Here is a 144,179-nt window from a genome sequence, read left to right as displayed (position 1 = left end):
GAGATTACAGGAATGCCTGACATGGGCCCTTTGTTCTTGATTATCAACATAGATCTGGCTAAAAACCCCCAACAGTAGCCATGCCACCACCTCAACATAAGACTGCTGTGACATTTCTTCCACCCGATAAATTAGTCCACTGCCCTTAATCTCAGTCTCAGGCAAAGTCTCTGGACATGAGCAAAATTCAGACAAATTTTCAGCCAAAGCATAGTACACATAGTCTAGAGTCCAACAGCCAATGAAGCTTTTCTTCACAGCAGAAACCTCCTGAGCCTGGTCTTTACTAGCAACATTTCTATCAGCATTCTGGTCTTCTGAAATCTGACCACAATCTTCCATCAAGTACAGCTTAGAGTATTCTAGGGCTGCTTTTTCAACCAGCATCTCCAAACCTTTCCAAACTCCTCCCACAAGCCAGTTCCAAAGGCCCCTGAACCACATGGTCAGGTACAATCACAGCAACAAAATCTAATCCCAAAATTGGTCTACAGTGGAAACCTGAAGAGTCTGTGATGGAAAAAAGGAGATGACATCCAAGATGAAGGTGAATATTGGAGCCCCTTCAAAGAAACAGAAGTAAGCGTTCTTCCTTCCTTTCCCTTTTATATCATCCTGGTGACACTCCTTCCTAGGGTGGGTCTTCCACACCTAGAACTATGCTGAGCCAATTTAGTTGGGCATTTCTTATTCAAGTTGAGACAATCAGTTAACTATCACAGAAGGGAAAGATGGGAAGGGTATTATAATCAGAAGCAACAGCAAGTGGAAAGCATGGAAGTATGAGAATGTGGTATGTTCAAAAGGCTCCAAATAGTTCAGTGCTACAAGGTTATAATGCTTAACACTTAAAAGCAGTAGTAGCAGCCAATGGAGTCCTGAACTTTTCACTTGCTGCTCCAGTTTTCACCTCAACAGCACCCCCCCTCCGCCCCCCCAGTCGAAATGAGAAAACACATAAATAAGTCTCAAAACCAGACTTCCAGATCACCTACAGCAACCCCAAAGGGAAATGAGATGGAACACTCTGATACTCAACCACCTGGACTCACTGAACTGGAAACAAAAGGGGATCTGGAAAAAATGAAATCAGAAATAATTTCTCAGATAACAGGAGAAATTGTGCCCCTAGTACAAGATATGATTAATAAATCTAGAGAGGAGCTGAGGAACATGATGGAATCCCAATATAGGAAACAAATGGAATCCATAAAACAGATGCAAATAGATTTCCAGGACATGAAAAACTCCATTGAAAGTCTACACAGCAGAATGAGCCAATGTGAGGACAAAATTTCAGATATAGAAGATAAGATTGCAATTAGTAACCAGGAAAAGAAAAATTGCTTCAAAATTGTAAGGGAACATGAGAAATCAATCCAGCAGCTGCTAGATGATGCAAAGAAGAATAACATAAGACTGATTGGAGTCAATGAAGAAACAGGAGAGAGTGGAGATGACATTAAAAAAAAACCTCTTCACAGAAGTAATGGCAGAAAACTTCCCAAGCAAGGGAAAAGAACTTGACATAGAGAGAAGTGAGGCCTATATGACTCCATATAGCCTTGATCAAAAACAATCTACACATAGGCATACAATTGTTAAGATTCCAGAAACTCAACAGAAGAACAAAGTTCTACAAGCAGTTAGAGAAAAGAGACAAATCACATACAAAGGAAAGTCCATCAGAATCACAGCAGACTTCTCAACACAAAACCATCAAGGCAAGAAGAGCTTGAAGTGACATATTCCAAGGCCTAAAAGAAAACAGCCTCCAACCCATATTGATGTACCCTGCAAAACTATCTTTCAAAATGGATGGAGAAATAAGATACTTTCATGACAAAGAGCACCTTGGGAGCTTCGTGAATACTGAATCAGCACTCCAAAGAATTTTACACAATATCCTAGGAACAGACATTGAGGATCACAGCCCCAGGAAGCAAAGCAGAATGAACCCATCTGGCATGAAAAGAAATTAAATGTAAAGGGGGAGAACCCAACAAAAAGAAAAATTCATAACAATGAAGTCATTATGTTTCAGTTATAACCATCAATGTTAATGGTCTCAGTTCACCAATCAAAAGAAATAGACTGGCAGAATGGGTCAAGAAGCAAAACCCAAGAATATGCTGCATACAAGAAACACACGTAATTCAAAAGGAAACTCATAGACTGAAAGTTAAAGGGTAGAAAACAAGACTCCATGTGAGGAGAACCTGAAAAACAGCAGGAGTAGCTATCCTCTTGGCAGATCAAGTAGATTTCAAACCAACACTGATTAAGAGAGATGAAGAAGGACACTACATCCTTGTAAAGGGAAGAATCCAAGAGGAAGAGATGACAATCATAAATATCTATGCACCAAACACTAGTGCACCCAACTCTATAAAACAAATACTAACGGACATGAAAAGTCATATATGCACTAATAAAATTGTAGTGGGGGACCTCAACACCCCACTGTCACAAATAGATAGATCAAATAGACAAAAAATAAGTAATGAAATACTAGAACTCAATCGAACTCTTGAACAAATGAACTCAACAGATGTTTACAGAGTGTTCCACCCCACAAAATCAGAATACACATTCTTCTCAGCTGCACATGGGTCATTCTCCAAAATAGACCACATACTCACACATAGAACATGTTTAAGTAAGTGCAAAGGAATTGAAGTTATCCCCTGTATATTAACAGACCATAGTGCAATGAAATTGGAGATCCATAGCAAAAGAAACTCAAAAAATTTCATAAACATGTGGAAATTGAACAACACACTTCTGAATAACCAATGGGTCACAGAGGAAATTAAAGAAGAAATCAGACAGTTCCTTCAATTAAATGACACTGACAATACAACATATTGGAATCTATGGGACACATAGAAAGCAGTCTTATGAGGGAAATTCATAGCAGTGAATATGCATATTAGGAAAACAGAATGAGCCCAATTAAACAACCTGATGCTGAACCTCAAGCTTCTAGAAAAAGAAGAGCAGGACCAACCCAAAGCTCATACAAGGGAGGAAATTATAAAGATCAGAGGAGAAATCAATGCAAGGGAGACTAAGAATGATACAAAAGATCAATGAAGCCAAGAGTTGTTTCTTCAAAAGAATAAACAAATTTGACAAACCCTAAGCCAACCTTATCAGAAAAAGGAAAGAAAAGGTCCAAATCCATGCAATTAGGAATGAAAAGAGTGAAATTACAACAGACTCAGCAGAAATCCAGAGGATTATCAATACCTACTTCCAGAACCTATACACCAATAAGATGGACAATGCAGAAGAAATGGACAGATTCCTAGATACATATGAATTACCAAAGTTGAATGAAGAAGACCTAAGAATTCTGAACAACCCAATAAAAAGCAATGAAATTGAAAAAGTAATTAAAAACTTAACAACTAAGAAAAGCCCGGGCCCTGATGGCTTCCCTACTGAATTCTACAAGACATTTAGAGAGGAATTATGGCCACTACTGTTTAAACTCTTCAATGAAATTGAAAGGGAAGCAATACTCCCAAATTCATTCCTGGAAGCAAGCATCACCTTGATCCCCAAAGCAGAGAAAGGCCCAACTGAAAAGGAGAACTATAGGTCAATCTCACTAATGAACATAGATGCAAAAATCCTTAATAAGATAATGGCAAACAGAATGCAGAAGATCATCAAGAACATCATACACCCTGATCAAGTGGGATTCATCCCAGGGATGCAGGGATGGTTCAACATATACAAATCAATCAATGTATCAATACAGTCAAGGACAAAATCCATATGATTATCTCCATAGATGCAGAAAAAGCATTTGACAAAATCCAACATGCATTTATAATAAAAACCCTACAAAAAATTGGAGTAGATTGTCTCTACCTCACTGATAAAAGCCATCTATGAAAATCCGACAGCCAATATCATACTAAATGGTCAAAAACTGAAATCCTTCACACTAAAATCAGGAGCAAGACAAGGATGCCCACAATCACCACTCTTGTTCAATATAGTTCTGGAAACATTAGCCATTGCAATTAGACAAGAGAAAGAAATAAAAGGAATAAAGATAGGAAATGAAGAATTCAAATTGTCATTATTTGCAGATGACATGATACTCTATATAGAAGACCCCAAGAACTCCACCAAAAGTCTTCTAGACTTAATACCAAATTCAGTCAAGTAGCTGGTTACAAGGTCAACACACAAAAATCAATAGCTTTTCTCTACACCAATGACAGACTCACTGAGAGAGAAATAGGGCAAACAATCCCTTTCACAATAGCATCCCAAATACTGAAATACCTGGGAATCAACCTAATGAAAGAAATCAAAGACCTCTTCTCTGAAAACTATGGCACTCTGAAAAGAGAGATTGAAGATGATATCAGAAAATGGACAGACATCCCCTGCTCCTGGGTAGGAAGGATTAATATAGTGAAAATGGCCATACTTCCAAAACTGCTATATAGATTTAATGCAATTCCAATTGAGATCCCAGCAGCATACTTCATGGACCTTGAGAAAACAATCCAAAAATCCATTTGGAACAAGAAGAGACTCAGAATAGCAAAAGCAATTCTAGGTAACAGAGACATGGCAGGGGGTATCACAATCCCCAACCTGCAACTAAACTACAAAGCTACTGTGATAAAAACAGCATGGTACTGGCAAAGAAACAGACCTGAGGACCGGTGGAACAGATTAGAAGATGCTGAAACAACTCCCGAAACACTCAGCCATCTTATCTTCGATAAAGGAGCCAAAAACCCTCACTGGAGGAAAGATAGCCTCTTTAATAAATGGTGCTGGAAAAATTGGGCTTCAACTTGCCAAAGATTAAAACTAGACCTGTATCTCTCACCATGCACTAAACTAAAATTGAAATGGATTAAAGATCTAAACATTAAAATAGAAATGCTGAACCAGTTGGAACAGAGGTTAGGTAGAACTCTTGAAGCCACTGGTGTAGGAAAAGATTTTATGAACAAAACCTCAGTTGCCCATGAACTAGCACAAACAATCAACAAGTGGGATCTCTTCTTATTAAAAAGCTTCTGCACAGCAAGCGAAACCACCAGCAGTGTGAAGAGACAACCCACAATGTGGGAAAAAGTCTTCACCTGCTCTTCCTCAGACAAAGGTCTACTATCTCAAATCTGTAAAGAACTTAAAAAGATCAGACCTCTCAAATTTAAAGACCCAATCCGAAAATGGGCATCTGAAATGAACAGACATTTCTCAGAAAAGGAAGTAGAAATAGCAAATAAATACATGAAAAAATGTTCAACATCACTAGTCATTCAAGAGTTGCAAATGAAAACAATCCTGAGATTCCACTTCACACCAGAAAGAATGGCTGCTATCATGAAATCAGCCAATAACAAATGCTGATGGGGCTGTAGGGAAAGAGGAACCCTGCTCCACTGCTGGTGGGAGTGTAGACTGGTGCAACCACTGTGGAAATCAGTATGGAGATGCCTCAAAGAACTAGGACTAGAAGTCCCATTTGACCCCACTGTTCCCCTGCTGGGGATCTTCCCCAAAGAATTAAAAGAATCATACCACAGTGATATATGTGCACCCATGTTCATAGCAGCACAGGTTTGTGATAGCTAAAACTTGAAAACAACCCAAATGCCCATCAACTGGAGACTGGATAAAGAAAATGTGGGGTTTTTTTTATAGAATGGATTACTACTCCTCCATAAAAAATGAGAAATTAGCGGCATTTATTGCTAAATGGATGCACATTGAGGTGATACTCTTAAGTGAAATAAATAGGACACACATGTATAAATACCAAATAATTTCTCTGGTGTGAGAAACTGAAAGTGTAAATAAGGACTGAAATGTATAATAGGTAATGTGAAATAGAAGGAAAAGGGGCAAAGAGGAAGGAAATGGGAGGGGTAGGGGAAAGGTAAGAAGGGTATGGAATTAATATGAGAAAATGGAAAAATAGGAACAAAATCTTTGTAAATAGGGAAAAATGGAGGGGTTGAAGGGAGGACTGGGCAAGGGTGAAAAATAAGAACTAAGAGAGATGATGTAAAGGTGCAAATTTCCAATGATGCATGTCATTACATTGTATACCTAAAATGTACCGATGATTAGAATGAATAATCGATAATGTAAAATAGGAAGAAAAGGTCCAAAGGGGTAGGGGTAGTGGGAGGGGCAGGGGAAAGGAAAGAAGGGAAAGGAAAAATGATGAGAAATGGAAAAAATGGAAACAAAGTCTTTGTAAATAGGGAAGGGTGGAGGGCGTGAAGGGAGGGCTAGGAATGGGGAAAAAATAAGAACCAAGATGCATCATGTAAAGGTACAAGTTCCCAATGAGAAATGTACTTGTGTTGTATACCTAAAATGTAGCAATTATAGAATTAAAAAAAAAACTACCCATAACCTTTGCACTAAGTTACATTCCCAAATTCCCAACTCTTTTGTTTTTTTACTAAATCACTAAATTGCATAGGCTGAGTTTCAACTTGTAATCCTCCTGCCTCAGCCTCCCAAGGATGCTGGGTTATAGGCATGAGCCATCGCACTCAGCTCTCAGGCTGGATTGAACTCATGTTCTCAAGCAATCCTTGCATCTCATCTTCTGGAGCAGCTAGGCCTACATGTGTATGCACCATGCACCATGTAGCTTCCTCTACACATATTTAAATATCCCTTTCACCATGACCTCAGTACAAGTCCTACTTCCCCACTCTCACTTCTCATTCCCAATAGGATTCAAGTCATGCTTTCTTCCTTCTCCAAACTTTACAGCCCTTATTTTTCCACCTATTTGGGTTTTTAGGGGTTATATTGACAATGGTAGCTTTTATTTCTGTAATCCTTAAAAGATTTTAAAGCACTTTCATCTTCTGTTTAAGCAATAGACCAATGGGAATATTCCTGTTTCAGAGAAACTGAGGCTCTGCAGTGTACAGCAATTTACCCAAGCTCACCCAGCAAAGTAGTAATTTTCAATACATTTTCAGATTGAAAGCATGAAGTCAGAGCATGGAAATTGACTTATCAATCAAGAGGAAGAAGGAAGACTATTTCAATGGAAAAGAAAATATTTAAAGTCAGAATTTGACTATCAATTACCTTCTATATGGACTACATTGTTTACTTAGCTTTTATGAGACTAGTAGAACACATTAAGGGCAGAATTTAAACAGTTCAACAGATAAATTTTTTTAAAGCTTAAAACTGGAAAACTTTATGTACTCTCAGCTAGCACTTATTTCTCTTTTTGCAATTCTTGGAGCTGTGTGGGAGAGTTAACTGCTATGTAAAATGTGGTATTAAAATTAAAAAGCTCTTATATATATTTTTAGAGAACAGAAACAATTAAAATTAAATGTAAATCAAAATCCAGTTAGTAGAGTTGGCATTTAAATTGGCTGTTTAATTAGCAAAATTCTATATGATTAAAGTAGTCATTTGAAAATGTCTTTCAAAAGTAAAGCATTTTAATATGCTCCAGTTCTTAGACGATCTACATGACTAGATCTTTGTGTTCCTCTCTGGAATTGACTTGTTCTGCAGTTTCAGTTAATGAGCTCCTGGACTAATGCTAGAAGGCAGCTTAACAGAAAGAAAGCAGTGTTAATCTTATTTGACAATAAAATACTCTAGGCATCAAAAAAAATGGTTGGCTTCCTTAGGGTATAAAGAATTATAAGTGAGACATTTTTGTCTTCATGTTGAAATCTTTCACACTCTATCTGAATCATTGGGTGGGTAACTATCTTAGAGGATATTAATAAGTCAGAGAATTCTGTGTATGTGAGGTACTAGGGATTGGATTCAGAGTCTTCACACTGAGCTAGATATCCAGTCCCTTTTTTATTTTTTAATTTGAGTCAGGGTCTTGCTAAGGCACTAAGTTTCCCTGATCCAAAATATTTTTTAACAAAAGACATTTAAAAAGAGAAAAGATCCCTTAGACACCCATAAGAAATTTATTGAGAAAGGATATCTAATTCAATCCCTCCTTTTTATTTACAACTAGACCAAAACAGGAAGAATTCAACCAGTTTTTAAATCCTCATGACAGACTAGCCAGATACTCACTGAACACTTTCCTCTTCTTGTATATCTAAATAACTACATTTCCTAACTTCCTTGCACCTAAAAGTGGGACTATATTACTAGCACTTGGGAGTGAAATCTGAGAAGGGATGTGCCACTGCCCTTTTAAGATTTGTAAGAGGGATGTGCCTTCCCACATGCTTTCTTTTCCCCTGTGCATTATCTGGGGGATGTCAGTGGGGGATGCCATTTGAGGTGACAAGTTGAAGATGGCAGAGCCACAGCATGGAAGAAGTCTGATCCTTAAAGGACTGCACATAACAGACCGTCCTTTACACTGTGATACACAATCTCATACCTCCCCAACCCCACCATTGACTGCCTTTTTCTTCACAGTAAGAAAGAAATCACTATTATCATGAGTTACTGGGAGTTGGAGAATTGTTTCTAGACTGTCTATTAAGTCTGCTAATTCTACTTTTCCTCAAAGATAAAATCCCACTATGACTGTAATCCACAGTGCTATGTCTAAACAGTGCTGCCTCTTTGTCCTTTTGTTCTAGTGCCTCTGACAGAGGCCTGCAGATAGTAACCTTCTACGGACCAATGACTGTTCAAACCTAAGAAAAATTCAAAATCCTTCTCCCTAGGTGGAAATTAAGCAAACACACATGTAATCAAAATTTTCCCTAAAACTTTAAAATGTTTTCGGAACCTCAAAAAGCTCAATAGACCCCAGATAAAGAACCTTGCTATTAGAAATTAACGTACTAGGAATATAGAGGAGACCTGAGAAAGTACATATTATGTCCCAGCTTTCCAATTTCACTCATATTCCATTTCATACACAACTGCCCAGTCCTACTCATATCTTTGATCTTTGAACTTAAAAACATAGAAATTTTAGGCCAAGAAACCATTGATTTTTCTCTCTTAAAATAGAGATGTCAGTGTAACAGCCCCAGTGGCAAACATCAATTCTGTGGCAAGGCCTTTTGATCTCTCCATTGACTATGAACAGTCTCTACCTACAAATTATCAGTAATGTGAGGGTCAACATTCTATGCTAGATGGGGCAATTGCAAAGTCTTAGCTCTTCTAGCATGAGCCTTTCTACCTTTCCAATTTTCCCATTGTTGGTATCTCTAACCTCAACTATCTGCTACCTAATGTTTTTGTTCCAATAATTTATTCTGCTCTTCATGTTTCTGTGTCTTGTCTGGAATATCCTTTCCCTTCACTGTCCAAAAATTCCTCTTACCTTCTAAGATGCAATACAACCATCACCTTTTTGGAAATCATCCCTTACCTGTCTACATCTGATTCATGTCCTCATAAGTTTTCTTGAGGTATTGTCCATATCTTGCCATAGCACACATCACACATGGCTGGGATCTGTTACTCTACCTCCCAATATTGTTAGCTCCTTTGAAGGGAAGACTGTCTTTTCTTACATATTCTTTATGTAGCATAGTACTTGACACAGATTGAAGCATGCCACATTCTCAAAGGACCTCAATGTCAAGGAAGGTAGTTAGAAATACATGAAGGAAAACAACAGAATGTAATCTTTCATGTGTTAAAGACACCAAAAGAAGAATGCTTGAAGCAATATAGGAACACACAAGATAAGACAATTAGTTCTAGAAGAGAGGAAGGTGATAGAGAAGGAAGAGGATGAAAAAGACACCCAGGGTAGGCTGTAGGGGGTGGAGTGAAGGGGATATGGAGCTGAACTTTGAAGATTGAGTTAGAGTTTTCCAGGGACAAGAAAAGGAGGATTTGTACAAGCTCTCCCACTGGAATCTGCAGGAAGAGGGAAAGCTTCACCTCAGGATTGTAGAACCTGACTTTCAGAAGTCCCAGATCTTTTCTAGGACAAGATAGTGAGCTCTCAGTCATCTCATTCCTTAGTTAACTTCAGTCCCTCCAAAGCTTGGTCCTGAGAATCTTTCTGGTTTGTCTGAAGCATTGGGCATCCTAACACAGAACATGGCTCAGAAAGTCCATTTTATCTATAAATGTGTCAGACATGCAAATTTGATTTACATGAGGTTAGTTTGAAAAAACTAGTTGAGTTGTCCCACCTATAGCAAGAGCTTAACTGAATGTTAAGGGTATTTTATTAGTTAGGTCTTCTTCTGTTGTCAGTGTTAGAAACCCATCTCAAATTAGTTTAGGCAAAAGGGGAAAAGTTTTGGAAAGATTGTGGTATATTATATAACAAAACCATAAGATGTAAAACTACACCTGGATCTCAATCTCAACTTTTTCATTTTAGTCTTTCCCAAGGGATTTCATTATTTTTCCTTCATAACAGCCTTCTCAAGAAATATGACTGTTGATGGATTCTAAAGTTGATATGGTAGAGCTACCTCACTATGGGAGATTTTTCCCATGTACCAGGACAAAAAATAATCTAGTAGAAATATCACTGTCTTTATTTACATCAGATTCTTACCCCTGTACATGGGGGACATTTAATAAAAGTGATTGAACAGAGTCATAATTTGGGGGATAAAAATTCAATTTTTTTCTCTAGCCCCTCTCCTGCTTCCTGGGTGCCAAGACTTGAGCAACTTTTCTCCATCAGGCCTTTCTACCATGTTGTTCCTGTGTTGGAGCCAGCAGACTATGGACTATAACCTTTGAAACTGTGAACCAAAATAAACCTTTCCTGCTTTAAGTTGTGAACATCAAATATTTTGTCCCCATAAAAGAACTAATTGTGTAAAGTGAATAACACCTCCTCCCAAGAATATCCACTTCCTACTCATCAGAACCTATGACTGTTATATAACATAGTAATGTGGGTATAATTAAATTAAGAATCTCGAGATGAAGAGATTATTCAGGATTATATGGCTGGGCCCAATATAATCATAAGGATCCTTATTATAGAGAAGCAGAAAGATGAGAAAGAAAGAGAGTTAAGGATGGAAGCAGCAAAGAGAGGAAATTATGCTATACTACTAGCTTCAAAGATGGAAGAAGAAGCCATGAACCAAAAAATTGGGGCAGTTACTAGAAGTTAGAAAAGGTAAAGAAATAAATGCATCTTCCTCAGAGAATCCAGAAAGATAAGCTTGCTGATAACAATATTAACCCAGTAAAACTAAGTTCAGATATCTAACCCCCAAAACTATAAGATATTAAATTTTTATTGTTTTAAGTCAGTAAGTTTGTGACAATATTTTGACAGCAGCAATAGAAAATTAACATACCAATCAAATGAGACCAGGGCACATTTGTCCAGTTTGAGTTGGATTCGGCCCTAGATTGAGTTTCTGTTGCCAGTACCACCAATAAATAGTGTCTATACCCCAAGCTACTTTAGAATGTTGAGAGTTGTTGAGTCTTTATTTTTATTTAAGCTATTAAACTCCCTTAAATATAATGCTCCATATCTAAGATTGTAATATGATGAGTTGACAAATTAAAGGAAAGATTCTACTATGTGAATTTCCAAGTGGTTGTAATATATATACACTCATGTGCAGCATGATTTGGTCAACCACAGACTGCATATGCAATGATGGTGCCATAGAATTGTAACAGAACCAAAAATTTCTATTCCTTAATGACATCATAGCCATAGTAATGTTGTACCACATTATTCACATTTATGGTGATGTTAGTATAAGCAAACTTACTGTTATGTCAGCCATATAAAAGTATAATTCATACAATTATGTAGAGTACAAAAACTTGATAACGATAATTAATAACTACTTTACTGGTTTATATGTTTTCTGTACTTTTTATCATTATATATTTTTTTTATTTTTGTCACCACCAGGGAATAAACCCAGGCCTCAAGCATGCCAGAAAAGCACTGTTTCATTAAGCTACACCCCCCCCCGCACCCTATCATTATTTTAGTGTACTGTTTATCAAAAAAAAGTTTATTGTACCTCCTATTACACAGGCAGCAGCCTTGTGTATCTCATGTTTACTGAGTTTCTTAATTGCAAAATTTTCTCTTCTTTCTGTTTTGTTTTGTTTTTTGGTACCGGAGATCGAACTCAGGTCCTTGTGCTTTCAAGGCAAGCAGCAGAACCACTGAGCTAAATCCCCAGCCCAAAATTTTCTCTTCTACTTGACTTAATCCCATGTTGTTCTGTTTATCATGAACCCTATGTGTATGAAATCTATTGCTAATGTTGAGAATAAGAGGCCACACTAAGTGATTGACCTGGAAATGATGGTTAAAGTGATTAAGAACTATGAAGGTGGAAAATCAGTGTTGGTTATTGCTAACCAGTCAGGGATTATGTCCATTCCACCTTAGCTACCACCTTTAAGAACAAGAACAAAATGTTGGGAGTTGTTAAAGCATCTGCTTATTGAAGGCAATCAGACTAACGGAAACTCAAAAAAAGCCTGTATTGATATGGAAAATTTCTAATGACCTGGACTGATGCATATCCCTCTCAGCACCATAATGATCACGGCCAAAAAAGTGTCTATTTGTGATTTTGAAAGAAGAGACTCTGATGATTATGATGTTGAATTTACCAGCTCTGGGTAGCTTAAATGATTCAAATGTCATTTATTATATAATGTAAAAGTGACCAGTGATTCTGTTAGTGCCAATGTGAAGGTAGTGGAAGAATTTTTGAAAATTCTACATAAATTGTGGAGAAAAATTACTTGAGCTGAGCAAATATAACAATAGCAATATGAAAGAGCAACAGAGCAATACAATAGGGCAACCTGAAAGAGCAACAGGTTATACAAAATAGCCTAGGTGTGTAATAGGAGTAACTATACCATCTAGGTTTATGTATCCACACTTGACAGTTAATCAAGACTGTCAACTTGATCAGCTTGAGTGCTTCCTAGGAGATTAATAAAGCATACTTCTGAGTGTGCCTGGGTGGGTTGTGGGGGAAGGACCTTGGGGAATATATCTAGTCCCTTCCCCCTTTCTCTTTGGTCCTTCCCCTATTCTCTGCTTCCTGGATGTCCTGAGTTGATCAACTTTACTCTACCAAGCCCTTCTATCATATTGTTCCTGTGTTGGAGCCAGTAGACCATGCATCAAAAACTGAAACTGTTAACCAAAATAAACCTTTCCTCCTTTAAGTTGTAAGCATCAAATATTTTGTTCCAGAAAAAGTAAAGCTGACCAATGCAATACTCAAAAATGTTTTCAGAATGATGAAATCACTAATTTCATCCTTTCTCAGAACAAGTCTTTGTTGATAAGCTGTATATAACCATACAATAAAAATAACATATATGATTTAACATAATTTTATACCATGCAATTCTGTTCAATCACTTTTATTGAATGTCTCCCATGTATAGATACAGAGGATGAAAAAGCAACTAAAATATCACATGGCTTCACTTACATGAAAAACCCAAATTATAAATAAAAAGAAAAACAAAAGCTATAGATTACAAAGAAGGAGGGTAGATCTTTCTCAAATAGGAAGGTGATCAGGAAATGGAGGTGAGGGAGAGGGTAGGGAAAGTGGATGAAAAAAGGAATGAAGTGTTATTATGTACATGGATCAACTCCAAAGAAAGAGATGTGCTACAAACATGTATTAATAAAAAAATTTTAATGAGAGCAAAGAAAAATAAATACATAAATACATACACACAAGTATATATATACATAAATTTCCACCTAATAAATCCCTTTACACCTCTTACTGACATGTTCTGAAAATTCTTTTTGTGCAACAGGAGTCAGTGAAACTGAAAATTTATTCAATGGGTAGGGTGGGTTAAATTCATTCTCTTTGGAAACTTCCTCAGGCCTGTCAAGTGACATTTCCTTGTAGGAAATGAATTGTGTGTATGTGTGGTGCTGGGGGTGGAACTCAGGGCCTTGTGCATGTTGGGCAAGTACTCTATTGTGTATCTCCATCCTCAGTTCCTTCACAATGTCTTCTAAACTTCACCATTGCTGTCTCAGAGGCAAAGTTGCTCCACTCATCTCCAATCAATGGATTGCTGACTACATTGTTCCTACTGTCTCACCAAACTGAACTCTTTGGCCAGCAAGTAATTTGGTAAAGATTGCAGTAGTCAAAAAAGCTTAACACATCTAAAACAAAACTGGAAGATGCTATTGGCTTTTTATTCCCTACTAATTGTTTACTCTTAATTTCTTGTTAAAAAAAAAAAAAGAGAGCCACCCAAGTGCTGATGAGCAGAGCTGCCCATAGTGCAGAGGAAGTGAACCCTAGAAGACATGAGCCTCACAGGTGCCATCAGCACACATCCCTCCCCCCTTAAAAAGAGAAAACACATAAACAAGTCTCAAAACCAGACTTCCAGATCACCTAAAGCAACCCCACAGGGAAACAAGATAGAACTATCTGATACTCAACCACCTAGACTTCTTGAACTGGTAACAAAAGAGGATCTGAAAAAAATAAAGGAAGAAATAATTTCTGAGATAACAGCAGAGATTGTGATCATAGTGCAAGACATGATTGATAAATCTAGAGAGGACACAGATTAAAAAAAATAGAGGAGCTGAGGAACACAATGGAATCCTAACATACAAAACAAATGAAATCCATAAAACAGATGCAAACAGATTTCCAAGAGGTTAAAAAATTCCATTGAGATTTCCACCACTCCCAGCCCAGAGGAAGGGGCTTCCAGGCTGCCATTCCACTGCTCCCAGCTCAGAGGAAGGGGCTTCTGGGCTTTGACCACTCACAGATCAGAGGAGGTGAGCCATGTGGGCACCAAGAGCACCACCACCCTCCACCATCAAAATGAGAAAACACGGAAACAAGTCTCAAAAACAAACTTCCAGATCACCTACAGCAACCCCAAAGGAACTGGCAACAAAAGAAGATGAAATCAGAAATAATTTCTCAGATAACAGGAGAGATTGTGCTCGTAGTGCAAGACATGATTAATAAATCTAGAGAGGAGCTGAGGAACATGATGGAATCCCAATATAGGAAACAAATGGAATCCATAAAACAGATGCAAATAGATTTCTAGGAGATGAAAAACTCCATTGAAAGTCCACACAGCAGAATGAGCCAATGTGAGGACAGAATTTCAGATATAGAAGATAAGATTGCAATTAGTGACCAGGAAAAGAAAAACTGCTTCAAAATAGTAAGGGACCATGAGAAATCAATCCAGCAGCTCCTTGACAGTGCAAAGAAGAATAACATAAAACTGATTGGAGTCAACAAAGAAACAGGAGTGCAGATAACATAAAAAAGCTGTTCACAGAAGTAATGGTAGAAAACTTCCCAAGCAGGGGAAAAGAACTTGACATACACATAAGTGAGGCATATAGGACTCCGTACAGCCTTGATCAAAAACAATCTACACATAGGCATATAATTATTAAGATTCCAAAACCCAACAGAAGAGCAAAGTTCTACAAGCAGTTAGAGTAGAGAAAAGAAACAAATCACATACAAAGGAAAGCCCATCAGAATAACAGCGGACTTCTCAATGCAAATCCTCAAGGCAAGAAGAGCTGGGAGTGACATATTCCAAGTCCTAAAGGAAAACAGCCTCCAACCCAGATTTGGTGTACTGTGCAAAACAATCTTTCAAAATTGATGGAGAAATAAGATACTTTCATGACAAAGAGCACTTTAGGAACTTGATGAATACCAAACCAGCACTCCAAAAAATTTTAGAAAATATCCTAGGAACAGACAATGAGGATCACAACCCCAGGAAGCACATCAGAAGGAACCCATTGGGCATGGCAAGAAATTAAATGTAAAGGGGGAGAATCCAACAAAAAGGAAAAGTCATGACAATGGTAAGTAAATATGTATCAGTTATAACCATCAATGTTAATGGTCTCAATTCACCAATCAAAAGAAATAGACTGGCAGAATGGGTCAAGAAGCAAAATCCAAGAATATGCTGCATACAAGAAACACACTTCATTCAAAAGGAAACTCATAGACTGAAAGTTAAAGGGTGGAAAACAATACTCCATGCAAGGGGAACCCGAAAAAAAGAAGGAATAGCTATCCTCTTTGCAGATCAAGTAGATTTCAAACCAACACTGATTAAGAGAGACAAAGAAGGACACTACATCCTTGTAAAGGGAACAATCCAAGAGGAAGACAGGACAGTCACAAATATCTATGCACCCAACTATATAAAACAAATACTAATGGAGATGAAAAGTCATATATGCACTAATAAAATTGTAGTGGGGGACCTCAACACCCCACTGTCACAAATAGATAGATCAAATAGACAAAAAATAAGTAATGAAATACTAGAACTCAATCGAACTCTTGAACAAATGAACTCAACAGATGTTTACAGAGTGTTCCACCCCACAAAATCAGAATACACATTCTTCTCAGCTGGACATGGGTCGTTCTCCAAAATACACCACATACTCACAAATAGAACATGTTTAAGTAAGTGCAAAGGAATTGAAGTTATCCCCTGTATATTATCAGACCATTGTGCGATGAAACTGGAGATCCATAGCAAAAGAAACTCAAAAAATTTCATAAACATGTGGAAATTGAACAAGGCACTTCTGAATAACCCATGGGTCATAGAGGAAATTAAAGAAGAAATCAGACAGTTCCTTCAATTAAATGACAATGACAATACAACATATTGGAATCTATGGGACACAATGAAAGCAGTCTTACAAGGGAAATTCATAGCAGCGAATATGCATATTAGGAAAACAGAATGAGCCCAATTAAACAACCTGATGCTGAACCTCAAGCTTCTAGAAAAAGAAGAGCAGGACAACCCCAGAGCTCATACAAGGGAGGAAATTATAAAGATCAGAGGAGAAATCAATGCAATGGAGACTAAGAGAACAAAAAATTAATGAAGCCAAGAGCTAGTTCTTCGAAAGAATAAACAAATTTGGCAAACCCTTAGCCAACCTTATCAGAAAAAGGAAAGGAAAGGTCCAAATCCATGCAATTAAGAATGAAAAGGGTGAAATTACAATGGATCCAGCAGAAAACCAGAGGATCATCAATACCTACTTCGAGAACCTATATGCCAATAAGATGGAAAACACAGAAGAAATGGACAGATTCCTAGATACATATGAATTACCAAAGTTGAACGAAAAAGGGCTAAAAATTCTAAACGATCCAATATCAACCAATGAAATTGAAAATGTATTTAAAAACTTACCAACTAAGAAAAGCCCGGGTCCTGATGACTTCACTGGTGAATTCTACAGGACAATTAGAAAGGAACTACTGCCACTACTGTTTAAATTCTTCAATGAAACTGAAAGGGAAGCAATAGTCCTGAATTCATTCCTGGAAGCAAGCATCACCTTGATCCCCAAAGTAGAGAAAGACCTAACCGAAAGAGAAGTTTAGGCCAATCTCACTAATGAACATAGATGCAAAAATTTTTAATAAGATACTGACAAATAGAATGCAGAAGAATATCAAGAAGATCATACACCCTGACCAAATAGGATTCATCCCAGGGATGCAGGGATGGTTCAACATACACAAATCAATCAATGTAATACACTATATCAATAGAGCCAAGGACAAAAACCATATGATTATCTCCATAGATGCAGAAAAAGCATTTGACAAAATCCAACATGCATTTATGATAAAAACCCTACAAAAAATTGGAATAGATGGTCTCTACCTCAAACTGATAGAAGCCATCTATGAAAAACCAACAGCCAATAGCATACTAAATGGTCACAAACTGAAATCCTTCACACTAAAATCAGAACAAGGCAAGGATGTCCACTATCACCACTCTTGTTCAATATAGTTCTGGAAACATTAGCCATTGCAATTAGACAAGAGAAAGAAATAAAAGGAATAAAGATAGGAAATGAAGAAGTCAAATTGTCATTATTTGTAGATGACATGATACTCTATATAGAAGACCCCAAGAACTCCACCAAAAGTCTTCTAGACTTAATACCAAATTCAGTAGAGTAGCTGGTTACAAGGTCAACACACAAAAATCAATAGCTTTCCTCTACACCAATGACAGACTCACTGAGAGAGAAATAGGGCAAATAATTCCTTTCACAATCTCATCCAAAAAACTGAAATACCTGGGAATCAACCTAATGAAAGAAATCAAAGACCTCTTCTCTGAAAACTATGGCACTCTGAAAAGAGAGATTGAAGATGATATCAGAAAATGGACAGACATCCCCTGCTCCTGGGTAGGAAGAATCAATATAGTGAAAATGGCCATACTTCCAAAACTGCTATATAGATTCAATGCAATCCCAATTGAAATCCCAGCAGCATACTTCATGGAGCTTGAGAAAACAATCCACAAATTCATTTGGAACAAGAAGAGACCCAGAATAGCAAAAGCAATTCTAGGTAACAGAGACATGGCAGGGGGTATCACAATCCCCAACTTGAAACTCTACTACAAAGCTACAGTGATAAAAAAAAAAAAAAAAAGCATGGTACTGGCAAAGCAATAGACCTGAGGACCGGTGGAACAGATTAGAAGATGCTGAAACAACTCCAGACACACTCAGCCATCTCATCTTTGATAAAGGAGCCAACCACCCTCACTGGAGGAAAGATAGTCTCTTTAATAAATGGTGCTGGAAAAATTGAGTCTCAACTTGTCAAAGATTAAAACTAGACCTGTATCTCTCACCATGCACTAAACTAAAATTGAAGTGGCTTAAAGATCTAAATATTAAAATAGAAACTCCGAACCAGTTGGAACAGAGGTTAGGTAGAACCCTTGAAGACATCGGTGTAGGAAAATACTTTATGAACAAAACCTCAGTTGCCTGTGAACTAGCACAAACAATCAACAAATGGGATCACTTCTTATTAAAAAGCTTCTGCACAGCAAGAGAAACTGAAGGACCCTAGTTAGCAAGACAAAGTCCATATTGCTGCTTGATCCACCTGCCTGTCCTTTACATGAACTCAGAAGGAGGAAGCTTAGAAACCTCCTCCCCTTAGAAAGTCTCTTTAGAAATAGCAATTAATCAACTATTGCTTTACAAATGTTCTAACAGCAGGACATTCCACTTCTGTACCTTTTGCTTGCTTTGCTAGTTCTATCCCATAGGGGGGCCTAGAAACTGTTGACCTCAAAGGTGTATAAAACATGCTTGTCTCCCCCCACTCGGGGCTTGAGTCTGATGCTTGGCTCGGGTCCTGGCTGGTAATAAACCCCTGTGTGGATTTAATGTCGGTCTCTGGTTGGTTCTTTCTTGCTGGGTCTAACAGAAACCACCAGCAGTGTGAAGAAAAAAAATTTTTTTTTCTTTCTGAAAAGTATCTATACACATTTTAATATATTTTTAAGAATTTATATGTTTAAAATGAGACAAGTGTACATGTAACTAAACAGCATGTCTGACAGAGCAACTAAGTCCACACTGATAAGCTTTTGAGAACCATTTTGATGTGTCACAGGTAGAGAAAGAATAAATAATAGTGCTTTAGGAGAGCATAGTGATGGACAGAGCAGGTAGAGAGCCTCAATGCAGATTCTGTTGTGGGGACAAGCCCCAGTAGTGACATGCGCAAAGGTGCTGGACTCCACAGCAGAAACAGCCCCACCCAGCTGCAGGGGTAGGACACCAGCATACTGAGCACAGGGCCAGGATCAGGCCCCTAGGAAGCACTTCAGACAGCATGTGTGTTCACACAGACCCCCAAAGGTATTGCACTCTGTAACAAGCTGTACACAGTTTAACAAAGGTGCTCCCAGCCACCTATCACTCTTTGGCAGTAGGTCAGGCCACCTTAAATGCTGACACAGATCTCCTCAGTGTGATGGGGGACAGGCCTTTGATATTGTGGGAAAATAGCTTCACCTGATGTTCCTCAGACAAAGGCCTACTATCTCGAATCTATAAAGAACTTAAAAAGATCAAACCTCCCAAATTTAAAGACCCAATCCAAAAATGGGCATCTGAAATGAACAGACATTTCTCAGACAAAGAAGACAAAATAGCAAACCAACATATGAGAAAATGTTCAACATCACTGGTCATTTGAGAGATGCAAATGAAAACAGCTGAGATTCTACCTCACCCCAGAAAGAATGGCTGCTATCAAGAAATCAACCAATAACAAATGTTGGTGGGGCTGTGAGGAGAAAGGAACACTTCTCCATTGTTGGTGGGAGTGAAGACTGGTGCCACCACTGTGGAAATCAGTGTGGAGATACCTCAGAGAACTAGGACTAGAAGTCCCATTTGACCCAGGTATTCCCCTGCTGGGTATCTTCCCCAAATAATTAAAACTATCATATCACAGTGACATATGTGCACCCATGTTCATAGCAGCACAGTATGTAATAGCCAAAACTTGGAAGCAGCCCAATTGTCCATCAACTGAAGACTGGATAAAGAAAATGTGGTTTTTGTATAAAATGTGGGGTTTTTTTAATAAAACTCAGCCATAAAAAATGAAAAATTAGAGACATTTGTAGCTAAATGGATGCACATTGAGGCAATACTATTAAGTGAAATAAATAGGACACACATGTGTAAATACCAAATAGTTTCTCTAGTGTGAGAAACTGAAAGGACTAAAAGGTTTAATAGATAATGTGAAATAGGAAGAAAAGGGGCAAAGGGGAAGCGGAAGCGGGAGGGATGGGGGAAAGGAAAAGAAGGGAATGGAATCAATACGAGAAAATGAAAAACTGGAAGCAAAGTCTTTGTAAATAGGGAGGGATGGAGGGGTTGAAGGGAGGTCAGGGGAAGGGGGAAAAATAAGAACCAAGAGAGATTATGTAAAGGTGCAAATTCCAATGATGAATGTCATTATATTGTATACCTAAAAGGTACCAATAAAATTAATTTAAAATAAATGAATAAAAGAGAGCCAGAAATAAATGACAGACAAAAAAGCAAATAAAAACATCCAGATTATTGCTAGAATCTGGTCTATCAGATCTCATAATGAGAGCAAGTTCTGGGACCAAGTTTTTCGTGACATGAATTTGTGAGTGAAATTGTGAAAATCTTGGATGATAAAATCGTGATCATCATTGTAATTGCTCTTTTTATTTTTTTGGTATTGGGAATTGAACCCATGCCCTTAGTACTGAGCTACACCCTCAATCCCTTTTTATTTTTAATCCTGAGAAAGCACCTCATTAAGCCACTAAATTTCCCAGACTAACTTGTGATCCTCCTGCTTCAGCCTCTCAAAGTGAGGGATTACATGTGTGCACCACCACGCCTAGCTGGCATACCTCTATTTTAAGCACTCCAAAATTGGCTTTGCAATAGAATCAACTTTGCTGCTGTCACTCAATGGGGCCTGAGGAGGTTCCTCTAAACTGGAGATGAGGACCTCAACTCAGCCTGAGGAAGGTCTCTGATGCATAGCCAGATTTATTACACTGAGTTAAGAAAGCAAGAGAAACTGGGAAGTGGACTTCAACTTGAAGATGCGAAGGAGGCTTGGCTCTGATGGAGGAGACCAAACTGGCCCATCAAGAAAAGGGAGAGATCAGCTTCTATGGAGTTTCTGGGGTGGCTAATGTCTTCTTGATCATTATCTCAGTTCTCATTTTGCAAGGTAGCTCTGATAGCTTAAGATGGCAATCCATTTCATGAACAGTTCTGTTCGAGGCAGTCTCAGTTTTGCAGAGGCTCTGCTGGAATCCAAGGTGACTGGAGACTTTTAGGCAGCATTTGATAGTTGAATGTTCCTATATATCTCTTACCTTGAAGTCCTCGGTCTTGAAGAAGGGTGAGATAGGCTGTGTACATTTAGTGCTATTCAACCTTGTATTGCCAGTTTTTAGGGAGATACTCCCTAAATTATTAACATGTCTACATGCACACCTGAACAGGGATGCAACTAAAAGTTTTAAGGCAATGAAAGAGGCAGATGCAAAACAAAGGTCAAGATTTGTTCTGGTTTTATTTGCGCATTAGGTATCTGTAGGCCCAAGTGAAGAATCACAGTTTTTTTTAGCAAAAGCAACTTTTAAGTCCCTTCCTGCCTCAGAAGAAAATACAAACCATGCTTTTAATGAGTAACCAGTGAAGGACCCAGGAATACACCTGTCACTTGTCCTCATGGTGGTCTCTCTCTTACTATCATATTACTTAGCCCAAAAGGGCTAGAGACCAAGAGTTCTAGAATTAATCACTATTTTTGTCTCAGATATGAGACATGAACGCGAATGTGGTTCATATTCTAAAATGTAATAAATCCATTTATTGCTATTTTTTAAGCAGTTAAACTTACTATGCTATCAGGAAATTATATTTCTTAAAGTTATACATTCTCTCATTCCTTTTCTGAAATAGTTTTATGGTCAAAGCCAATGTTCATTTGTAACTATTTAACAGTTTTTTTCTGGAGTCAAATAATTACAGACATGAGTAGGATAAAGAAATTTGACTTTCTTATGGTTCATTTGTCTATTTGTCTGTTTTTAGAGCTCATCAAATATCTTTTGGAAAGAATCTTATCTTGCACAAAGGTGCTATCACAGCTGTCTCTGTGCAGAAGTAAAGTGGCTTTTTAGAACCTAAGTTTTCCCCCTCAAACTGAGAAAAGGTCCAATCTTGCCATCACTTGATAAGGCCATATCTCAAAAGACAAGGTGATAGGAAAAGAAAGAGCTTTATTCCATGGCCAAAGAATGGAAAACCAAGAGCTTTGCTCACAAAACAGTTTCTCAACTCCATTGAGTTGAGGAGCCACAGATATGATAGATAAGAATAATAAACAAGAGATAAGCAAAAAAAAAAAAAAAAGAGGAGAAATATTCATGTCTTTTCTGGGAAAATGGGGAGGTATTCCAGGAACTTGGCTGCCACCTCTTTATTTGTATGTATGGTGCTGGGAGTTGGATCCAGGACCTATGCGATCCCTTCCTTTTTAAATCTTTTTTTTTTAAGATCTTACAAAGTAGGGCTGGGGATTTAGCTCGGTGGTTCTGCCACCTGCCTCGCAAGTGCAAGGTCCTGAGTTCAATCCCCGGTACCAAAAAAAAAAAGAAGATCTTACAAAGTAGATAAGTTGCCCAGTGTGGGCTAAACTTGTGAATCTCTTTCGTCAGCCTCCCAGAGTACTGGGATTACAGGCACGCACCACCACACCTGGTGCTGACTCTTCACTCCTTTTATGGTTTGGTGTTCCCAGTCATGATAGCTGTTAAAGGTTAAGGCCAAAAATGAGTCAGACACAGTATGAAGGCGGAGATACATTTTAATCTCATCCCAATCACCCTACAGAACATCTGTATACCCAAGAAGAGTTAGTTTCTGTAAAAATGGACATCAAGTCCCTGAAAAATGACTTAGGCAACTGTTACCATAACCCACATAGCAGAGATGTTATCTACAGCAAAGAGTGTAGGGGATGAACAATGCATTGCCCAGCTCTGTGGCCTTCAGAATTAGTGATTTTATTTTATTTATTTATTTATTTATTTTGGTACCAGGGATCGAACTTGGGTCCTCGAGCTTACGAGGCAAGTGGCAGAACCACTGAGCTAAATACCCGGCAAGAATTAGTGATTTTTTTTAAGTCAACTAAGAGCAAGTAAAGGCAGAGGTAAGGTTTACAGTATTTAGTTTTGTCATCAGTAACACTCCCATTCAGTTTACTGTTAAATGCTAAGGCATGTGACTATGAACTTTGAACAACTGCTGCTTTCCAGATATGGGCCAAGGACCATAACCTCAAATCTACTGCTTGCCCAGTAGATCTGAGGAAATTCCTGAGGAGAAAAATAATATTTATGAATGATTTCCCAAAGAATGTTCAAACTACCCTTTCTTTGCTTTTACTGCTTAGTGGGATCCATAGGCCAGCAATATCTACATTACCTAAGGACTTGTTAGATTTGCAGAAATTGGGCCCTGACTCAGATCTTATAAGTAGCATCTGCATTTTGACCAAGTTTATATACAGTTTGTGAAGCACTACTGTACACTGATCTATGAATCCCTTCATGGGCCTCAGGAGGAGTGAATAGTGAATCTCTTGGAATTGCATGTAAAAGTTATGCATGCATTTGTGTATTTTCCATGGAAATATTACCTGATCAGATTTTCAGAAGAGTTTGCTTTAAACATATTTACATAGGGTTAAGACCATTAACTATACATTTTCTAAAATATTTCTTGGATCTTCACCAAAGCATTAGAAAGGTCTATTCCTTTACCACCTCTACTGGTTTTCTGTTGCTACATAAGAAATTATTCTCAAATTTAGCAGCTTAAAATTACAAGAGCTTATTATGTCATGGCAATCCAGAAATGGCTTATGGGTGCCTTTAGCTCAGGGTTTTTCATGAGGACATCGTCATGCTATCAGCCCAGGTTACTGTCATCTCAAGGCTCCACGTGGGCTGGGAAAAAAACACTTCCAACGCCACTCACATAGTTGTTGACAGGAGCCCACTGTTGCCTTCTACTTGTTGGCTAGAGACCTCAGTCCATCACTTCAGTAGGCTCAGGTGGCTTCCCTCAGACTGAGCAAGACAAGAGTTAGACAGAATGAGACTGCAAGGCACACTGCCTTTAATTACCTATCTGCACATGCTATCACTTTAGCCTCATTCAATGTTTTGGTGAGGATTCAATGACATAATAACTGTCAATAAATCTTAGCCAAGAATTCCTTACATGTTAAGTACTCAATAAATGTTAACACTGAAGACTATTATAAGGAACAATCCTATGAAGATGACTGAATGGAGGGGGGGAGAGGGAGGAGGAGGAGGAGAGAGAGAGAGAGAGAGAGAGAGAGAGAGAGAGAGATTGAAAATTTCTTCACCATGCTCCATGGTGGGAGAATTTCTATTCAGCCCCAGTGAAAGCAATAGATATGTTCCAACTGAAGGACATGTGAATCACATGATTGTGTCCACCTTCTGTTGGCTACTACAAAGCATAATGTCACATCATTGGCCTTAAAAAGAGAATGAAGACCCTTAAATAAGTATTTTGTGCTCTAATCTTGTTTTTAGCCTTATTCTATTTTCTAATCCTGATGTTCCATCTATTCCGATTCCTTTATACATCTAAAGTAATATTTTACCTTTTTTGTATAATTTTATAAGCTGTTAAACCCATTTTGTAACCACACAGGTATAAAATAATCTCTCAAAGTTCACTAACATAAAAACATATAGTTAAAGGAAATTTGACCTGGTATATTCTGTGTATAATATGAATTTAAACATTTTTAATAATAATCACATAGTGATAAACACAATGAAAATTATCCCTCCTAAAACATATAAACTCACAAAAATTCTATTTTTGAGGTCTTATGGCCCTTACTGGAACCCATGCACAAGTCCTAAGAATTCATTCTTTCTTGGGTTTTGCTGATGTTGAATTCTGAGATTTACCGTCTCCAAAACTGCAATAACTAATGGAGACTGCACATACTCTAAGTTTTTTTAAGGCATAAAAGGACATGAATAGTTTTAGGAGCATCAATTTCCAAATCCTCAAATTCCATGGATATTCCTTCCTAAACTTGATCTGCCTGAGATAGCGTCTGGGTCCAGACATCATGTTATTTTCCTTGCCTACATTCCCTTACCTTTCATAATTACAAAAGAACATCATGCTCACTTCAAGAGAACATATACTAAAAGTGAAACAATACAGATAATATTAGCATGGCTCATGAACAAGGATAATATGTAAATTCATGAAATGTCTCATATTTAAACAACAAAAAAAAAGAAATGAAAGACATGTCTCTCGTGCATTCCAAAACTTACTGTGCTGTATTGCCCTGAGAAAGAAAATTGCTTGAGAAAACAGGGAGATAATTCAAGATATCTGAATTGATGAAGCCATCTTTAATCAAGACATCAAAAATACATGGTAAGGGCCGGGGACTTAGCTCAATGGTGCCACACCTGCCTCACAAGTGCAAGGTCCTGAGTTCAATCCCCGGTACGGCCAAAAAAAAAAAAAAAATCCATGGTAGACCTTAGAATCTTTCCCCTTCTGAAATCCTTTTTCATTTGTTTGTGTTTTAAGGTGATAGTGATAGATCCCAGGAACTCAAACATACTTACAAGGCAAGTGTTCTGCCACTGAGGTATAGACTTGCCCTTTAAACCTACTTATGTTAAAAATAAATCAAAGTCAGCCAGGGATTTGGCTCAGTGGTTCCTTCGCCTGCCTTGCAACCATGAGGACCTGAGTTTGATTCCTGGTACCAAATAAATAAATAAATAAATAACGGTGTTAGAAATCTGTGTTGATGTATTATAATCTTAAATGTATGATAGAGTCAGGCAGCAGAAGTGATGGCAATTTTTGCTCAACAACTTTATCTCTTCCATCCTCTAAATATTACCACAAAGTGCATTGTCCTTGAAGATTGAGTCTTCTGAGAGCAAAACAAAAAAGCCTTAGTAAGTTATTCTCTTGTTTCATTCAGTAATAAACCCAGGTAAAACTTCATGAGCATAAACCACAGTGGCACCCACCCATCTATAATGCCAGCTGCACAGGAGGTTGAGGAGAAAGGATCACAAGTTCAAGGCCAGCCTAGGCAATTTAGTGGAATATCATATCAGAATAGATATATAAAATTAAATTTAAAAGAAAAAAGCATCAGCTGGGTGTGATGGCAAATCCTTCTGATTTCCCTGGGAGGATGAGGTAAGAGGATCATGAATTCCAGCTCAGCCTGGGCAACTTAGTGAGACCCTGTCTCAAAATTTAAAAAAAAACAAGGCTTGAGGATGTAGGTCAGTGCAAAGACCTGGGTTCAACCGCCAATACCACAACATGTGCACGCACACACAAACACACACACACAGAATTAGGAAGGAAGGTGATAATTGTCAGAATGCATATTAATGCATTTATTTGATTTAAACTTTAAAGCAGTCTTTTTTTTTTTTTTTTGGTACTAGGCATCAAACTCATGACCTTGTGCTTTCAAGGCAGCCACAGTGCCACTGAGCTAAATCCCCAGCCCCAAAGCAGTCTTTTTCATATGAAAAGTTTATTGGTTTGACAAAAGGTGTGGTTTGGCCAACTATTTTAGATATCAGATATTTTCCATAGGTTGAACGAACTTGTGATGGTTAAGCTTAATTGGGTCAATCTGGTGGAGCACATTTCTGGGTGTGTCCAGTTGGGTCATTGAGGCATGACCTTGTCTGGTCCCTCATCCCTTCCCCTCTTGCACTGTTCCCCTACTCTGCTTCTCAGCCACCAGGAACTAAGCATCTTTGCCCTAACATTCCCTTGCACCTTGATTTTTCTGCCTTGGAGCCAGCCAACCAGACCATGGATTGACTGAATGCCCCAAACCATGAGTCAAATTAAATCTCTCCTGGACCAGGGATTCAACTCAGTGGCACCATGCCTGCCTGGCAAGTGCGAGGTCCTGAGTTCAATTCCCAGTACCAGAAAAAATTTAAATCTCTCCTCTTTTAAATTGAGGAGGTTGAGTATTTTGTCCCTGCAACTGAAAAGCTGGTATGATTATGGTCAGACCTCAGAAGATCAGAATGCTGATAGGAATATGGCCAGTGTAAGACAGACTCAGGATATTTCCACTGGGAACAAGAGCTCTATTCACTAAAGTTTCTTTCACTAAAAGTCATGTGTGTGTTACACTCTGACAGAAAATTTGTCTACATTTTGCCATGTTCCAAGACTTTGCAGGAGACTGAGATTAAGGGCAGTGGACTAATCTGGTGGAGGAAATTCTAAAACAGCCCAATATTCAGCCTGTGGCATAGGTTTCACTGGCTGCTATTAGCTAGATTTATAGTAAGAATCAAATATAGAGCAGAAAAATTTGAAAAACTTAAGTTTTGGTCTAAAAGGAACCACATGTAAAGATAGGGCAAAAAAGTAAGTGGCTGCTGAAGAAATTAGTGCTATTAAAAAGGAACTAACTACTTGGGACAAAAAGGAAGATCCATTAAGGGCATCTCAGAAATCAGTAAGACCCCAGCCATCACAGGTTTAGAGGTATAAATGCATAAACCTTTCATTTGAGAAGACAACCCCTGTGCCCTATAGTTGAGCAGGGAAGCTTAGAGAATTGGTTCCCCAGGATTGATCTCACCACACTTAACTATCCAGGCACACAGAGACTGCTGCAACCATGGTCCAAGGGGACCTGGCTACTGCAACCACAGACAGCAAATCTTGGTTTTATCTACATGATGCTGGTTTTTTGAGCATGCAGAATGCACGAGTTGTGAGGTCAGAGAGTCTTCCACCTGTATTTCAGAGGAAGGCCTGGGAAACAAGACAAGGAACTCTTAAGAGGGCAGTATATGAAGATATGGGAATGAAGCCAAAGGTACAGTAGAGATACCAGGAAATCAGAGGTGACAGGAACATGGAATGTCTGCCTGGGAAAGCTGCACCTGTCAGTAGAGCAACCCGAAGAGAGAAGACATGTGGGCTGCAATCAATAAGGCCATAGGAATGGGGCAGCTCATGTGCCCCAATACCAGATAAGGAGCTATAGAATTTAATGTTTTCCCTGTTGGGTTTTAGCCTTGCTTTGGTCTGATTCTTTTCTATCCCCTATACCTCCTTTGGGAATGGGAAAGTTTACCCTGTGCCATTGTACCTTGGATTATGTAACTTGTTTTTTATGTTTACAGAGGTTTACAGCTGAGTTTGCCTCAAGTATCAGAAGAGACTTTTACTTGAACTTTTGAAAAATGCTGAAACTTTGTGGGAAATATTATTGCACTTCCAGTTGTATGAAAGATAGTTATATTATGTTAGGAAGAATTATGACCTTGTGTTCACTTAGAGATTAAGTATGGTTTAAGGAGATGTGTTTTGGTGTCAGGTTGAAAAGGGGTGGCATGTGACAGTTAAGCTTCATTGTGTCAACTTGTTTGGCTTGGGAGCCCCCCTGGGGATTAGTGGTTATATCTGGGTGGGTTATGGAGGCATGACCTTGGATACTGCATCTAATCAGTCATCCCTTCCTTTCTGGCACTATTTCCCTGCTCTGCTTCTCAGCTACTATGAATTAAGCATCTTTGCTCCACTGCACCTTTCCACCATGATATATCTGCCTTGGAGCCTGCCTACCATGGACTGAATCCCCAAACTGTGAGCCAAATTAAACTTCTCCTACTTCAAGTGGTGGGTATTGGAAACTGTGCCCCACTGATAGGAAAGCTGACTAATACATAACTAAACCTAAGGCTCTAAGGATGCTTTTCTGAGCACGATGTTAACTAATACTTATCAGAAAGTCTTAGTGAAGCCTCTTCAGGAGACTTGTCAGCAATGAAGGTATTTTAATAATTGCATAACAATGTTTGCAAGATCAGTTGTTTCTACTTTTGTGATTTCAACAACATTGAAGAAGTACCTAACCAATTGTCATTGAGATTATTAAAAATGAAAGTGCACTATTTCTAGCACATAACTTGAAAGAAGTTTTAAAAATTAAAGTAATATTGCAACAATACAATCTTCCATTTCCATTAGTTAATTAGGGTAATAAAGATTTCTTAGTGCTTTCCTCATTAAAATAGAATGAAATCAATGCTGAAAACCCCACTTGATCTAATGGTAAGAAGTGTTAAGTAACAGTTTATCAGCATATATACATAAAATGTGAGTAAAGTCACTATATTATCGTGTTACTGTGAAGAGTAAATAAATTAGCATTAAAAAGACTTAGACAATGCCTGGCACACAGTACTAATACACATAAACTATTACTGTTATTGTTGTTATCATTATTTCTTCAGCACTTGGCATAGAGGTATAAATCATACGAATTACACCTATTTCCACATGTAGTTCCAAAACATTTTATGTTAATAATTTATTAAATTATAATATATGTATATCGTGTAGGTAAATTGGTAACTTAAATAACTATAATAATACCTCAATTGCAGAAAAACATTTTAACATTCAGCCTTACAATCATAGAAAATAAGATGCTTTAGGTTAAATTTATAGATATATTTTTGTGACAGGATTATTTATTAAGAATTTTTAAGCATTAAACCAGATTACTGCAGGATAAAATTATACTTCAGAGAAATGCAATAGAACAATTGTATTGATTGGGTGCATGTATTATGAAAATGTTGAGAAGAGCACTTCCCTAGAGTTCTGTCCCTTGATTTTTTGCTTAGCTGTACACCCACCTTGATTACAGAGCTTACCCGCACTCAATTAGCCTCTTTATCATCAATTTTAACTGATAAAGGAGGAGCTGCTGAACAGATAACCCCATATGTGAATTTGCACTTAAATTTATTATATTTCCAAGAATCTCAGGAACATTTTCTGTTGCAAGTTTCCTAACAATGTCAGGTACAACTTCTTGTTCCAACCAAACATATTACTCTTCCAGATTTTCAGCACCCTATATTTATGAGAACTTTTTTTGTGGTACTGGGACAAAACATAGGACTTCTGTATATGCTAGGCCAGTGCTCTACCACTGAACTACATCTCAGACCATTGCTTGACCTTTTTTTTAAGTGATGAACAGCCTAATACAAATGAGTTTTGTTTTGTTTTCATCTTACTTTTTAAGGAATTTATTGGCCATACAACTGAAACTTTGAGTAAGAGAGTTTGGTCCTAACTGGACTTAGGGCTTAACTCTTGTCTTTGGGGCTCAGCTTTTTCCTTCTACTGTGGGGGCACCAGTCACCAGCCCTATCTAATAGCAAATGACTGAGGCAACTCCAGATTTAACCATCACTGAAGTCTAAAATCAGAGGGCAAGATCATTTGCCTCTCTCCCAGAAACCTCAGCAAAAAACTCCATCCTCTACAAGGTTCTTGAGGCCAGTCACCTATTAGCATACCAATCACAGAGGCCAAAGAAACGCAAGTCCTGACCAGAATGGGATCGCTTGGATCAGCTGACTCCACATTCCAGACACCAATAGAGTCAGACACACTGGAGTTAGGTAAATAAGATCCTGAGAGGAAGAGATCTCCAAACAAGATTCCAAGGATGCATCTACCATGACGCAGTTTTTTGCTGGGCCAGAGCTCACAGTGTACTTGGCACTTTATTAATTCAATACACCATACATTCTCACTTCCACTTCAACCCAGTTCTACAGTTTGATAATAGCATCACTGCTTTTGATGGCTTTTGACTCTTCTTCTTGTTTGATCTTCATATTCATGATGGTGAATAAGAAGGGGTATCTAATCTACCTGGGCTTAAATATTACCTCTACTCTTTGCTAGTTCTATAATTTTGGTCACATTTACTTAACTTTTCTTTACCCTAGTCTCTTCATCTATTAAACATAGGTAGTGATAGTTCTCTCTTTCTTTGATTGCTGTGAAAATTGAATAAACTAATTCACATACAGCACCTACACAATGTCTGGCACATACTATGCACATTCTATGCATACTAGCTATTACTATTATTGTTATTGCCCCTACACTTGGCAATGGTGGTCAAAAAGTACTTTAGCCTGTGCATATCAGTTCATGCCAGGTCCCACACTGCTTCTCTAGGTTTTTCTGTTATCAGCCAACTGACACTCTGAGATGCTTTCATCTACTTTTCTCCACATTCTCTGTGCTTGCTGTTTTCTGCTTCTCTGTTTTATTCATCTTGTTTATTTTTCCTGAAACACCCTTGATTTGCATATCCAGGCTTACTATGATTTTGTTTGGCATTTAGGTTTCTCTTGCTTTGATATTAGTGTATACTAAAATAATTGCAGGCTGGGTTGCAGCTTTTGAACCAATAAAGGGCCATAATATGTTTATCCCTCATCTGACTTATAGTAATAGTCAGTACAATATCTTTTCTAGCAGAAAAATTGGGATTTTTTCATGTGGGGGGGCTGTTGCTAACAGATGTATATATCACATAATATGTTCTTTACTGTTCGGAGTAAGCTAGAGTTTGATAAAGTGAGTTACCACCTTGGAATGAATGGGCTAAGCAACCCAAAAAGTCTCCTAACTGTGAGGCCCAAAATGTGTCCTAATAGGATTACTTACCTCCTCTACTTCACCAGTGACAGAGACATTAGAAAAAATCGTGGAAAGTTTGAGCATGTCCTTATGGCAAGCATCACAAGACAAGGTTGTAGCAAAGGTTCTGCGTCTGTGGTCAGCTCTGGGAGAATGATTTCACAGTCAAACCCATGAGAGTTATCATATCAGCTCCTAGGGCCTCTATGCTTTGTACAGCCCAGATCCTGTCACTTCAGTTATAGTGGGAAAGGTATAACTTGGCACAACTTTATAGTTATTAGCCAAAACTCAATTTAGACTTTACAGAAAAGGTACAATAAGTTCATAATCCCCCAGCCCTCCATCTGAAATATACAAATCTCTTAAAACTCAAAAGGTACTCATAACTCACTCAGCAGTGAAACCTGACTCAACCTGGACTTATTTAGCAAAAAAAAAGTCCTCTTCCAATCTAAGGAAATGATTTATTATCTTTATTCCAATTTTTTGTGAATGTTTGTGTTTTGCTCAAAAATATTGTTGTGCTCCACGATAGGTTAAATCCCCAAACTCTGTAGGACATATATATGTTCCATTCCTAAACTCTATGGAATGCATATACATATATTTATATGAAATCTAAGATATAAGATTATGAACCTGAACAGATATAAAAACATCTATGAAATATATTCTTCCTTTTACTGTCATTCAATCCATTATGTAGGGAATGAAGTTGAGGTTGGGTCTAAAAACATTTCAAATGTATATTAATGGGCACTATATAATTAATTTCCAGTTACTTTTCTTGTTGATTAGATACTTTTATAATCTCTTTCTCATGCAGTTTCAAAGAAATGCTGGTAAACTTCTTCGACTATTTTATCAATAATACACAGCCTAAAAGTTATCTTTTTGTGTGTCTGTTTCTTCACTCAAAATATAAAGTTCAAGAATATTAGAATTTCATATAAAGGGGACTTGTATGTGGGAAAAGATTGCTTTCCTTATCAACTTTCAAGCATATTTTCCAGGCAGACACCTCATATTCTAAATAGACATAATAATTTATGGGTTGGTGTGATTTCCCCCTACAGATGGGACTGACGATATGTTTTTGGCTTAAGAATGACTTAATTAACTCAAGCAGTTTCCTGTGCACACCATCACACTCAATTCAAGCCATCAACTAGTGTGGAATTAGTTGAATCATTCAGTCAGAATACCCTGAAAATTCTCAACATCACACTTTCTAAGAAATTATTTCTATAGTTTACCACTGCCATGGTAGTCAGTACAAATTGTAAGTATTAGACTGCCCCCCCCCCAGATATCTGAAAAGCAAAAATCTGAGGTCTATGTAGGTAATACTAATTATGGGTACAGAATTATTTTTATGAAAGACTCAAAGAAAGTTGGGATCTGTACAAATCGTAAAAGCATGGCCCCAGCAGAGGAAGATCTGAGACTTCTTGACCCTTGAGATAACATTAAGAGTTTCTCTGTCATTTGTGCCTGCTTCTGCTAAGTGATGCTCTCATAAATAGTACCAATGAGTGTCTTTTTGACACTGGCATTTTTGAGTAGACCCAGCTCTAGCACTGATATAATGATATATAAGTGGTAAGAAGCAATAGTTTATGTTCATCATAATGCATTCTGGTAGACTTAAAGTCAATTACCACTTGACATTCAGAAAATATCCTCCTACTTGCAAGTGCAATGTTTCTGTCTTAGTCAACTCAGGGTGCCCTAACAAAATACTATAAACTACATAACTTAAACAACAAGAATTTATTTTCTTGCCGTTCTGGAGCCTGGAAGTCCAAGGTCAAGGTGCCAGCAAGATTACATCCTGGCAGAAAGAGGGGAAGAAAGAGAGCATTTTGTGCTTTTGTGCCCCTTGTTATAAGGCCACTAATTCCATTGTATGGGTCCCACTCTTATAATCTCATCTAAAACTAATTACTTCCCCAAAGCCCCATCTCCAAATACCATTGCTTTAAGGGTTAGGGCTTCAACATATGAATCGTAATGGAGGTTGAAAGGGCACAGTTTAGTCCATAGCAGCTTCATAATACTATTTCTGAGTAAGGAATAAAATAGTTATTCAGAGTGTAAGTTTTGTAGAAAAGGCACCTGGAAGGAGTAATGAAGTAATGGAGGTTCAGCCAAGAGGTATGGGGTACAGGTGAAAGGGCTTCATGGTGACCTACACAAATGTATAGACACACACACACATACACACACAATGATTTCATACCATGACATCTGGTAAATTCCCTCAAATGCAAGTCTTGATCCTTAAAATAAGAAACAATATAGAATGAGGTTATAGTTCAATGGTAAAGAATTTGCATGTAAGGACTTCATCCCCACCACCACAAAAATAAGCAAAATAATGTACTTAACCTATTTGTTGATTATTTTAGGGAAAAATCTTGGTGTTTTAAAATAATGCCACATGACGATGACATGAAGGGACAAAGTGGAACTCACTTATCAAGTATTCTTTTACATCTTTCTGCTTGACCTTTAGACCTGAAATTTTGAACTTACAAAGAAAACAACCAAACAAACAAAAACTGGAAATTACTGCCTTGGTTCTCTGGTTCTATTGTAATGACTGTCCTTGGGGCAATGATGGTCTAACATCTAGTAGTTCTATTGGGGAAAGGCTAAGGGAATAAAAGAATATGAGAGAGGACCACATAAACTAACATCTGGTTCAATGTCAAAGGTAGCCTAATAATTATTGGAGCACCTATTAAAATAATACTTATAAGAATAATACTTATGAGAAACAGGATTTAGCAACTGAGGTAAATAATTATTGTTAAATGAATCATAAAATTAAGTTTGTCCTAGAGTCCTTCAGGTTTCCCCAATCCTTATCTCAGTTTTTTTCTATGAAAATCCATTAACAAGTTTTATCTGCAAGGTGAAATTTTCATCATTTGATTGCTGTGAAAAGCAGTGGTTTGCTTACAACAAAGGTGACATTTTGCTCCTAATCAAGTAAGAGAATAGCAATGTAAGGAGCTGTTATCTTGGTGTCGAAAATTGGAGCCTGTGCATCTCTGACAAGGAAAGTATTTGCAGCTGTTGATCTTAGGGGAGATTTAGAGATGGAAGTTAGTGTTTTCTTGCTAACTTCTCCTTCACCATAATGATATGAATTAATTGTAAACAATGCAGAAGTTTTTGTGAATGAAAATTATCTATATATACAAAGATCTGGAAGAAAGTAAATTTAACTGCTGCTGAAGATAAAGTTTTTCCTAGGAAGTGGGTAATACTACATTTTTCTTTCATTATTTTCTGCATTCTTTTTTTGGTACCAGGGATCAAACTCAGGACCTTGCGCTTGCGAGGCAGGCAGTGGAACTGAGCTAAATCCCCAGCCCCCAATAAACATTTAATCATTTAATGACATATATAGATATATATATATGTTTATCATCAATCAGAAACCCCAAGGATCTAGTACAAAACATAGTAAAATTGAGTTTGAATTTATTTTTGCTACTATATTTTGAGGAGCTTAAAAATAGGTGGCTTATTTTACTGAGAAAATAATGCAATTCTCAATATTAATTGACTAAATGAGCTAAAGAAATATAATTCAGGAAAAAATACTGTGTATAACTAGAATGTGAAATTTATAATGTTTTTCTTTCACATCTCCGCTGCCTCTGGCATTACAGTATAGTAGGATATTTTTTAGATTAGTTCTCAAGTGATTTTTACATGGGAAAACCTCTAACTCTTTAGATTCACAAATTCCACACACTTACAGCCTCAAAGCACTATTAAATGGGTACTGTATTTTTAAACTTCAAATACATGCAAATAGCTCACATTTCAACCTAGCCTACTAAATGGATAATTGGACAGACATCAGGAATACACATCCTGGATGTCTTGAGGACACCTGCAAGAACACATAAAGAATCCCAGCCCCAGACCATACTGTGTCTTACTCTTTGAGTGCCCATATTCCCTTCTGAGGGTGTACATCTTTCCGCCTAACAAGCTTTTGAATGCCTTTCATTGATACATCTTGCAATTCTTTTATGTGACGTAAGTCAGTGAACCTCAGCCTATCCATGGGTAGTGTGAGTTGAGGTCCCATTTCTCCTTTGGGGTACCTCCTTGGCCCTTTTCCAGTGATAGAAACACCTGAATTAGAATATGTCAATAATGATATTAGAAATAGAAAGGGAAATAACTAAAATTAAGAAAATTAGAAAATATGGCTCTTGATGGGCCCACATGTCAAAAGAATCTGGCTAGCAGTCATAAATCCTTGTAATGAAAACTACATAATTACAGGTGTGGAATATATAGGGTTGTTTTGTGTTGTTTTGGGCCTTGAACTCACTATGTAGCACAGGCTGGCCTCGAACTCACAGTGATCCTCCTGCCTCGGCCTCCCAAATCCTGGGATTACAGGCAGGCACCACCACACCTGGCTGGAATATATAGAGATTGCAGAAATGAGCCACTACCATATCAGGATACCAAACTTTTCATTTATCAGTTTGCTTGTGTGCAAAGTGCCTGGGAATTCCTGTACCCTATATGTGGTATAATCCTCCTTAATATGTGTACTTATTCCTTTATCCTAGCCCTTCATAGTTCAACCTGCCCTACTTATTAGGATTCTGGAAACTATCTGCAGGTTTCTCTCACCTGTCAGGATGGATTTCATGGTTGAATTTTCCCAAAGAATAATGTTCATGTATATTGACTTGGCATTGTATTACCAGGGCTAGGAACATTCTCCCTTGATTAAAAGAAAAAAATTTATAATAATTATTTTTATATATTACCTTCACTAAATTAACTCAGTATTGTTTAGAATGTCGATGTCAGATGTACACACAAATAAGAAGTTTATAAAGAAGATTTCCCAAGTAGCATTTTGATAATAGAGTAAAGGAAAAGAAAGGAAGATACTAAATATTTTGCGCAGAATAAAATTTAACAATTCAGAATAAATCTCTGCAAGAAGTTGGCAATTGGGTCAGGGGTGTAGCTCAGCAGCACAGTGCCTGCCTGGCAAATGCAAGGCCCTGAGTTTGATCCCTGGTACTGAAAAAAAAAGAAGTTGGGGGACGGGGATTTAGCTCAGTGGTTCCACCACCTGCCTCACAAGTGCAAAGTATCAAGTTCGATCCCTGGTACCAAAAAAAAAAAAAAAAAGGAGTTGGCAATTGTGAATTGTGTAAAATTAACTATAAACTCTAGGGGCTCACAGACTCTTCTGTAGTCAATCTGATTCCTCCAAAGGTGCTCTCAAAGAGCCATCCTTCCCTCTTTGGTAAATAAATAAAAATAAAAAGACCACTAATCAATGGGTATACAGGACATTTGAAATGTGTATTTCATGAGAAATTAGGGCCTTTGATCTGAACCAGAGACTTCTTGACTTCCCTATGGATAATATTATTTTTCAGAATATGATATAACTTGAGTATATAGTAACCTATCAAAGTTAGAAGCCAAATTAGGGCAATAATAGTCACTCCAAGTCTTAGCATTCCTTTAGAATAGGGTGATTTTTTTTCAGAACCTTACGTGCTTGTGACTGAAAACAGCTTTTATGAATAAGAATAAGGCAGATCAATATCTTGTTCTCAAGGGGCCAGTTTCTCATTCTATGTAACTAGAGAAATCAAATTACACATGAAGACCATGTTCCCCAGGGAAGCTGCTTACACAGGTGAACTTTCTGATAGTGCTAGTGAAATTGAAATTCTAAATCCAGCTATGTTGATTGAATTTAACATACCATAATGGGCATACACAACATTTTAGTAAGTTTTATTTAAGTAAGGGAAACAAACACAAATAATGCCATTGAAAGGATTACTTGACCTCCAAACACATACAACTGAGAAAATGTAAAAATGCTCTCTACACCAAGAATCTCTCGTCCATTTAATGTAGCATCATTTGCCTCTGGCAGTTAACATATTAACAGCTGATTTTAATAAATTATTGTATGTGTCAAAATGTTCTTTTCTAATATCTGCCTTAAATATGTCTATTTGTGTGTGAGAGAGCTTAATTTTTTACTATATTAGTTAATAAAAAACCTATGAGTGAAATGTTTTCTTACCTCCTATAGGTAGGAATAAATCCATGAAATTCTCAGGTAGTAATAGCCAAAATGAAAAGGAACCAAATAGCCCGTCTAGTTGTGGTCATAAAGAACAACTAATGAACTTTCAGGTTTTTATATGATAAAGAGTCTACAACTCTATAAGATTAGTCAAATTTAAAACAACATTGAGGGGCCGGGGATTTAGCTCAGTGGTTCCAGAGTCTGCCTCGAGTTTGATCCCCGGTACCAAAAAAAAAAAAAAAAAAAAAATTGAATACAAAATCAGGTTTGAAAGCCTTGCCTTTTAAATAACTAAATGAAAATTTTAAGTGTCAAACTTATAAATCCAATCTAGTTCAAATCCAGTGCTATCATGACTTCTCATTTACAATGTAATTAATTGGTAAATTGACAGATGGCATAAAAATTAAGACTTCAGGGCCGGGATTTAGCTCAGTGGTTCAGGCACCTGCCTTGCAAGCGCAAGGTCCCGAGTTCAATCCCCGGTACCAAAAAAAAAAAAAATTAAAACTTCATTTCTCTCTCTTTTTTTTCCCAAGATAAATGTATTATGACCAGAGAAAACAGAAAATTCAATGTATTAAATATGTCTATTTTAAAATCTCAAGTTATTGCTCCTAAATACACTATAATCAACTAGTTTAAAGAACATTTTCCTTCCTTTACTGCGACTACCACTTGTAATATTTTCCTAAGTCTACTTTAACAAGTTTCTCCAAATTTAGTGACTTAAACCAATACCAATTTATTATCTTTCAGCTATGAAGGTCAGAAATCCCAAACAAATCTCTTTGTGCTAAAATCAAGGTGTTTGCATGACTGCATTCCTTCTAGAGGATGCAGCAATCCTTGGCTTGTTGCCCCCCTTTCATCTTCAAATCTAGTAATACAGGACAAGTCTTTCTGACATAGAATCATCTGATCAATCTCTCTCTCTCTCTCCCTCCCACACACACTATGCAAATTTTGTGATTCGTCAGATATTGCAGAATAAGCACCTCAGATTATCAACCTTAATTTCATTACCACCCTCTTTTTTGTCATGAAACCTACCACATTCATAGATGCTGGAAACTGGTTTGTAGACATTTATGGGGTGGCCATCATTTTGACTACTGTGACACTGTAGTATTTATTGTTTTATATATTCTCATACTCATTTTTAAACTAAAATATGTTTCAACTTTAAAAGGTCTCTTTGTATATTATAATCTGCTATGGGTTGGATTGTGTTCTCCAAAAAATATATGTTGTAGTTCCTATTCTCTGACTATGAATGTTTCTTTATTTGAAAATAAGATATTTGCAGATGTATTTAAGATGAGACCATTCCAGTGGGGCCTAATCTAACTATTGCCTTTATAAGAAGAAGAAAACATCATGTGACATGTAGACAGAGACAAAATGCCATATAAAAATTCAGGGAGAGGGCCGGGGATTTAGCTCAGTGGTTCCTCCGCTTGCCTTGAAAGCACAAGGACACGAGTTCGATCCCTGGTACAAAAAAAAAAAAAAAATACAGGGAGAATGCTGTGTAGTGACAGAGATAGGAATTGGAGTGATGTATGTACAAACCAAGGAATGTCAAGGACTGACAATCACCACCAAAAGCTAGGAAGAGGCAAGGAAGGATTCCCCTATACCAGTTTTAGAGGAAGCTTGGCCCATCAATACTTTGATTTTGGTCTACAGAACTGTGTGCTTTAAATCACACAGCTTTGCCCTAAGAAACTCATACATACTCTTTAATCTTCTTATCACCCTTATCAATATGCTGTGTGAGTACCTTTTAGTCTATTGGTGTCTTTTTTTATACAATGGTAAAAAAAAGTACCCAAAGCTTTACACAAAATAGTTTTACCAAAGATGAGTTAAAATGACTTTCTGCATTTCCTTGTAGTTCTCTTGTTTAGACATGTACAAATTTTATCTTTTGACAATAATTTTTGCTGCATTATAAGGTCTTACAGCTCCTAGTCAAGCCTATATTGTTCTCTATAGGCTAAATAAAATTTAACTCAGGACCTTTGCATGAGTTCTTTCCCCAGCCCTTTTTAATTTTTTCTTTTTAATTTTGAGGCTGGAAGATAATAGAACCACAGAAGACACTGCGTCAGTTACTTACTCTCACTAAGTTGCCCAGGCTGGTCTCAAATTTGTGATCCTCCTGCCTTAGCCTTCTGGAGTTCTGGGATTATAGGCAAGTGCCACCACACTCAGCTGAAGTCCACTTTTGATATTGGTATTGTTTAAAGAGATCTATGCAAGCAAGGCACAGTTGTAAGAACAATGAGAAAATATAAAGATGATAAAAATATTACTTCATGGTATAATGACTTTATTTCTGATAAATTAAACATCTTCAGAGCATCTTACCCTGAATGAATTTTGTCTGAGGACTGCCAGACACACATGGGAGCTTCTGGAAGAGATGTGTGTGTGGTAGTGTGGTATGCCCTGCCCTGGCTGATATAACTGAAGGGATGCCCAACACATTCTCTTTCCTAGGAACTTGGAATTGGGGTGCAGAGTTATTTGATCTGTGTGTAGAACTAAATAGATGGAAAAAGGAACTGTAAATATCAAAGGTGCATTACTTCTGGGCTCATGGAGAAGTGGAGAAGCCAATGTGCAATGTAAGAAAATGAAACTGACAAAGAAGCAGACTCCATGGGGCTTCAGAATGAGAGTAAGTAACTGAGGCAATGTCTTCTGTGGTTTCTAATAGTTTCCCTCCTCTGGCTCACCCTCCCATGTGACTTACTGATTTCCCGCCTTTTTTACTTAACTTGCTATGAATTGTGTAATTCAGTTGTAACTGTCGGAATGTTGACTAAAACAAGGGAAATTAAATAAAAAGGGATAAGACAAACTAGTAAGTAAAGAACATCTTAGATAAGTAAAATGTATATAAAGAACACTTAAACATGCATGATTGAAAAAAGTTTATGAATGCAAGTGGGATTCAGAGCTAGAAAGAGTTGAATCATTTGGTGGACATGATGGTGTCAGTGACGGTTTTGAGTAAAACAGTGACATGATAATAAGCATTGACAGCTACTGAGTGCTGAGTGTCAGTGCTGATGTCACATTATGTGCATATTTTCATTCATTCATAACTATCATAGGTTGTTAAATTATTACTATCCACAATGGGCTGGGGATTTAGCTCAGTAGTTCCGCCGCCTGCCTCACAAGCAGAAGGATCCCAGTCCAATCCCCAGTACCAAAAAAAAAACCCCTCCAATTATTACTATCCACAATGCAAACAAGGAATTAGGGAATGAGAGATAAAATGACTTGTCCAATCCCCCATACTTAGCTCACCCCAGATTAGGGAGTTCAACTCTTTCTGAAAAAAGTTTAACTATGCTACTATAAAAATAAGTAATCCTTTAGAATGACAGCTCTAGCAGGTACCTTGTGGCCAGAACCCCTGGGAGTGCACTCTGGGCAAGTATGGATCTTGAGAAACCAGCTCTCTTTGGAGCAGTTGGAGGCAAGTGAGTCCAGGCTCCCTAGTCATCCAGAGGCTCCCAGAGGGGATCCTCCTTGAAGCTGCATAAGCTACAGGATATGGTGGTCAGGCTGTGTGTTCTTCAGTTTCTTCCTTGCCCTTCTTGGCTAGCGCCCAGGATCCAAGGTTCACAGAAAGGACCTGAATCAGCACTAGGGTGGGAAACGGTGCTCTCCACCCTCAAATGGAAATGGTACAGAAAACAGATGTCTTCAGTTTAATTAAGGACCATGGGTTGGCCAAGTTTCCCTCACAGCTGCAGAAGCTGAAGAGCAACCTTAGGACCATCAATCTGTCCAACAACAAGATTGAGAGTCTGTGCTGATAGGGAACTTCACTATGTTGAAGAGCCTCACCCTAAACACCAACAAACTGTTCTACCTGATGAGTTAAGCAGTCTGAAAAAAAATTGAGACACTTAGCCTAAATAACAATCATCTGAGAGAACTGCCATCCACTTTTGGGCAGCTCTCTGCCCTCAAGATCCTGAGCCTCTCTGGGAACCAACTGGGAATACTAATCTCTCTAAGAACCAGATTTAGTGTACACCTGACCTAGTACGGAGGAGTTGGAGTTCATTGAACTCAACCTCAAACAGAACCAGGTATCTCAGCTCTCAGTAAAGCTATCTGCTGCCCTCACTTTAAAGTTCTTCTCCTGGAAGATAACTGTCTTGAACTTAGTATGCTTCTACAGAGCATCCTCAGTGATTTCAAGATCTGTCTGCTCACCATGGAAGGCAATCTTTGTGAAATAAAGACACTTCAAGAACTGGAAAGCTATGATAAGTACATGGAGAGGTTCACAGCCATCGAGAAGAAATTTGCATGTTGTACTCCAGGTCCATGGGAACCTTACAGGACACTAACTCAGAACTTCAGTTGGAAACTGGCTGCATCACAAGCTCCTGTTGTTGAGGATATCTGCAATAAGAAGACAACACTCCAAGAGGTCATACTACATTCAGTAACCTTCTTTCTTGTCAGGGCTATGTCACATGAGCAAAAGGAAAAGAGTCAGAAGACATGTAGAATGCTTCACCTTGAGTCAAGGGTAGGGCAATGGACAGTGTTGCTCTTCAACGCCAGCACCTAGTTGTATTTATTAGTTGAGGGGTGCTGCCTGCTAATCTAATAGCTGCACCACAGCTTGGATGCTTAATTTCAATAGGAGCTTTCATAAAGTCAGCTGCCATTCCACCTCTGTGTTCACACGTCATACTTTTATGAAATTCATGTAAGTTGTAAGAAGCTGCTGTGGTTAACCTAAGGCTTAACTATTTTATTCCAGTTTATCAGTTCAGGTGCTGTGGTCATACTTGTAATTTGGGATATACTTATGTGACTGTCTTGATTAAAGTGTGCTTTATCAGAGAAGCACCAATACCACACTAAAAGATGTTCCCAAAGGCTGCAGTAGCAATTTCTTTACTTTTGCTGGTGCTTTATTGGTGGAGGGCTCTGAAGAGCTAAAACTGTATGTGTGACCCTTATAAGATTTAAAAGAGATTTTTTTTTTTTGGTGGTAGCAGGGATTGAACTCAGGACCTTGTGCTTGCAAGGCACGTGCAGCGCCACTGAGTTAAATCCCTGGTCCCTAAAAGAGATTTTTAATAATCAAGATTTTCTTGAAGCTTTATTTAAAAATTATGCCTTATTTCTGGTAAACTTTTCCCTTTTTTATATTTGTAACTCTACTAATAAAATTACCTTCAGGAAATCACTGCTACAATATTTTAAAATGAACTTTGTTGCTGGAAAAATAAAAGGAGAGTAGGGGGAGGGGAAAAAAGAAGATAATTGAAATGTGTTGTGTACATGTACCTTCCCCCTACAGTGAATGTAGTCATTATGTAGTGCAAATAGTTAGTAATAAAAGTAAAAAAATAACCTATGCTTATCAAGTTTATTCTTTGAAGGAGGATAATTCTTTACAAAATAAATTTTTAATAAAAAAACAAAGAATGACAGCTGTAGCTAAAAATCCTTAATACAAAAGGAAGAGTCAGAAGGTAAAAAGACAATAAATAAAGCTTACTCCAGGAGAGATTTATGATGAGAGCCACTGAAGAATCACATTTGGAATGAGGAAAAGAATTGATATAAAGATTTTATTGGTAAATCTGAACCCAGATGGCACATAAAGGGAAGGGAAAGGAAAGAGTCAAAGCTGAATTCAGGTTTGGGACCTAAAACTTGGAAAGATGATAATGCCCTGAACAGATACAAAAAAGCTAGTATAACTCTTAGCTAGGGGCCTATGCTCTAGATCTAAAGTGTACTCCAAAGACTCATGGGTTCAGATCAAGTTGATTGGACCAAGGGCCATTATGCTCATCCATGGATGAATCCACTGATGAATCCAGAGTTAATTGTGCGTTAGAAGGTGAAACCTGGTCAGGAGAGGCTTTTCACGGAGGTGTGTGACCTGGAAGAGTATATCTCTCTCCCCAATTCCTCTGTCCTCTCTCTACTCCTGACCATCATGACATGAGCAACTTTTCCTCTGCCCAGGTCCTTTCATCATTCCCTGTCTGCCTTGGAGCTGGCTGAGTTTGGACTGAAACATCTAAAAACCATGAGTCAAAATAAACCTCTCTTCCTTTAAATTTTGAGACTTGGGTGTTTTATCCTAGTGACAGGAAAGTGACTAAGACATGGGGTGAAAGGAAGAGTGGGTGGAGATCTTAATGAATTCATATGTAATTGAAATGCTGACAAACATCAGGAGAGACTGTCCACCAAGCAAGTACGTACATAGTTACGTGAAGTTGTAGCTTAGGAAAATTTCAGGCTAGAGATATCAATTTAGAAATCATACTCATAAAAATAAAAATCAAGACCATGAAAGTGGATGAGATTGCCAAAAGATGGTGTAATAAGGTTGATGGCAGAAACTTAGAAAACATTTAACAGCCAGAAGGAACTTCTAGTAAGACTCAATATTATAGAAATGTCTTATATTACTAGAACCACTCACTATCTTAAGCAACTATAATAGAAGTTCAAGTTTTAAGGCTCCTAGAAGATATGACTCCCAAATAGAAACTTAAATTTCCACAGAACAGTGGTAAATATGGCAAAAGGAAATCATTATCCAAAATATTGTAATTGTATAGAAAATGGCTTTATGAGATCAAAGGTAGAAGTGATAAGCTTGGGCTTTGTTCATGAAAGTCTTCACTGTAGATTTTATGGATGACCTACATTGCAGATTGCAAAGCATATATAATAACCTGCAATCATCTTTACCAGATTAAGATGCTTTTCTCTTACTATGCTTCAGAGGGAGAGCATTTAGAATAACTGTGAGAGTTTATAATGCAAAATAAAAACAAACAAAAATTTTACAGGGAATTAATGTTGGTGAATTACTGTTTAAAAATGTAGTCTTTTTCAGACAGAAACCGAGAAATAGGGACACATAAAAGGAAACAAAAAAGGAAAAGAGGAAGGAAGGAAGAAAAGAAGGAAGGCAAGAAGGAAGGAAGGGAGGGAGAGGAAGGGAGGAGAGAGGGAACTGAGGTGTTGAATATGCTAATTAGCTTGATTATGATAGTTATTTCTCAATGTATACACGTAGCAAAACATCATTGTACACCTTTACTACAGCCAATTTTTGCTAATATATATCAACAAAGCTGGAAAAAATAAAATGAAAAAGAATAGTCTTTAATTCCCTTATAAATATCTCAAATATAAAAGATGCCCAATACTCTAAAAGACTGCATTTCTCATAAAACTAGTTTCCATAATCATAGCCTTATAACTTCAAATAAGTAAGTACAGAGCAGCTTTTAATAATTTCATCAGGAGCAATACATACTGATCCTTTGGAAGTTAAGTTTTACTTTAATCTTGGAAATTCATTAGAAGCACATTTGATTTATTTTGAAGTCCTAGTTTTATGCATTTGACAGGGAAAGGAAACAAATTTCTCAGTTTCTTCTTTCAGTTTTACACCCCTGCTGCGTTGTGCCAGTCAGAGCTCAGCAAGAGATGATTCTTGCTTTCTAAATGATACACCGCTGCTGCAGCCAGCTGAGTGCTGAGTGTTCATGAGTCTTGTTACTTTCTGTACTTGCAATACAATGGATCACTGAGGATGGAAATTCTGTAGTAGAAGTGACAGCATGATGCAGCCATCCTGAGCTGGTCATTGTGGTACATGCAGCACTCAAAAACAAACAAACAAACAAAAGATACAGGCCTCCTAAGGTAAAGGAAGTCATCTCCTTGGATCTCTACATACTTACAGTATAAAATAAGTAATTTTTAATAGGAATCTAGACATTTTCCCTTGTGTCACTAATTCAAAAAGGGAATGATAAGCCAGAAAACCATTCTATTGGCAGAAATTCTAAAAAGAAAGAAACATTAGCCATGTGTTTTGTTTTGTTTGGGCTCTGGAACCCAGGGCCTTCACACTGAGCTATATTCCCAGATTTTATTATATTCTTTATTTTGAGGAAGGGTCTCACTAAGTTGCTAAGTTGCCCAGGTTAGGCTTGCACTTAAAATCCTTCTGCCTCAGCCTCCCAGAGTTCTAGGATTATAGGCACATGCTACCACGCCCAGCTTAGCCCTGTATTTATACACATCTATTGATTTAAGAGGATAAATTGTCGCCTTTGTGGTACATATTAACATCTAAGTTAATAAGTAATTTCAAGTACAGACTACTAATGGAATTTCATATTAGTAATATGTAGGGTTAATAATTTTTAAGACTGTCCAATTTTAATTGATAATATTATTTAAATATTATATTGCGTAGTATTGTACACCGATAAATCCAGGACTGTGAGAGCTGATGCAGGATTACGAATTGAAGCCTAGTCTGAGCAATTTAGGGACTTAGTGAGACCCTATCTCAAAATTTAAGAAAAATTAAAAAGAGGGCCAAGGATTTAGCTCAGTGGTTCTGGTGCCTGCCTCACAAGCACAAGGTCCTGAGTTCAATCCCTGGTACCAAAAAATAAAAAAAAATTAAAAATAAAGAGAGGCTGGAGATATAGCTCTGTGGGATGACACTGGGTTCAATTCCTACTCCCAAAATAATAGTAATACTAAGAAGTAGCTTTGAACAAGTCAAAAGTTGCTTAATTTGACTCAAAATTTAAGAAATGGTTATCAAAATGAGATTATTTTGAAACTATTAAAATATTTAAAAAGTTTAATAGACCAGTCTTGCCTCTCAGTCTCCCAAGTAGCATGTACCACAACTCATGATATCATCATTTTAAAGTGGTTCGTGCCCTATTGGTGGGTGGAGTAAGGAGGATGTTGAAGCATTTTTTTATTAAATTGGTAAGGGCCTTGCAATAGAGAGAAGAAAGAAAGCAGAACTAGACACCAGAGGCCTAGAACAGTATGACTTGAAAGACCCTAGAATAACTGTTTCAAATGCCGGCTTCCCAGGGCCCAGCCTCGGGCTGCTAAATCAGACTTTCTGGAGTTGTGGCCTAAGAATCTGCATGTAAGTCAAATTGTCTAAGTACTCCTTACACAGGATAAATTTCAAAAAGCTGTGGTCTAAGATTATTCCCACTCTGAAGAATAATTCCTACCTGGAATCAGAAATTATATTTTCTCCTTACATTTCTAGAATGGTAGTAAGGGCTCTTATTAAACGTGTATTAGATGCTAGTGGTAAACTCATGGTGAAGAAACTGAAAAAAGAATCAATCATATTATGAAAACAATTAGATTGAAAATTTAGAATCTCTTGAGGAAATGATTTTAAAAATCAATATTTTGACAAAATATAACAACAATGATAAAATTAAATGAAGCCTGAAGCACAGATTAAGTTTGAGAGATAGCTGGAGCCCATGCATTTGTAGTTCATCCACTAGAGTGTAACAAAAGGGCATACATCTTGTCTTCTTTTGATTATACTTATGTTATATTCCCTCCTCCCTCCTCCCCAGCCCCTGATTGCTGCAATCAAACCCAGAAATACATGCTAGGCAGGGTCTCTAATACCAACCTACATCTCCGTATTTTTTTATTATCGATAATTTTATTGATAAAATGTTTCCTATAATATTTTAAAGGCATTTGTAAATAAGATCCTGAAGTTTAGAAGGGATCTATTCTTTCTATATATGTATACTGAATTTAATTTAATTTAATGGACATTTATTGGCTACTTATTACACTACAACATGCCAAAGCCCATTAGAAAGGGGAGACTGCATATAAGATACAGTCCCTGGCCTCAGAGAGCTTACAGTTGTGACTGTAAGCTCTACAGTGATTACACTAAATGACCAAAGTCAAGTAAAAAAATACAGTAAACAATAGGTCAAAGCTATGGGATTTTGGGAGTGTTTATTTGAATGGGAAGGGACCTAACAGGAAGCAAAACTAGTAAGTCAAATCTGCTTTGGCTATAAATATTGCACCCAGATTTTTACTCCACCTGCACAGAACAGAAAAGTCTTCGCTAAGTAGATCTGGTTACAGAGAACTCAAAAGGAGGATTTAGGGAGAGGAACAATGAGTAAATGAACATTTTTGTAAAGGTGTGATAGAAAGTGCTTGCTGGGGTTGATCTTTGCTCAAAATACAAATAGAATATTAAATGCTCAAATTTGCATTATTATTGCTGTTATATTGAAGAATATGTCTAAGAATCATGGAAATAAAATATTTCCAAGTTCATCATTCACCAACAGTCCTATCTTTCTAAAATTCAAACGCCACAAAGATGAAATGCTCTGATATTTTACTATCACCAGGCTTCTGACAAATGGTATACAATGATTAAAATGTAGAAATACAGGAAAGGTACTTTATATATTTCTCTCTTTGTCGGAGAAGTGCTATGACTCAGCTCAAGGATTTGCTACAGAAATTGTATGTACTGCATTTATGCTTCTAAAAGCTTTATTTTGTTATTATTTTCATGTTGATTAATTTAGAAGTTTGGAAAATTGAGGTCTCCCACCCCAACTACTACTGAGGACTGAACCCAGGGACCTTCTACCATTGAGCTACATCCCCACCCCTTTTTGATTTTTAAATTTTGAGACAGGATCTCCATATGAAGCCCAGGCTGGCCTTGAATTTGCTGTCTTCCTGCATCAGCCTCCAGAGTAGCTGGGGTAATAGTCTTGGGTCATCGGGCCCAGCAAAGGCAGTCTTTAAAATGTTATTATTCATGTTCATTTTGCATTTGGCTTTTCCTCATAAAGGGAAAAATCCAAATAGACAATAAAAATACCTGTCCTCAATGATCTGTTCGTATATGCCTTTTCATTTTAACTCAAGTACTAACATTAATCCTCTTAAATGTGATCTTGTGCTTTCGGATTCATTTCAATATTCAATCCAGCACCTGCCTTTTGTTTTCAGCATTTTGATTCCTTTGCTCTTTCTCTCAAAGAAAATGTCTTCGTTGGAAAAGTGTGGTTTGTTTTGAACAGAGTCTATAGCGCGGCGATCCATAGTCTCTCCGAGTCCAAGGGCACAAGACAGATTCCCAGACGCTGGAGGGACTTTCTATTGGACCAAACTCCAGACTCCGGCCCTCGAGTCCTCACGTCTGAGATCCAGAGGCTGCAGGTCTGAGGCCCAGCCTCCCAGCCCTTTGGAAAGCAGCAGTCAGAGTGTGCCCAAGACCAGGCAGCAGTGTCGCGTTGCGGCCTCAACGACACAGACTCGAGCATCCGCTCCTGGAGCTGTTTCTGGAGGCCTCAAGCCCCGCCATGCCCTGGAGAGGCTTCAAAATTTCTCAACCCGGAGGTCCCGGCAGGGCTGTGCTCCTGGGCCCGGAGGCGCAACTACGCTGAGGGTTTGATTCGCAGCGTTGGCTGGAAAAGCTTGGGCAGCAAATGTCAGCAGCCCCTGGGCTCTGGCACCTGAATGCGAGCAATCGCGCGGCTGTAGGGCGATCGTGCTACAGGCCGCTGCCTGGGAGCCGAGCCTGCCCTCGGCTGGGTGGGAGGCGCAAACAAGGCTGGCGGAGCTGAGCCGGGAGAAATGGTGCCGGCTGGGTCTCAGGCTTCTCGGCCCCCCGGGGCTGGGTGAGGGCCGCGGAAGGGAGGGGCTCGTTCTTCCTCCCCGCGCGCTAGGGCAAGGGTCGGACTGCCCAGCTTCTTCGGGCTGGGGTGGGGAGGATCGGCCAAGCCTCAGCTCTAAGCGATTTTTCGTTTCCAAACGCCGCGATCGCTGAGTCCCTGGTGCGGCCCCCTGGCTCTGCGGCGCCTGCTTGCTGTAGGCAGAAAGCTCCCTCCCTGTTTTCAGACCTTGCTATTTCAGGAATTACAGAAAGAGTCCACCAGTGTACTTGCCCTGGGGAAATCAGGGGTGCAGCCTGACAGAGCCGGGTGCAGCAGGCGCGAGGGGCCCGGAAGCAGACTCGTCTGTCTCCTCCCCCTAGTGTCTCCCCAGCTTTCTTGACCTCAGGGTGAGGGTAGCAGTCATGTCTGGCTCCCAGATATACAGTACTCTGAAATCATGTTTCCTGGGAGTGAAGGCCCCAAGCCTACAGCAGCGGCGCTGTGTCCAAAATGGTCTGGTACTTGCTTCGCAGATATCGGCTTCTCCAGAGGAGAAAGTCACTTGGCCTCGGAGCTTATTCTTGTTTTATGGATCGAGCCTCTGATTTCTCCCAGTAACTTCTTAGTAATGGGTCATGTTTGTGTGGGAGGGGTGTGTGTGGGGGGAAGAGGTGGGAATGTGTGTGCTCCATATAAACTAGATAGTTTGGTAAAGCACAAATGTAATTAGGTATTGTCAGGTGTACTTGTTGAAACACCATTTTTATGGATAACAATGAGATTTCTGGATCCCCAAAATAGATCTGTCAAGGGATACTATTTCCAATCCTTGTCGTTTAATTATAAAACAAAACCTGGACTTTGTTGTGAAGAGGTCTGTTGGACATCTAGTCCAACTAGATAACACGTTAGACTACTTTGATGTTCTAAGTTGAATCTATATGCATTTTCTTTTTCTTTTCTTTCTTTTTTTTTTTTTTGGTACCAGGGATAGAACTCAGGATCTTGCGCTTTTGAGGCAGGCACCAGAACCACTGAGCTGAATCCCTGGCCCTACATGCATTTTCATTAAACAACACTTGTTTGTATTGCTATTGCTGGTCATTTCCCCACTGAACTGTTTCCTCAAGGTAGGGATAGTTTTTATTCATCTCTAATTTTCCTAAGCCAAATACTTTCTGAGAATATTAAGTATTCAACATGCAAATATTAATGAAATCACTCCCAGTTCCTGGGGGCTCTAAACATTCTACCACAAGCAAAGGAAAAGGAATGGAGGAACACGGAGGCAGGCTTCAAAGACCAGATAAATGTGAAGGACAAGGTGGTCCAGGCTGACAGACATTTATCAGACAGTAAGAGTGCTCAGAAGCAATTTCCTAATCAAGTCTCCTCAGTGATAGGCTTACCTGTGGGCAGGAGGTAAAAATGACCTATAGTTTCAGTGATTTTTATTTACTTATTTACTTCTGAGATGCAGAGATCCAGCCCAGGGGCTCATGCATATACATACTCTACCACTGAGCTGCATACACAGACCTCACATCCAACCACCCACCCCCACACTGCCCTGGCAATTCTTTCAAACTACTGGGGTTTGTCTCTCTTTGGATACGTTCCTCTCTAACCCTCCTTGCTTTTTCCTTCTTTCTATAGAGTAGGTGTAATATAAGCCATTACACTTGAAATTAAAAAATAGCTTTGTTGCAGGGCTTGGTGGCGCAAGCCTGTACTCCTGGTAGTCTGGAGGCTGAGGAAGGAGGATTGCTCTGAGTTCCAGGCCAGCCAGGGCTACATAGTGGGATCCTGTCTCAAATAACCAAAACAAACAAACAAATAAACAAAACCAGCTTTGATAACCTTCAACACCTTATATGTCCTTGGAATTACTGTCCTTGGAATTATTTAGCTAATCTCTATTTCTCTTTTTATATTTTTCACTGTAATTGTGTGTGTGTTGTTTTTTTCTTGGTACAGGGGCTCGAACTCGGGACCTTGCGCTTGCAAGGCAGGTGCCAGAACTACTGAGCTAAATCCCGGCCCTTTCACTGTAATTGTAAGATAACATAAATTGCAATTGCAATTTTTTTTCTTTTCCGGATATCTAAACTACTTGGGAAGGTGAGCAGCAAATATTTAAAAAGCACGCAGCTAAGAGGCAGTGCCCCAGAGCAAGACTTTGGAGGCCTGGGGGGCCGGGGGCATCTGGTTTCTTTGTTACTTTTCCAGCTCTTTGTGAAACTATTGCATCCTTTCTTTTTAGCCTTTGAATGTACTCTCTAGTCTCTTCTGTAAGTAAACATTTGAATATTCTACCTTGTTAATATGTAAAACTGATACTATTTTTCATTAGGGGTTAATCACAGAGGCTCACCTTGCATAAGGCTACATTTAAAAGCTGACCACCACTGATACATTACAAAACATTGAAGATGACATAGAACATTTTCCATTAATAGCAGAATGTCTTGAAGAGTATACTGCACCTACAGGAATTATTTTTTAGATAGTAGTGCTAGAAAAATATACCTCAATCAGAACACAATAGTGAAGTCTACATACTTCATCTATATTATTGATTCTGAATTTCTGTAGACATATTTTAAGCAAAACAGGCCTCTCGTCTGCAGTACCTTAATATTAACAAAATTAGTTTTTTATGAATTCTAGGATTAAGCACTTAGATTTCTGTACTACCTCATCTACTCTTTTAATGTCAAGTATTCATTCATCCCAGTTGATAAGTAAATATGATTCAGAATGTCATCTCCATTTATAGCACGCGGCAGGAAAATGTTGCTGATGTTTATGATTCTTGACAACCTTCTTTTATTTTAGCATCAATTTCCTCTCCTCCATTACGATTTTTAATGGAGCCCTTATTGCTGTTTTTTTCCTTGACCTACTTTCTTTTGAAGCGCTTTTATATACAGTATAGGCTGCTTTGGGTGAAACAGATTAGTTGGTTATCACTCTAGACGTTTTTGTGGTTTAAAAATCATCTGGCACAACGTTCATTATATCATAGCCTGTTTGAATTCTTTTTAAAATTACGCTTTTCATGAGTTTGTTCCGTTCTTCAGACTAAAGATTAAACCTCATCTGCTCTGACCCAATTGCTATTTTTCTTTGTTGCCTCCACCCCCCCTACAGAATGTGTTTCCAGGGGAGAGGCGTACTTGGAGCTGAAGAGGAGAGTCAAGTGGGACGTGATTTGGTGCCTCATTTACTGGATTCCTCCTCTCCAGCCGGGTGAGAGAAGTCAAGAGACAATTTTGACAGATCAGACGAGGCCTCAGCTCTCACGCTTGTGGTCCATGGGTGGGTTTTGCCTTTTTCCTCTTCCCTTGCCTCTGGCCTGCCTACTGGCCAGCCGTCTATGCAAGGATTGCTACAGGCCACCGAGATCTCTCCCTGTGCCGCCCTCTTGGGGGATTAGGGCTTACGACCTTGGAAAACTCCGGGAACTGGGGAAAGCCTCACCACGACCGAGTCGCGGGAGAGGGCAGCCCCTCCCCAGGCTTTTCCCCGTCGCAGCGCCCACGTGACCGAGAGAAGCCCCCCCCCCTCTGGCCCGCCCCTTTCGGCCGCTGCGGCCCACTTCCCGCTCCGGGGTAAGTGAACCGCGGTTTTCCACACCGCCTCAGCCCCGCCCTTCTCCTTTCCCCAGCCTTCACCTCCCTCAAGCTCCCTCGCGCCACTCCCCCCCCCCCCCCCCGCGGCCCACTGGGCCCGTTGTACGTGCTCCGCGGCGGGCGAGCGCGCCCGGCACGTGACCCCGCCGAACGTGGCATTGTGTTATCACGTGACCCAGGTGCGTACGCGACGGAGCGGGGTGTGAAGATGGCGGACGAGGAGGCCGAGCAGGAGAGGTTGAGTCGCGGCGGAGGCGGTTGCGTCGCGGAGCTGCAGCGCCTGGGCGAGCGGCTCCAGGAGCTGGAGCGACAGCTGCGCGAGAGCCAGGTGCCGGCCGTGGAAGCGGCCACCGAGTACTGTCAGCAGCTGTGCCAGGTGAGGGCGCTCAGCGGTCCCCTCCCCCTTTCCCCAGCTCCGGGGGGACGAGGGCGAGTGAGCGCCTGGCGGCTGAGAGGCGGTGGTCGCTGCCTTGGCATCGTCGGCGCCGCCGCCCGGACGGGAGCGGAGAGTACGAGGAAGGAGCCTTTGTGTGGTCGCCGCTACAGTGGTGATGGTTGTCTGCAGCTCCCGGCTGGGGGCAGGGAGTTGTAGTCTGGGCGGAAAATTTCCTCTCTTCTTCCCTTCCCTGAACTCAGGACTGCGCGGTCCCTGTGGCCGAGATGCCGACTGCGAGGATCGGAGAGGGTGCGAGGCGCCTGGAGGCCGGGTCCTCTTCATCCTCGTATTGTGTACAGCGGATTGCCGTGCTCTGCTCCTGTGCTTCCCACTCCGACGGGCCTCCGCCCCCACTGGTTTGAGTCCTTTGCTTTTGCCTGGTTTCATCTGTCCCGCCGCCGGCCCCGTCCTTGCTGTTTCTGGGCCTTTGTTCGAGTTTCGCCTGGCGACTGGAGGGGTCTTTGTTGATGTACCGTGGGGCAGTCTCTGCCGACCTCTTCTAGCTGGGCGAGGCGTTCGGGAAGGGGTGGAGACAGACCTTGTCTACTCCTTCCTTTGCTTGCTTGGTGTACTGCTTCCATCATAAAGGTTGCTCTCCTTGGTGGAGAAGAGCTGTCTCTGCATCTGTCCCAGGGTCTGTTGTCTGAAGGACCTTTTCAGAGTGTTTTTTATTTGCCTTCTTGTTGAGAAGTGCAATTTCTTGCCCTTTCACCTCCACCTCACCCCGCATTTCTTGGAGTCTTCCCTATTTAGCCTCTTGCTGATGAGCGAGCGAGGACTGAGTTTCGTGCAGATCTGTGCTTTTGTCAGCTGCAGACTTTTCCTTCCTTTTCTTGCCCAAGGACACTTTACCAGTAACTGCATTCTACCCAGGTTTTAGAATGTTGGTAACATTGCCCATGACAAAAATCAGAGTTTTCGTCTGCATTTGGATTTGATCATTAGTTAAATTTGAATTTCCAAGGTGCGACTTCTGGCTCTGGTGAAGATTTTAGTTTGTCTGAAGAGTTAAAAGGCACTATATAGGTCACATTTAAAGTTAACTTTTTAGTGTACCATTACGGAGAATTTGTTTTGGAAATATTGAACTTTAGGTGGAACAATGGTGAATCATTTCAGAGTATATTACAATTTTCACTTATGGTTAGCCTTCAAATTCTGAAATATTTTCTTAAGATTGGAGAGTGGAGTACTTGATCACATACAAAAGGATTCCATTGCTGTGTGCACTTGTCACAAATTATTGATGGTTCATTATTTTAAAGAGAACTTTGTGAGTTTAAGCGGTGACTTGCCTAGAGTATATGCAATCAGAAAGCTACCCACTGAAGGTAACAGGTCTTCAAAATCAGAGATGCTTTCCTTCCTTTGAATCGTGGCCTTAAAGAATTGTTGAAATCTGCCACTTTCCCTATGCTGGAAGTACCTACTTTTCTTAATGGTTTTTAGATATGAAAATTATTTGAAATATTAAAAAATTCAGTCAAATGGTTATAATAGGAAATCTTTGATGTAGAACTACTGTATTAAGATTAGACTAGGTTCGCTTGAAGATATCTTCCCTCCACTAGTGTCTGCTGGTGATCTTAAGGCTAATTACTGTAAATACTGTTGGCCCCCGATATTTTTAAGTAGGATTAATAATTGTGATAAAATGGGATCTCATTCAAGCTGAACTTTTAAAATTTTTTATTTTATTTTTTGCGGTACCGGGGATCGAACTCCGGACCTTGTGCTTGTTAGGTAGGCGTGGTGCCACTGAGCTAAATCCCTGGCCCCAAGCTGGACTTTTTTGGAAGGTATGTGACATCATTATTGTAAGTGAATTAAAAGGTATTTTAAAAAAACAGAATGAAAGTAATTTTATGTATTAGTTTTATTAAGTGATCAGTCTTACCACCTATACATTGTTTTTATTGACTGGTGCTGACAAAAATATCAAACAGTAATAAATGCTGAATGTATTTCAAAAATTGTAAAATATTTAATGCACTTTAATCCCACAATAATTTGAATGCGTTTAAGAGTGATGGCTATTTTAATAGGATGTGTTTGATGTTTGAGTCCCTCTAGAAAATATTCTAAACCTTAAAAAAAGTAACCTATTCATTTTAGTGATCCTGTCAAGCAGGCGGTAACTTGAACTTGAAAGATTTCTTTATAATTGTACCTTAGCCGTTATTACTTTGCATTTTGATATGAAGCTAAGCAAAGCAATGGTTAACAATTGCAAAATTTATTTGAACAACCTAGCTATAGTGTTGGAAATACTACGAGATAGAAATTATGGCTTGGTTTTCAATCTTGAGATTATTTAACTTTCTCTACATTTTCCTTTTAAAACCGGGATATTTTCAAGCTTCAAGAAGGCGAAAATGAATAAACTTGTTGTAATGAATGTCTTTCAGAGTCAGTAGTTGCAATTCTTCCTGTTGCATTTTTTAAATTAGTTTATTTTTTAAAATTGACACAAAATAATCTTACATATTTATGGGATACAATGTGCTACATCAGTTTGTATGTACAGTATTAAGCAATGTTTAAGTCAGGATAAATAGTGTATCCATCACATCAAAAAAGGAATTACCATTTCTCTGTGCTGAGACCATTTGAAATCCCCTCTTTTAGCTATTTGACACAGTTATTAACAATGTCATTTACTGTGTGCTAATTGTAACTTTATACCATTGACCTTTATACCTTTCATCCCACTTCTCCCTCCACTCTGCAGTCTCTGGTAACCATAGTTTTGTTTTTTGGTTTTTTTTTTTTTTTTTTTTTTGGTACTGGGGATCGAACTCGGATCCTTCCGCCTGCCTTGCAAGCGGTGGAGCCACTGAGCTAAATCCCTGGCCCCTAACCATAGTTTTTTAAGAGTCCACATGAGTGGATCATGTAGTATTTGTCTTGGTACCTGACTTATTTCACTGAACATAGTTTTTTCTAGTTTTGGCTGTGTTGTTGCAAATGACAGAATTTCATCCTTTTTATGGCTGGACAGTATTCTGTAATGTATGTATACTCTGATGGACACTTGGGTTGATGTAAATAGTGCTGCACTAAGCATGGAAATGCAGATATGGCTTCATAGTAATTGGGTATAGACTCAGTAGTGGAATTGCTAGATCGTAGTCCTATTTTTTTGTCTTTTTGATAACAGCTGTTAATTGGGGTAAGGTGGTATCTTTGTGTGTTTCTTTTGTTTTTGGTGTTAGGGGTTGAACCAGGCAGGACCTTGTGAATGTTAAGCACAGGCCCTAGCATTGTGCTCTTCTATCAGTTCCTTTTTTGTGGTTTTGATTTGTGTTTCCCTGATGACTAGTGAAACTGAGCATTTTCCATATACCTGTTGGGCATTTGTATGTCTTCTGAGAAAATTCATTAGTCTTTTGCCTATTTTTAATCAGTTATTTATACATTCTAGATATTAAATCCTTGTCAGATGCATAGTTAGTAAATATTTTCTCCCATTCGATGGATTGTCACTTTATTGTGTACTTTGCTGTGCAGGAGCTTTTAGTTTGATATAAATGTATTTGTCTAATTTTGCTTTTTCTCTCACACTTTTTAGAGTAATATCCAAAAAGCCTTTGTCCAGTTCAATGTTATTTACCATTCATTTCCTTTATGTTTTCTTATAATAATTTCAAGCTTTATATTTGTCTTTAATTTGTTTTGTGTTGTTCTGAATATAGTGAGAGATAGGGGTCCAATTTCATTTTTCTTAACACGATTGTCTAGTTTTTCTTGTGCGATTTATGGAAGAGACTGTCTTTTCCCCAGTGTATGTTCTTAGCACCTTTGTGGAAGATCATTTGGCCACTGATGAGTGGATAAGGAATGAATTAGTTTACATTATGAATGTTTAAGCAAAGAATGGGCTGCAGAATATAATGAAACTCATATAAGTTGAAGTTGCCTATGATCTGTACAGATTTTTCTCTTTTTTAAGAATGTAAGGTAGTCACAATTCTTGAGTTTGAGAGGTAGAATAGAAATGAAAGACATTAAATATTTTCCTTATTTTTTTCTGATTTGGGTGCTTCCTGGAAACAAGCCCCACGTTTGCTTATTTAACATTTATATAATGCTTAAGTGGGAAGTGGAAAAGTGAATTACAGCAAGGGCCTATGAGAATGTGTGTCCATGGGTAATGTAGGTAACTTTTAAAAATTTTATGTAAATTGACAGAATGAAAATATCTAGAAATAATTTCTTGACTTTCTTTCAAAATCGTTACTATATTTACTGTATACCTACTGTACATGGGCCAAGCAACTATGATCAAGGTCCCTGGCTCCAAGAAGCTTACTGTCTGGAAGAAGGTACACAAGTAATTAGAGTAAAATGTGATTTATATTTTTTATCTGTGAGATGAATACAGTACAATGGAAGGTTATGTTTGGGGATTTAGAAACATTCCAAAAGAGGAATTTTAAAAGGATTTTGAAATAATCATTTGTTGAAAAACACTAAGCTGTTGTAGTAGTTGAAGAGTGATTTGTTAGGGCATGATGTTTGCTGACAGCATTATGTACTGGGCTAGATGACTGGTTGGTTGTGACTGTTACTGGTCATTTATCTTCAGCTGGCCAACCTTGTTTGTCTTATCTGTTTTGCAGTGCTGGGGATCAAAATCAGGTTATCAAACTTGCTAGGCAAGTGGTACCAGTGAGCTACATCCCCAGCCCAAAACCCGTTTTAAAGGGTTAAATTGTAGTTGTGGAAGTGTTTGTGTGTGATAAAAACATATATAAATTCTTAAATATTTATAATTTCTTAGTTCATATAATCAGTACTTCTTAACTGGGTATCTAGTTCTCTCTTTCAGCAAATTTGGAAATATGTGGAATCAGGTTTTTGGTCATAGCAGTAACTGGGAATATAATGCTTGCATTCAGTGCCTGTAACCAATTAAGCATGGATATAGAATTTATTGATCAGGAGAGTCTTGCTCATGGAAATTTATTCTTCCTAATTAACTTGGATCCTTTTGATAAATACTATTGAACAAAAAGAAAAAGAATATATCAAAATTATTTTTTAGTTGTTATACTTTTTATGTTAAGATGCTTAATCGGCCGAAATACAGTCAGTTTGAAACAATTTCAGGTAAATAATCTTAAACCATATTTAAATATAATTAATACTGATCATGAGGTGTCAAGGAATATTCTAGAAGAATTATGAGCAGTTACTTAACCTATTAAAACAATTTGTGGACTGGGAGTGTAGCTTAGTGGTAAAACTGCTGCTTAGTAGGTGCAAGGCCCTAGCTGGGTTCAATCCCCAGCATCTCAAAAAACAAGCAACAAAACAACTTACTTCTATTCTGTTGGAGAGAATAATAGATTTAGTAGTGAGAGCACCAAATTCAGTGTACTTAATTGCTGTGATTTTAGTGTAAAAACATAATTGAAATTCCATACTTTTAACAAAGTGTGTACTGTATATCCAAGAACCTAGGATGTTTCAGGGAATATAAAATGCAGGAGATTCCCATAGTGTGAAAATAAAGGAAGATTTAAATATTACTTCATAATGACAGTTGAGATTCAAAAGACAGTGTATTGTTTACAAGTTTTGCTTTATTTTTTTAAATTCTCTACCTTTTTTTTTTTGTACTGGGGATTAACCTAGGGCAGTGGTAGCAAACCTATAGCATGCGTGCTGCAACCAGTTGTTTGTTATCATTGAAAGCTCTAAAAGATTTGCCATTACTGACCTAGGGCCTTCACACTGAGGTACATCTTCAATTTCTTTTCATTCATTCATTTTTGAGACACGGGGTCTCATTAAATTCCCCAGGCTGGGCTTGAAGTTTCCATTCTCTAGCTTCAGCTGGGATTACAGGCATGCATTCCCATGCCTAGCTAATTCGCAGCTTTTTATTTACAATGTAATACAACCATATGTTGCAACAATCGACTGTATGTATGATGATATTGATCATATAGCCTAGGGATGTAGTACATTATACTTAGATTTGTATAAGCACACTCTGTAGTGTTCACAAAATGACTGAATCACCTAGTGATGCATTTCTCAAAACATTCCTGTCATTAAGCAACTCATGACTACATTGAAATGGTTGAAAAAAAATGTAGACATGCACAAAGGGCAAACAAAGAAAACTTGATCTTTGTCCCACAGTAGACCTCCAGTCCCTATGCATAAAGACAATCCCCTGTTAGTTTCTTTGTGTATCTTTCCAGAAATAATTTGCTCTTGGGGAAAAAAAGATAACCTCCACAGTGGATCTTGCGCTTTTCTGTTTATTTTCATGATGCAGGAATTGAACCCAGAGCCTCACACGTGCTAGTCAAATGGTTTACCACCATCAAGCTCCATCTCCAGCCCATCTTGATTTTCTTTTGTACCTCAAAATGTGTCTTTGAGATCGTTCTATAGCTGCTTGTGTAACTATGAATTTCTGTCTTATAACTACATAATTGTAGTCTGTGGCTATGTCTAATTTATTATTGGTGGATATTTAGGAGAATACTAAGCTAATTTTCTGTATAGTAATTTCAGTAAAGAGTTCAAAATAGGTAGTAAGCTCTTCAACAGCTTTACAGAGGAGGTAAGATTTGAGGTAGACTCCATTACCTTTATTAAACATTGTTAGCGCCTTATTTGTGTAAGAACTAAAAAATCACACTTAGGAGAGAGGATTATTTGAACTGTATATTTAAAACATTTATATTTGTTTCACCAGTGTGATACAAGTTGATTCTTTCTATTTGCGTGATTTGCTTAGCTTTATAGTAAGAGTCCTTGAAACTGAAAGCATTTTCCTTGAGAAAATAGCTCCCCTCTCCTCCCCTCCCTTCTTCTCCTTGGAAATAGAGATTGAACCCAAGGTCTCACACATACTAGGCAGATGCTCTATCTCTGAACTACATCCCTAGCTCTTAAGAAACTAGCTTTTTTCTGCCTTTTGACTATTAAAGGGTATTTTAAGTTATTTTGTAGGACACATCACATCAGAAAAGATGGCTTGCTTGTTAATTAGTGATAATTACTTTAGGTATTGAGGGAGTACTATGTCATTTAAACCTTAAAAGTTTAGATAATACTCATAGGAAATGATTTTTAAATGTTCATGATTGCATGCCAGAGATACCAAACCTCCAGACTATGCTTATGCCAGTTTTAGCGAAGAGAAAACTACCTAGCATTTTTTTGTCTACTTCTTCATATGTTTTGGTCCTAACTTAAAATGAGGGATGAGACTTATATATATATTTATTTTGGTACTGGGGATCGAACTCTGGTCCTTGTGCTTGCGCAGCAGGCAGCGAAACCACTGAGCTAAATCCCTGGCCCTGAGATGATGTATTTTGTAGTTGCCTTTAATAACTTTATGTATTTAATGGTCTCAGGGATTGAACCCAGGATCCCAGACATGTTAGGCAAGCCCTCTACTGCTGAGATACCCAGCCTAAAACATTTATTTATAATCTGCAGAATAGGATTCTTTTAAACATATTTTCTTAACTATAAAACTGCTGCTGTTCTTACTGTTCTTTGAGGTTCTGTCAAAGATCAGAGTACCTCACTTTTCCTAATTTTTACAGGTAAATTCTACTTATGAAATTAATTGGTAAATATATGAACATCTTCATATTTACATAACAGAAAATTTGCTTTCATTCATGTGTTTGTCACATATACCATGCATCTTTTAACTAAGTATTGTTCCCCAGAAGCACCTCTGGCACATTGTCTAGGGCTGAATGGTCCCAGATAGTCTTGCTCTTGTGTCTGGTGCTTGTCAGAAGGGTTAGTTTTGGTGTCTCAGGGTGGTTCATCTTTTTACTCCTATGCTTACCTTTTAATAAGGTAACTTGACTTTCTATTATATGACAGCAGAAAGAGAGTAAGCCCTATTACAGTGATGCTTTACCCTACAAGTCACTCTTATGTCATGTGTGTTAATGTTCTGTTGTTTTTTGTTTTGGTACTGGGGATTGAACTCGGGTCCTTGCGCTTGCGAGGCAGGCAGCGGAACCACTGAGCTAAATCCCCAGCCCTAATGTTCTGTTGTATTGGTAAGTTACATGATCAAACTTAGCTTCCTTGGGAAGGGAATTATACAATGATGTGGGTACAGGGAGGTGTGATTCTTTTGGGAACATTACTGTATCAATCAACTACCTATCTAATTTCTCTTTATTCCCCACTACAACTCCAGCCACTTTTACAAGCTAAAACTTTGCTCTTGATAATAATATTTCTTGTCCTTCTATAGTGAAAGCATATCAAATTGCCCCTTTTCTCTTATGTGGGCAAAAGGCATTCACATTCCCGTTTTCTAATTTCAATTTCTATGAATAAAGAAAGGAGTCCTAATCCATCACTGTGACTGAAAAATTTTGGGGATGACTTCTTTCTTTAATTGCTGTAGTCTGAATTTGGAGATTTATATTGTTTTTACCTTGTGTAGCCTAATGTTCTAGTTCTTTTCCCAATCTTTAACTGAAGATCTTGCTTTTAACTTTCCTTTCAGTTTGTGAAATTCTCTAGTCTTCTTTTTGTCTACCTCAGTGACCGTCCAGTACTTGTAACAGTGTTTGTCAAATTTCAGAGTTTGCTGGAACTCTAAAGAGTGTCCTTTAAGAGATCTGTTAGGGGCCAGGGATTTAGCTCAGTGGTTCCACAGCCTGCCTCGCAAGCGAAAGGTCCCAAGTTTGATCCCTGGTACCAAAAAAAAAAAAAAAGAGAGAGATCTGAAAGCCTTAATCTAAGCTTAAAGTAAGATGTAACTATTTTTACTTCACTTGTCACGAAACAAAATTATCACAAAACAATACTCACTGTGTGTGATGATGCATTCTATTTTTACTTTTTAAAACTTTCTCTTGATTTTATTGTGCACAGTTTGAAAAACACTGGTTTAGAGGATCTTTGGGCTTCAGTTTAGTGTCATCATAAAGCAAAACTGCCTCTAAATTACAGTTGGCCCTTTAGTCTAGTTGACCCAGAACATTCCTACACTTTGTTTAATACATCAATATTAAAATTAAAATTAGAATATTAAAAATAGAAGCATCAATATTAAAATACAATTTCAGATTTCTTACAGTGAGTGCAAGAAACCCAACATTATGTCCTCATAACCTAATTTGAGAAATAGTGGTGTATAGGATGAAACCTAAATTTAAGTATACTTCATTCAAACTGGTGTATTTGTTATACACAAGTGTATTTGATCAGTTTATTACTGTCATGATTTGTTTAGATAGTATGCAGTGTTACACAGTGGAAAGCCAAATGGCTTTGAGTTCACATTTGAGCTTCTTTAGTAACTGAGAGACCTATTTAGCTATCCCAAGTCCTGCTTTAATTGTCAGAAGAAAAAAAATTAAGCTGGGGTAAAGAGATAATAATGATTACCAATATAAAGTAGTTCACAGTTAACGAAAGTACCTAGCAGTGTCTGGCACAAGGAAGACATTATAAACAAATATTTCATTGATCGTTTTCTTTAATTTACTTGTACCTTAAAGTTCCACACGATCACATATTTTACAGTTAAAATATTTCTGAAAAGATGACCTGATGTAAATAATGCCTAATGAGAGATTTTGAATACCAAAGTACCTTTCTGGAGATTTATATCTATTTAACCACCTATCTGTATATGTGCAAAACATATTTATCTGTTAATCTGTATATGTGCAAAACATGTTTACCTACCTACCTACGTACCTGCCTATATTTTTGGTGGTGCTGGGGATTGGACTTAGGGCCTCATACATGCTATGTGAGTGCTTTTCCACTGATGTATAGCCCACACCTGAGGATGTATCTATATTGAATGCAAGTATTTGTGGTACAGTGTTGTCTTGTTTTCCTCAAATTATCTTCTGTAGATTGGTTCGAGGACCTGTTGTAGATACCACAATCCTCAGATGCCTAAATACCTTATATAAAATGGCATAGCATTTACATATAATCTATGCACATTGTCCCATGTATGTATTTTAAATAATTACTAGATTATTTGTTATACAGAAATATAATGTAAATATAATATAATGTATTATATAATGTAAATGTTATACTGTAATGTTTAGGTAAAAATGACAAGCAAAACTGCATGTTCAGTATATGTGTAGTTTTTCTTGCCAGATATTTTTGATCTTTGGTTGGCCCAATCCATGGATGTGCAACCCTTGGCAACAGAGGGCCCGCTGTATACTTAGCTTGACAGCCCTTCAGATAGACTGAAGTGTGGAGACCCTAAGGTCAGTGGATTTAAGGTTTTACATTACTGTTTATTGTGAGTCTTATAGCTTTTCTTTATCCTTGAACTGGAGATGTAACTTTATTTCTTTTTTTCTCAAAATAGAGTCTTGCCTCACTACATATCTTTTTCTTTTGTATTAAGTATTGATCAAAGGGATAGTTGTGTTGAAAATTATTGTAATATGAGTAACATTTTCATTTACACTTAGACTACTTTAGAAATGCCTAGGATGTCTTATATATAGTAATGACGTAACAATTTAAAGATAATTCCAAGTCATCTATTATTAAATTTTGAAAAATAACATTAAATTATTGGTGTATCAGCTTGTTTGAATTCTACATTTTAGAGAAGGTAGGATAACATTTTGTAATTTATAAAAGATGATTTTTCCAATATGTGACAGGATTCCATTGGTGTATGTGGATGTGCCAGGATGTGTTGGCTTTATAATTAAAACCTTTCGTTTGTACCCCCTGCCCCCATTTTTAAAGTTGGGTTGGTTTGTTTGTTTTTGAGAGCGAGAAAGTGTGTGTTTTTTGCTGGTGATTGAACTCAGGGACTTGTGCATGCTGAGCACATGCTCTACTGTTGATCTGCATCTCAGGCTGTGCAAAATTTTTAAACCTAGAATTTGAGAGACTGGAGATGAGAAGATCTGATTATTCAGTAACTGAAAGTATAGATTTTGAACTGCATTCTAAGTCTGTCACTTCCAGGTGGACTCAGGTTTGTTTTTGTTGTTTGTTGTTTTGGGGTTTGGGGGGGGTGGGTTTTTTTGTTTGTTTGTTTGGTCTGTGTATCGCCTAGAGTTGATAGTATCTGCCTTAAAGACCTTGTGAAGGACAATGTTTACTGAGAACCTGACATATTATGCTAGAAGTACAGAGTAAATGTTAGTTATTATTACAGTTAAAGAGAACTTGATCTAAAATTCATAAAAGAATATTAATCTCTTTTCTCTCCAGCCTCACCTAATACCTTGATGTACAAAACAGAAAAGTTACCTTTCTGAAGAGCAGTTTGACAAATGCTAAACAGCATCTTTGGAAGAGGTTGTAAAAAGTTCATGTATAGTTTTCTTCTGACATAATTTTCTTCCTAAACAATTTTTTCCCATTTCTTCATTCTACTGCTTTCTTCTCTGTACTCACTAAGATAATGCACATTGTTAGAAACAAAAAGGCCATCACTCATTATTTTCATATCTTTAATTTTTAAAAACTTTTTAATTGTACCACTTATTCTTAGCCAAGGAACATTAAATGAAACTTTTTTTTCTTGGTACCTAAGATTTTAAATTATGTTTCTCTGGGAAACATGGCATTGGTATGTATATATTCTGAAAACAAAAATTGTACTTTATCAGTGAAGGACACCAAATATTAGATGATAATGAGATAAACAGCTCTACAAAAATAGTCACTGCTAATGTTTCTTTCTGAAAATTAATTGAGAAGACTTAGGCCATCTTATACATTTCCAATTTCTTTATCTTACATTGTCTCTGAATTTTCATTTTCTTCCTTGGGTTTCCAAAGGAAGAAGTGACTGTTTTCTTTCCAAAGTGGACCTTTTCACCTGTACCCTTGACACTGCATTGCCACTCCCACTTTCTGTTTGTTAACACTTCCTCTTTTTTTTTTTTTTTATTACACAGGGTCTCACTCTGTAGCCCAAGCTGGCCTTGAACTCATGGGGATCCTCCTGCCTCAGCCTCCCAAGTGTTGGGATAACAGGAGTGTGCCACCATGCCCAGCCTTGTTAGCACTTTTATCACCCCCTCCCCCAGTACTGGGGATTGAACCCAGGGCCTGATACATGCTAGGCAAGGGACTTACTACTGAGCTACATTCACAACCCTTTTTAAAATTTTGTAGCAGTCTCACTAGATTACCCCAGCTGATATCGAGCTTCATATCCTTCTGTCTTGGCCTCTAGAAGAGCTGGGATTACAGGCATTCACCATCAAATTTGGCTTGTTTTTTTTCCCCTTTACTGGGGGTTGAACCCAGCATCTTCACACTGAGCTACATCCCCAGTCCTTTTTTAATTTTTCTTTTTTTTTTTTTGAGATACACGCTCACTAAGCTGCTAAATTGCCCAGACTGGATTTGAACTTGTAACCTGCTTGCCTCTGCCTCCTGGAGGGCTGGAATTACATGTGTCCATCACAATGCTCAGCTTGACATGTGCATGTACTTCTCATTTTTCTTCTTCATTGGTCATCTACAGATTTTTCCTCTTCCTCTGACTTCTTTTCTCCACACCTGAAACTTATCCTATCCTGAATGTTTTCTTTAGCACTTTTTGATTTCTTTTTTTTTTTTGTATTAAATTCTTTTATTGGTACATTGTAGGTATACAACACAATTACATTTCTCATTGGGAATTGTACCTTTACATGATGCATCTTGGTTCTTATTTTTTCCCCATTCCTAGCCCTCCCTTCATGCCCTCCACCCTTCCCTATTTACAAAGACTTTATTTCCATTTTTTCCATTTCTCATCAATTTTCCTTTCCCTTCTTTCCTTTCCCCTGCCCCTCCCACTACCCCTAGCCCTTTGGACCTTTTATTCCTATTGTGCATTACCGATTATTCATTCTAATCATTGGTACATTTTAGGTATACAATATAATGACATTCATCATTGGAAATTTGCACCTTTACATAGTCTCTCTTGGTTCTTATTTTTCACCCTTGCCCAGTCCTCCCTTCAACCCCTCCATTCCTCCCTATTTACAAAGATTTTGTTCCTATTTTTCCATTTTCTCATATTAATTCCATACCCTTCTTTCCTTTCCCCTAGCCCTCCCACTTCCTTCCCCTTTGCCCCTTTTCTTCCTATTTCAGATTACCTATTATACATTTAGTCCTTATTTACACTTTCAGTTTCTCATACAAGAGAAACTATTCAGTATTTACACATGTGTGTCCTATTTATTTCACTTCAGAGTATTGCCTCAATGTGCATCCACTTAGCTATAAATGTCTCTAATTTCTCATTTTTTATGGCTGAGTAGTACTCCATTTTATAAAAAAACGGCATTTTCTTTATCCAGTCTCCAGTTGATGGGCATTTGGACTGTTTCCAAGTTTTAGCTATTACAAACTGTGCTGCTATGAACATGGGTGCACATATATCACTGTGGTATGATTCTTTTAATTCTTTGGGGAAGATCCCCAGCAGTGGAATAGTGGGGTCAAATGGGACTTCCAGTCCTAGTTCTTTGAGGTATCTCCATACTGATTTCCACAGTGTTTGCACCAGTCTACACTCCCACCAGCATTTCTAATATTTATTACTAAATAAATATTGGAAAAATACTATATTTATTGTTTTCATTTCTTTACCTTCCATTGCAGTTTGAATTCCACCCCTTATGACACTAAAGAAAATAGCTCTTTTAAAGGTCACTTGCTTGGTAAATTTGTGGTAGACCTCATAACAGTCTAGAAGCCTTTGTACCACCCGTCCACCCCTAACCCTTTTAATGTGGGATTGAACCTAAGGGCTCCCTTACGTTAGGCAAAAGCTTTGCTATTTACTTACATCACCAGCCCTTTTTATTTTTTAGGGGTTTTTTTTTTTTGTCTGGTACAGGCCATGGAACTCAGGACCTTGCACTTGTGAGCAGTTGTGGTGCCACTGAGCTAAATCCTTGGCCCTTTTTATTTTTTGAGGCTAAGTTGCTCAGACTGGCCTTTAACTTGTGATCCTTCTGTCTCAGCCTCACAAGTAGGTGGGATTACAGCTGTGTGCCACCATGATGAGCATTCCTTTGCTTTTAAGCAAATTTAATTGTCAGCATTTAAAAATCATGAGTTTTCTTGTTAAAATGAGGATGTTTTTACTTCTCTTGGAAAATCAGAAGAGCTGACAAGATTGAACTAAATGCATGGCTATAGGGGCTGAAGTGGCTACTCAAGCCTCTTTTGATTGTCTGTTACTCCATGTAAGTTTATGTTTTTCAGTGTGATTATACCTTTGTTACCTGTTGTCTTTACCTAATCTTCCTTTCACCAGCTGAAAGTACACAGTTAAATAGTAGCCAGTATTAATGTATTTAAGAATCAGCCTAAAGTTACATAATTTTTGTGGTTTTTCCTCACAAGGGGAGGAATAATCTTTTTTCCACCCATCACTAGGTTCATGGCTGAGACAACTGTAACAAAGTGCAGATTTACAAACAAAAAGTACACGCAATTTTTAAAATCTGAAACTAGAGCCTTCAGAAACAAAGGCCCAAAGAAAAAGGAAAAGTTATATTTTTATGTTTAGGTTTGATGAAGAGTGGACAGTTGAAGTATGATTGGACAAAAGTGAATCTAATGGTAATAAACTAAAAGATTTAGAAGGCTCATTTGTTCACATTCTTCTTTGTCCCTCTGTTTTCAGAGATAAGGACATTTTTCTTGAAATAGGGAGGACACCTCTAGAATCAGGATCTTCTGACCTAATTTAGAGGAAAGTCAAAGAACTCTTACATACTTGTATTAGGCAGGGTTCTCCAGAGAAGCAGAACCAACAATATATATTTATGTAGGACGGGATTTGTTAGATTAACTCATATGACCACAGAGATGAAAAGTTGCACTAGGCTATCTGCAGGGAAAGCCACAGAAATCAGCAGCAACTCAATTCAAGAAGCTAAAAGCCTCAGAACAAGAGAGAGACTAATGATGCAGCCTCCAGTCTGAGACTTAAGAACCAAGAGTGCCAGTCGTGCAAGTCTCAGTCCAAAGAGATAAAGAACCTAGAGTCTAATGTCCAAGGTTAACAGCAGCAGACAGTGTGCTCCAGAAAGACTGATAGGGGACATGTTTCCCACTTCTGCTCCATCCAGCCTTCAGCCAGCTGGATGGTGCATGCACATTCAGGGTGAGTCTCCACACACACACGGTTCACCGACCCGCAGGCCAGTCTTCTCCAGAAACACCCGCAGACATACCCAGGACTCATCAGAAAGTGGTTCATAGCTGAACATGGTAGCAGCATGACTATTGTCCCAGCTACTTGGGAAGTTTAAGCAAAAGGGTCTCTTAAGCCCAAGAGTTGTGGCTTGAACCAAATGAGATTTCATTTCTTTAAAAAAAAAAAAAGTTGTGGTTCATGGTAGCCTGGTTCACTAACCATGCTTCCTTCCATGCTTTTCCTCTGGTTTACACAGCCTCCCTCACCTTGGTGCTTTTGTTTTTCCTTTAGCATTTCCTTTATCAGTCTCATTTCACCACATCTCTTTCAATTTGATAAAAGTATTAGGCATTTCAAATTCTACATTTTTTTGTGAGGCTTTTCTGTACTACGAAATGGATTTAATGACTCTTCATTTTTTATTGCACTATTTATGTTTTTGTTTTAGTTTCTCTGTATTATAGTTGTGCCCCCCCCCCCCCCCCCGCCGAGCTCCTTAACAACAGGGAACATGCCTCATTATGGAATTATAAGTAACCAAATCTTGTTGAATGGTGGTCTCTTCTTGAATAGGTAGTTTTAGTTGCTGGGAGAAGGATGAATTATTAAATTATATTTCTTCTCACCCTTGTTTCATTCATTTCTGATATTGGGTATCCAGGGCAAGGATTTAGTTTGATCCTGTATGTATAGTTCATATAAAGCAAATATGAGTATATGATAGGTAGTAGTATTTTATTTATTTATTTATTTTTTGGTATTGGGGATCAACTCAGGTCCTTGCACTTGCGAAGCAGGCAGCAGTACCATTGAGCTAAATCCCTGGCCCAGGTAGTAGCATTTTAATGGCCTAAATTTAAAAATGCTGGCTATGTGCCAAATGTGCCAGGAACTGTTAAATTTATGTATGTGAGGTGTCTGTGTGCCTACACATGTGTGCATGAACGACATACAATGTGAGTTAATCCTCAACTCTGAAACAGGTAGTTACTATCTCTAGTTACATGTGAGACTGATGAGTCACAGAGAAGTAAAATAACTTGCCTAAGTCAACTACCTAGGATATAAGTTTCATTTTGTTGAGAGAAGGTCTTACTCTAGCTCAGGCTGGCCTTGAACTCACTATGTAGCCCAGGCTGTCCTCCATCTCACAGTGATCCTCCTGCCTTGGCCTCCCCAGTGCTGGGTTTACTGACGGGCATGCACCCCCACCCCCACCCTTTTAAAAAAAATTTATTTTATTTTAGGATTTAAGTTTTAAAAACCAAAGTAAAACCTAAATTAAGTAAAACAGACTTTTTTTCTTATTAGGGGGAATGTGTAGGTGTTGAAATTTATTTTAGGAAACTCAGGCAACTTTAAAAGTGCAACTAAATTTTAGTAGAGTAGAACAATGCATCTAAGAATTTTGTATTATTTCTGGAGTTTGATTAATATCCTTATAAGGATATGTTAATGAGGATTCTTTGTTTAACAGTAGTGGGAATTTTTAGTTTTGATTTTAGTACTACATACGTCTTTTAAAGGTAAGCAATACATATTTATGACCTATAATAAACAATTTGTTGAATAAATGTTTTTTTCAATCTCTGTAAGATCTATTATTTATTTCCTTGGATTAAGAAAGAAACAGTCCTATGCTTGTCATGTGTTTGGTCTTGGTCTCATATGTTACAAAGGAGTACTTCAAATCCATGGAGGAAATGAAGGTCATATATAGCAGTGGTCTTTCAGTTTTGTTTGAGCACCGGGGCTCAAACTCAGGACCTTGCATTTGCAAGGCAGTTATGGTGCCACTGAGCTAAATCCCCAGCCCCTGGTCTTTAAGTTTTTTAATGGAATGCACTACCAGCAAATATTTGAATATGAAACCTTAACATGAGTGTGTCTAATCATAAGTGTGTCTGTCTCTAAATATGTACGCACATAGATATGCAAATATGTACTAATTAAGCTTATAGTTAGTCTGTTTATTATAAAGTTTTATGTTTCAGATAAATTTAATAATTACACATGCTACTTGTACATTCTGTGTTTGGAAACCACTTGTTTATAGTGCTATGTGTAGTTAATGTTTCTGAGACATAATATCAAACAGCTCTCTATATGCTGCTTTTCCACAACATGCTGGAGGAGGAACAGAGGCCCATTTAGTGTTTTTTTAGTCAAATTTAATGTGAAGTGTATTTCTAGTTTATTGCTGTATCATGTTTTGTTCTTTATGAAGGTCCCTTAGTGGTGTATGTCCCAGTTACTATATTCCTTCTCAACTCCAAATGAGTTTTTTATTACTTGATTGCAGTGTTGGAGATTTTTCTTTTCTATGATATTAGGCGTTGTCGGTAAGAAGGTGGTTAGAGTGACAGTGCGCAAGAAGGGCCTTCTATTTCTGTTTCTTCCTGCTCCTCCTAAGTGACTACTCATGCTTGCCCATAGGACTGTCCATTGATCATCTGCCCCAGGTGTGTGGCCTGAGTGGACAGACTGTAGGTGAGTTCACAGCATCAACTGCAGTTTATGTCCTCCTCACCACAACTTTGCTCACATAATACTACATGCACCAGATATTTTACCTCCCTGCTGGAGAGCAGTTGAGAATATCCCAGTTTGCCTTGTATGTCTTCTTAAACCCAGGAGGGTTATTACCTATGTCTCTTCCTATTCAAGCACTGCTGGTGCTCAGGTTTTTAATATCCCAGCTTGTTTTGCATGCCTACCACCAGCTTCTTAGGCACAGACACTTCAACAGGGTGCCATCCAGTAGGCTGCAACTGTAATTTCACCAGAGTTGGAGGGAGCCCTAGCTTGGGGTGCAGGGTGGGGCGTTTGGAGTTTGTTCCTTCCTTGGACGGTCTCTCAACCCTAGAGTATTCTTTATAGTTCTCCACATATTTATGGTTACTTCCCTGTTTCGGTTAATTGTTCTTTATTTGAAACCTTTCTTTTTTCAGTTACTGTGTGTTTCTGTATGGTTCTTGTTTCTTGATTAGATTCTATCAGATAGAATCGAGGGGCTAATGAGTTAAATTATATATAGTCTGTATGGGTGAAAATATAGACTATCAGTGCTTTCATCCCCCCAGCCCCACCCAATATACATGGCATATTTACCTGCTAATCCATGAAAACAAGGTTTGGTATTAAAACGAATAAAATATCATGGTGGTAAATGCCTTTATTCAGTCTAGTGGGATTATAACTATACAGGAGTTCTTAAAAGTCATTGACTTCAAAAATAGTTGAGATGAGAGAATCAATAATTGTGTTAATGTGCTTTCATAGTTAAATGTTTATTTTGCCTTAATTTAAACAATCAGAACACCAAGAACTTTTTGATTTTTTTATTAGCATATTTGGTAGCTCAAACATTTTGACCTGTTGGTTTCCTTTTTAAGTAAATTGGCAAAAGACAGTCCTGTGAATTATCTTTTAAAATTTTACTCAAGTAGGAGGTTGGGATAAAAGAAAAGTACACCCACACTTGTAGAATGTATAGGGCTGGTGAGGCAGTGACACAGAAGAGCTACTGTGTCTAATTTATTAGTGCTAACTTGTTAAACAGTTTTTGTAGACCTCTAAATATGATTTTGTTTATTGTTTTTATATTTGAGCTTTTTCCTGGGTATTTAAAACCTCTAACTTCACTAATTATAAGACTTTAAGATTGCTTTCTTATCTTTAATAGAATTTGCCACATATTTGCAGTTATTAACACTATCTTCATTCTCAGGATTTTTTCTCAATTCAGTAGTTACTAGATTTCTGACTTATACTTCTAGCTTTTATGCAACCTAATTGTAGGTTTTTCTTTGAAGATATGGTATGTGTTTGGGTGATGAAAATACATTTCTAGAAATTGAAGGAAGAACAAATAAAAGTAAATTATTATTGCTTCTATAGCAAAATTTGTTAATTTATTTTATTCAGAAGTCATCACACTACTGTACTATAGAAGTAATGAATCTGTGTATTGTATTAATTTTTTTTTTTTCAATCAGTGAAACAGCAGTATACCAGAATCTTTTTGAGGGGTTTCCTACCTCCTGTTTCTACAGCTTTAGTTAGCTTCACTGTTTGTGACAAGTTTGAGTAGAAATATTATTAAAGATAAAACTGATAGCCTGATGGTGATATTCCCAGTGGAACATTCATTCAGTTAGTGTTTTGTTTTGGTTTGTCTGTCTTCTGAGACAGGGTCTCACCATGTAGTTCAGGCCAGTCTTGAACCCACTATGTATGTATCCTAGGCTGGCCTGAGGAATTTGCAGTGATCCTCCTGCCTAAGCAAGTTAGTAGTGTTTAAGAGCAAATAATGTTTTCTGCATTGGGAGCAAATTGTTTCTTAAACAGGTTCCAGTTACTGTGTATACAATGAATGTTTCTGAAAGGAAAAAATATATTTTTCAAAAATTACAAGTAGGAATTTTTGTTCTTGCAATGGAAATAATAGTACTCTGCTCAAGTCTGTGCCACTTGAGAGTCAGTAAAGGTTTAATGTAAAGTATTCAAGAAGTTTATGAGGAGACAAGGTTAATAATCTTAAAGGAAAATAGAATGCTTTGCAACAATAAAAAGGAGTAAAATAGTTTAACATATACATTGCTATCAAGACATTATTTTCTTCTTGTGGGCTGTTCCCTGCAAGAAAGTGTAACTTGAAATTCAAGGGTATTGTATCGTAGTTAGTCACTGTTTTTAAAAGAGGTGTGCTTCGATTGACACAGCATGACAATTAATGTAATATTACTTTTTTAGTGTACTGTTTACAATTCCAAGCATACTTTTCTGAGTTATTAGTGAAGATAGTTTCTGGACTAATTTTAAAGGCTGTCTTTAAAAAATAAATATTCACACTGTATATTTTAATGCTGGTTTGTATTCTTAGAATAGGATGTCATGTTGGAAAGAGTAGTTTTCTACCATTTTTCCAAATATTAGGTCCCCTCTTACTGTCATATTTAGAAAAAAATTGTTACATATTTTGTTTTGCTTGCATATATCTTTTCATTTCATTTGGCTTTCTTTCTCTGAGCATACTTTACATCTTCATTCAAACATCGTATTCCATCAATATTGGAAAACTCAAGAAAACAAAGCTAATTTTTGATAATGTGTGGATGTATCTTAAGTAGATATGATTTCAGTAGATGATAAAACAGAAATATAGGTCATTTAAAGAGGATAATTCCGAGTAAAAGGATCTTCAGAGAGTCAAGCCTAATCTTGTGGCTACTGTCTTGTCTTTTTATAGTTGTTCCTGTATAGCTAAGCTCATGGTTTCTCTGAAAGCTTAAACTCAATTGTTTTTCCTAACTACTCCCATTATATTAATTAACACTCAGGATTCTTGGGGTAAGTGAATAGAGCAAGACTGAAGCCTTTGGTTTTTTTGTTTTTGGGGTTTTTTTTAAATCGTTTTGTTTATTAACTCTATTGGCTGAATCTCTGAAATGTGAGTCCTGGCCACTGAGAGCTTGAAAATACACAATTCATGGTCAGATTTTAAGCTGCAGGGCTGTTGGATGAACCCATTCAGTCAGTGGTCAAATGTTTGCTGTTTATTGATGGCATAAAGTAGTTTGATACTCCTGGATTACAAGCTGTTCACTATGTAGCTCTTCGCCTGTGTCAGCAGTTTTAACATTAAATGCTTACGTACCCTAGGCATGTAATGTAACGGGTAGGAACAGGACAGTTAGAAATCAGAGCTCCCACTCTTACCCACCAATTACTGCCATCTAGGAATGCTGACCCAAGTGTTGCTAAATCTTTTGATTTTTCAAAAATTAGAAATCTATATTTTTACATGTAATGTCTCAATTCTGAAATATTGGTAATTCAGAATGTCTGGGTGAGAAACTGCAAAAATGGTATAAGCCAAACACAACATGTCTGGGGAATTTATTGCCATAAAGAGTAAATGAAAAACAATCCTCTCCCATAGGGAGTTTTAATTCTTTGTAATTCCACCATGGTATGTGTGCTTCTCTGACCCTCATTTCACGCCTACAACTCTCCTGAATGGCTCTGGCAAGAAGGTTGTACAAATGACTACCGTTGAAAGGGAAGGGAAGCAACTCAGGCTGCTTTGGCACTTTTTATTTTTTAAGTTTGTTAGGGCATGTGGTATATAATGTTTACATTTCTTGTTGGAAGTTGGTACTTGTACATAACACATCTGAATTCCTTTTTTCATCCCTTTTCCCTTCCCTTCACACCCTACCCCCTCCCCCTCCACCCATCCCTTGATCTTCCCCTTGTTTAAAAAACCAAAAAGATTCCTAAGGTACCTAACTAGTAGATAATGTAGACATCTCTTACTGTCCTTAATGGCCTTGCATTTCTGTACCTTTCTGTGCTTTATCTACCCATACATGTCAGTTTTGTTGTTGTCCTGGAAAAACTTTGTTACAATAAGCCAAAACACCAAAACAGGTACAAATGCTAGAAAATTAGTTTCAATGGGTAAATATTTTAACTAAAAAAATTTTTTTTGAGACAGAGTCTCATTATGCAGTTCAGGCTGGCCTTGAACTCACTGTGTCACCCAGGCTGGCCTTAAACTGTGGCAGTCCTCTTGCCTCAGCCTCCAGAGTGCTGGGATTACAGGCCTGCGCCATCACACCTGGCTGAAATATCTTGATATACATATTTAAAATAATAAAAGATATATTTAAGCCACATTTTCTAAACCCTGAGCTATATTTTTTCCTTTTTTTTTTTTTTTTTTGGTACGGGGGATTGAACTCCGGTCCTTGTGCTGCGAGCGGCGAAACCACCGAGCTAAATCCCCGTCCCTCTTTTTTCCTTTTTTAACATTTGGCTACACAGGGTGCTAACAGAAATTAACCCATAAGCCTTTGAAGTATTGAGAATCATGAGCAGCAAATATATTTTCATTGTGAAAGTTACACAGATTGTTTTGTCAGTATTCTAATTTCCCAGAACTATATACAAGGTTGATTTATGACTATTTCAGTGGAAGATAGAGCAGAGCAGATAACACTAGCTTGCAACAATGTTCAACTGAAAGTTAAATGATTGAAGTTTAACAATAATGATGTTAAAATTAGTTTTTTAAATGTCAGTTCTAGGCAGGCATGATCCTGTAATCCCAGCACCCGGGAGGCTGAGGCAAGAGGATCACTGTAAGTTCAGGGCCAGTCTGAACTACATAAACAAGACCCTGTCTCCAAAAAATAAAACAATTAAAAAAAACATTTTAGGGGCGTGGCCAGCGGCCGGGCTGGGCAGCGGGGGTCCGGAGCTGGTGGGTTGGGGTCCGCCCAAGGCCTCGGGGCAGCTCCGTGGAGAGTACTGGAGTCCCCAAGTCTTCATGTGCCTGCTGAGGCCCGGATTCTCAGGGGCTTGGGCTGCCTCTACCCCAGGAGCCAGGGCGGTACAGGCCTGGTTCTTGGGGTGCGGGAAGCCAATGGGCGCGTTGACGGCAACTGCCTTTCAGCCTGGGTGCTCTGCCTGTGCCTCTGCCTCAGCCCTCGAGGTCCACTGCGGAGGAACCTGAGGCCCAGGCGCAGCCACTGCCCAAGGCCGGGCTGCACAGGCTTGGCATCCCACCGCCCCATGCACATCCTCAGCTCCTGTGTCTATGGAGGGCTGCAGAAAATGTCAGAGTTACTTTCCAAGATCAACAAAAGTTGAACAAATTTGCGCAGAATACGTGCAGAATCACAGAGCTGAAGGAAGAAATAGAAATGAAAAATAACTCCAGAATTTAGAACATGCTTGTGATATCATGCTTGCAGATGGTGGATGACAGGTTAATGGTACCTTACCAAATTGGTGACGTTTTCATTAGCCATTCTCAAGAAGAAACACAAGAAATGTTAGAAGAAGCAAAGAAAAATTTCCAAGAAGAAATTGATGCCTTAGAATCCAGGGTAGAATCAATTCAGCTGGTGTTAGCAGATTTGAAAGTTCAGTTATATGCAAAATTTTGCAGCAACCTAAACCTTGAAGCTGATGAAAGTTAAACATTTTATAATACCTTTTAAAATTGGTTTAATAAACTTGAATTTTGTTTAAAATGATAATTTTCCTTCAAATGACATGGAGAGGAAAACTTTCTTTTTTTTAAAGTTTTCATTTAGTGGAAACTTGCCTACTTTCACATGTACTGCTTATTTTATATTTTTAAAAGAAGATATTATTCATCTATGTATTTTAATTCTGGGGACTTTATGTCATGTTATTAAAATGAGTTAATCTTCATTTTAATCTTCTCTCATAGTGCACTGGGTGTGGCTTGTCTTCCTGCAGTTGGACAAAGAACCACATAGATGAAGCTCAATGTGGAGAAAGTTTCAGGGGATATAACAGAGCCCTGGGTACACGCCAAAGCTCCCACTTGATCCTAACTTTCTACATTAAACGTGCCAGTCTGAGGAAACCAAGGGTTATGTTTGGTAATGTCTTGTAAAATACGAGAAAGCCATTGGGTACTGACTTTAGTGCCAAATTGGTGCTCCAATAAAGGGACATAACATTGTACTTCAGTTGAATTTTTCTCATAACCCTGGTTGAGAAAAAGTTTTCCATGAGCACTTATTTTTGTTTTCATGCTGGCCGGCTCACTGGTCTCTGCTTCAAAACTCTCCGTCATTTATTCCCTTTACCTTCTGCTCAGGTTGATCTTTCCCGGTCAGGTCCCTCCCTGTTGGGGCACCACTTGTAGGAACCGGCCTAAGAGCTTATTCCCGACCAAATGAGGTGAATAAGGATGAAAGACAAAAGTCACAAAGATAATTTGGAATGAGGGGGCTAGGGGGCTCTTTGCCTCTAGTGGACAAAGAGCCCTGAGCGTTTGGCTCACCTTCCTTTTATTCACTTAGACATAGGAACAAACAATTAGATCAATAGAAGATTCATCTGCTTCTTGTTATCTAGATCATGTACCCAGGTAAACATCCATATCTCAGCTGTATGGACTCTTCTTAGGAATTTGTAATGTGCTTGCATCCCTGCATCTTGCCAAAGGTGGCACAGCTTGCTGTTTTTCTCCTTTGTGCTTGCAGAGAAGGTCAGCTAGGCCTCGATCCTCATTATCTGGTCTTCTACACATGGCAGTATTTAAAGCTACATCATTCTTTTTCAATATAACATGTCATAGCATGGACATACCATAATTTATGAAAGTAAATTTTCACATTTAGGTTATTTTCAGTGTTTTGGATTACAGGTAGTTTCATAGTACCCTTAACAGTAGTCACCCCTTATCCATGATTTTGCTTTCCACAGCTTTAGTTACTCATGGTCAGCTGTGGTCTAAAAATATTAAAATAGAAAAATTGTAGAAATAAACAATTGAAAACTTTTTTGAGCTGTTCTGAGCAGTGTGATGAAGTCTTACAGCTTCCTGCACCATTCCACCTAGGATGTGAATCATCCTTTTGTACCTTGTATCTATACTGTGTATGCTACCCACTCCTTAATCACTTAGTACCCATGTGTGTTATTAGATCAGCTTTCCTGGTAGTGCAAGTGTTCAGTTTTAACCCTTATTTAATAATGACCGAAAAGTGCAGTGCTAGTGATGCTGGCAATTTCGGTATTCCAAAGGGAAACCACGTTGTACTTGCTTTAAAAGGATGAAAGTTCTCTACTTAATCAGGAAACGAAAAAACGTCCTTATGCTGAGTTTGCTAAGATCTATCTTGAGAACAAATAATGGGACCCTTGACTTACAACTTGATCAGTTTCCGAAGGCTGGTTGTAACTAAGTTAATAACAGCTGAGATCTGAATGTTTGGGTACACGCTATAGATGACAAGAGGAGGGAGAATCGTCCATTAACCTAATTAACCCAAGTTGTTACATATGTCAGGCCGGTCATAACTTGAGGGTCCACTGTATTCATAAAAGTGTGGAAAAAGAAGTTTGTGCTGTTTTTGCCATCATACCTCAGATTGGGAAAGTTTTGGCTGTAGTGCATGATAAGTGATTACTTAAGGTAAAAAAAATGCATTAAATTTATATGTGCAGTTTAGGCAAAAAATCCACTGCAGTTTATTCTTGGAATATGTTCTGTGTGTAAAAAGGACTACTATAGAACAATGTTTTTGCACAGATGTGGCAATGTTTGGTTTCGATTGTATCCTATGAACCAGAGTTTTTGATTTAAAGTGTATATCCATGTAAAATGGACATTGCCCAATTGACCTCCAGAAGCCTCTACTAATAAAGCATTAGTTGTATTTGAAGTTTTATAATTTTTGGCAGTTTGTGGAGTGGAGTGGTTGCTCTTTGTTACTTTTAATCTTTATATTCTGATAACTGGGGGGATTTGAGAATTTCTTTTTCATAGACATAACATTTGGCAAGGGAGAAGTCTTGGAATGTAAAACACAAACTTAAAAACCATTAAAGACACATTGACAGATTTGACTAAGAAACACTTATAACTTCTTTATGGTGGAAAACATGACTAAAAGGCAAGCAACAGACTGGGAGAAAATGTTTGCAATGTAGTTTTTATATTTTGGGAGCATAATTTATCATAGGATGAATTGCAGTTTCTTCTTGTGACTTTTGCTATGCATGTCGAGGTCTAATAAGATACTACAGTAGGGGCCGGCATTTAGCTCAGTGGTTCCACCACCTGCCTCGCAAGTGCAAGGTCCAGAGTTCAATCCCCCGCACCAAAAAAAAAAAAAAAAAGGTACTGCAATAGTCTAATGCAGTAATTCTATGACTTTTAAAAAGTAAGTATGTCTAGATGCAATTTTTATGGTTATATTTCCCCTCAGTAAAAATACCTTTTTTATAATTCATATAAAATTCCAGTTATTTGATAATAGGTGGTAATGTGCTTTCATGTGTGTTATAGATTCCATTATGCATTATGTAATTTTGCACAAAAAGAGGTATTTTATACCCACCCCCCAGTTCTGCGGATTAAACTCAGGACCTTTGCATTGAACTACATTCCTAGCCATGTATTTATTTATTAATTTTTTGAGAAGTCTTGCTAAGTTGTCCAGGCTGAGCTCAAACTTCTGTCTCAGCCTCCCAGAGTGCTGGGATTACAGGCATATACCACCACACTCAGCTTGTTATTAATTTTTTAATCATAAATACTCATCCAGATAGCCTAACTCCTATAGGAACCTCTTATTAACTTAGGTTTGTGCTTTTCCATGATTATTTTTAAGCTCCTATAAACCTGTACACACATATAGACACACATGAAGAAAATGCCTTTATAAGTTCTGGTTTTTCAGAATTAGGTACTTAATTGCATTTAATTTTTCAGTAAATAATGGCTCGTGTGATTCTTCCTGTTGCCTATGTAATATTCCATAGAGTCACTTTGTCAGAGTTTATTCATTATCTACTGATGAATATTTACTTTGTTAACAGTTTTTGACCATAATGAACAAGTATTATAATATAGGTTTCTGAATTTTAAGTTCATATGTATTAGTATTTTTATTGCAGTATTCAAGGTCCCAGAGATCTTACTGAATAAAGAATAGATTTTACTGAGAATGAGTTCTATGACCGTTGTGTTAGGAGTCTTTAAATAGAACATACTAAATATGAGGAAAGTTTTAAGTGCTAATTTATCTTAACAAAATTTAGGAAATGAAATGAGGATGAGAGATAAAACATTTTAAAGGCCTAATTATAGAGGAAGTAGGTGAAGATGACCAGAGGAAATATTATTCTTCTAAGGATATTAAGGAGTAGGAGGGATAAGCAGGGAGAAGTGAAGCATGGGAAATTCAATATGGGCAACTTATGTCTGGAGAAAGTATAGTATTCATTATTAAAACAAAAAATTAGGAAATTAGGACCTCTAATAAGTGTGAAAACAGTAAAAATAAACTTGATAGCACAAACATGAAAAGAGAAAAGGGGAAATAAGTGATAAATATGGGAGGAATAAAATATCCATTCTTTAAATGTTGATCTGAGTTCATTCTTAGAGATCAGAATTGCTGTTCATGAGGATTTTTTTTTTAATTTTTGTTTTTCAATGCTGAGTACTGAACCCAAGGCTTCATGCACATAGGTAAGCTACCACTGAGCTATATCCCCAGCTCAGTGCTATATCTTAAGAAATTAGAAAAACCCCTGGCTTTGTGGTACATGACTGTAACTGCAGCACTCTGGGAGGCTGAGGCAAGAGGATTGCAAGTTCAAGCCCAGCCCAGTGTAGGCTACTTAGAAAAAAAATCAGGAGAATTAATACAGATAAAAGAAATTTATGAAACAGGAAAATTAGAAAGGATTAAAAGCTTAATGGAGTCTTTGAAAAATAGTTAAATTCTTAAGTAATTACCCAGGTGCAGATCTGACCTAGTGGGAGATAAAAAGACAACAAAAATAGACAAAATCAGTAATGAGATGGCATAATTACAGATTTAGAGAACCAAAAATTTTTAATTTAGCTGGGCATTGTGACACATGCCTGTGATTCCAGCACTCTAATCCCAGCATTTGTGAGGGTGAGGCAGGAGGATCATTCTGAGGCCAGTCTGGACTACCTAGGGCAGTGTTGACAAACCTTTTAGTGTTCAGGGATGACAAATAGCTTGCTGCAACACGTGTGCCGTAGATTCAGCACCATGAACCAAGGGAGACCCTTTCTCCAAAAACAAAACCAGAGTATAATGTATATGCTGCTCTATGGCAACAGATTTGAAACCTAGAATAAATGGTGGATTTCCATATAAAATATAGAATTCTAAAATTGAATAAAGTGGTATCAGAATAGACTAATTTTGTGTTTGTTTCACTTTGTTGCCCAAGCTGGCCTCAAACTTCTGGATTCAAGTGATCCTCCTTACTCAGCCTTGGAGTATCTGCAACTACAGGCTCTCAGCTCTTGTTCTAGTTTTATAACTGTTATTGGCCACAAGAATGGAATTTTCTAAAGTTCACCTTATGAACCCAAAATAAATTTAATATAGAAACCTAAAAGATCCAAACATAGTATGGAAACATTTAAATAAAATATTAGAAAATGGAATCTAGCACTGTATTAAAAAAAATCACGGTAGGAATCATAGATTGGCTCTGCCTAATGTATTATTGCCTGTATAATTATAAATACAAATCCCATCCAGTAGATGCCAAAATGGCATTTGGTAAAATTCATCCACCATTCCTAATTTTTAAAAATCCCTATAAAATAGGAATAGAAGGAAATTAAAATAATAAAGGAAACTAATAGGAAGTTATTTTAAATGACAAAGTACTGGTAGGGGTACCTGTTGTTCCATTATTCAGTATTTGTTAATGCTTTGAGTCTAAGTGAAAATTTGAAGGATATGGGCACTATATAAAAGAATGGTGAAAGAGGGATTTGTCTGTCTTATGTTGTTATGGGGAAGCCACACACGAGTAAATGCAGTTGCTCAAAGTTAGTTAACTACAGTAACCAAAGATTGAACCCCTGGTTTAGGGGAACTTATTATTTAACTAAACTATGGTAACTGAATCTTGTTCATATCAGAACTATTTTGTTTGTTTTGGGGGTTTTTTTTCCTCTGGTACAAGGGATTGAACTCAGGACTTTGCACTTGCAAGGCAGGTGTGGCACCACTGAGATAAATCCCCCGGCCCTCAGAATAGTTTAAAAGCAAAAATTTTCCCATATATGTAGCGGGTGCACATGGAGACACACACACACACACACTCAAAATCTTGCAGGATAATCTGGGAGACTATGTGTTCCAGGATTCTGAGATATCTTCCCAATACAGGCTAGAAACCCAGAAGGTATAAAAGGAAACTGAACATATTTCCTTTTACAAAATTGAAAAAAATAAAGTCATTAGGCAAAACAGTTGTTATGGTTTAGATCTAGGGTGTGTCCCCCAAAAGCCTCAAATGTTCAGAGGTGGGGCTTTGGGAAGGTGATTAGATTATGGGAGAGCTAGCTACAGCTGGCTTTCTGTTAACAGGTGGCATCTGGTTGGAAGAGGTCTGTCACTGGGGGCAGCTTTCTTGCTACCTTGAAGAGAGCAGCTTATCTCCATGCCAGGCCTTTCCACCATGCCATTTCTGCATTTGAGCCTGACCATGCACCTGTCCTCTCTTTAAGTTGTGGATGTTGGTTATTTTGTCTCAGCAATAAAGAAACTAAAACAGCAATAGGTCCAGACAGTTATAAAAATGGTGATGGGAAAAAAAAATGGTGATGGAATCAGGTGCAGTCCACAATCTCTCAGCACTGGGGAGGCAGAGAGGCAGGAGGATCTGGCTTCAAGGCCAGCCTACGGTACCTAGTAAGTTTCAGGCCAGCCTGCCCTGCATAGTAAGATCCTGTCTATCTCAAAGCAAAGAAACTAATGAACAGAAGAAACTGGTGATGTTTAAAAAGTTGATTTCTCTGAGATATAAAATTTGAGTGTAAAGGAAGGAGCTAATCAACATGATAAAGAACTAGGTAGAAAAATAGTTCGTGGAAGAACAAAACCAAGTCACCAGTGAAAAAAGGAGGTCAGATTCATTATTAAAGAAATAACAAATTAAAGAAACTATTGAATGTAAATGGACCATGTATCACTTTTATGAAAGGTAATATCAAGAAAGGTTATCTCATACTTTGGTGGAAATGAGAAAGCAAACTTTTGGGAAGGCAATGGCAGTGTGGCCAGCAAAAACAAATCTGTCAGTGAAATAGTGTATGTCTGTTTGCTTTGTCCTAGCAGTTGCTGCTTTTTGGAAATGCACCTTGTAGTAGAAAGTTTACTACTTCAATTAACCATGGGGATGGTAGCATAAATGTCTTTGAAAGCTGAATATAGTTTGGGGATAACTGATTATTATCATTAGTCCATATTTTAAAAAGCATCAGTGTACAACCTTTCAGCTTGCCTGAACCTCATTGAATGGTAAGGAATTGTCTTGGGCCAAATATCATTATGTCATGGTACTTATTGTGAATTACTTACAAGAGCCTTATGAGTAGCAAACAAATTATTTGCCTGGAAAGGGTAGTGAATCATGAGGCAATCAGTTGACACCAACAAGTTCTAGCTTGCTTGAATGTCAAGTGCTAGACATGACGCTGGGACAAAATTTTTGAGTCAAAATGCATTGATACCATATTCAATGAGTTTCATAGTACTCAAGTACCAAGCCTTGACTGCAGCTAATGTACATAAGTAACAACTTCCTTTTTTCAAAAGTTTTCATTTATAACATTAAAAAAAGATGGCAGCAAATATAAGACAATTGAAATAGTTTGTCTTTTTGTAACAAATGGTTCTGTGAAAGTGGTTCCAATTCTCAATTCTCAAGGTGCTCATCAGAAATTTTTGATCTAATTTTTAGTGTTTCATCCTTAAATGATTATTAAATATATACTATTATATATTATTAAATATATATATTGCCAAAAAGCAGTGAAATTGATATAGGAGAAATAATATCAACCTGCTAGGTGTCAGATACGCGGAGTTTGTGTTCCCCAAAATTGAAGAATGAATTCTAAGGAACAATGGAGGTTAAGAGTAGGAAAATTTTTATTGAGAGAGATAGCTCCTGAGTGACAGGAGGAAACCCGAAGGTGGGTTGCTGCAGACCCCGTTTCACAGAGGAAGTTTTATAGTGCAAAATCACGAGGTGGGTACAACATGTGTAAAAGCTATCATCAGTCAATAAGATTACAAGTATAACTGCTTAGGTAATGATCCAATTGGGAAGCAGGTCATGTAGCAAGTATGCATGGAATGAACAAGAACCTTTTTAGAAAGGGATGGATCAGGAGGTCCTGGTCATCCACCTTGGGTGACTGATGTCTGTCTAGACTTTATTGGACCAGGTCATACCAATTATAGTATCTTCTATTTATTGCTTATCCCTTGGGGAGACATGTACATCTAGTCATTTCATCTTTATCTAGAGGCCTCGCCTTTGACAGATGTGCCTCCAGCCACAGTTACAATGTCATCTTCTGCACTGACTCCCTTGAGGGCCTAGTCCTGTCTGACTGCCTGTGTTATTTCTGCCTAACTTAGCTGTCTATGATAAAATGACTAAGGTATAATAAGGTATAATTATAAATTGAGTAAAGAGATATAATGAAAATTTTTTAGATAAATGCCTGATTGCAACTCTGTACATTCTAAAAGTTAGTAAGCAACCATTTTTGTAGTATTAGTGATGTTGGATATATGTAATCATAACTATATCACGAGCAAAAGTTAATTGATAGTTTTGTACTTCCTGTGTCACAGCTACTAAAAACTATCTTAAGTGAAAATTATTTATTAAATTACTTTATCAAGTAACTCAAGCCTGTTTAATTAAATAAGAAAACTGACATGTCTACTTAGTAACAATAAATACCTGTCTTCACAGGCACACACATACATGTAGGTAGATTGAAATACTGTTATCACTAATTGTTTCTTCATAAGCATAGATGTGTAGGTAGATTGAATACTATTATCAGTAATCATTTCCTTTTACTTACCAAGTCATACAAGTGCATTAATGACTGCTATGTGTGGCTTTCAGTTTGATTGTGTGTGGCAAGAGGTAGAGTTGGAACTGCATGGAGCCCTCCCCTACACAGTCCATTGTTGCTTACACAGTCTGCACAGGGGCACCGTGCAGTTGCACCATGCAAAATACTACTAAAATCACATAATAATGTTAAAAATTAATGTCTTGTGGGGCTGCCTTACTAGCTGTCCAGGACTGTGGTTTGGACACATCTATTTTAAAGCATTGGTAGAGCTAGAGTTTCAGATTATTTTCTAAGAACGATCAATTGTGTTTGAAAGATGCACATTCATTTCTAGGTTTTGACACTTCAGTGTTTTCCATCTTTGATTCTGGGTTATGAGGATGCTACAGTTAAAGGGGTTTTTCAAATCTCTTATTTTTTGAAAATATTTTAAGTACTGTATCTATATAACAAGTACCTCTGAATTGTTCATTTTTCTTGAAAATGTAATATGATTTGAAACATTTTAAGGAATGTTTAATGTATATTGATTATATAGATCATAGAAGTTAAATCAAAATTCAGAAAGCTAGAGATTTACGTCCTAAATGATACTAATTTGCTTAAAATTTTTCCATTATTGGTATACTTTAGGTATACAATACAGTTACATTCATCATTGGGATCTTGTATCTTTACATGATGTATCTTGGTTCTTATTTTTTCCCTATTTTCTCCACCCTTCCCTATTTACAGACTTTGTTTCCATATTTTTTCTTTTCCCTTTCTTCCTTTCCCCTACTCCTCACACTTTCCCTACTCCTTTAGACCTTTTCTTCCTATTTATTCCTATTTTCTTCCTATTTCACAATATCAGTTATACATTTTGATCCTTATTTACACTTTTAGATTTTTCACATCAGAGAAACTATTCGGTATTTACACATGTGTGTCCTATTTATTTCACTTAAAGCGTATCGCCTCAATGTGAATCCACCTAGCTATAAATGTCTCTAGTTTCTCCTTTATGGCTAAGTAGTAAGTACTCCATTGTATTTAAAAAACCACATCTTTATCGAGTCTCCAGTTGATGGGCAGTTGGGCTGTTTCCAAGTTTTAGCTCTTACAAACGGTGCCCCTATAAACATGGGTGAGCATATATCACTGTGGTATGATTCTTTTAATTCTTTTGGGAAGATACCCAGTAGAGGAATAGATGGGTCAAATGGGACTTCTAATCCTAGTTGTTTGAAGTATCTCCATATTGATTTCCACAGTGGTTGCACCAGTCTGTACTCCCACCAACAATGAAGAACAATGGTTCCTTTCTCACCACACCCCTGCGAGCATTTGTTATTGATTGATTTCTTGATAGCAACCATTCTTTCTGGGGTGAGATGGAATCTCAGTGTTGTTTTCATCTCCAATGACCAGTGATGTTGAACATTTTTTCATGTGTTTATTTACTGCTTTTACTTCTTTGTCTGAGAAATGTCTGTTCATTTCAGATGCCCATTTTTGAATTGGGTCTTTAAATTTGGTCTGATTTTTTGGAGGTTCTTTACATATTCTAGATAGTAGACCTTTGTCTGAGGAACAGCTGGTAAAAATTTTTTCCCGCATTGCGGGTTGTCTCTTAGCTCTGTTGGTGGTTTCTCTTGCAGTGCAGAAGCTTTTAATGAGATGAGATCCCAGTTGTTGATTCTTTGTGCTAGTTCCTGTGCTACTGAGGTTTTGTTCATAAAGTCTTTTCCTATGCAGTCTTCGAGAGTTCTACCTATCTTCTAGCAAGTTTAGTGTTTCTGTTTTAATATTTCAATCTTTAATCCACTTTTATTTTAGTTTAGTGCATGGTGAAAGATAGGGGTCTTGTTTTAATCTTTGGCAAGTTGAAATCGTTTTTCCAACACCATTTATTAAAGAGGCTATCTTTCTTCCAGTGAGAATGGTTGGCTCCTTTGTCAAAGATGAGGTAGCTGAGTATGTCTGGAGTTATTTCTTCATCTTCTGATCTCTTCCACTGATCCTCAGGTCTGTTTCTTTACCAGTACCATGCTGTTTTTATCACAGTGGCTTTGTAGTATAGTTTCAAGTTGGGGATTGTGATACCCCCTGCCATGTCTCTGTTGCCTAGAATTGCTTTTGCTATTCTAGGTCTCTTCTGGTTCCAAATGAATTTTTGGATGGTTTTCTCTAGTTCTGTGAAATACACTGTTGGGATTTCAACTTGGACTGGATTGAATCTGTATAGCAGTTTTGGAAGTGTGGCCATTTTCACTGTATTGGTTCTTCCTACCCAGGAACAGGGGATGTCTTTCCATTTTCTTATATCCTCTTCAATCTCTTTTTTCTATAGTGCTGTAGTTCTTAATATAGAGGTCTGTCTTTTGCTTCCTTCATTAGATTGATTCCTGGATATTTCATTTTTTTGGATGCTATTATGAAAGGAATTGTTTCCCTAATTTCTCTCTCAGTAAGTCTGTTATTTGTGTACAAGAAGGCTATTGATTTTTGAGTTTTGACCTGTATCCAGCTACCCTACTGAATCTGTCAATTAAGTCTAGAAGTCTTTTGGGTCTTCTATGTAGAGTATCATATCATCAGCAAATAATGATGGTTTAACTTCTTCCTTTCCTATCTTTATTCCTTTTCTTTCTCTTATCTAATTGCTGTGGCTAATGTTTCCAAAATATATTGAACAGGAGTGGTGATAGTGGACACCATTATCTTGTTCCTGATTTTAGCATGAAGGTTTTTGGTTTTTGACCATTTAGTATGGTGTTGGCTGTTCTGTAGCCTTTATCAAGTTGAGATAAAGACTATCTATTCCAATTTTCTGCAGGGTTTTTATCATGAATGGGTGTTGCATTTTGTTGAATGCTTTTTCTACATCTATTGAGATGATCATATGATTTTTGTCCATGACTCAGTTAATATAGTGTATTACTTTGATTTACATATGTTGAACCATCCTTGCATTCCTTGCATAAATCCGACTTGGTTAGGGTGTATGATCCTCTTGATGACTCTCCGTATTCTGTTTGCTAGTATCTTTTTTTTGGTACCGGGGATCGAACTCAGGTCCTTGTACTTGCACAGCAGGTGAGAAACCACTGAGCTAAGTCCCCAGCCCTGTTTGCCAGTATCTTATTGAGGATTTTTGTATCTATGTTCATTAGGGAGATTGGCCTGTAGTTCTCTTTATTGGTTTGGCCTTTCTCTGTTTTTGGAATCAAAGTAATACTTGCTTCCAGGAATGAGTTTGGAAGTATTGCTTCCCTTTCAATTTCATTGAAAAGTTTGAAGAGTAGTGGCAGTAGTTCTTCTCTAAATGTCTTGTAGAATTCAGCAGTGAAGCCATCAGGACCTGGGCTTTTTTTATTGGTACATTTTTAATTACATTTTCAATTTCACTGACTGTAATTGGGATGTTTAGAACTTTTATGTCTTCTTCATTCAACTTTGGTAATTCATCTGTGTTTTCCATTTTATTAGAGTACAGTTTCTCAAAGTAGGTATTGATGATCCTCTGGATTTCTGCTGGATCTGCTGTGACTACCTTTTTCGTTCTCAATTGCATGAATTTGAGCTTTATCCTTCCTGTTTTTGACAAGGCTGCCTAAGGGTTTATCGATTTTATTTATTCTTTCGAAAAACCAACTCTTCGATTTGTTGACTTTTTTTTTTGTATCTTAAGTCTTCATTGGATTGATTTCTGCTGTGATCTTTATAATTTCCTCCCTTGTATGAGCTTTGGGTTTATCTTGGTCTTCTATTTCCAGGAGTATAAGAGTCAGCATTAGGTTGTTTATTTGACCTTGCTCTGTTTTCCTAGTGTGGGCATTCACTGCTATGAATTTCCTTTGTAGAACTGCTTTTATTGTGTCCCATAGATTCCTGTGTGTTGTATTGGCATTATCATTTAATTGTAAAAACTGTCTAATTCCTTCTTTAATTTCCTCTGTGACCCATTGGTTGTTCAGGAGAGTGTTATTCAATGTCCATGTGTTTGTGAAGTTCTTGCAGTTTCTTATGCTATTGATCTCCAATTTAATTGCACTATGATCATATATCTGTGATCTGTGTCTGTGATAATATACAGAGGATAACTTCAACTCCTTTACATTTACTTAAACGAGTGTTATGAGCTAATATGTGGTCTATTTTGGAGAATGACTCATGTGCAGCTGAAAAGAATGTATATTCTGATTTTGTGGGATGGAACACTCTGTATATATCTATTAAGTCCCTTTGTTCAAAAGCTCGATTCAGTTTTAGTATTTCATTGTTGATTTTTTGTCTAGATGATCTGTCTGTTTGTGACAGTGAGGTACTGAGGTTCCCCACTACAATTGTATTAGTGCTTATGTCGTTTTTCATGTCCCTTAATATTTGTTTTGTATAGTTGGGGGCATTAGTATTTGGTGCATATATGTTTATGATTGTCATCTCTTCCTCTTGGATTGTTCCCTTTACAAGGATGTAGTGACCTTCTTTGTCTCTCTTAATTAGTTTTGGTTTGAAATTTAAACCCTAAGTTATTTTATCTTTATGTGCCTCATGTTCAGCTGTTTGAAAAGGATGCAAACAAGAAATTTGTGTTTGCTCATATTGTGTTGAAACAAATTTATTTTTGTTTTGTTTGTTTTGAGACAGGGTCTTGCTATGTAGTTCAGGCTGGTCTTAAGCTCACTGTGTAGCCTCGTTTGGTCTCAAACTTGTGGTGATCCTCCTGCCTCAGCCTCCCAGCTGCTGGGATTACAGGTGTGCATCACCATGCCCAGTTTGAAACAAATTTGTTTTTTTAAAGTTGTAGCAGAAAGGACAGTATAAACGTGTGCATCATCTCTGTTAAGATTGCTTTAGCTGCCTCCTAAATATATATTGTGTTTTTTGCTATAGTTTGCATCTGAGTGTTTCCTGATTTCTACTATAGTTTTGTTTATTCATGACGTAGGAGTACATTTAAAATTTTTTCAGTTATGTCATTTTCCTCATAGGAATATCTTCTACACTACTAATTTTATTCCATTGTGTTCAAAGAATGAAATGTATGTTATTATTTGTTTTTTTCTTGTGACTACATGGCCTGGTTTGTGGTCAGTTTTACAAATATTTTGTGTTTGTGAAGAATGTGTAAATACAAATTTCTCTGCACTTACATTTTTTCCTTCTCTTAATTGTCTTTACATTTTTATCACCCAGTTCAATCCAGTGCTCCACTAGTTGTATAAATCTCCTCTCCATTCATGCAAGCACTTTAGGTAATCTGTCAATTTCATTTTGAAGAAATTTCTCCTAAAGCCATCAGGCAGATATTCTTCAGACTCGTGTCAGAGGTAGCTTCTTTGGAGTCTTACTTCCTTACCACTCCCTTCTTTTTATGGTGCTGGGATTGAACCCAGGGCCTTTGCACTAATCTACATCTACATTTTTTATTTTGAGACAAGTTCTGGCTAAATTGCCCAGGCTGGGCTCAAATTCATAATCTTCCTTCCTCAGCCTCCCAAGTGCTTGGATTGCAGGCCCGTATCACTGCTCCCAGTTCTTAACCTCGCTTATGGTAGATTTTGTTTCCTGGATATCATTCTCCTTTCCTAGCTTATTTTCTCATTTTGGTGAAATTCTTCCTTTTAGTAGCATCCTGGGGGGGAAAGGGGAGAGTACACCTAGAAGGTGAAATTTTTGAGACCTTACTTGTCTGAAAATAACTTTTTAATCTTAGTTCTTACAGTTGTTAGATAAAAATAATTTCCTCTCAGTTTTTAATGCAGTGTTTAATTTTCCTTTTGCCCCAGTGTTACTGTTGGGAAAGCTGCCACCCACCTCCATGCCAAACTTATTTTCATACTTTCTTTGGTCTCCCCCCCACACACACACACACACGCCTTTTTGAGGCAGGGTCTCGCTCTGTAGTTCATGGTGGCCTTAAACTCACTATGTAATCCAGGCTGGCCTCATTCACAGCAGTCCTCCTGCCTCAGCCTCCTGAGTGCTAGGATTACACTGCGCCACCCCACCCGGTCTTTGTCTTTGGCTCTGAAATGTTATGAAAAGTTTCTTTAGTTGTGATATTGGGGTAAAGTGAGACAACTCAGTGTTACAGCCAAGTGGTATAGCTCTGTTACAGCTCTGTGTTATAGCTACAGCAATTTTTTTTATATATATTTTTTTGGTACCAGGGATTGTACTTGGGACCTTGGGCTTGCAAGTCAGGCGTCGGCACCACTGAGCTAAATCCCTTGCCCAAGCTACAGCAATTTGAAGACAGGAGAATCTGACAGTCACTCAAAGAGGTGGAGGAAAACCAAGCTTTATTATGCCAGCTGGCTCAGATGAATTTAAGCACTCTGAATCCTGAGCCCCAAGTCCAGTGGAAGTCAGTTTATATGCATTTGGGGAAAGGAAGTTGAGAGGAACTTTTTAGGTAGGAGACATAGCTAGAAGCGTATCTCTCCTTCCAGTTAGCAAAACATTCTTGAGACCTGGGGTGGGGGTGGGTAGGAGGGCACCAAGTAACTATGTCAGGGTGAAGATATAGTAGGTGCATTCTTGGAGATACTGTTGAACCACTGAACTAACCAATACTGTAACCTGCCATTTCTCTTTATTTCTTATGTGAGAAACTTTTCTTATTTTTTGTGCTGCTTTGAGTTGGACTTTCTTCCTTTCAAGTAAAAGTAAGCCTAACCAGTAAGGAAGTCAAGTTGTGTACTCTGTGACTGGGAAATTGGATAAATAGTTCTTACCTCATAAAAGTTGTAAGGAACAAAATCTTTGTAAATAGGGAGGACTGGAGGGGTTGAAGGGAGGACTGGGCAAGGGTGAAAAATAACAACCAAGAGAGATGAGGTAAAGGTGCAAATTTCCAATGATGAATGTCATTATATTGTATACCTAAAATGTACCGATGATTATTATGAATAATCGATAATGCAAAATAGGAAGGAAATGTTGAAAGGGGTAGGGGTAGTGGGAGGGGCAGGGGAAAGGAAAGAAGGGAAAGGAAAAATGCTGAGAAATGAAAAAAATGGAAATAAAGTCTTTGTAAATAGGGAAGGGTGAAGGGCGTGAAGGGAGGGCTAGGAATGGGGAAAAAATAAGAACCAAGATGCCTCATGTAAAGGTACAATTCCCAATGAGAAATGTAATTGTGTTGTATACCTAAAATGTACCAATAAAAATTTAACAACAAAAAAAAGAGTTGTATGGAATAACTGAAATATTATAGCTGAATGACAATTTGTAATTATAAAATAACTCCACAGATTTATAGTTTTATTATATCACTACAAATGACACTTGTTTGTAGTGGGAAAAATGTTGCACAGAGAATGAGGCTGCCTGCCTTTGCTGCTTATCTATTGTGTTAATATTGTGCATGTCACGAGGTCCTTTAATGATTATGCTATAAAGCAGAATTAAATGATCTTTAAAATGTCTTCTAACTCTGTAAATTGAGTATAATCATTCCTGGATTCCCACCTGAAAGTCCTGTATAGATTTAAGACATTAGAAACAAATAAGTACTTTTTTAAATTGAGGAAAACATAATTTATTAACTAGTCATGTGGCATGCTTTCCATTTTACAGGTGTTCTTCTGATCGTAATGCTTTGAGAACCAGAGAAGCTCTATTGTCATTATACTTACTATGAATGACAACTCTTAAAACTATACAGATGATAAATATTTGCGTTTTAACCTGATTTGTGGTTCTATGTCTAATAAATGTCATTAGGTTTCTTTCTCATACCATCATATTCTGTCATCATCCTTTCTTTTGCCACCTCCCTATATACATTATTTCTAGTCTTTTTGGGGTTTTTTTGGGTTTTTTTTGCGGTACCAAGGATCAAACTCAGGACCTTGCGCTTACCAGGCAGGCGCAGCGCCACTGAGCCACATCCCCAACCCTATATGTTATTTCTAAATGGCCTAAAAATAGCTACTTAAACGTTCTCCTTGTCACCAATATGTACTTTTGTCTCTTTCTTCATTATAAAATGACTTAAGATAATTTTTTAAATGTTTTCTGGTTCCTACGTTCCATGACATCAGTTATTTTTCTGACCAATTAAGTTTTTTAAAAATTGATGTTTTGGGTGCTGAGGATTGAACCCATAGCCTCATGCATGCTAAGTATGCATTCCACTACTGAGCTGCACCCCTAGCCTCTAAATTCATAGTTTAATTTTTTTTTTTTAATTTAATTTTGAGATAAGGTATTGTATTCCTCAGGCTGTCCTCAAACTTCTGGACTCAAGCAATCCTCCTGGCCTCAACTTTTCACATAGCTGGTACTACACGTACACTCGTTTAATTCAGATTTTTATGTCCTGTTGATAGGTTTCTCTTTTTTTACTCCTAATACCACGTACATAGTATATTTTGCACACTCCTTCTCTTAACTCTCCAACACCAGATCATTGTCGGTACAGTTCAGTACCCACAATTAACTACCTGGAGTTAGCATTAGAACTCATGGACTCAAGGGCTCACTTTCTTAGCTACCCGTATTTTAGCCTCTAGTTGAGAATACCAAGCCCCAAGTTACCTGTACTTTTTTCAGACTTGGCTACAAAGTTGATGGCTCTCAAAACCCCCTCTTCAAGTTTAATAATTTGCTAGAATGACTCACCTAATGAGAAAAATGCCTAACCTACCATTACAGTTTATTTAAAAGATACAAGCTAGGTGTAGTCATGCACACCTGTAATCCCAGTCCTGGAGAGGCTAAGTCTGAAGGATCACAAATTTGAGGCCAGCCTGAACTATATAGCGAGACCCTGCCTCCAAAACTATATGTGTATGTGTGTGTGTACATATACACACACACACACACACATATACATGGTACTGATGAAGAGCTAGAGGTAATTCAAACAAGGTCTGAAAGCCCCAAGTACAAGAGCCTGTTTCTATGCAGTTAGGATATATCCTACCCTTTTGGCACAAGGATGTGATTGTCAGTTCTGAACAATTTGTTCTGCTCTCTGAACCCTGTTGTTTTGTTTTAACGGAGTTTTCATTAGAGAATTCTGTTTGTAGCCCCTTACCCTTCCCTAGTAGTTGATGTAGTGGGTCTGAAAGTTCCAGTAGTAATCATAGCATCTCTTTCTAGTGACTAGCCCTATCCTGAATTTGTCTAGGCAGTCCTCAGCCAAAAGTCATCTAATTGACATAGAAGAAAGACTCATCCATCAGCTTCAAGGGTCTTAGGAGTTCTATGCTAGGAACTAAAGCATGGTTTTTAAATTAATCACCATTATGCCCATGGCACAAGCTTGAAAGACTGATAATGAATTTAACATGCCATTTGTTGGATGGTTGCATCATTGAATTCCATATTTTCTTGTATAGTCTTTTCTGGCTCATGTTGTTCCCAGCAGAATTAATCCTACTTTATAATTGTATTAGTCAAAGTCACATGCAAGAGAATGCTTTCATCTTCTAGTAGTGTTATTCTTTATTCAAGAGATATTCAGAAGAAAGTAAAACTTCTATAGGACTGTGGCTTGGATTATGTAAAATAGTGACAGGAGAAGGCCAATATGAGGCTTTAATTTCTCTGTTCACAGTGAAGCCTGAGTTGTCTTGAGAATGGGGCAAGCACCCTCAAATCATTATCCATATTGACCAGCTACAATGTCATTCATTTATAATTACATTTTAAGAGCCCCCACACCCCTTTAGAGAGTGTCTTCTTTTTTTATTTTTTATTTTTCTTCCAGGTACTGGGAATCATTGCAAGGCAGCCAGGTGCCACTGAGCACTGAGCTAAATCCCCGGCCCTCTTAGAGAATGTCTTTAAAGTACTAAGTATGGAAATACTGCTTCCTTCCTCCTCCAACAGCTCCATTCCTACCCTTCATTAACAGTTTAGGAAGGGTTTAACCTTTGGTTTTCTAGGTATTTCAAATTTCCTTGAAACTAAGGAATTTATTTCTCATTCTTTTTATCCCTGTACAGTAAAGTCCTCGACTTAGAACATTCAAGTTGCAAACTTACAGATACGAGAGAACCTCGCATTACAAACATTCTTAGTTGTGAACAGATCATGAAAGTTGCTCACGCATCTGTAGGGCATTGTCACAGTTGTTCTGTTCTGTGTTTACTGTACAGTGTGATAGTGTGTAGTAGTACAGTGCTAAGTCAGAGTCCAGAATGTCTGGAAGCAAGAGGAAAAGCAGTGGTGATGTGGAGGAGAATGCTAGGAAGCACGAAGCAATATACTATACATTGTGTGTTTGTGTCATGGGTGTATAAAACTCAGCTTTGTCGAATGGACTTACAAATGTATTTGACTTAAGAATGTTCTCCCGGAATGGAACTGCTTCATAAATTGTACTGTAGATAGTCTGTGTTGTCCCAGGACACTTTTGAATATAGTGGTTCTATAAGGTGAAATGAAAGTATGGATCTGAAAGCAGATTGGTTTCCAGGCTCGTGTGGGAAAGGTTTGGATATCCCTCTCCCCAGTGCCTGAGAAAGAGGGTTTTTTGCTTTAACTTTCCTGGGATTTTGCTTTGGGGTTGGGTTTGGACCTATTTGCATGTCCTCTGACCTACCCCACTCTTCATCTCACATTGTGGCTGCAACTTTTCTCTTTCCTGTAATTATCGTAGTAATGAGTATTTGCCCTCCCTTCTTAAGGTGAAAGAAAAGGAAGAGGTTGGAGTTCACAGAGAGTCAAGAAGAAGCTATTTTGAGTGTTTGGTATTAGAATATAATTCCCACCTTTTTTCCTCCTTCCACGCTTAAAAAAGAAATAGTTGTTTTTGTATGCCAGAGGATACAAGCTCTCATGGAGATTTGAGATTTTAATTTTCCTTTCAAGATAGTCTTAGTTTTTTTAACTATGGAACCGCCTATATTTTCCATGTATATGATTAAATCCTTCTTAAACCTTGAAGTGGAAAAAGGACCAATTATAGCAGTCTGCCGTATTCTAAAACCACTTCATTTAGTATAACTATAGATAAAAAAAATACCAACTCAAGATTTTTATGAATGTACAGTCTTTATGTTTCTGTGTATCTTCAGTTCCCAGGTTCTTCTTGTTTCTCTGTGTTCAGTAGGATAAGCAACATTTTTTTTAGTAATTCTGATGAAGTGAATTAGAAACATTTACTTCATTGAAGGGTGATGAATGTTTTTTTAATTAAAAAAACACTATTACAAAAATTTATTTGACCTTATAATCATTCCTTATATCAGTTTTACACATTGAAAGTCTTTAGATAACTTTTTACTCATTTTACTTTATTTTGGTTTTTAGAGATAGGGTCTCACTAGATAACTTTTTAAGTGACAGAATTTGTCAAGAAATAATTTGTGATGTACTTTTTTTTTATGGTACTGGGGATCGAACTTTGCACCTTGCACTTGTGAGGCAGGCGCCGGAACCACTGAGCTAAATCCCTAGCCCTATGATGTACTTTTTTAAATGGGCCTAAAAAATTAAATGTTTGTGACCATATGTAATTCATTTGTTTCTAAGTATTGAAATTTCTGCTCCCTATTCAAAAAATAGGGAATATAAATATTCTTTTATATTCTTTACTGCATGCCTTGCCCAGGTGACTTCTTTTTAAAGTAACCTTTGCATTTTAATAAGCAGTTATTGAGTTAAAGTGGCATTTTGACTGGGGGGAAAGGAGCTGACACACTATTTGAAACTAAACTTCATGAAATAATACTGTTGCTGGATGAATTAAAGTATCTTTTCCTACAGAAATATGAATGAACTTTATTTTTTAAATATTATAATTAGTATAAGCTACCTTTTGTTTTATAAACAAAAAATGTTACTTTTCAGAATTTCTCCGTGTAGAAGTCACTGTGTGTTTTGATTACATTTTGAATACTTTTTATTATTCCTTCCAAAACAGACACTCCTTGAATATGCAGAGAAATGGAAAACTTCAGAAGATCCCTTACCTTTATTGGAGGTATACACGGTGGCTATCCGAAGTTATGTTAAAGCTCGACCTTATCTTACCTCTGAATGTGAAAATGTAGCATTGGTTCTGGAACGCTTGGCATTGTGAGTAGACCTTTGAGTAAATAAACTATGTTTAGCTGATTTTTAAAAAAACTTCGTGTCTGAAGTTATAATGATAATTTAATTTTAAATAGTTTATGTGGAATCTACTGATACTAAAATCAATGATTTTGTTTTACATTGAATTTTAATAATTTTTCTTATCCTTATCAACTTTTCGTTTTTTTAGAAGTTGTGTTGAACTTTTATTGTGTCTGCCTGTTGAGTTATCAGATAAACAGTGGGAGCAATTTCAGACACTGGTACAGGTAAGAATATTTACCTATTAGGTTTAATATGAGTATATCTTAGCTCAGATTTCCTTATTCTTAAAATTATTTGACTAACATGTAAGTAATGACAAATATCAGTTGCTGCTGCCATTAACACTAGTGCCTTGTATTTAAATAGTAGATGCTTAATAAACAAATTTACACATTAAGATAAATTGGCTGAATATTGAACAGTTCCTTAAGGTCAGATAATTAGTGTTTTACCAGAGCAGTAAGGGAAAATGAGAAAATGCCCTCATTTGTTTTGTTTTGGGGGGGGATTTAAGGGAATTTTTAATACACAAGTAATTTCTGGTAGTGATTTGAAAGAACACAAGAACATATGAACAAGCTTAGTATTTTAAGATTTACTTTTGTAAAAGCATGTTGATAAATAATATCTTATCTACAGTTTGAACATTAAAACAAATATAAAATACAAAAGGCCAACATTAACACTGATCTTTCATTCCTTATTTGAATTTAGATATTTCGTATTTTATAGAAACTTTCAGTTTTATCAGTGCTTTCATTGTCTATTAATTATTCCTTACCAAAACCTTCAGTGAAATTTAAACAGCTGGTGTTAAGAGTAGTTATTTCTTTTCTTGAATATTCTAAAACCTCCTAGAAAATGCCCTCATTTGGATTTAGAAACAGCTTAACTAATTGCTGAAAATCAGCAGCAATTACATATCTTATTTAATGCAGTGATAATGTGTCTTTTTTTTTGGTACGGGCAATCAAACTCAGGTCCTTGCCCTTTCTAGACAGGCAGTGGCACCACTGAGCTAAATACCCGGCCCTAAAATGTGTCTTATTTAATGATTGTGAAAACTTGTTGAGCTAGGTATGTTTTCCCTATTTTAAAGGTGAGGAAACTGAGGCTTATGCTCTAAAATATTTATTGGGTCCAACTGATATAGGTCATATCATAGAGTAGTTGCTTGAACCAGGGCTTTTTGTTCAGAGTCCATGCTTTTCCTCCAAATCTGAAAACATGCTTTGTCTTTTATTTACTGCTGTTATTCTACTTATGTCCGATACAACACAGTTTAGTGTGTAGTTGTTATGGAATATTAAGAACATTAAATTTTATTTCAAGCACTAGATTATGCTAACTATATTATTGCTTCAAGTGAATTTTGATTAATTAGGTAGTCAAAAAGTACGTTTCTCCTAGCTAGTTTCAAATTGTATAGTTCTCTGTTTCCCTAGCCGACGTTCTTAAAATATTTTCTTGGCCTTAAGTTTCTCTGTAAGAAATATTTTAAAGATGATTAGTCTTAAATTTTAGAAACATGTGAAATGAGCTTTAGTTAAGCAGAGATATCCAGCTTTTCTGTTTTAATATTAAACATTAAAAATCTTTATCTAGTGCAGTGTTCTTGGTATTACTTATCTTATGTAACACTATGGGATTCCACATAGTGTCTTAAACATAGATGATTAATAACTGTTTGTTGAATTGAAAGTGCCTTGTCTTGCCGTTACACTGTAACTTTTTGATCTTGCAATTTCTAGTTTAGTACCCCCACCCCATGTTTATTTTTAAGTAAATGATTATTTCAGAGCTTTTCATTGCTTTCATACATATGTTGTTTATTCACAAGTGCAGTACCGAACGCCACAATTTACTGATTTTGTTTGGCAACATAAGGTAAACTTTTAAACTTTCAGTTTTGAGACAAAAACACTAGTTGATTTTTTTTTTATATAGGTTAATAAGGAAATAACTTTTTTGGGCTATACTTGAAATCAAACCCAACCTTATGCATTATAGGCAAGGTCTCTGCCACTCAGCTACAACCTAAGGTCCAGGAAATAAACTTAAGTACTTTCAACTACTGCTTGTAGAAAATTACTTAAAGTACTTAAACTTTGTTGAAATAGGAAGATTTTTATGGCTGAGGAATAGTCTTTATTTAAACATAACATGCAGCTTTAAGAGTTTCTGTGCAACTTTGTTCTCTCTTTAGTGTTTCTCCAAGGTTAGTTTATAGCTGCCTAGCAAGTTTATTTTCCTTGTGGAAGCACTCAGGAACAATTAGTAAATAAGGTTTGGTATCACTTGTAATGTAAAATTATAAAGACACTGTAGTGAATAAATGAAAAATCATGGATTTTATTTTATTCTCATAAATCCTTTATTGAAATTTGTGTACATTGTCACTTAGGATATGATGCAAATCTTAAAGGTCTTTTATGCTTGTGGATATTGTGATGACTTCCCAGAAAAACTATTTTTCATTTAAGTGTTGATAAAAATTATATAGAGTTATTTCTATAAGTGTACTTATTTAAGACTTAACAATTGCTTTATTTTTTATCTTTGAGGTCCATCCTTAAATATCAAAAGAAACTCAGCACTTGTAATGTGACATAACATTTTTAAGATTAAAATATTTTTCACAAGTTTAGTATTTAAAACCTAATAAGCCTGCTTTAAAATCTGTTGTAATTCTTTGGATGTTTATTTAATATTTGTAGGTAGCTCATGAAAAGCTGATGGAGAATGGCAGCTGTGAATTGCAATTTTTAGCTACTCTAGCTCAAGAGACTGGGGTGTGGAAAAACCCGGTACTGTGCACTATTCTTTCCCAGGAACCATTGGATCAAGATAAAGGTAAATTTCCTAGAGAGAGGGGGAGAAAAAAAAAGAATCATTAGGTTAGAAAAATTAGGTATTTTAAGTTGCTTAAATATGATTAATCTCAAGCTATCCCAAAGAAAGTCCATTTAATTAAATTTCACCAGAGGTACTTGAAGCTCGTCACCTTTATTTTATTTGGGGGAAGTTGTATTTTTAAGATTATAAGCCAGGTGTCGTGGCACATGCCTATAATCCCGGCTCTTGGGAGGCTGATGCAGGAGGATCGATCACAGTGAGTTTGAGCCTAACCTGGGAAAAAAAAGATTATAGAGTCTTAGAGTAATAGATAACTAGAATTTTTAAAAAATATCTTTTGAACAGAAGAGTTCCCTCTGTAAAGTCTTCACAGGTGACAATCTAGCTCACATTTGATAATAAGCTTATTTGACAGGAAAGCAGAAATAGAGTGGTTAAGTGGTTTACCTCAAAATACAATAAGAAGTTATTATTAGAACTCTCAAATCTTCTGTCTCTAAGATTACTTTCTTTTTATTGCTCAGTTTCATTTTTTGCCTCGTTATATGAGCTCAGGTAGTAAAGATCTCAGTTAAACTCAGGTATTCTCTCAGAAGGAGATAGCTAAATCACTAATATATATAGCATTATTCAGATTTTAAATTGTGTACATTGTGAAGAAAATCACAGTTGTCTCCTATGTGCATTTCTTGAGATTATTTTGCAAAGTGTGCCCAGATTTCATCTTAACCTTTTCCCTAATACTTAAATGGAGAAATAAATAAGAAAAAATTAATATTTCCAATAGAAAAAGATATATTTACTTACTCTCTGCTCCTTCCATTGTTTATTGCTGCTTTTCTTGTTGACTGATGGCAAACTCTAGGTGATTTTGCTGTATGACACCAGTAATGAAGGCCATATGAGGGAGGTGTTAAGCCAGTTTCTTAGGCGCTCCTCTGGAACTGTGATAATTACCAAAAGCTTTCCAAACTCATCCTTGAACTTCTCTCCAGGCCACTTGTTCCATCCTTTCTTCTCATTTTTCCCATGCTTTCCTGATAATTCTATCAGTGTTAGCTGTTTCTTAGTTCTCACAAGAAGTTTATTTTTAGTATCCCCTTTCTTCATGAATATCCACAGATTATCAGTAGTTCTCTCAGGACCTTAGAGAAATGGAAAATGTATCATCATTTAATAAATAAATAAATCAAAAGAAAACTAAAAAAAAAGAGAAAAGAAAATATATCATTTAAAAACACTAATGATAATAAATTTAAAAGTTGAAAATCTTAGATTTTTTGCCTTTTACATAGTAAGTTTATGCCTAACAGATGAGCACCAATATGATTCCTTTCTAGCATCAAACGATGCTTTCTAATCTTCTCAACTTTTAGAAGCATTGGATGTGACACATTAGTAGTAATACCTAGTTTTATCATTTTTTTTAGAGTTTGGAAAATGCTTTTATGTTCATGGTTTAATTTAACCTTCACAGTGATCCTATGGTAAAGGTAGGATCTTTATTGTTCCTTTTCCCTGTTTTATGGATGAGAAAATGGAGGCTTTAAAATATTAGTCTTGCTTGGTGTGGTGACACATCATTGTGTTCCTAGCAATCTGGAATGCTGAGATAAAAGGAACAGAAGTACAGCCTGGGCAACTCAGTGATGTAGCAAGACCCTGTCTCAAAATAAAAAAAGAAAAAATTAAGAATGCTTGGGGATGTAGCTTAGTGTTAAGGCCATGGGTTCAATCCCCAATACCACAACAAAACAAAACAAACAAAAACCCCACAATTTTTCTATATCACATTACTAGTGATGGAAGACAGAGCCAGGAATTAAAGTCAGATCTGAAACCTCTACCATCTAGTATTAATGTCCTGTTGTACCTAGCGTAGTAAAATTGACCTAAGTAGAGAATTAGCTGCTTTCTTCTGTTGCCAACTTCTAAATATCATTTTGTCAAACTCATATACTATGTAAGTGCAGGAAAAAGGAGCCTTTACCTTGTCAGAGATTTAAACTTTATTTTAAAAGACTGTGTACTCAATTTTCCTTACTTGTTTGAATGTGCCTAACACTGTACCTGTAACAGATGTTTGCCCATTTTTTTAACTGTTGTTTTTGTTTGTTTGTTTTTGTTTTTGTTTTTAATCTTTATGTCATATAACCACTGGAATAAGTTGGGCTCTGCAGCCAGGAAGAGTTTCTGCAAAGCAGACTGATTGTAGTAGCCAGATGCTGGTTACGGCTTATGAACCAGCCAGAGATGTTATGTTATTTGAGATAATTTGTAGCCATAATTTTTACTTGGTCTTCTGTTATTTATAGTGTTTCTTTGTTACATAATCATATGAACCAAAAGAATATGTTTATTTACTTCTTTGAAAAAATTGAGAGAATTAACATTTTGTGCCTACATACTAGTTTGTTTACATTTTCGAATTAGGGGGCTCAAAGATGAGACACATGTTCTGTATCTAGCCCCTTGATTTAGCTTAATCTAATCTATATCAAGTTTGCAAAGTAAGTAACATTTCAGAATAATGAATGTACTTTTTAAAGACTATACTCATTAATTTATAATGAAGTTTTGATGTAGCATTTGAACACTAGATAATCCATCGTGAATTGCTTTGGTGGTTTTGTTTTAATTTATTAAATTTGGACCTACTAAATCCTATCCATTATTTTGAGTTTTTTGTTTTGTTTTTGTTTTTTGGAAACATTCTCTCTATGTAGTTCAGCCTGGCCTTAAACTCACTATGTAGCCCAGACTGGCCTCAAACTCGTAGTAATCCTGTCTTACGGTTATCCCTAGTACAGGGATAACAGACGTGTGCCACCATGCCCAGCTAAATCCTATCTAAACCAAAAGAATTCTCTTTCATTTGAAAGACTGAGGGTAGACAGAACTAAAATGCTGGTTTAACTTTAAGGTTTTAGCATCCTAGAATAAAGTAATTCTAGAAATTAAACCAACATAAGTAGATGGCTTTGAATGTCAAGGGATGTTTATGCTTTGTTAACATATTATTTGTGCCTTTAGTCATAATCTCTGGATTGGAAAGGCACTTAATACTCAGTTGTCACCCAGTTTTAACTCTCCCTGAAACATCACTGAAAAACAAAATTATATTAATACTCCTAGAGAATGGTAACTATGTAGTTCAGTCTGTTCTTAGCCTGCTGTTAGAAAATCCTCATTGTAAAAACTACATTTGTAGAGTTCCATCTGTTGGATCGAGTGTTATTCCTAAAACTGTTGCAGATAAAGTATAAATCCCTCTTTTACTCCAGAGCAATTGAAATTTTTTTAAAAATACCGTCATATTTGTACTTAGTCTTTTTAAATGTAGACTGAAAACACTCTGGTGTGGCATGATTTTAAATCTATAATCATGATTCCTTATGTTCAAGTGCATTTTATATATGTTCTTGTTCTTTTTAATATGTAATTCTCAACACTTAATCTTTATCCTAAATATGATTCAGTGAGCTTTAATCAGTGATCCCTTCATCCTCTTCATCTTAACAATTTCTACTTTAGTATGACCTAAGATGACATTACCTTTTTAAGTACCCATATCATTCTCACAACTCAGTGAAGTTACTAAAATCACACATAATTTTTTAAACAAAGAATATTTTTAAATTATATTTTTTCATTTAATTTCACTGTGTTCCATCCATTCTTTCTCCTTAATTTGTCAAGATCCTTTAAATCCTGTATTATTCAAGGTTTTTGACCTTCTCATTTTTCTTTCATTAGTAGATCTTATTGAATAAGGCCATCCTTTTACAATCTGGGTCCTCAGTTATAACCATAAAAAGATCATGTCTAGAAGCAGACCCTTGATACTTAAATAAATCTTCCTATTTGCCTTCAGTCCTTTTTATCTATACTTTTTTATTACTGTTATTTTATCAAATACACCAACTTAGATTTTCTTAATGTCTGACCCATAGCTGTCCTTGTTTTTCCTATAAGGATTTGATGAAAAATGATAACCAGTGGCTGGTTAGTGTTCTTTTAAGTAAGAATGTTCAATATTGAAGTTAGTTTAACCTAATTTATTATTTTTCAATTAGAATTTTTATTTTGGAATAGATTTAGATTTATGGAATAATTGTGAAGTCTTTTCATATACCCCACACCCAATTTCCACTGTTACTAACATATAGTATGGTACATTTGTCACAGTCAATATTGATTCCTTGTTATTAACTAAAGTCCATACTTTGTTAAGATTTCCTTAGTTTTTACCAAATGTCCTTTTCTATTCCAGGATCCCATCCAGGATACCACATTACATTTAGTCGTCATGTCTTCTTAGACTCCTCTTGGCTGTGACAGTTTTTTAGACTTTCCTTGTTTTTGATGACCTTGACAGTTTTGAGGAGTACTGGTCAGATGTTTTATAGAATGTCCCTCAATTGGGATTTGTCTGATGTTGTTGTTATGATTAGATCTGGGTTATGGGTTTTTGGGAAGAAGAAACAGAGTACCATCATATCAAGGCTGCATATTATCAGTATGAGTTATCCCCATTGATATGAACCATTACCACCTAGCTAAGATACTGTGTGTCAGGTTACCTCTTGCACACTGCTTTTTGAGGAAAGTTACTTAATGGGGAGGAAGTTGTGTTCTACCTCCCAGAGAAAGCAATATCTGCATCCGTTTTAGAATTCTACACAGATTTGTCTGTTCTTCCCTATTTACTTATTTATTCATTTATTTATATTGATAAAGACTCATGGATATTTATCTTCTAGTTTGGTTGAGATCCAACACTACTTGATTTGTGTTCAGATTTTTCCAGCTTTGGCCAGTGGGAGCTCCTTCAGGTGACTCCTGTATCTCATTGACATAACCCTGTCATCATCATGAGTTTTTGTGGTTTTTGTTTGAGCTGCTTCCTAGCTTTCTGACATTATAAGATGCACCAGTCTCAACTTACATATTTCTTGGTGCAACTGTAAAATCGGATTTTTCCAAGGATCCCTGCTTCCTTTTATTAGAGAATTATGTTGGAAACCACATATGGTCACTGGCTGTGCTTGTTGCTACTACAGTGTCAGTGCTTGTAGGTCCTCTAAGTAGACAGAGCAAAGAAATATGTGTATGTATACTTGTGTATATATACAGATTTATAAATATTTTATAGTAACCAGCCATGTTTATGTTGAACTAAATGTGAATTCATACTGATGTCTCCAACTCTAATCCATTACCACAAAAATCACTCTAGTTTCACCCCCTTGGTTATCTGTAGCCTCCAAAGTCAACAGCCTATATAATTGGAATCACATATGTAGCCTCGTTAGACTGGCGTCTCTCACCATTGGCCATCCAATTTTAGTATACATGAATAGTGACTTCAGGTAGCACGTGGCCTGTGTGAAATAGCTTTACCAATTAGAGTGCCATGGTTATATGAGTCAAGTTTTTGCCTTATTCTTTTAGACTTCAGTTATTTCCAAAGTTAATGAATTAGGTTATCATGTTATTTTCCCATCCCTTTCAAAGACATTTTCTTTGATATATTTGTAATAAAGTTAGATTTTTGTTGTTGTTGTTGTTACATTCTACATTCCATCCTGGACTATCCCAATTTCCTGATTTTTTAAAATTTGCATACCTTAAAAATTCCCTCTGGGCTCTTAAGTGTCCTTGGTTTGGATAAATACACAGTATCATATGTCTGCCCACCATTACAATATCATAAAGAATAGTTTCACTGCACTAAACATATCACCTATGTTTCACTTATTCAACCTTTTCCCAAACACCCAACAACTAATTTGTATGCTGTCTCTATAGTTTTTTCTTTGAATTATAGCCTTTTCATTCCGGCTTCTTTTATGTAGTAGTATACATTTAACATTCACCCATGTCTTTATGTTGCTTAATAGTTTATTCCTGGGAAATACTTCATTATATGGATATGTCATGGTCTATCTGTTTACCTATTAATTTTATTTAGTTATTTTTATTTTTTTAATTTTTGCTGTTCTGGGAATTGAACTCAGGACCTTACACTTGCCAGGCAGGTGCAGTGCCACTGAGCTACATGCCTGGCCCTCTGTTTACCTATTAAGACATCTTGTTTGCTACCATTTCTGTAAACATCTGCACACAGGTTTTTGTATTAATGTATATTTTCACTCCTAGGTAAATACATGGGAGTATGATTACTCTATCATGGTAAGACCATGTTTAGCTTTGTATGAACCTGCTAAACTGTCTTTTGAGGTGCCTGCATTATTTTGTATTCTCATCAGCAATGAATGATAATTCCTGTTCCTTCAGACTGTCACCAGTAACTGATACTGTCTGTTTTAGTCTTTTAGCCACTCTAATTGCCATACTATGATATCAGATTGTTTTAATTTGTATTTCTTTAATGACAAATGGTATTGGAATCTTTTTATATGCAATATATTTGCCATCTTTGGTGAAGCATCTGTTCAAATATTTTTGCCTCTTTTTAGGTGAGTTGTTTTATTACTGGGTTTTGTCAGTTGTTTGTATATTTTGGATATAAGCCCTTCAAATAGGTGTTTTGGGAGATATCTTTCACTCTAGCTTTTCCGTTTTCCTAACAATGAGTTGCAGAGCACAAGTTCCACACTTTAATGAAAGTCCAGCTTTTCATTTTTTTATTTTTAAGAATCGTGATTTTATTGTTCTAAAAACTCCACCAAATTCAACAACATACAGATTTTTAAATGTTTTATAGTTTTACATTTTACATTTGAATGTGATCTATTTTGAGGTAATGTCTGTGAAAAGTGTGACTTAACTTTTAAGAATTGTACCTTAAAAGCCCCCTACCACCTCACGGTAGCTGTCTTTCTTTTCCATCTTTTTTTTCCAAATAAACCATCTTAAAAAAAAGAAAGAACTATAGTCACACTTATTTTTTTTCCTAAACAATCACAAGCTATTTTTTAAATTTAATTAATTTTTAGGCACTTATCCAGGATTATTACATCTATTCTTTCTACAGTTTTGTAAATGTACCATCAGCCCTATTTGAAATTTACATTTTCCTGTCTGTACTTCCTTCTGTTGTTTGTCTTACTATTTTAAATCTACGACTTATCAGAACCATCATAAGAAAAGAATTCTCCTTTTCATTGCCACCATAAGTAACACATTTACACTTAATCAGTAGGCCTTTCTCAAGAAGTTACCCCCTCTCCCAATTTTAATGTTCTTAGCATTTTTGTTATGCTAATGTTATGCTTTTGGATTTTAGCTTTACTAGCATTTTGCATATGTTATTACCAGGTCTCTAGCAGTAATCATACATCCTTGGTCCTGCGTTACCTTTTTTCTTCTGTGTATATCATTTTAAAATATAAATTTAGCATTCTCATCATAGTTATACTGAATTCTTTAGGCACTTTCATTTCTGTTTCTTTAATGGGATAACTCACAGTTGCATAAATTGCATTTTTTTCAACTTGCCAATTCTTTTTTGAATTGAGTACTGGAGCTCCTAATTCCATAATTTTCAAGGTGAGTTTCCAAAGCTTAAAGTTGTCCAAATATTGCTTCCACCTCTTGGCTATCATGAATTACACTACTATAATCATGGAAGTACAAATATCTCTTTAAGAACATGCTTTCAATTCATTTGAAATCTCAGAAATGCGATAGGTAGATAGATCATATGGTGGTTTTATTTTTAATTTTCGAGGAACTATTATACTGTTTTCTGTAGAGATTGTACCATTTTACAGTCTTGATTAAGAATGTACAGAGTTCCAGTTTTTCCACATCTTCATCAGCACTATTTTGTGAGTATGAAATGATGTTTCATTGTGGTTTGAATTGCAGATCTTTGATGATTTGTGATGTTATATGCTTATTGATCATTTATGTTTCATCTTTTGAGAAATGTCTAAGTCTAAATCTATAGCCCTTTTTTTTTTTTTTTTTTTTTTTGGTAGCAAGGATTGAACCTCGGTACTTGCAGGCGGCGAAACCACTGAGCTAAATCCCCGGCCCCATAGCCCATTTTTAATTGAATTCTTTTCTTTTTGAGTTTTAAGAGTTCTCTATGTATTCTCAATATTAATTCATCAGATAAATGATTTGCACATACTTTCTCCCTGTAAGTTGCCTCTTCGCTCTTGATTGTATCAAAAGGACAAAAGTATAAGTTTGATAATAGTCTCAATTTGTTTGATTTTGCTTTTGCTGTCTGTACCTTTGGTGTCATAGCCAAGAAATCATTTACATCTCCAGTGTCATTAAGATTTTTCTCTATGATTTCTTCTAGGAGTTTAAATAATTTGGGTCTTACATTTAGGTTTTTAATCTATTTTGAGTTAATTTTTGTTTATGGTGCAAGATAAGGGTCCAACTTCATTCTTTTGGGTGTGGATATTGAGTTTTTCCAGCACCATTTATTGATGTCTTTTTCCATTGTGTTATCTTAGCACCATTTTTGAGAATCAGATATGCCAGGGTTTCTTTCTGGATTGTATTCTATTACATGGTCTCTGTGTCTGTTTTTATGCTAGTGTCACATTGATTTGATTACTCTAGCTTTAAAGAGTTTAGTTTTGCAATCAGAAAGTATGATGGCTTCAGGTTCATTGTGTGTTAAATTATTTAGGCTGTTCAGAGATCCTTGTAATTCCATTCAATTTTAGGATGAATTTTTCTGTTTCTTTGAACACTATCATTGAGATATTGTTGAATCTGTAGATTTCTTTGGGAAATATGGATATCTTAACATTAATTCTTCCAATTTATGAACATAGGATGTCTTTCCAATCGTTTGTGGCATCTTTAATAGTTTCTTTCAACACTGTTTTATAGTCCTCAGTATAGAAGTCTTTGAGCTCTTTGGTTAGCTTTATTTCTAAGTATTTTATTATTTTGGATACTATTGTAAATGGGATTGTTTTCTTGATTTCCTTTTCAAATATTGGTAGTACACACAATTTGTGCAGTGATTTGTTTTCACAAAAATTCAACTTATAAATTGTAATATACTTAAAAGTAATAGGAACTAATTTTTGTGTGTTGAAATCTATATCTTACAACTGTTATATTTATTAGTTCTGGTCAGTTTTTTAGTGGAAACTTTAGGGCTTTCTACACATAGGATCATGTCACCTGATGAAAGAGGTGATTTTTTTTGTTTTGTTCCTTACTTTCTTTTTAATGCCTAATTGCTGAATCATTTCTAAGAAAAAAAATTCTTAAGTGATTCAGGCCATGATGAGAATTTGGAGATTTACCCTTTGAAGGCAAAGGAAAGCCACCGAAAGGTTTTTAAAAGACAAGACAATCAAGTACGCACTTTTAAAACAAAACTTAAGCACCCTGGGTCCTAGTGGAGAAGTGATAGAGTTGATACAGAAAAATAGCACACCACTGCAAGGTACTCTGATTAGTGATTTGGGCTGAGGTATAAGGTGGTGGTGGCAAGAGATGGAAGCAGGGGAAGAAGTAAATAGACTCAGCTGTTTAGAATGGCAGAACTAGCTAATGCAGTGGCGGTGAGCCTATCGCACTTGTGCCACAGCAGGCTATTTGTTGTCATTGAAAGCACTAAAAGATTCACCATCACAGAGCTAACGGATTGCATGCATGGGTGACATCTAAGAAGAAAGCATTTTTAAGGCCAACTGTAAGTTTGTAACTCAAGCACAATGGAATAGACATAAGCTGTGGTGTAGAGATTTTTTTATCGTGAGATTCTTATGAAACAGCAAGTTAGAGATACTGCAAATGCATCTTAAAGTTAATTATCTTTAATGTAGAAACTAATACTTTCTTATTCGGTATTATAAAAGTGGCATTTTATGGAAAGAGGACTATTTTTACTTTCTCAAACTGGCTGAAGATCATGTACTTCATTGCTACTTTATATCATCCACCTTTGTTGATAGACTTGAGTAGGTGGTTAAATTTCATTCATATAACTACTCAAATGTCATAAAACTTCTTAAGTCTGACAAACAATAAAACAGGTAGTTCTTCTATAAGAAAAACCATGTCCTAGATTGTAGAGAGTAATAAAAGTTGTAGTGCACTGGGAAAAAGAAAATCAGTGAAAGAAAAATAGAGATAGAAGGGGAAGAAGAGAGGGATGTGAATTTTCAGTGGAACTAATTGGAGTGTATTATAGTTTTCTTTTGATTCATTTGATTCACGAACTTTAGAATATGTAATTACCCTTTAAATGCTAATGCTACCTCAAGACTCTTTACTACTATAAAGTATCATTCTAAGTAGAAGTAGAGACAGTAGTCAAATAGATTTTTCTGGTCCCACACTATATAAAGCTAGACGTCAGAAGCCCATTCTAGTCCTGGTTCTATTATTAGATGCCTTCTGTGAGCCTCAGTTTACTCATCTGCCAAATGATGGAGTTGGACAAAATCATCTATAAAGTCCTTTCTCTATAATCCATATTTCTTTAAGATCTTTTGTGCCCTAAGTGTGGCAGTGACTTCCTCTCATTAAAAAACAAATACTTATGGTTTTGAAACTTAATAAATATTCCTTCAGTGTAATGATTTAGCTCAAACATTTGAAGTTTTTCATTCTAACTTACATGCTGCTATTGAGATTTTTAGTGACTATTTGACATAGCTTTCAGAAGCGCCACCATTTTGTTAGATAGTTACTGCCTTTAAAATTTGTTTGCCATGATTTGTCAAATTCTGTTAATTGTGAATTTTTGTGAGAGTATTGAGAGAATTGTTTCCTTTTGAGAGAATTAGGAAAATAAATCTTTTTTAAAATGTCAGCTGCTATCAAAATGACCCTATTTTTAGTTTCTCTTAAATCTTTGATTTAAAATCTTCCCAAATTTTGCTTTGGTAGTAAAACTGAACTGTGAAAAGATATTTGCAGTATAATTTTCTGTGTTGGTCAGATTTTTGTCACTACTTGAGAAAGTCAGCTTAGAGGAAGAAAGTTTTATTTTTACTCAGAGGTTTCAGTCTATGACCATTTGGGTACAAGGAAGAAAAATTATGGTGGAGAGCATTATTATAAAGGAGAGCTGCTTACCTCATGGATCCAGGAAGCAGAGAGAGAGGGAAAAGGCCCAAGAAAAGACACCACTCAAAGCCAAACCCACATGAACCTATTTCCTCCAACTAGGCCCTACATCCTATTAGCACATGCTGCTATGAACTAACTCATCAATAGGTTAGTCCATTGATGAAGCTAGTATCCTCACAAACTAATCACATCTAGATACCACTGAATTTAGTCAAGATGAGATCAAGATTCACCATCACGTCATCCTGTAATAGGATCATTTGATGTTAAAGAAGTAGTGCCATGTATCTTAGTAAGATAGAAGTATCAGAAATGTCCACATTTATTTATGTGTGTTCAATCTTTACAGTTCTTTTTAGGTTTAGTCTAAACAGTAAAGAGCAGTAGGTACAGAGGCCTAGACTTCAAGAAAAGGGTAAAATTTGGGATCCTGTGTTATATTACAGATTCATGGTTTTAATATTGAAAAGCTATGGTCATACTGCTTGATAGAAAATATTTTCATACTAATGTGTAATATAATTAGATGTAAAAATACAAGTGCTAGAAAAGAGCTTGGGGTCTTTAAAGAAAGAAAGCATCCAAACTTTTAGATGTATCCTCTAGTCTCTTCGCAAGTAGGAAAAATAATGTTTTATAAGGCATTTTATATTTTATTACTAAAAGGTTTTCAAAAGTTTCAGGGTAATTATCAGCAAATAAATGTTTTAAGATGATCTCCATCCTGATAATGAAAACTTAGGGAAAAGCTTAAATTTGGAATTGTTAAAGTTTAAATTGCTAAAACTTGAATTATCTTTCATAAACAGAAAAAATAAAAATTAATTCCTATTTGTAGATGACTGAAAAGCACTAGGAAATTCACAGATTTGAACAGAATAGAAATTTGTTATGCTTAAATGTGTCTTAGGTATGTATTGAGATTTATTGAATTATACTTTAAAAATAACACAGACCCACAATTTTAAAGGATTTGTTCTTTGGCAAACTTTTCCCTTGTATTTTTTTTTTCTGTAGATATTTTAAGTCATTCTAAAGCATCTATTTAAAAAACAATAACCTTTCTGAAATTAAGCATTCATCATTAATGTTGAACAAGATATTAGTTGAATTTATCTAGAATATTCACATATCCTTCATGGTTGTCCATATAATTTTGTAAAGCCCTAACATTACAAATTTTAGGATGGTGACCCATAATTATTCAAAAATAACTGATATAGATAGAATTTCATATCATTTTAATAACTATTAGAATTTAGTGCAGAATTATTTTTATTATTAAGTAATTTATTCACCTCATACTTTTAAGGGGCAAAAATTCAATTCATCTTTGAAAAGTTAGCAATATACCTCTTCTTGCTTACAGTTAAATAATTCGTGATAGCCTTATTGGAAATAGCAGAAAATGGAAAAAAAGTTTTAGTTCCTGTATTTAAAAAAAATTCCTTAAAAATATTTGTCTTGCGAATGAATTATTACCTAATGTTAATAATCTATTATGTCTTGTTTTTTAAAGTGAATGAATTTTTAGCTTTTGAGGGTCCCATCTTGTTGGATATGAGAATTAAACATCTAATCAAAACAAATCAGTTAAGTCAAGCAACTGCTCTAGCAAAGCTGTGTTCTGATCATCCAGAGATTGGTACAAAAGGTAGTTTTAAGCAAACTTACCTTGTCTGTCTTTGCACATCATCACCAAATGAGAAGTTAATCGAAGAGGTAAGTATATTTCTTTGTTAGTAATTTTTTTAAATAGATTAATTTTAATTAGATTAGGATGTTTTTGAGTTCCCTTTCTTATAAATAAGGGACCATTGTCACTCTTACAGTTTTGATATGCTCCTGGATGGTGGCAACTTGATTCTAAGCAGCTTTCAGAATTATATATAAACTGATTGCACTTGACTTCTCTTTTAAAAAATGGGATCTTTTAAACACTTTGATTATATTAAAGGAGAGGTGTTGATGGCCTAACAGTTTAGTAGGATATTTATACTTGGCATTATTTTGGCCATAATTTCAGTTTTATCTGATTTCAGACTACTTCCAGATCTTTTTTAGCTAATTTAGGTCACCAAGGCCTACCTATTATATCTGCCCCACAGTGCCCAATTTGTTACCCCTTTCAGTAGGGATATGCTTGAGACATACATTCTCAGTCTCTCTCTCTCTCACCTTATCTCTGTCTTTTGTTCATTTATTTTTCCCTGATTTTTGTTAAGCAGTTGAGTTTTTAACCTATTCTTTAGAGGACAATTGGAATAGGCTTTGTTAGGAGTCAGCCGTGGCCTGAATTAATGGTACTTCTGAGAAATCCTTGTCCAGTTGAGCCAGTAGGCAAGCAGACAGCTATACTTAGATGTCAGAGGAATGGTGCTAGGAGAGATGAGTGATCATCTATCTGGCTTCTTTGGAAGGAATGAGCTTTGGCTTGAATTTTTTTTTTTTTTTGGTACCGGGCTCGAACTCGGGTCCTTGTGCTTGCGCAGCAGGCGACGAAACCACTGAGCTAAATCCCCGGCCTGGCTTGAATTCTTGATGTAGGTTGGCAGTGTTTACTTTAGATCCAGTATTTTTGTTGGTTTTAATCTTTAAAATAAACTTAAAATCCTTTCTCATCTCTCTCTAATCATCATTTTCTCATTTAATACTTCCTGAGGTAATACAGTAATTAAGTTTGAAATTTGATATATAAGCTTTCTTACATTTTTCTGTGCATATACACATATTTTTGTACATTGAAAAACCACATAGACATACCCTGACTACTAGTCACTTTCCTCATCCTTATTGACATTTTTTCCCTCCATATAGATCAACCTCGTTCTTTTCCCATGGCTACATAATTCCACAGTATGGATTTGTAATTATTTTTAACCAGAGTGACAGATGCTTCAGTTGTTGTCTTGTACATGCATTCTTGTATCCTTGCTGGTAGTATACTGATAGAGTAAATTTCTGGAAGTAAAATTACTGGATCAAAGAATCTATGCATTTTAAGTGGATAGGGCTAGACTATATGCTCCCAAAAAATAGTATATGAAATTTCTTCTTTTCTAACACTAGAAATTATTAGTCCTTTTAAATATTTGGTAGTCTGTGTTAAATAATAGCTCATTGCTTCATTTTTACATTTTCTCAGTAATGATAGATTTACCATTTAAGTATTTTTCTATATGAAAGGCAGTTTTATTTTGATAAGTGAATTTCATACTCTTGAAATTATTCTTGAAGTGTGATTAGAACCAGTACATTTTAGTGATTAGAACCAATACATTTTAAAAGTACACTTTGTAAGCATATAACATATTGACAGTGTTTTATGTCTTTGAATACTTGATTTAAAGAGCCATATTAAAACCTAAAAATTATTTGCATCTTTAATTTTTCTGCTTTACAAGGGATTCAACAGAATATTTCTTTAACACATAGATCATTCCATTTGGTTTTAATTTTTTTTTTTTTTGGTACCAGGGATTGAACTCTGATCCTTGCGCTTGCCAGGCAGGCAGCTGAACCACTGAGCTAAATCCCTGACCCTGGTTTTAAATATTTTGATCAGAGTTATAAATATTCTGCTGTTAAAATTTTGTTCACTTTTCAAAACAATAGAGAATAGATAGTTCTTACATAGGTAATATACTGATTAACTCTGAATTATACTGCCTTGGATTTTTAAAATAATTCTTGTTTATTGATGGCTATTTTTACTTTTCATAATTTGGGGGGGGGGGTTGGGGGGTTTTTTGGTACTGAGGATCGAACTCAGGACCTTGTGCTTGCAAGGCAGGCAGTGGCACCACTGAGTTAAATCCCTGGCCCTTACTTTTCATAATTTTTAATCCAGTCATTATCTAAAATATGATCTGATTGTTTCTACCATTATTTTTATCCTATTTTTCCAAGAGAGCCATCTCATGGCAAATCAGTAAGTGAACACTCTCAAATGCACTCTGAAAATTATTTTGTTAGTATGTCTATAAAAGAAGTTGTCTTACATTTGAATGTAGCAGATATTTCAGTTGATATATTGCATAGATGTGGGTGAATACAGATACTTATAGATGATCACACATGCAGGGAAATACATATTTTTAAATATTGAGTAAGCTAATGAGAGTAATTTCATTGAGGAAATATCTTTTCTTGTAAATAATATATACATTTAGTATCGTGAGCATTCTACAGGAAGGGCTCAGGTTTTAGAAGAACAACAGGGCTGGGGATTTAACTCAGTGGCTCCACCGCCTGCCTCGCAAGCGCAAGGACCCAAGTTCGATCCCTAGTACCAAAAAAAAAAAAAGGAACAATTATTTTATTCAAAGCAAATCTCACTTTCAAGTAAACAAGCATATATCATATTTAGCAATATAGAGACTTGATATGCTTGTGCAAATGGAATTCTGGAAAGAGTACAGACTGAGTAATCCTGTATTGAAATCTTTATTCTGCCACTGTGTAACTTTCAAGTAATTTAACCTCTCTGAGCCTTTTTCTGAGAAGTATAACTTGAGCATCCCAATAAAACAATTTCAAATCTAAAATGGTCTAAAATCTGTAACTTTTAAAACACCAACATAACACAAAAGTGGAAAATTCCACATCTGACCCTGCAGGTCATAGTCAAAACAGAAATGCATAAAAATATTGTATAAAATTACCTTCAGGCTATACATATAAAGTATATATGAAAATAAAGAAATTTAGTGTTTAGATTTGGGTCCCAATCACAAAATAGATATAGAAGGATATAGATATAGATATATTCCAAAATGTAGAACACTTCTGGTCTCAAGTAGTTTGAAGAAGGAACATTCCTGTAATAGTACCTACCTGGCAAGCTCTTGTGTGGATTGACAATGCTATTTTTGAAGAAGGTGGTAGTAATAATAGCTATTGTTACTGTTACTCACATCTTATGAAATAAGTGGAAAAATCTCATGGGTTTACTATATTTGTCTGCATGTGTGGTTTAGGGTAATTGTTTAAATTTAATACAGCTTCTGTTACAAGGTAATGTGATGAAGTGGCAAGAGCATGGGTCTTTGATGTCTGTCAGGCATGATTTGATGTTTGGCTCCACCATTTAACTATTGTAAATTGAGCACATTGTATACCAGTTTTGAATCCCATGTTTGTTATATATAAAATGTTAATAATACAGACCTAATGGGAAAGCTCTGGTGAAATAATAATATGTATAAAATATCTGGCAATATGTTTAACATATTATAGACACGTTTAAATATTGTATAAATAATAGCCCCCACACACACACACACAGAGTACTGGAGATTGAATCCAGGGCCTTTACACTGAGGTGTACATCCTCAGGCCTTTTATTAAAATACATTTTGAATCAAGGGCTCACTGAGTTACTAAGTTGCTCAGGCTGTACTCCAACTTGTGATCCTCCTGCCTCATCTTTCAAAAGTGCTGGGATCACAGGTGTGCCACTATGCCTGGTTCCTCCCATCTTTATTTGTTTAAATGGAGTCACTTCTAGAAAAAGATTTGTTAGAAAGTGGTGACAGGAGTAGTGGAAAGAGCACTGTACCAAGATGTACCAACTCTGGCACTAACATCATACTTCCTTTAAGAAATTAATATTAATCATATAAACACAAAGTTTGGTATTTTCTTGGCTCGGTGTTTTCTAACCCAGTTTCATGTTAAAAAAAAAAAAAAGGAACCTCTGAATTTGTTGTCACACAGCTTTTATCTTTATTATCAAAGATTAACCTAAGATTATCCCCATCATCTATTTAGACAGTTCTTCTATCCTAAACACATTACATTTTACATATACACTTTTGTTTACCTAGTATTTGATGAGAAAGAGATCAACTGGAAGGGACGTAGGTGCTAATGTCTGTGTTTGGTGTTTAGTTCTTTTTGCCATCTGTCAATTGTACCATATTGGAATTAAGCCTTCTGTCTGTGGAACACAGGTGATTTGTGATTGTATACCCTGTATCTCATTCTTTGTCTCATAGCAAATGTTTGCAGAGGTTGTAGGTTAATTCTCTTTGTTTTAAGTAATATATTATTATAATGAGATAGTACTAATTTTATAATAAGATGTGAGGGTATCATTAAATGAACCAAGTTGCCTTCATCTACTTTATATATAGTACACATGCGTGACTGCTGGAAATGGAATAAATTTATATGAAAAGCAAAATAGTGAAGATTTATAGAAAATTAAAGTTAGCTTATTTTAAAAGTGATATAGCAATTTAAAGTGTTTTATATTTCCCCCCTCAGACACTTAGTTTATTAGTCTGAACTCAGAATAACTATTTTTCTGCTGATTCTCCTTCGTTTTAAATCAGTGGATAAGAGAGGTAAAAGTACTGCTGTTTTGATTTTTTTTTCATTAGCATGTATCTGATTTAATGAATAAAGGATATTTAATTAACATTATTTACTGAACGTATGTAATTTCTTGAAAATAGTTGGTTTTCCTGTGTTTAATATTCTCTCAGAATGATCATTAATTTTTACTAGTTATGAAGAAAGATTTTTTTAACTACAACCCAGTCTTTGTTGCATTAATGACCAATTATGATTTGATAGTTTGAGTCAAAGACATTTTACTCATGAAAATTATTTATAGAACTGTAATGAAAAATTTTAAGTATATACTACAGGTATATTCTAAGATAAAGCCATTTTATAGAATATTTCTGTTTTCTTTAGATTTCGGAAGTTGATTGCAAAGATGCTCTAGAAATGATCTGTAACTTAGAATCTGAAGGTGATGAAAAAAATGCTCTTGTTTTATGTACTGCATTTTTATCACGTCAGCTCCAACAAGGAGATATGTACTGTGCTTGGTGAGTTGATTTTTATTTTTTAAAGGACAATTTGTTAAATAAAAATACAAAATAGGTTTTTGGTAATTCAGATAGCTTAGTATTTTTGTATATATTTAAGTCTTACTAACATAGCAAAAAGCTGATTTTCAGATACTACATGCTATACAAATTAATTGTTACATAATTCATGTTTAAATTTTAAAACTTTTTGAATTATTGACCACACAATTTTTTGGCAAGCATATCATGATGGCCATCTAGTCAACAAATTTCTAAAAGTTGGAAGATGAAAGAAAAGTTCATTTCGTCTAATGCCACCACAAAAATTTTTTCAGCTATGTGACCTACCTGTGATTTTTAATCTGTGTTTTTTCCTCTGCATATTTTTAGCTACTTAACTACCTGCTATCACTTATATGGACCTATAATTCATTTTCTTTCTATGAAAAATCATTCCACCTCCTTAACTTCTTCAGGGTTCTCCTTCAGTGCATACTTCCTTGTATATGGCACATTTCCAACTGGGGAAAACTTATATACATATACTCTTTTGGGAAGCTATAAGTAACAGAGATGTTGACTTCAGTTAATTTAAAAAACTTAAGACCTGCTGCCTTGGATTAGTGTTAGCCAGGACTGATAGTTTACATGATCAGTCAGAAACATTCTTAGTCTTTAGTGTTGTGTTGGTATTGTAGAAACACAAAAGAAAATTTGGTGTATAACATACTGACATTTAAGAATATGTACCAAGTGATACATGGCATGAAAAATGAATATAGAACAACAAATAAATGATTGTGTAATGAAAAGTTAAAGTTAATTATCAGTGAGCAGTTGAACTTGTTATGAAGGGAAAATTATATATGCATTATAGAAGATTGATACAAAAGGCAAGTAGAAAGATTCTGAAAGGGATAATAAGTATTTATCAAAGACAAGTAGATTAGGTATAATACAGAATATAGCATGAAAATCAGTGATAACACTTAAGTCAATGTGTTATATTGGTTTAAAAATATATTCATTAATTTTAAAAGTTAAAGTTTGAATTCTTTGTGATATGCAAAAGCAGTCTATTTTAACTCAAAAAGGCAACATAGAAGTTTAAGAAACACTTAAGCAGTTGAAAATTGATTGAAGAATAGTGAGGGAAGATAGGAGAAAAGAAATGGCAGTGCAGAAGTGAGAAAAATCAGCTACAAAGCTACTAAATAGTCTGGCTGGGAAGTAACAAAAGCTTCCATATGGATGTGACATGAAGTGAAAGAAATGCCAGAGATACCACTTGAGGATGTTAAAAAGAGTGATACATTAAATGAAAGGTGGTAAACTAAAAAGAATGGCAAACAGCCTTTTCATATACCATACACTTACATTTGCTTAGTGACAGGATACATTTTGAAAAATGCATGGTTAGAAATGATTTCTTCATTATGCAAATATCATAGAGTATACTTTCATTAACTAAAAAGTCTATAGTGGTGTGACATCACTAGGTATATATAATCTTATTGAACCACTGTCCTATATGTGGCCTGTAGTTGATGGAGAGACATCATTATAGGATGTATGGCTATACTGTTCTAGGTCTCAGGTTTCAGAAGAGATCAAAGTGAAGAATTCTTATAAATAACGTAGGAGACAGGAAAGTAATCAAGACTAGAGAAACATATTTTTAAAAATTTATTCATGTCTCTGTTTAGTGGTACTAGGTATTGAACCCAGGACTTTCATGCTGAGCTACATTCTCAGCCATTTTTAATTTTTTATTCTGAAATGGGGTTTCACTAAGTTGCTGAATTGGGTAATGTAGGCTTAAACATAGAGTCCTCCTGCCTTACCATTCAGTAGTGCCAGGATCACAGGTGTGCACCATCACACCTCATGAGAAAGGGATTTTGAAGTCCTCAATATGTATGTTAAATTTCAGGAAATGAGCAAATTACATTGGTACCTTTGTTCACAGATGCTTTTGTTTGCAATGATTTGCAAATAAGCATTTGGCAAAATTTGTTTTGTTTGTAAACTGCATTGGGTGACAAACATGGCTGTGGGCATCTTCCTCACACAAACATAAAGGTGGCTGTCTTTTCCAAAATTGTAGAACAAATTAAGTTTGTGAATTGAGGTACCACTGTATTCAAGTAGATGTTGAAAAGGTCAGAGTTCCTAGGAGTGGAAACTGAGGAAAATTAATAGGAAAGGCCTGTATTGAGGAGAATACTTGATAAAAACAGTGAAGCAAGGAAGCTTTTTATGAAAATTAACTATGAAGTACAGAAGAGAAATACAATAAGCAAAAGGGTGACAAACTGATCACTTTAGCCAGATTATTTTCTTTGACAATACAGTATTGTTACTGCATTTGAAATACATTCCAGTTGATTTTATTTTTCAAAGTATCTATTGTTTAACTGCTGCGGCACAGATTGGTTTCTTCCTTGGGGGAACTGTGTCGTCATTGTTTTTGTTTTGTTTTTCAGAGGGTTTTTGGGGTTTTTTTGGTTTTTTGGTTTTTGGTTTTGTGGGGCTAGGGTTGAGACCAGTGCTACACAAGTGCTCTATCACTGAGTTAAACCTCCACCTCTCATCACCATTTCTTTTATGTTTTATTTATCTAATAACAATAATCTTATTGGTTGACTTTAAATTTGTTAGAAGATAAATGGTGCTCTTTCCCACACACAATGATGGGATATATCCCAGTACCTCATGCATGCTAAGCAGTTACTCTACCACTGAGCTACACCCCCTAATCCTACATAAATGCTTTTTTAAAAAAACCATATCATTGATGTGTTATACATATAAAGGCACATATTGCATAATTAAAAGTTCACATGTAGCTCAAAGTTACCATTTTATAACCTGTTTAAATATTAAGTTCTTAGCTAAAAGATGATGTTACTCTGGGATTGAAAAATATTGAAACTTATATCCTGATTTTATTTTATCTTTAGAAAATTGGGAGGGATCTATTGCTTTTAAACTTAATTCCACATATAGAATTGAAATCTGAAGCAAGCTTTAATTTCAAATGTAATGACTGGACCGCCATAGTCCATGATTATTACATTACTACTCCAACTTATCTTTTAAACCTTTTGTTTTGTTTTTTTAAGGGAACTTACTCTCTTTTGGAGTAAATTACAGCAAAGGGTAGAACCATCTGTACAAGTGTACCTAGAGAGGTGCCGGCAACTTTCTTTGTTAACGAAGACTGTATATCATATTTTCTTCCTGATTAAAGTTATTAATTCAGAGGTAAGATACTCAAGATATCTTTTCTTAATTTAAAATGCATAAATCATCTTTAACAAAAGACCTTAACTTTTATTATTATTTTGGCACTTCTTTCAGTGATTTTTTTTTCTTTCATTGAATGCTTTAGACATTAATTTTCTTATTAATCCTTTAAAACATTTGATCCAGAAAAACTTTAAAATGCAATTGAGAACAAAGGATCTGCTTTTAGCCTATAGGAAAGTAATATACTTAATATATGCATTTTTTTTTCACTCTTCAGTTTTACTCCTAGTTGTTATACTACTTTGATAATCTGGCTCTTTGGAAACTTAGAAAGAATAAAGAGCAATATAGAAATAGATTTTGTTGCTAGCAGTCGGGCAGATTACATTCTGTAAAAACCAGTCTAATACAGAACAGCCACAAGTATTTGATAAAATATCTTTTTTTAAGCACCTGAGATTGTCTAAGAATTATCAGTAAAATCTCTAGGGTTCAAAATGAAGAAGAACCTAAAAACTGGAACTGAAAGCATAAAATGATTAATTGCCTAGCCTACTAGAGATTAAGATTTGTTGGTTCTTACGGCAACTGAGTAGGGTAAAAGATAGCTATATAAAAATCAGAGATAAAGACTTATGCTTTCTCAAGTTGGGGAGTTAGATCTTGGACCTCATTTGTCCTACTCATTCACACACAAAGCTGTACATGTGAAGTACCATAACTTCATTGAAAAAGACTAAACAGGTAATACTCTTGAACACTGATAGACGATAGAGAACATCATATATGTCCAACTGGACTCTGGATCAGAGGAGGAAAATCTTTTCTCTAAGAAGTCATAATGTTATATCTGTCTCTTGTGGCTTTGTGTATAGATGGAGGCCAAATATATCTTAGCAATGTAGTTTAGAAATTCCCCCTGACAGGTAAGTAATGTTTAAGAAGATTAGGGTGGAATCCTGGGTTGGTAATAACCCTAGGATTTACTACAGAAGTAAATGCAGAACTGCTTTGGAGGGACATAAGGTCAATACAGGATTCTCATAGATAAAGCCCTGCTTAAAGATGTGTTTACCACCAAGGTTTACAAAATGTGGACCGCTACTACAATTATTTGCCTAATCCTTTAAAATAATATAATTACATATGAACCTATAAAATACATATAAAGACAAAAGTAAGGAACTAAAGCATGAGAAAGACATCAAAATGATCAAGCAGGTTTTTTAATCAAAAAGACTTTTGAAGTATAAATGCATAGTAATTGAAATAAAAAACAGTAGATGGATTATATAGGTAATGTATCACAACTGAAGAGGGAATTGATGAGCAGAGATTGCGTGTGTACTCATTTATTATCAGAATCCAAGCTAAGTTACTGATTTTTGTTTTATAAATTTCTGTCTTTGAGGATAAAACCCAGGGTCTTGCTCATGCTAAACAAAAGCTCTACCTCTGAGCTACACCGCCAGCCCAAATTTGTTTTTAATTTTGTTTTGTTTTGTTTTTGTAGGAACTCTTATAAGAATGGAGCTTTTCTATTTCCATGTATACCAAAAGTCTCTTCCAAAGTTGTCATCATTACATAGAATCTAGAAATGAGGATTCAGTATGACAATTAATTTTTTTAAATTAATGTATGATTTTTTGAAAGGATAAACCAAAAGACATTTTATATTCCCTTTTAAAATTCCCTTAGGGCCAGGGATTTAGCTCAGTGTTTCCACCACCTGCCTCAAGCACAAGGACCGGAGTTTGATCCCTGCTGCCTAAATAAATAAATACATACATACATACATACATACATAAATAAAATAAAATTACCTTTTAGGGCCAGGGATTTAGTTCAGTGGTTCTGCCACCTGCCTCGCAAGTGCAAAGCCCCAAGTTTGATCCCTGGTACCAAATAAATAAATAAATAAATAAATAAAATTACCTTTTACAATCTCTAGTTGGACAATTCATCTTACTTGTATCTTTATTTTTCTATCTTGAAATAATTTTTCTGCCAGGAGTAAAAAGTAATAAATTCTTCTGTTTTGTAGTTTTTGTGCTTATCAACCTTGTTAATACATCTTAATTTTTTGTTTTATATATCGTGCTACAGTTAAAACATACACTAGAAAGACACAGTATGTTTCTTAGTGTATTATTACACAGTTTTAAAATTCAGGTTGTGCTACTGCTTATTATCTAACTTAACAAGCAACATGGCAAAGTAGAAGGGATGTGGAACTAGAAACCAGACAGACTGTCTAGAAAGCTTGGCTAGCTACTGACTACTGCATGACCTTAACCTAAATTCTGGGTTTCATCTCTTAATCTGATGCATCTAGATTTGGTAAAAGTGACTATCTGCCTTTGACCTTACTCCCTGCTCATAAACAGGCCATTTCTCAGGGTGGGGAAAAGCTTGAATAGGAGCTGTACTGTTCATTATGACAGCCATCCTCTAGGTGATCAGTAGCTCCATATGGCAAGGAGGTGCCATGTTGGATAGCACAGACACAAAATGTTCTCATCATCATAAACAATTTTGTTGAGTAGTACTCAGAAGGAAGGAAAAGGGCCAGGGTTTAGCTCAGTGGTTCCGCCACCTGCCTTGCAAGCACAGGACCCGAGTTCAATCCCTGGTACCAAAAAAAAGAAAAGGAAAGGAAAGGAAGGAAGGGAGGGAGGGAGGGGAAAGAAAGAAAACACATTTAAAAATCAGTTAGAAACATGGCTACCTTAGGGAAGTTGACCAGCTACAGACTTCCTGACAAGGATAATCTACAGCATAGTAATTGCTTTTTCCTCTAAAATTTTCTGTGCTTTTGGATGAAATTTTTCTTTTTGTTTTTTACCGTCTGGAATCTGATCACACAGTGATGGTTTATCTTAAAACTGGAATCATAGATTGTAACTGTTTTAGGATCAGAGAAACCTTAAAATTAAGGTATAGGTTCCTTAAGTTGCCTAAATGACTAGATGATAATTTCCAAAGGATAAAATACAACCTCAGGGTTACTGATTTGGGTTATGGTTCTCCCTGGTTTTTCAGAATTCCAGAAGTTATTGAGACTATCAGCTAGCTACTCATATATAATAGTTTTTTTTTTCTTCTTTAATTGATGTGTGTGCGTTTGTTTGTTTGTTTGTTTAGGGTCTCATTATATGGTTCAGGCTGGCCTTGAACTCACTGTATAGCCTAGGCTGGCCTCAAACTTACAACAGTCCTACTGCTTCAACCTCCTAAGTGCTGGGATTACAGGCATGCACCACGACATCCCACTTTTTTTAAAATTGATTGTTTATTGGTACATTTTAGATATACACAATGATCACATCCCACTCTTAAATATTGAGATCTGCAAAGAAATTGAGCAGGTAATGTGGTATATCTTTTTATTAAGGGGATACAGTCTTTCTTAAATTCCTTGAAGTTAAAAACTTAACAATTGCAGTATAATATGAGCCTTTCTAGTATGGTGAAATGTTGAGGCTCGTGGGAGAGCACGTTGCACAGTGCTTGGTGTAAAGTAGGTTCTGAGTGAATAAAAACATTGGGTTATCTAACCCACTTTTCTGTTTTGGTACTTAAATAGTAATGGCCAAGCAAAATGGGAGAGGAAGGAGTTCTTAGTCCCAGAAAAAGAGACATGTAAAGTAGTAGGTATCAGAACAAATGAAAGAAAGGGATATTTTGGAAACTATAGGTAGCTTAACTTGCCTGGCTGTTTGGTTGGAAAGAAAAAAATAAAGTACAACAGATGAGAAGAAGTCATACTGTACAAGCCCTTTTGTATTCCACCTTAACTATATGCTTAATTCTGAAATTCATACGTAGCCATTTAAAGAATTTCAAAGCATGTTAAGACACAATGTTATGAGTAGGTAAGGAATGGCTGAATGGAATGTCACATAGAGAACTGAAATCAACATAAGAACTTTGGATAGTTTTTAGTCAAGGATACTAGGCAGTAGAGAAAAGAACAGAAAAGTCTATGGAAGAGGGTACCAAGGAGAGACTTTCCTTTCATCAGAAAGTAAAAACGTAGTTCCTAAGGTACTACTGAATTTCTCTTCCTCTTCTGAATTCATCCACTTATCTTTCTATGACTCAGAAATTCAAGCTGGAGCTATCAGTGTTCTATTGACTGATATTACAGCTTAAGTCGATTTCTTAAAGAAGGTTAATCATTTGATCACATCACAGTACAGAAAATGGCTGTGAATTCAAACTCGGCTTTAAAAGCATATCTGTGATGTCAGTCTGTGATTTGATATTGCCTGCAAATTCAGTTTCCAGTGCACACTTACAAAGATAAAAAATCAGGAGAATTTTGATAGTTTTTTTTTGTTGGCATTATTTGCTTCAGTGTCAGATTTGATTACAACATTGAAATGTATTAAAAATCAAATTTATGAAAGCTATTTGTCCTTAATAAGTTGAAATGAACCCTTGAATTCAGTAGCAGACAAGATTAGAAATATCAGTGGGATGCCCCTCTGAAGTAATTAGTCTTGTTTTATAAATTTTTGAATCAACTTGTCATTTCTACGGAAAGTGTCACCAAAAAGCTATTTTCCCCAAAACACATATCTTTCTTCCAAAAATTCTCTGATCTTTGAATCCTTTCTTAAATCTGTTTCTTTATTCTTTCTTTCCTGAATTCTCACCTTCTATACAGTGTATGTACTTATACCTGTCTTTCTGACGAATTACTTCAGTATCCTTTCACATCACCTTTGTAGTTGGCTTGGTCTTTGATTCTTCTAAAACTTGTTTGTGTCTCTCCTCTCTTGTGTACAACTTCGTTACCATGTGTCTTGTGTATCATAACAGAGGAATAACTATAGGTTTATATGAAAACTAGAGATATCCATATGGTTCACCTCTTTCTTTGTTCTTTCTTCCTTGTTACTTAGAAGTTTCTTCATGTCTTGTCTTATCTTCTTCACCTTTGTGCCCTTGCTTTTCCTAAAACCAAAGCCAGTTCAATATCTTCCTTGCCTTCCTTCCCTTTTTTGATCCACAAATCTAAACTTCTTCTTTAGTATTTTATTTCCTTTTCCTGTGACAATAAAGACCCTATCAGTTTTCTTTACTTCTGTTCTTTCTTCCCTTTTGATCCTGTATTGCAGATACTCCATTGCAATAAATGTGGCCATATCTTATGACTGGCTTGTCATATATCCATTTTCCTTCTTATTCTTTAAAATCTATTTTTATCTCTTCATGTATCTTTCAAGTGACTCTTGCCTTCATTACTACTAACAAGAGAATTCAGGATGCTAATTGAAAAGAAAATTCTATTTATTGGGCTATGTCTCTTCCTACTCCTAATTAAATTGGTCCAGCCATAAGGTAGGTGATTCACATTCTGATTTATGTAAAGTCCTCACCATTAAAAATCAAGTAAATTATTTTGCTGGGAGTGAAATTCCTCTTTCACTAGTAACAAGTTAGAGAATCAGAGAAGATTCTCATTTTGTAATTAGATCAGGAAGGTTGTGTTTCAGAAGTACAAACTGGGAAGATTTATGATAAACATTTATTGTTCACTTACTGTCAGACATTATACTAAACCGTATTAGGTACTTTAAAATCTTAATCTGCCTTAATGCTCACAGCAGTGATTTTATGCAATTTAAAGTACTATTTTGTCCTCTGCTTTAAAAATGGGATATGAAAAGTCAGAGAAATTAAATAACTTCCAAGATTGCCTAGATTAGATGACATCATACCCAGGTCTTTTCTTAGCTTCCAGTATTTATAGGTTTTTTTCCTGCTGTTCTATGCAGTTCAATAAACTTTAGACTAAGCTGCAGAGCTTTCAGAGTGACACCTTTTCACATGTTACTCTTGTAGGATCTGAGAAAACCACAGAACTAAATTCAAAAATAAATCTCTGTTGATTAGTGTAGATTAACATTTCCTGTTTGCTTTTTCACAGACTGAAGGGGCTGGACTTGCTACCTGTATAGAACTGTGTGTAAAAGCTCTTCGCTTGGATGCTACAGAAAATACTGAAGTGAAAATATCTATTTGCAAGACCATTTCATGTTTGTTGCCTGATGATCTGGAAGTTAAACGAGCTTGTCAACTGAGTGAATTTCTTATTGAGCCTACAGTAGATGCGTATTATGCTGTGGAAATGTTGTATAACCAGCCAGACCAGAAATATGATGAAGAGAATCTTCCAATACCAAATTCTCTACGCTGTGAGCTCCTACTTGTTCTGAAAACTCAGTGGCCCTTTGATCCAGAATTCTGGGATTGGAAAACCTTAAAACGACAATGTCTTGCACTAATGGGAGAAGAAGCATCCATTGTGTCTTCAATTGATGAATTAAATGACAGTGAAGTATATGAAAAAGTAGTAGACTACCAGGAAGAGAATAAAGAACCTTCTGTGAATGGACTTTCTGGTGGAGTTGGTGCTAATTCTGGTCATCTTAAAGATACTGGTGATGAAAAGCAAAAGAAGAAGGAGATAAAACAGTTAAGAGAGAGAGGATTTATATCTGCTAGGTTTAGGAATTGGCAAGCCTACATGCAGTATTGTGTGCTATGTGACAAAGAATTCCTTGGCCACCGAATAGTACGACATGCCCAGAAACATTATAAAGATGGGGTTTACAGTTGCCCCATATGTGCAAAAAACTTTAATTCTAAAGAAACCTTTGTTCCTCATGTTACATTACATGTTAAACAATCTAGTAAAGAGAGACTGGCAGCTATGAAACCATTAAGAAGATTGGGAAGGCCTCCTAAGATCACAACCACCCATGAGAATCAGAAGACTAATACGGTGACTAAGCAGGAACAGCGGCCTATAAAAAAGAATAGTCTCTATTCAACAGATTTCATAGTGTTTAATGATAATGATGGTTCAGATGATGAGAATGATGACAAAGATAAATCTTATGAGCCCGAAGTGATCCCAGTCCAGAAACCAGTACCTGTGAATGAATTTAATTGCCCTGTAACTTTTTGTAAAAAGGGCTTTAAGTACTTTAAAAATTTAATTGCTCACGTAAAGGGGCATAAGGATAATGAAGATGCCAAGCGCTTTCTTGAAATGCAAAGCAAAAAAGTTATTTGCCAGTACTGTAGACGGCATTTTGTAAGTGTCACTCATCTCAATGATCACTTACAAATGCACTGTGGCAGTAAACCATATATCTGTATACAGATGAAATGTAAAGCCGGTTTTAATAGTTATGCAGAGCTTTTAACCCACCGAAAGGAGCATCAAGTTTTCAGAGCAAGGTGCATGTTTCCCAAATGTGGCAGAATTTTTTCAGAAGCTTATTTACTGTATGATCATGAAGCACAACATTATAATACCTACACTTGTAAGTTCATAGGTTGTGGTAAAGTTTATCGTTCTCAGAGTGAGCTGGAAAAGCATCTTGATGATCACAGTACTCCTGAAAAAGTGCTGCCTCCTGAAGACCATCTTAATTCATCTGGAGATTCTGTTCAGTCTTCCATAGTGAATCAGAACACAGGAGAGAAAACTGAGAAAGAAAAATCTATGCTTCCCTCAGAAAATAACATTGAAAATGGAATACCAGCAGACAGAAGTGATGCTTGGGATAAAAGCAAATCAGAGTCAGCTGTGACCAAACAAGACCAGGTTTCTGCTTCCGAGCTCAGGCAAGCAAATGGATCATTGTCGAATGGTTTGGAAAACCCTGCTACTACCACTCCTCTTCTTCAGGCCAGTGAAGTAGCTGTGTCTATCAAAGTGTCTCTCAATCAAGGGATTGAGGATAACTTTGGAAAGCAAGAAAATTCAACTGTGGAAGGTGCTGGTCAGCCACTGATTACAAACTTAAACACACCTGTTGAAGATACTTGTAATAATGTGTGTCATCCAAGTTTCCATGAGAAAAAAGAACAGGATTGCTTTAATGAAGCCCAGATTTCTCAGAATTCTTTAGTAAATTCAGAAACTCTCAAAATAGGTGAGCTTAACCCACAAAACTTAGGACACGTGAACAGTCTGATGACCTTTTCTGTGCAAAGTGATGCAGAATTTCAAAACAGTTTACCAGCTTCCAAGTATGAATGTGGAAATAATGTTAAAGTATCATCCAGTCTTTATAATTTACCTCTAAAGACATTAGAAAGTATCACATTTGTTCCTTCACAGCCTAACCTAAGTAGTTCATTAGGAACTCCATCAGTGCCTCCAAAAGCTCCAGCTCAGAAATTCAGCTGCCAAGTTGAAGGATGTACTCGAACCTATAATTCTTCTCAAAGTATTGGGAAACACATGAAGACAGCACACCCTGATCAATATGCTGCATTTAAGGTGCAGCGCAAAAGTAAAAAAGGTCAGAAATCTAACAACTTAAATACACCAAATAATGCAAAATTGGTTTATTTTTTGCCATCACAGGTGAGCAGCTCTAATAATGCATTTTTTACACCACAGACCAAAGCCAGTGGGAATCTTGCTTGTTCAACCCAGTTGCAGCATGTCTCACCTTCCATTTTTCCAGCTCATTTAGCAAGTGTGTCAACTCCACTATTGCCCTCAATGGATACTGTCATAAATCCAAATATACCTTCTCAGGATAAAAATGAACAAGGTGGTATGTTATGTTCTCAAATAGAAAATTTACCTAATACTACCTTGCCAGCACAAATGGAAGATATAACCAAAACGGTTTTGCCTTTGAATATTGACAGTGGCTCAGATCCTTTCCTTCCTTTACCTGCAGAAAGTAATTCAATGTCTCTCTTCCCTTCACCAGCAGACAGTGGGACTAATTCTGTTTTTTCTCAACTGGAAAATAGTACAAATCATTATTCCTCACAGGTTGAAGGAAACACTAATTCTCCCTTTCTAAAGGGGAGTAATGGTGAAAACGCAGTTTTTCCTTCACAAGTGAATGTTGCAAATGACTTCAGTAGCACCAGTGCCCAAGAGTCTGCCCCGGAAAAAGTAAAAAAAGACCGTGGGCGAGGCCCAAATGGGAAAGAAAGAAAACCCAAGCACAACAAAAGGGCTAAATGGCCTGCAATTATCAGAGATGGGAAATTTATCTGTAGCAGATGTTACAGGGCTTTTACTAATCCCAGGTCACTGGGTGGACACTTATCTAAGCGATCTTACTGTAAACCACTGGATGGAGCAGAAATTGCTCAAGAACTTTTGCAAAATAATGGACAGCCTTCTCTTCTTGCCAGTATGATTCTCTCCACAAACGCAGTAAATTTGCAGCAACCACAGCAATCTACCTTCAACCCAGAAGCATGCTTTAAAGATCCATCATTCTTACAGCTTCTCGCTGCTGAAAATCGCCCATCAACATTTTTACCAAATACATTTTCTCGGTCTGGTATGAATAACTTTAATACCAGCATTAGTCAAGAAGGAAGTGAAATTATTAAGCAGGCTTTGGAAACTGCTGGCATTCCTAGTACTTTTGAGGGTGCTGAAATGCTTTCTCAGGTTGTTCCCACAGGTTGTGTCTCAGATTCAGCACAAGTAAATGCAACAGTGATGACAAATCCAACTGTTTCGCCCTTACTGCAGACTGTATGCCACCCAGACACCCTGCTGACAAACCAGAACAGGACACCAAATTCCAAAACTTCCATCATTGAGAAATGTAGCAGTTTGCCTGTTTTTCCAGCAAATGACTTACTACTGAAAACTGTTGAAAATGGTTTGTGTGCTACTTCATTCACTAATTCTACTGGGCTATCACAGAATTTTACCAGTAACAGTCCACGTGTTTCTGTTATAAGTGGTCCTCAGAACACAAGATCTAATCATTTAAATAAAAAGGGAAACAGTGTTTCTAAGAAAAGAAAGAAAGTTACTCCTCCACTAATTGCACCTAATGCATCCCAAAACTTGGTACCAAGTGATGTAACAACAATGGGACTTGTAACAAAGAATATTGAGATTCCTACTACTAACCTCCATTCAAATGTAATTCCAAATTGTGAACCTCAGGGTTTGGTGGAGAATATAACACAGAAATTAAATAATGTTGACAATCAGTTGTTTATGACTGATGCAAAAGAGAACTTCAAAAGCAATCTCGATTCCCATACAGTGTTACCCTCTTTAACATTAAAAACTGAAAATGGTGATTCCCAGATGATGGCTTTGAATTCATGTACAACTTCAGTGAATTCTGATTTGCAGATTTCTGAAGATAATGTTATACATAACATTGAAAAGACTCTTGAAATTATTAAAACTGCTATGAATTCTCAGATACTTGAGGTAAAAAGTGGATCTCAGGGTGCTGGTGAAACGTCACAGAATTCTCAGATAAATTATAATGTTCAGCTTCCTTCAGTAAACTCTGTTCAAAATAACAAATTACCTGATTCATCTCAGTTTTCCTCTTTAAGTGTCATGCCAACAAAAAGTAACATTCCTCAGTCTGAAGTATTACATAAGGAAGATCAAATACAAGAAATTTTAGAAGGTTTACAAAAATTAAAATTAGAAAACGACCTATCCACTCCAGTGTCCCAGTGTATACTAATAAATACATCAGTGACACTGAGTCCTCCTGTTAAACCAATTCCAAATATCACAGTTGTTCAGCCAGTTTCTGAAATGGTACATGTTCCATTTAATGACAAAGTTAATAAACCCTTTGTGTGTCAAAACCAAGGCTGTAACTACAGTGCTATGACAAAGGATGCACTCTTTAAGCACTATGGTAAAATCCACCAATACACTCCAGAAATGATTCTTGAAATTAAGAAGAACCAGTTGAAATTTGCTCCATTTAAATGTGTAGTTCCTACATGTACAAAAACGTTTACAAGAAATTCTAACCTCCGGGCACACTGTCAGTTGGTACATCATTTTACAACAGAAGAAATGGTAAAGTTAAAAATAAAAAGGCCTTATGGAAGAAAGTCTCAGAATGAAAATTTGTCAACCTCACGAATTATGCAAGTGAAAAAACAGCCAGCTGTGACAGAGGAAATTAAAAGGGAATTACAACCTGCTTTACTTTTGGGAGGAGAGACAGAAAATGCCCTCAGTAATGTAGCAGTGGTCCCAGAAAAACAACTTTTGGAAAAAAAAAGTCCTGAAAAAACAGAAAGTTCTTCACAACTAATTGTAGTTACTTCTGAGCAGTGTAATACAGATTCTCCCACAGACATCCAAAGCAAAGGACGAAAAATTAGGAAGCATAAAAAAGAAAAGGAGGAGAAAAAACGAAAGAAGCCAGTTTCCCAATCCCTTGAATTTCCAACAAGATATAGTCCCTATAGACCTTACCGTTGTGTTCACCAAGGGTGCTTTGCTGCCTTTACAATACAGCAAAACTTAATTCTTCATTACCAGGCTGTACACAAATCAGATCTTCATGCATTTTCCGCAGAGGTTGAAGAGGAGAGTGAAGTTGGGAAAGAAAGTGAAGAAACTGAAACTAAACAAACAATGAAAGAATTTCGGTGTCAGGTGAGTGACTGTTCTCGAATTTTCCAAGCAATTACTGGACTAATACAACACTACATGAAACTTCATGAAATGACTCCTGAGGAAATTGAAAGTATGACTGCTTCAGTTGATGTTGGCAAATTTCCATGTGACCAATTGGAGTGTAAGTCTTCATTTACAACATATTTGAACTATGTTGTTCATCTTGAGGCAGACCATGGAATTGGAGCACGAGCAAGTAAAACAGAAGAAGATGGCATATACAAATGTGATTGTGAAGGTTGTGATCGGATATATGCAACTCGATCTAACCTCCTCCGACACATTTTCAATAAACATAATGACAAACATAAAGCTCATTTGATTCGGCCAAGAAAATTAACACCTGGTCAGGAAAATATATCAAGCAAAGCAAACCAAGAAAAGTCAAAATCTAAGCAACGGGGAGCAAAACACAGTAGAACTGGAAAGGAAGGAATCAAAATGCCTGCAACCAAACGAAAGAAAAAATGTTTAGAAAACAAGAATGCAAAGATTGTACAGATTGAAGAAAACAAACCTTATTCTCTGAAACGAGGAAAGCATGTATATTCTATAAAGGCAAGAAATGATGCCTTGTCTGAATGTACAAGCAGATTTGTAACCCAGTATCCATGTATGATAAAGGGATGTACTTCAGTTGTTACAAGTGAAAGCAATATAATTAGACATTATAAATGCCATAAATTATCTAAGGCATTTACATCACAACACCGCAATCTTCTTATTGTCTTCAAACGGTGTGACAACTTGGAAGTAAAAGAAACTTCTGAGCAAGGAGGTGACAAGAATGATGTGAAAGATTCTGACACATGTATATCAGAGAACAATGATAACTCCAGAACAACTACTGTTCCACAGAAGGAAGTTGAAAAAAATGAAAAAGATGAAATGGATGAACTAACAGAATTATTTATTACAAAACTAATAAATGAAGATAGCACAAGTATGGAAACCCAAGGTAATACCTCCTCAAACATAAATAATGATTTTCAGGAAAGTAATCCCTGCCAGTCAGAAAGACAAAAAGCAAATAATTTGAAGAGAGTTAATAAAGAAAAAAACCTCTCACAATGTAAAAAAAGGAAAGTTGAAAAGGTTGAACCAGAATTAACAGTTGAGATAAATAGCTTGCGTAAAGAGGAAGAAACTGCTGTTGCAATTCAAACCACTGAGGAGCATCCTGCATCTTTTGACTGGAGCTCTTTTAAACCAATGGGATTTGAAGCATCATTTCTGAAGTTTCTTGAGGAGTCTGCAGTGAAACAGAAGAAGAATACTGACAAAGACCACACAAATAGTGGAACTAAAAGAGGATCCCATTCAAATTCAAGAAAAAATACTGATAAGACTGCTGTGACTATTGCAAATCATATTTGTTCCTGTAAAGAAAGTGAAATTTTTGTACAGTTTGCCAATCCATCACAGCTTCAGTGCAGTGATAATGTAAAAATTGTTTTAGACAAGACTCTTAAAGATTGCACTGAGCTTGTCCTAAAACAGCTTCAGGAAATGAAACCTACCGTCAGTCTGAAAAAACTTGAAGTACATTCAAATGATCCAGATATGTCAGTTATGAAAGAAATGAGTGTAGGTAAAGCCACAGGCAGAGGGCAGTACTGATAATGTACTATAATTACATCATTTATAGTTTTAAGTAGGAACCCACCAAGCATGCTGTAATGGTGAATCTTTTATTTTTTGTTGACATGAATTACCCTGGCCAAAAATAAAAAAAGCATGGCATATGTCATGTAGGACTTTTTATCCCTATGGGACTTGAGGAACAGAATTAGTACTTCATTTATTGTAAATATTTGAGTTAATCCTCAAATTTTTATCACCAAATTTCCCTTTTCACGAATTATACTGATTTATCTGTATGATTGGTATGTTTCACCAGGTCACTGCTCATGTATAACAGTACTCTCATTTGTAGATACTTTTTGTATATATTTATTATTGTAAATCATTTGCTGCCACCAGCAGTCTATAAGTCTAAACTATTAAATGATACATTTATATTTGGAATTTTAATTTTTAACTAATTGATCAAATTTTTAAAACTTCTTTTATTGTTTTAAATTAAGAACTTTTTTAACTAAAACTAGAAACTGCCATAGTTTATTGATTTTTACATGAAACATTTACAATATCTCAAGAAACAAGTCTCAAGACTATATTTCACAAAGTAGGCACATTGAATCAACATTGCTTTGTAAATTTGCCATCCAGGATTTTGGGGTGGTATATCCATGTAAAGTTAAATCAGATTCTTTAGTAGTTTCCTATAGCAACCCCCCCCCTTGCTTCTATTTGGATATAGTTACTATGAGTCCATGAAATATAATGGAAATGTGAATAAAGAATTTAATACATTGCAGATTTTAAACATTGGTATTTTAAACCCTTTGTGAATGTGATAGAAATTAGTGGTGTGGAGCAGTGTAAATATTGAGGTGGTGATTTGTGAAGTAGCCCAGTATTGCCTTAAATAAAATCACATTTCATTTCTTGTTTTATACACGTGATCTTATAAAAGTTTTTTTCCCCCATTTTCTGAGATTTATAGATTGGTGTATAGCTTTAAACTGTAAAAACTTTTGTGGAAAGAATTTTTTAAACATTTTTATAAATCTTAAAAATTGCTATCATTAAAGTGAGCCCATCTTGTGTTTATAAAATACAAGAATCCTTAACATAGTTACATAGATGAATCACTTTCTGTAAGGAAGTTGGATGTTTTGATTTTACTGTTACAGACATTAGATTGTACAGCTACATCTGTATTTCCTCACCATATCTGATGATATTCTTCATTAGATCGGTCTTCAAGAGCAGTATTAGTTATTATAATTGATTATTTTGATTATTCAGTATATAGTTAACTCTTATGGTTTAGCTTTTTCACCATATTTATGCTGTGGATTCACGGCCAGAATTAGAGGTTATTTCAAGCGAGGTCATGAATGTCTTTTTAAAGTCTAACTAAAATCAGCTCTGGAAACAAAACATCTTTTCAATATTTACATTTTTGTTTGCCATGAATTGTAGCATTGAATTTTATATTATGTTTGTTATAAAGCAGTTACATTCACAATATTATTAGTGTGAGATATTGATGATATTGTGATGATACAAAGATGTGTATATTCCCTGTGCAGCAGCATCAGATTGGCAGGGGAAATGAAGCACTTAACAGAAATTGCTGGTACTCTGAATAAATAAGCATGGCCAAGGAATGATCTATTTTCTTTGGAAAATATTTTTTTAAGTTTTATTAAAGTATTATAGTTTTTACTTTTTAGGGCTTAGTGGGTGATATTGAATAGTTGGTTTCACCTCCTTAAGGTTTATTATCAATATGCATAAAACTTGACCTTAAAATCCCTACCTTTGGCAAGCCCACTGTTATTTATTAAAATAAAAGTTTTATGGATGATTAATACATGTTTTTTTCTAAATAATAATTTAAATCAGTAATTTTAGTATTTTTTGTGAACTGAATGTTTTCATACAATTTTCTTAGAAATTGATCTAGCTCTTAAAGAAGGGCATTTAGCAAAACTGCCTGATACAGTGTGATGCAAGGAGATTTGTTTCTGATCACTGTAATGATGAACCACTGTTAAGTGAAGATGCCAATGTATTAGGGCTTTTCTTTTGCTTTATTAGCTTAAGAAAATTGACCACTAGACATTTCTGTAATTGTTCTGCATTTTAGGGTGAAGAGTTTGCCAACATTGAGTGAATTCCCTTTTATTCCAAGTACTGTATGCAAAAAGTAATTATGGGAGAGTGAGCTTTTTAGCATGGAACAGAAAAATCAAATTACAGTATAAAATAATTTGTAGAATAGCATGTTGGTAAAATTTGATGTGGAATGTAATGCCTAAGTATTAAAAAACTTGAAGTATTTTTCATGGTATACTTTTCCTCATCCTATTGTCTTTGAGACAATTTCTTCTGCAATATCTGTTGGCCTGAGATATTGCCCAAGATTTCATCATTTAAAATTTGATTTTTTTCTGTACCCAAAATATTTTAATATTAATAAGTCATCTTAAGTGTAACAGCTTGAAAATTTTCAAGACTCTTAAATTCAGTACAGTTAAACCATTTTAAAGGGCTAGACAGATATACATTTTTATCCCTGCCCCCCGAAAAAAAGTGGTTACTACATGCATTTAGGTAGAGCAGTTTAATGAGGTACAAATTTTACAAAGTTAATTGGTACCATGTAAAAAGATTGGATAAATTGGATGTTAGTAGCAGGGAAACTTGAAATGGTCCTGGCACAAAAAGATGGGAACCAGAAGAAAAATAGCATCAATGAAGTTGAAAGAAAGAAAAAGACTAATATTTATGAGAGATGATGAGTAGTGTAAGGCAGCCTTTTTCCAATTATTTGTTGTACTGTGTTATCAAAGGCAAGTAAGGTGATTTATATGACCAAAGTAGTGATACAGCTCCCTCTTTAAGAATCCAGTGCACATTAACATATTAAACACTGAAAAGACCTCTGAAGAAAACATGGTAACTATTACAGTAGGAATGTTCCAGACTTAATTGACCATTAAAACATTTTCCAATGTTAGTACATAAGTATGTTCTGCTGAATTAGTGTTTTGAGCAACAGACTTGGGGAAGTGCTGATCTAAAATGTCATTTATTCAGCCAGGACTAATATCAACAGGTATAGACAACTCAAGCTGTATCAGCTATTTGAAAATGTTGACTATTTTAGTTGGCCTTTTTATCCATTCCAAGTGATTGATTCCTGTACTGTATTGTTAATGCTTTGAATATCACCCTTTATTTAATAATACAGTAATATTTATTGAATGTCAACTAAGTGCGCTTTGTTTAAAATCTAGTCTCCTCAAAGCCTCTGTTGCCTGTTCCAGATACTTGTTTTTTGTTTTGTTTTGTTTTTTCTTCGTTTTTTTAGACTAGGTCTTGCTGTGTAGTTCGGGCTGGCCTTGAACTCACTTTGTATCCCAGCCTGGCCTCAAATCTGTGGCAATCCTGCTGCCTCGGCCTCTTAAGTTCTGGGATTACAGGAATGCACCACCACACCCAGCTTGTTCTAGATATTCTTACCCTACTTCACGTTTCCTGCTGTTTCATTTCTTTGAATACATACTAAGCTTCTCCACCCCCAAAAGCCTTCACACTGTATCTGGTTGGAATGCTTACCTCTTTTAATTTTATGACTATCCATCGGTTAGGAATGTCATCAGAGAGACACTCAGGTCACTCTAAAGTAAAATTATACATATGCCCATTTTTGAAGTGTTTTATATTTGTTCCTTGTCTATTCTCTGTCCCATCACTACCACTGTATGAAGAAAACGAGAGTATGAGTTTTCTTCAATGACCTTGCTTATTAGAAATGCCTCTTAATGACATGTTCTTCTAGAAATGGGACCCTACACCTTGCCATAATCAACTCAGATTCCCTTCAACCATATACTTCTAGTTTACCTGTTCATGATAGCTTCACTAAAAAGTTCTGCCTCGATAGAACTATCACCGGCAGACCATCTCATTCATGTCTCCAGCTGTAGCTTAGAGACTAGATCCCATTGATATTATACACTTTATTACAAATATATTCAAATCGGGCCATTTCTGCTGTCTCCTTGGACAAGTTGAAAACCTTTGTCTTAAGCAAGTGGATGGATAAAGTTATTCCAAGAGGTAGATTGATTTTGCTAACCTCAGAGTACCAAAAGCAGCTTGCCATTTTTGTTTTCTTAGCTGGCCTCCACAATTTAAGTGGTATGTACTTCCCTTTTTGCTTGATCTTTTAATTTACATTTTACTGTCAAAATTTAAAAATTTGGCAGTACTGTACCTTTTTCAAAACAAATTTTTACCACCAAAGTTCAGACTTAATTGTATCTGCACTTCCTCTCTACTAACCAGAAACTAATTTTTTTTCTGGTGTGTACCCCTCAAAACAACTTAACTTTCAAAACTACTCGTAACCTTTGTCTTACTAAATTATTTTCAAATATTTATAGAAAGGCCCTAGTAGCTCCTTTGTAAGAGAATGATGGACTATTTCATCCAACTCTAATTTCATTTGTTTGGTCCCATTTACAGCTAATTTCATGGCACCCCACTTCCCCACGTAAACAAGTTACTCATCTCCATCCTCTTCTTTGTTGTCATTATCTGCAAGTTCTCATGACCCTCAGTTCCTCAGGGGAATTCAGTAGAGTTGATGATTTTCTCCTTGAAGTATTCTTTTCTCTGTTTTCTTGACACATTTTCTTGGTTTTCTCTTTGTCTTTGTTGGCTGCTGCATCTCATTCCATCCCTGGTTTATCTCAATGACCTCTGGGTCATTGTGCCTGTTCGTATTCTCTTTGGATGATTTAGCTATCTTTTGGAGTTTAGTTTTATGTCTATAACTAAAATTTATACTTCTAAGACCAAACTTTTTATAGTTGTATACACAACTGCCTACCTCAAAGTTAATTGTATTGCACTCAAACCTTTATTTTCTTTACCATACCTTCAACCTGTTTCTCAACCAATATTTCTTATCTGGGAAAGTGAACTCTGCCTTATTTGTACAGCTAGGCTCATTGATAGTATCATAATAACAAAAAAATTCATACCCTTTCTCTGTAATTAGTCACAGTTATCATAATTTTTATCTAAGTGGGAAGGAATCTGTTTCTCATCATGTTATAAAACAAGTCCAGTGACTTATCAGTCTCCCTGCTGACTCCTCCAGAATATTCTCCACCAAGCAGTTTAACCTTTTAAAATTTTTAAAAATTATGACAGGATCTTGCTATGTTGAAGTAATTTTGAAAGGGGAAAACTAATTTTTACACTGCACTTTGAAGAGAATTTTTGTATTATGGTTCATTCAAGTCCTAAACACATCTTCATTTGCCTGTTGTAGCCTAGCCATATTGGCCTCCTTAGAGGTTCTCTGACCAGCCAAGCTATTTTTGTATCTCAAGGCCTTCATGCCTCCTTGGAAGATCTACTTGCTATTTTTACTGTTACAACTTACTTATTCTACAGGTACTGCATTTCTAGCCTATAATTGATTGTTTGTTTTCTTTGTGGCATTTATCACAAGTTGTAATTGATTTTTTCCTGTTCCATGGTTTTTGGCCCCATTGAATTATAGACTGCACAAGGCAAAATCTTTCCTAATTAGATCGTCTACTAATCTTGTGTCCCAGTGCCTCAGATAGTATCTTGAATTTAGTGACTTACCAGTGGCAGATATTTTGTTGATGCTTAAATGGGTGGTAAAAAATGGAATTCTAACTTATGAGCCCTAACACAATTATTATGCCTGGAAGGAGTGATTCAAGATACTCCAAGAATATATAATAGGGTTAGACTGGAGGACTCAGTAGGGAGACAGTAACAATGCTGGAGATGAAGGAGTTGAATAGGGGATATACAAAGATTAGTGGTAGCAATACAGAGGGTCCTCAACTTAAAACCGGCCTGACATACAAACAACCTGGGTTAATGGAAGTTTCATCTCCTTGTTATCTATAGCATGTACCCAGGTAAACATCCAGGTCTCAGCTGTATGTACTTAACCAACTTGAGTTATAACCAGCTGTCAGGAACTAATTGAGTTCAGAAGTCAAGGGTCCACTGTATATGAAATTTCTTACATTCAAGACATAATGTACTGGTGTCATCTACATGATTATATAGTATTCCGGTAGCAATCCTCAGTTTGGATGGAGGAAGAAAAGGAAGGTGGTTTTAAAGTTCTGTTAGAAGTAGTGCATCAATGAACTCAGCCTAGATAGGGTAAAAAACCCAAGAGTTCAGAAGAAAAAGGAGTGATCAAAGGCCAAACAGTATGAGGCCAGGATATTAACATTTAAGAATTTAGGACTAACGCAGCTTACAATGTCTGGCCACAGAAGGAGATTACTGAATTACAGATGAAGGTTTTGGAGCTGAAAAGTTTAAAGAACAGTCTAATTTATTGGATGGGTTGTATATGAAGGATGTACTTACAAGTCAATGTGAGAAGACTGAATCAAGTGTTGAAGTCCTAAGTTAAGTACAGCAAGGGCGATTATTTTTTTTTAATAAATTCTTTTATTGGTACATTATAGGTATACAGCACAATTACATTTCTCATTGGGAATTGTACCTTTACATAATCCATCTTGGTTCTTATTTTTTTCCCCATTCCTAGCCCTCCCTTCACACTCTCCACCCTTCCCTATTTACAAAGACTTTATTTCCATTTTTTCCATTTCTCATCATTTTTCCTTTCCCGTCTTTCCTTTCCCCTGCCCCTCCCACAACCCCTACCCCTTTGGACCTTTTCTTCCTATTGTGCATTACCGATTATTCATTCTAATCATTGGTACATTTTAGGTATATAATGACATTCATCATTGGAAATTTGCACCTTTACATAGTCTCTCTTGATTCTTATTTTTCACCCTTGCCCAGCCCTCCAACTCCTCCATTCCTCCCTATTTACAAAGATTTTGTTCCTATTTTTCCATTTTCTCATATTAATCCCATTCCCTTTTATCCTTTACTTTAGCTCTCCCATTTCCTTCCCCTTTGCCCCTTCTTTTCCTATTTCACATTACCTATTATACATTTAGTCCTTACTTACACTTAGTTTCTCACACCAGAGAAACTATTTGGAATTTATTCATGTGTGTCCTATTTATTTCACTTAAGAGTATCGCCTCAATGTGCATCCACTTAGCTATAAATGTTTCTAATTTCTCATTTTTTATGTCTGAGTAGTACTCCATTTTATAAAAAAAAAAAAACACATTTTCTTTATCCAGTCTCCAGTTGATGGGCATTTGGGCTGTTTCCAAGTTTTAGCTATTACAAACTGTGCTGCTATGAACATGGGTGCACATATATCACTGTGGTATGATTCTTTTAATTCTTTGGGGAAGATCCCCAGCAGTGGAATAGCAGGGTCAAATGGGACTTCCAGTCTTAGTTCTTTGAGGTATCTCCATACTGATTTCCACAGTGGTTGCACCAGTCTACACTCCCACCAGCAGTGGAGCAGAGTTCCTCTTTCCCCACAGCCCCACCAGCATTTGGTATTGGTTGATTTCATGATAGCAGCCATTCTTTCTGGAGTGAAGTAGAATCTCAGCATTGTTTTCATTTGCATCTCTCGAATGACCAGTGATGTTGAACATTTTTTCATGTATTTATTTGCTATTTCTACTTCTTTGTCTGAGAAATGTCTGTTCATTTCAGATGCCCATTTTTGGATTGGGTCTTTAAATTTGGGAGGTCTGATCTTTTGAAGTTCTTTATAGATTCGAGATAGTAGACCTTTGTCTGAGGAAAAGCAGGTGAAGATTTTTTCTCACATTGTGGGTTATCTCTTCACACTGCTGGTGGTTTCTCTTGCTCTGCAGAAGCTTTTCAATAAGAAGAGATCCCACTTGTTGATTGTTCGTGCTAGTTCACGGGCAACTGAGATTTTGTTCATAAATCTTTTCCTACACAGATGTCTTCAAGAGTTCTACCTAAACTCTGTTCCAACTGGTTCAGAGTTTCTATTTTAATATTTAGATCTTTAATCCATTTTGATTTTAGTTTAGTGCATGGTGAGAGACATTGGTCTAATTTCAATCTTTGGCAAGTTGAAACCCAATTTTTCCAGCACCGTTTATTAAAGAGGCTATCTTTCCTCCAGTGAGGGTGTTTGGCTCCTTTGTCAAAGATGAGATGGCTGAGTGTATCTGGCATTGTTTCTGCATCTTCTAATCTGTTCCACTGGTCCTCAAGTCTGTTTCTTTGCCAGTACCATGCTGTTTTTATCACAGTAGCTTTGTAGTAGAGTTGCAGGTTTGGGATTGTGATACCCCCTGCCATGTCTCTGTTACCTAGAATTGCTTTTGCTATTCTGGGTCTCTTGTTCCAAATGAATTTTTGGATTCTTTTCTCAAGGTCTATGAAGTATGCTGCTGGGATCTCAATTGGAATTGCATTAAATCTATATGGCAGTTTTGGAAGTATGGCCATTTTCACTATATTAATCCTTCCTACCCAGGAGCAGGGGATGTCTGTCCATTTTCTGATATCATCTTCAATCTCTCTTTTCAGAGTGCCGTAGTTTTCGGAGAAGAGGTCTTTGATTTCTTAGGTTGATTCCTAGGTATTTCAGTTCTTTGGATGCTATTGTGAAAGGAATTATTTGCCCTATTTCTGTCTCAGTGAGTCTGTCATTGGTGTAGAGGAAAGCTATTGATTTTTGTGTGTTGACCTTGTAACCAGCTACTTGACTGAATTTGGTTATGAAGTCTAGAAGACTTTTGGTGGAGTTCTTGGGGTCTTCTATATACAATATCATGTCATCTGGAAATAATGACAGTTTGACTTCTTCATTACCTATCTTTATTCCTTTTATTTCTTTCTCTTGTCTAATTGCCGTGGCTAATGTTTCCAGAACTGTATTGAACAAGAGTGGTGATAGTGGACATCCTTGTCTTGTTCCTGATTTGAGTGTGAAGGATTTCAGTTTTTGACCATTTAGTATGATATTGGCTGTTGGTTTTTCATAGATGGCTTCTATCAGTTTGAGGTAGAGACCATCTATTCCAATTTTTTGTAGGGTTTTTATCATAAATGCATGTTGGATTTTGTCAAATGCTTTTTCTGCGTCTATGGAGATAATCATATGATTTTTGTCCTTGGTTCTATTGATATAGTGTATTACATTGACTGATTTTCGTATATTGAACCATCCCTGCATCCCTGGGATGAATCCCACTTGATCAGGATGTATGATCTTGATGATCTTCTGCATTCTGTTTGCCATTATCTTATGAAGGATTTTTGCATCTATGTTCATTAGTGAGATTGGCCTATAGTTCTCTTTTTCATTTGGGTCTTTCTCTGCTTTGGGGATCAAGGTGATGCTTGCTTCCAAGAATGAATTTGGGAGTGTTGCTTCCCTTTCAATTTCATTAAAGAGTTTAAACAGTAGTGGCAGGAGTTCCTCTCTAAATGTCTTATAGAATTCAGCAGTGAAGCCATCAGGGCCCGGGCTTTTCTTAGTTGATAAGTTTTTAATTACATTTTCAATTTCAGTGGTTGATATTGGGTTGTTCAGAGTTTTTAGGTCTTCTTCGTTCAACTTTAGTAATTCATATGTATTTAGGAATCTGTCCATTTCTTCTGTGTTTTCCATCTTAATTGCGTATGGGTTCTGGAAGTAGGTATTGATGATTCTCTGGATTTCTGCTGGGTCTGTTGTAATTTCACCCTTTTCATTCCTAATCGCATGGATTTGGGCCTTTTCTTTCCTTTTTCTGATAAGGTTGGCTAAGGGTTTGACAATTTTGTTGATTCTTTCGAAGAACCAACTCTTGGCTTCATTGATTTGTTGTATCGTTCTCTTAGTCTCCATTGTATTGATTTCTCCTCT

General features: G+C 36.5%; 1 protein-coding gene, 1 long non-coding RNA gene, 1 other non-coding gene and 1 pseudogene across 15 annotated transcripts; all 4 read left to right on the top strand.

The window, feature by feature from the left end:
* Nucleotides 1-25,567: 25,567 nt before the first annotated feature.
* On the top strand, nt 25,568-25,672 carry LOC147824990 (U6 spliceosomal RNA). Its single transcript, XR_015441594.1, has one exon. It is a non-coding gene; the product is annotated as a U6 spliceosomal RNA (small nuclear RNA).
* Nucleotides 25,673-41,504: 15,832 nt separating this feature from the next.
* Nucleotides 41,505-42,657, top strand: LOC101704281 (leucine-rich repeat-containing protein 57 pseudogene; annotated as a pseudogene).
* Nucleotides 42,658-48,964: 6,307 nt separating this feature from the next.
* Znf292 (zinc finger protein 292) lies at nt 48,965-135,270 on the top strand. Of its 13 annotated transcripts, none has more exons than XM_087188037.1 (11): nt 48,965-50,700; nt 51,548-51,691; nt 52,724-52,891; nt 53,385-53,581; nt 97,130-97,284; nt 97,472-97,550; nt 100,044-100,179; nt 112,730-112,932; nt 117,916-118,052; nt 121,160-121,301; nt 127,226-135,270. In XM_087188037.1, the coding sequence occupies exons 3-11, from the start codon at nt 52,888-52,890 to the stop codon at nt 134,369-134,371; spliced, it is 8,199 nt and encodes a 2,732-aa protein (XP_087044163.1). In that variant the 5' UTR covers nt 48,965-50,700; nt 51,548-51,691; nt 52,724-52,887; the 3' UTR covers nt 134,372-135,270. The 13 variants fall into 13 exon arrangements, with proteins under 13 accessions (XP_087044163.1, XP_087044167.1, XP_087044170.1 ...); XM_087188041.1 differs by adding an exon at nt 53,010-53,184 and having other exon boundaries at nt 48,965-51,861; XM_087188044.1 differs by lacking the exon at nt 51,548-51,691 and having other exon boundaries at nt 52,724-52,822.
* LOC110344999 (uncharacterized) lies at nt 55,447-79,491 on the top strand. The gene is made up of 2 exons (XR_002388016.2): nt 55,447-63,894; nt 77,062-79,491. It is a non-coding gene; the product is annotated as an uncharacterized LOC110344999 (long non-coding RNA).
* Nucleotides 135,271-144,179: the final 8,909 nt, after the last annotated feature.

Source organism: Heterocephalus glaber, unplaced genomic scaffold (genome assembly GCF_053883595.1).
Source record: "Heterocephalus glaber isolate CG9 unplaced genomic scaffold, H.glaber_assembly_v1.0 deba00001523, whole genome shotgun sequence".
In the NCBI taxonomy this organism is placed as follows: domain Eukaryota; kingdom Metazoa; phylum Chordata; class Mammalia; order Rodentia; family Bathyergidae; genus Heterocephalus; species Heterocephalus glaber.
This window is presented reverse-complemented; position numbering and strand designations above follow the sequence as displayed.

What these genes read in the sequence shown, in the direction of transcription:
- Znf292 (XM_087188038.1), top strand. An exon ending in ACTGTCAGCAGCTGTGCCAG is followed by an intron (nt 53,582 to 97,129) that starts GTGAGGGCGCTC and finishes CTTCCAAAACAG; the next exon opens with ACACTCCTTGAATATGCAGA. An exon ending in GGAGATATGTACTGTGCTTG is followed by an intron (nt 118,053 to 121,159) that starts GTGAGTTGATTT and finishes TGTTTTTTTAAG; the next exon opens with GGAACTTACTCTCTTTTGGA.